General features: G+C 44.9%; 2 protein-coding genes across 2 annotated transcripts; one reads left to right on the top strand and one right to left on the bottom strand.

Moving 5' to 3' along the window:
- The first annotated feature begins 37,501 nt into the window (after nt 1–37,501).
- LOC146035948 (cytochrome P450 2G1-like) lies at nt 37,502–58,866 on the top strand. The gene is made up of 9 exons (XM_083159670.1): nt 37,502–37,735; nt 40,591–40,753; nt 42,924–43,073; nt 46,909–47,069; nt 48,682–48,858; nt 51,982–52,123; nt 52,762–52,949; nt 54,225–54,366; nt 55,920–58,866. Exons 1-9 carry the CDS (start codon nt 37,553–37,555, stop codon nt 56,099–56,101), a joined length of 1,488 nt encoding a protein of 495 aa, XP_083015796.1. The 5' UTR covers nt 37,502–37,552; the 3' UTR covers nt 56,102–58,866.
- Nucleotides 58,867–61,953: 3,087 nt separating this feature from the next.
- On the bottom strand, nt 61,954–105,260 carry LOC146035941 (cytochrome P450 2A6-like). Its single transcript, XM_083159664.1, has 9 exons — nt 105,014–105,260; nt 100,438–100,600; nt 97,652–97,801; nt 96,136–96,296; nt 94,268–94,444; nt 92,331–92,472; nt 72,879–73,066; nt 70,044–70,185; nt 61,954–67,824 (listed from the first exon to the last, which is right to left on the bottom strand). Exons 1-9 carry the CDS (start codon nt 105,191–105,193, stop codon nt 67,640–67,642), a joined length of 1,488 nt encoding a protein of 495 aa, XP_083015790.1. The 5' UTR covers nt 105,194–105,260; the 3' UTR covers nt 61,954–67,639.
- Nucleotides 105,261–122,928: the final 17,668 nt, after the last annotated feature.

Genomic DNA, 122,928 nt, shown 5'->3' with positions numbered 1-122,928 from the left:
TTATCTAGTGGTGTCTACAAGATGTTCAGACTGGCTGGTGTTTCTGATCTTTGTAAATTCAACATCACATGCCTAAGTTTATTAAACAAAAGATTATTCTATAATATCAAGTCACTTTTACTATAGTATTTCAATCACGTAGCCATTTTAATATAATTTATGCCTAGTCATTGTGAAACACAATGGATTCTACATAAGACAAACACCTGCGACATATATATTATATATATCTACAGTATGTGCCTATTCCTATCCTTGCTGGCGGGTCGCCAGAATGTACGCGCTGGCGACCCACCAGCAGCCTCGCCAGCGATGAGACTGAGACACGCGTGCGTCTCACGCGCACGCGCGTCTCAGTCTCCGTCGCTAGCGCGACGAAAACCCTGTCCGTCCCCGCCTCAGGGAGACGGACAGGGTTAGGGGGGGTGCGGGCAGGCGGCGGGGACCCCGGGTTACCGCCGGCAAGCCGGCGGGGACCCGGGGAAACGTATGGAAGCGCCGTCGGAAGGGGACGCGCGCGCCTCTCGTGCGCGCGCGTCCCCTTCTCACGATCGCCATGGCACTGGCGGGGGATGGCGGCTGGCGACGCCAGCGCCATCCCCTGCCAAGATGGGAACAGACCCATCTGTATATAATAAGTTGAAGAGTGTGTGTGCATGCGTGTGTGAGTGCGTGCGTGCGTGTCTGTCGCATTACAGACACACCGTGGCAATCAGAGCCACCAAATTCAGCATCAAGATACCTCTGGACCCGGTGGTGTGCACCTCGAAACCATTTTTGGGAAATTTCACTTAGAAATTTAAAAAACACCAGGGGCCAAATGTAATAGGGTGAGAGTTTCAGAAAGTGAGAGATTTGGGAGAGTTTTCCCATGTTTTTTAAAGCAGCAATCAATTACTCTGCAAAACCAGGTTGATTTTGCCATGTAATTGATTGCTGCTTTAAAAAACATGGGAAAACTCTCCCCAATCTCTCACTTTCTGAAACTCTCACCCTATTACATTTGGCCCCATGTTTTAATTTGCCTTCATTGATGATCTGGGGAAAAGAATGACAATCTGAGAAACCGTTGACGAAGGAACAACACCTGATTTCATTGCTGTCATTGAGTATGAATGACACATTGGCCCTTATTCTGATCGGTGCGTACTTTTCCGAATTCTCTCGGATGGCGTTTTTTAGCCGTCTGCGCATGCGTGGAGAACGCGACGCGCATGTGCCACGCACGGTCTCCGTACTTGTTCTCATTAATACCGTACAGAAATGTGCACCGCAATCACTCGGGCAATATGGGTGTGTTATGGGCGTCATGCGGAATGACACAGGGGCGTAGTTTCAAAGTGGGCTAAACTGGGCGGAAACATGGGCGGACACGGGGGAGTACACATATTTTGGTAGGCGTGCATTCGGACAGCACGCCGACTGCACGCGAACAAAAAGGGTAGAAATGTGCGGTGTCCAAAAGGCTACTATTGCTTTGCGGACACCACTCGGTCATGCGCTAGGCAATCGGAACGCCTAATCAGGACGGACGCACCTCAACCAATGTCACCTGAACCCAATACAATCACATACTTTACCCATTACTTGTTAATTACACGCTTCTCACTGCTACAATTGGAAGCATTGCAGCTTAAAGGGAACATTACATGCTGCACTTGTCACACACTTTTACACTGCAAATAATCAACACAACTTAATATTAATAATACTAATACACATGGCACTTCTGCATGTATCAATGAATACAGACATTTGTGGGGCCAAAATAACATTTATTAAAGAAACTTTGGCAAAAATTTCAAAAACATCACAAAACAAATGGTACCATAACAGGACTAAAAGGAAATAATATAGAATAAATAGCCACAGCAGAATCATTAGGAACACATCAGGTGGCTTCACAACAAAAGTACAGCACCAACACTTCAAGTACAGCACACAGTAATGGTAGCCGAAACAGGGCAACAGGGGAACCAAACATGACATTTGAACCGCGGGCAAATGTGGTGACCCTGGGCACGGATGTTGACACAGGATGCTGACACACACAGCTCAATGGAAGATTTGGGAAGACATAACGGTGGAGATTAATGGGGACACAAGTTCATTTGCGGGCACGTTTGCCCCTGGCAGGCTCCTTGCCACGTGCAGCAGCTCTTCGGCCTCGTCCACGGCCACAGTCAGATGGTGGCTCATGTGGAGCACATGCTGGTGAGGGGGTGGATGTTCTTCCCCCTCTGGCAGCAGGGAGTGATGGTGTTGGTAATGCACCCGAAGCGGGTGACATTAGGACCCTATTGCTGGTAACTAGCTCCACCATAAGTTCATTATGGCGGAGGAGGAGGTCATTTTGCCGCAGGGCTTGATCAGCCAGCACCTGCAGGCTAGCAGCAATAGCTTGCTGGCTGGCACTCATAGCCTGCAGGCTCGCAGCAATACTCTGCTGGCTGGTGGTCAAACCCTGCAGCACCTCCTCGGCCCTACGCACCCGCTCGAATGCCGAGTCTCCCTGCTGCACAATACTATCTAGCACACGGCCCCACATGGACAATTCAGCCGCGGACAATCCCGGCTGCTGCTGCACGGGCCTGCGACTGGGGCCAGGTGGCACAGACTCCACAACCTCCTCAAGAGAATCTTGACCAAGCGGTGGGGATGCTGTTGAACGAGAAATTACCAATTACCACACATTCCATGCCAAATTTAAAACATCTACTTATGGCCTGGCAAATAATTACCTTCAAGCGTAGAAGCCATCACTTCCACTGGGGACTCGCTGTCTATAGTGCTCACCCCCCGGACCTCCTCCACTGCAATGCAGCACTGGGCCATCTCTTCCAGGGGGGTGAGCTCCAGCTTTGATGGCATGGGGCCAGCCCCAGAGGTGTGGCTGTGTTCCCACCGCTGGGTCAATTTCTTCTTGAGGTTGCCTTTGAAGTCGTGCCACCTGCAATCAAAGTGTACATATTAATACATGTAACTCCTCATGTTTGCTGTAGCACCCATTGCAATCTGAAACATAATACAACATGTGCCTACTGACACCAAACTTACATTATATTCATTTTTAAAACCAACCCTTAGAAGATACAACAACAGTCACCCTCCAATAACTATCAATTCAATGTCATGGCCAACATGTCTGTGCCTTTAAGCAACGTGAACACCCATTGACCAACTCCATCTAATATTGAATGTAAACATTACTGGACTTGTACTACTCAAATGTAACACACATGTACTTGCCTCTTCTTAACATGCTCCGTCTGACGAACTTGTGGAGCCACTGCATTAATCTCCGCCGTTATCTCCTCCCAGATCTTCCATCTCCTTGTGTGTGTCAACTTTACCGCTGGGCACTCTATTAAATCACGTGCCCGGGTCACCAGGATGTCAAGCTCCCGCGGTTCATATGCCATGTTTCTTGTGGTTGGTTCCTCTGTTGCCCCACTGCGGCCACGGGCACGGCCACTGGCACGGGCACTGCCACTGCCACGGCCACGGGCACGTCCACCGGTTGCTGTACTTGAAGTGCTGGGCTGGCTACTCTGTTGGGAAGCCACCTGCTGTGTTCCCAATGATTCTGCTGATGCTGAGGATGGGCCAGCTGCTGATTGGCCTGATGTTGATGGGCCATCTGGGTGCTCTGGGTTGAGGGGGACATAGGTGGTGTTGGCCTCCATGCGGGACAAGAGATTCTGCACCACCTGGTCTTCCTCTGACTCTGAGCCAGCCATGTTTGCAACAAGTGTTTGCCTTTCTAGGACAACTTTAAATACTATTTCTGTAATTGGCGTTAATCAGCTGCAACCTGCGTTCCGTACGGCCGCGTCCCGTACGCCAGCGTCAACCGTGCGGCGCATACGGGCCGCCCCTTGGTGTTGAAAAATATTTCCCAAAAACCTGGCAAACTGAGTAAGTCTGATTTAGTAGCTAAATGCAGATTCCAACACCAATGACCAAATCATACCTCCCAACTGTCACGATTTTAGAGGGACAGTCCCGATTTTCAGGTCCTGTCCCGCTGTCCCACCCGCGGCAGGCATTGTCCCGCTGGACATGACAGTTGGGAGACCCCCAATCTAGTAGAATAGACGCTGTGCGCTTGCGCACAGCGTCTTTTCTCGTATGAAAATGAGGTCGCGGCTAATTAGCATAAGCCGCACCCTCATTTGCATACGCCCGCCCCCTTTTTGGGCGCTCGTACTGACAGAAGTTGGGAGGTATGCCAAATAAAACTGAGGTCAGACATGAAATGTATATTTGAATGTACTTCTGTACTGTGCACTTGTTTGCTACAGTATGTAGTACAACTGACACTACCCATTCCATATGTCAATCCAGTCCACCACTTAGCCACAAGTAATCAGTGCTAGCATCCAAATCACATGTGAAAGCACTCCAAATTCAGGTTGGATGCTAGCTACTTTTCATTCCACCTCTGTAGTAGGGGCCAGTAGAAGGTAAGTGTACACATGGCAGCATGGCCTAATTTTGGGAAAAGGTCTGCCACTATTTGCTATGTTTCTGCTGCATAGCTTTCATTATAAATTAGCTGTTTAGTACCTTGTTGAGTTAGGTGTAAGTGTCTAGTGATGCAGACTATTTCACCTGTTGCTTATACCCATGTTTGGTGAATGTTATAGATTAGATATAGTGGGGGAAATTTACTAAAGAAAATTTGTAAAAAAATAGGTGTATTTGTATCCAGAAATACACTTTTTTTTGACATTTACTATACCGAAAATACATCAATTCGTAGTCGTATTGATGTGCTATTAATACGAATTCGAATTGCCGTATTTTCGGGATAGTAAATGTCAAAAATAAGTGTATTTCTGGATACAAATACACCTAATTTTTACAAATTTCCTTTAGTAAATTTCCCCCAATGTGTTTCCATCTTATTTTACACTGTCTGTTTAGGATGGGTGTGCGATGCAATGGGTTAGCCGTCTGTTCGGGTGCATACACGCTGTTAGTGTAAAAATGAACAATAAAGTTAATACCAAATATCACTCTGATCAACCAATGACAGCACATGATTGTTTGATTTGTGCCATTGCTAAGATGGCGGCCTATGGCAGAGCAGCACCTTTCTCGCCAGCAGAGCTGAGGACACTGGTCTCTGTTATGGAGACCAGGCTGGGGCGGGCGGGCCCCTTTATAACGAACAGGCAGAAACGCACTGCCTATGCGGTGGCCCGCCGCCGTATATACGCACGCACCCAGGTGCGGTGGACCATCGCTCAGCTGGAGCGGCGGTGGTCCGACCTCAGGCGCAGGGAGCCAGAGAGGCTGCAAGCAATAAGGGCCAGCATTGCTAGATGTGAGTATTTCAACAGTAAATGTGCATTTGGACATGATTGCTTACCTGACATTATTTAATCCACTAAGGTCACCAGCCTGATCATGAGTTAAACATGGCATACAATATATGAGTGCTACTTCCTGTTTGACACCCTGTAATGGTCATAAAATATGTTATTGGGGAGGATTAATGCTTGTGATGCTTACAATGGCCCAAATGTCACAGCATACCTGCCATGTTACAGGCTGTGTTTTGTAAAGGCCACTAAGGAGCTGTTTGCCTGTACAATTCTCTGTACTTCTAACCTTTGCATTTATAGCTTGTTAAGGCTTAATAGTAATTACCACTAATTGCCACTTTTTTGAATTTTCCCATACACAGCACGTGCTCGCGCAAGACAGGCCCAGGAGGAGGCAGAGGTGGCACTCGAGGACCTGCCGCAGGTAGGGAGCCCGGAGGAGGGGTCCCAGGACATGGAGGATGAGGAGGCAGCGGTGGCCCTGGAGGACCAGCCGCAGGAAGGGAGGCCGGAGGAGGGGGCCCTAGAAATTGACGATGACGAGGGGTGGGCTGTGGAGGCACTGCCACCCGAGGCCGAGGATGGAGCATTGGAGGCCCCTGAGGAGGAGGTGGAGGCCGGTGAGGTCGTCCAGGCGGCCGGAATTGGTATGTATACATAAGGATGAATTTATCCGTTTGGCATGTACTATTTGCAATGTAGCACTGGTGATTCAATTGATTTTTACAATACTATAAAATGACAAAACAAACGGGAGAGCAACAGACACACTTTGGGGTTAGATAGGGTGGGCAAACCATCCCTTTCAGCCAGGACACATATTAATGACACAGGTTGTGAGGATGTCTTTCATCTTGATTTTAAGTGCCACTGAACCTGTGTTGTTAATCTGTATCCTGGAAGAAAGGGCTGACTTGCTAATGTAAGTGTTTCATGTCCCTGCTGCTGCATACAATCTGTAGCCTCATATAGGTGAGTAGAGTTTACTGGTGAATGATCTTTGTAAACTAGATTCAGTATGGCATAAATGGAGTATGGACAGGCGTGGCTTAGACTGGAGTAACAAGTGGTGAGTGCCCCTGGGCCCTCCTCTAGCTAACCACCCCCTGCGGTCTGCATGTATGTTTTGCACCATAATTGTGTGTGTATTTGGTCTTAGTAATGCTTTTGAGCATGTGAGTGGGTTAGTGCTGCAGCTTCCCCTAACTGGCATTCTGACAATGATTTCTGGAGCAGACCATCAGCAGGCAAGCCATGCTTGATTGCACAAATGTACTAAGCATTCCTGAGAGTTGTGTAACTCCCCTGCCAGGCTCCATCATATAAGAGACACTGAACTTTGTTTGCCGATTTGTGATTGGTGCAGCGCGTGGCATGCTTCTCAGAGCTTAGTCATGGGTGGGTTTGGATTGAGAAAGAGCAGTATGACTGTGAGGTGTTCTACAGAGTAAAGGGTAGAGGGCCAAAATCAGGCTTTCCATGTAGTATAACAAGAAAGTGGGACTGGCGCTCTGATTTATGTGTACTAGTGCAGCTGCTGGAATCCAAATAGAGGGAGGCCCCCTCCTAGTGATAAGCAAGGTAAAAGAGTTAGGAAACCTGCGCTAACATCAATGGATGGATACAATTGTGGGTGTGAAAAAAGAAATTTATTGATAAAATTACATACAGTGAGTCTGGCATAATGGGGGGTGATCACAGTTAGCGTCACTGTGATCGGGGTAATGTCCAGAACTCAGGGTACTACCGCTTCACCCAGTGGTGTCTGCGGTCTATTCCCCAGAATGTAATGAATGTGGTCCCGCACAAATGTCCAAACATACACTTCAGATGTCCGTTGCACAGTGGAGGTGGCGTAAGGGGGTGGAGATGGAATTCAGCATAAAAAGTCTTATAGGTCTTGGCAAGTGCTGCCGTGGCACCAGGGGCTGGCGTCCCTAGCACCCCCGGTGGTGCACTGACACACTTACCTGATACCTTCGGGCTTCGAGCCCTGTAGACGTCCCTCGGTGTGGTTCAAACGTACGTGTGGATGTGTGCAACTTGCGGTGTTGCTGGAAATAGTTCCTTCCGTGTCTCTGCAACGCCGGTGGTACACACTCCCCGGGGCCGCTGGAAAGCGGGCAGCGGGAGTGTTGTGTCGGCGGAAAGACACGCGCTCAACTCTCAAATGAGAGGAGACTTTTGTGAGAAGTGCTGGTGCAGCTCCAACGCGTATCGACCCTCTGGGTCTTCTTCAGGATGCAATGATGATTGCAGTTCATGGATTGGGGAGGGTATTTCACCTCTATTGGAGGTCAGGTGACAAGTGCTTGGCGGCCATGATGGTTGAGGGCAAAGTGCCCATACAGTATTTTGCGCAGTTGTTTTGGATGAATGGGGGATATCTGCGGGTGGGAGCATATGCGGTGATGACTGTTCCACCTCATAAGGATAGCAGGTTGATGGTTATATTAATAACGCTAGTGATCCTACTAACGGGAGCTGGTGAGTAAGTGAATGGTGGCGGCCATCTTTGATTGGGGCTATTTGCCCTTACTATGAAAAGAAGGAGCTAACTATAGTAAGCTAATGGATCTGACTTCGTTGTCGATGTTCAGTCCTCTGGGGGTCAGTGTTTTGAGTATATACATCCATTTTAATTCTTCTTTATTGATTGTTTTAATATAGTCCCCACCCCTCCAGTTTCTTTTGACTAATTTGATCCCTATTATGTCTAGACCGTCAGGGTTGCTGTCATGTTTTTCTTTAAAATGTTGGGATAAACTGTGTGTCTCTTTACCTTTAATGATGTTACGTATGTGTTCTGCTGTTCTAGTTTTAAGTTTTCTAATCGTTCTGCCTACATATTGGAGACCACACGGGCAGCTGGCCAAATATATCACTCCCGTGTGGTTGCAGGATATGTGGTCTTGGATCTTGTGGGATTCTCCTGTTGTGTTAGATTTAAATTCTTCACGTCTTTTGGTTGATCTGTGGCCTTTGATGCAATATTTACATGTCCCGCAATAATAAAACCCTTTTTGTTCTGTATTTGTCTGTGTATTTTTGATATGGTTATGTGTGAGTTGTTGTTTGAGGTCTGTCCCTTTTCTGTATGTGATCCTGGGTCTTTGGGTTAGTATGTCATTTAATGTTTCGTCTTGGAGAAGGATATGCCAATGTTTGTTTAAGATTTTTTGTATTTGTCTATTGTCCTTGTTATATTGTGTAATGAATGAAAGCTTGTGTTTGTTATCTGTCTCTACTGTTTTGTCTTTGTACTCAAGTAAGAGGTCCCTATTCATCAGTTCTACTTTATCGTAGGCCTCTTTGATGTTTTCTTGTTTGTACCCTTTTTCCAGGAATTGTTTGCTCATGTATTCTGCTTGTGTGTGGTAATCTTCAATATCGGTGCAGTTACGTCTCACTCTCTGGAACTGGCTGAGGGGTATGCTCATCAGCCAGTTTGGATGGTGGCTACTGGTGGAAAGTATGTAGCTGTTTACGTCTACCGGTTTCTGATAAATTTTGGTGTTCAGCTGTTGATTTTTAATGAAAATGGTTAAGTCCAAGAAATTTACCTCAGTTTTACTATACTGTGTGGTGAAAAATAGGTTATTGTCATTTGTATTAAGTTTGTCTGTGAAGGTTCTGAGGCTATCTTCGTTGCCTCGCCAGATGAAAATGATGTCGTCTATGTAGCGACGCCAGAGTACTAGATTCTCCCCGAGCTCCCCTTTGGACCAGATGTTGGTGTCCTCCCATGTGCTCATAAAGAGATTGGCGAAGCTCGGGGCGAATCTAGTACCCATAGCGGTACCTGTCGTCTGTCTGTAGTATTTATCGTCATACCAGAAGTAATTGTGTTCTAAGATGTGTTTTATACAGTCGCGGATGAATTGTATCTGTTCTGGTGGTATTGTATTGTCTTGTTGTAGTTGGTATTGTATCGCATCTAGACCTTGGTTGTGCCCTATAACGGAATAGAGTGATGTAATGTCACTTGTGCATAACCAGAATTGTTCTTCCCATGTTATTTCTTTCAGTGTCCTGAGGATGTCTGTGGTGTCCTTGATGTATGATTGCTGTTGTTGTACGTATGGTTGGAGGAATCTGTCGATGTATTGTGAAAGATTTGATGTAAGTGAATTGATCCCTGATATTATCGGTCGGCCCGGTGGTTTGTGTGTGTCTTTGTGTATTTTTGGAAGATAATAAAAAACTGGAATGGTAGGATTATTGTTGTCAATGAATTGGTGTTCTTTATCTGTTAGGATACCTAGATTATTTCCTCTGCTGAGGAGGGTTTTGAGTTCTTGTTGGTACATCTGTGTTGGGTTTGTATGTAGTAGCTCATATGTGTTTTTGTCTGACAAAATCCGGTTGCATTCTAGGTTGTAGTCTGATGTGTCCAGAAGTACTATACCCCCCCCTTATCTGCTGGTTTAATTGCAATCTGGCTGTTCTCTTTTAGTTCTTTGAGTGTTTCGCGTTCTGTTTTGGTTAGGTTCAGTGGTGTTTTGTGTCGTTCTAATTTGAGGTTTTCTATGTCATTGGTGACTAATGTTTTGAAAGTGTCCACTAAGTGGCCTCGCATGTGTTGTGGGTAAAATTTTGACTTGGGTTTTAGTTCTGAGTGTTTGTATGGGTCTGGTGTTGTGTCTTTTTTTTGGTAGTGTGGAAGTGGTTTATTGTAGTATTTGGCTAGTGACAATTTCCTGGTGAATTTATGTAAGTCTATGTATGTCTGGAATTTATCGAGTCTGGCTGTAGGTGCGAATTTAAGTCCTTTTTCTAGGAGGGTAGTGTGTCTTGTTTCAAGCTGCATGGAGCTGAGGTTGAAAATTCCAGTTTTGTCTGTTTTGTCTGTCTTTTTGTCTTGTCTGTTTTGTGAGTCTTGTTTCTTTTTGTTAGATCTCCCTCCCCTACACCCTCGTCTAGTGTGGCTAGCTTGCGTTTGTTTGCCCGTACCTTTGTGTCTTCTGGTGTTGGTGGTGGTGTTTTCTGGTTGGGTGTTAATGGGGTTTGTTTGTTGCAGGACAATGGTCCTGCAGCTAGGTCTAAAAAAGGTTCTGCACATGTTGTGTCTTTCTCTAGTGAGGTCTGTGAACTGTGTGGTCTAGTGGTAACAAAAGAAGATGAAGTACCAGCTTCTAATGAATATCTTGCTAGTTGTTCGTATGTCTGTGGTGTATTTTCAAGGCTGTAGGTAGAGAATGATGTGTTGCCCGTCTCATTGAGACTGATGTTTTCAATGTCAATATCAGCGGGGTGAATGATAGTTTCTTCTATTAACGTTTTGTGTTGCTGGTCTTTGTCCGTGTGCAGTTGTGTAATGTATTGTGGATATGTCAATTTAAGTCTTTTGTACACTGGGGTGTTGGTTTTGGTTGGGGTCTTGTGTCCTGTCCCACAGGTTTTGGTTTTGTGTCTTTTTATGTGGGTCTTGTCTTTCTTCTTTCCTACTTTATCTCTCAGTATTTTACTTTTTTTAGTGTTAATAATGTTGGTCTCGTCCCTCAGGAGTCTCTGTTTGGAAAGGTTTTCTAATTGTACAAAATCTGGGTTGTCCCTGAAAATGTCCAAGCCCTTATTAAGTCTCTGTATCTCGTCGTTGATGGTTTGTATCTCTGTGGTATGCGTGTCAATTATCAGTTGGGTTAGTCTAGTGGAACATTCATGTATGATGCACTCCCACTGTTTCATAAAATTTAAGTCATCTAGATGATGCGTCGGTAATTTCTTGATTTTGAGTCCCTTCGGTATTAGGTTATTTGTCATGTACCACTGCAATGTTTTACTGTCCCACCATAATTTTGATTCTTTCCCAACTAATTTCTCAAGTTGTAAAAATGTGTCACAGAATTTTGACCCATTGACATGTGCGGTAGTGGTGGTGTCTATCTCTTGGAAGACTTGAGTGGCACGTATGTCCCTATGCGTTCTGATGTCTAGTATCCCCATAAATAGTGCGCTGCAGACCAAGGCCTTGAGGTAATGTAGTAGAACAAGAAAGTGGGACTGGCGCTCTGATTTATGTGTACTAGTGCAGCTGCTGGAATCCAAATAGAGGGAGGCCCCCTCCTAGTGATAAGCAAGGTAAAAGAGTTAGGAAACCTGCGCTAACATCAATGGATGGATACAATTGTGGGTGTGAAAAAAGAAATTTATTGATAAAATTACATACAGTGAGTCTGGCAGAATGGGGGGTGATCACAGTTAGCGTCACTGTGATCGGGGTAATGTCCAGAACTCAGGGTACTACCGCTTCACCCAGTGGTGTCTGCGGTCTATTCCCCAGAATGTAATGAATGTGGTCCCGCACAAATGTCCAAACATACACTTCAGATGTCCGTTGCACAGTGGAGGTGGCGTAAGGGGGTGGAGATGGAATTCAGCATAAAAAGTCTTATAGGTCTTGGCAAGTGCTGCCGTGGCACCAGGGGCTGGCGTCCCTAGCACCCCCGGTGGTGCACTGACACACTTACCTGATACCTTCCGGCTTTGAGCCCTGTAGACGTCCCTCGGTGTGGTTCAAACGTACGTGTGGATGTGTGCAACTTGCGGTGTTGCTGGAAATAGTTCCTTCCGTGTCTCTGCAACGCCGGTGGTACACACTCCCCGGGGCCGCTGGAAAGCGGGCAGCGGGAGTGTTGTGTCGGCGGAAAGACACGCGCTCAACTCTCAAATGAGATGAGACTTTTGTGAGAACTGCTGGTGCAGCTCCAACGCGTATCGACCCTCTGGGTCTTCTTCAGGAAGCAATGATGATTGCAGTTCATGGATTGGGGAGGGTATTTCACCTCTATTGGAGGTCAGGTGACAAGTGCTTGGCGGCCATGATGGTTGAGGGCAAAGTGCCCATACAGTATTTTGCGCAGTTGTTTTGGATGAATGGGGGATATCTGCGGGTGGGAGCATATGCGGTGATGACTGTTCCACCTAATAAGGATAGCAGGTTGATGGTTATATTAATAACGCTAGTGATCCTACTAACGGGAGCTGGTGAGTAAGTGAATGGTGGCGGCCATCTTTGATTGGGGCTATTTGCCCTTACTATGAAAAGAAGGAGCTAACTATAGTAAGCTAATGGATCTGACTTCGTTGTCGATGTTCAGTCCTCTGGGGGTCAGTGTTTTGAGTATATACATCCATTTTAATTCTTCTTTATTGATTGTTTTAATATAGTCCCCAGTGGACTATGTCACAATGCATGTTTAAAATGTAGGTTTGACTATGTTAAATGTATGCATGAATATCATTAGTCATTTTTACATTTGAATTTCCTCCACAGATGAGCCTGCCCAAGCAGAGGAGGGTCGCCATGGGGCCCTCCTTCGACTGCGAGGCCTGATGCGGCAAATGATGGCACTCATGGACAGCATCATTGATGCCGAAAATTAATGTTATGTTTGTGAAAAGTTTTTTGGAATAAATATTTATTTAAAGTTCAAAGTTGTCAGTGTTTTTTCCTAACATGCTAAAGTATATGTGTAAGTTGTTTAAAATGTTTCAAATAAGCAAAATGTAGATAGTGTATCTAGATGTATGTTAGGGTCACATGCTGTAAGGGTTAATGTATGTCATGAATGTAGTAGGAATGTGGGTCAGTATAGATGAGCATTTAATTGATTGAAATTGATAACAATCCCTTTTTCAGGAGGTTGCCTAATTGCCTAAGTGGGTCATGTGATCGCTGTGTGTACTCAGTACAAAAGTGTTGGATTGAGCGTAAATACTCCGCATCGGGGCGTACGGACAGCTTCCCGTACGTTCTGACGCGGTAAGACCGTGCTTGTGCGGGAAGACCGTGCAAGAATCTGTACGTTTCCACCGCACACGCACGGTTTGTATGTCGTCCGTACACACGCCCTGTTCTTAAAGAGTGAGTCCGTCCGAATGCGGAGGACACGTGGGCGTTTCTACGGACGATGCCCGCACGCCGCCTTACAGCGTGGCGTGCGGACCGCACCATAAGAATTCGGGAATATCCGCACCGATCAGAATAAGGGCCATTCTAACATTAGGGTGAAGGCTTTAAACAATTAGGAATAATTGAGGATATACATAGACCACACATTACACACACATTGTACACACACACACACACACACACAGTACACCATATATGCACACATAGCACCAAACACACACATATATACGTAGCGCACCTCACACACTTACACATTGGACAGATACACACAACAAAGCACACCACATGCAGTGCAACACAAACCCATATACACTACAACACACACCCAAAAACAGTACAAGAAACACACAGAACACACACAGTTAACCCCTTCCCGACATTTGACGAATATATACGTCATGGCCGGGATGTACTTCCCGACACATGACGTATATATACGTCATGACTTTAAACTGTCCCCGCGTCTATAGACGCGGGGACAGAGGGACGATGTCTGCTGTCCCTGACAGCAGACATGTCCCTGCATGCCCAGGGGGGGCTGCGATGCCGCCCCCCGTCGGCGATCGCTGTGATTGGCTGTTCAGTGTGAACAGCCATTCACAGCGTTTTCCTGTGTTACCGGCGAATCAGACGCTCGGTAACACAGGTGTCAATCACCGCCGGGCGTCAGGGGGAATGAGGGGGTCATCGGTGACGACGACACCTCACCCCACCTGCCCCCAAGGCTGTGATTGGTCCGTGGGACCCACGGACCAATCACAGCCAAGGCGCGTGATTTAAACTAACGGTGACTGCACTGCAGACGCCATTCCGGTCTGGAATTGCGTGCAGAGCGGTCACCGTGCCAATCTGTCGTGATACATACCTGATCCTTGCCTGAAACTTACCTGATCACCGCTGATCACCGCTGGTAGCGTGCTGCCAGCAGCTGGATACTTCCTGGATCTTGTGACTTCTGTGTGTGCTGCTGCTGCAGTGTCATAGAGTCACAGATCGTGAGAGATAGGGACAGATAGTGACAGAGAGTGATAGAGAGTGATAGAGAGTGCTATATTTTGTGTCTGCTGCACCCCCTTTTGTGCTGATCACTATATCTGAGGTGATCAGCAACTTTTTGGGGGTGCAGAGTTTTTTTTTTTTATATATATACCTGTCAGTTGCAGCAAAGGTTGTGCTGCCTGTGCAACTGACTGCTGCCCCCCCCTGCTGCCCCCCCTTTTGTGCTGATTGTGCTGATTAATTAACTGATCAGCAACTTTTTGGGGGTCCAGGGGTTTTTTTTTTTTATATATATATACCTGTCAGTTGCACCAAAGGTTGTGCTGCGTGTGCAACTGACTGCTGCCCCCCCTGCTGCCCCCCCTTTTGTGCTGGTCAGTTTAAATTAATTAAATCAGCAACTTTTTGGGGGTCCAGGTTTTTTTTTTTATATATATACCCTGTCAGGTTGTGTGTCTGCTGCCCCTCACTGCTAATCAGTTTTGCATCACTGCATCACTGATCTGCGTTTTTTTTTTTTTGGAGGGTTTTGTTTTTACACCCACGTTGCTTGTGTGGGTGTCCTGTGGCCGCTGAGCGCTGATCAGTGACGTACAATCACTGAACAGCATTTTTGGCCCAGGGTTGATATCATTTTTTTTTCTGCAGTTTTTTTAAATTGTTTTTTTTTTGGAGAGTGCTGTGGAATTTTTTTTTAAATTGTTTTTACACCCACCAGTGGCGTAACTATGGTGGGTGCAGGGGATGCAATTGCTATGGGGCCCGGGCCTTGGGGGGGCCCCATGGCCCTGTATGCAATCCCCTGCACCCTTTTATTGTATTTAAGTAATGCTGCATAGGCATTGTCAGCGGCGCTGTCCCGTACCCGTTCCCTGTCAGCGGCAGTGTGCGTGGCCGCGGCGTAGTATGAAGGGAGAAGCTATTCCAACCTCCCTCCCCGACCCCTCCCTCCCCTCTCTATTGCTGCTGACCCAGGGCTCGACGTCACTATCTAGTGACCTCTGAAGCTGTCTGCACCATGCAGCTGATTCAGCCTTCCTCCCGGTCCCCCTCCCCTCTCTATTGCTGCTGAGCCGGGGCTCGACGTCACTATTGACCAGCCCCGGCGTGAAACACACAGGACCAGCCCTGTTCAGAAGTGCGGGAGTTGCCTGCAGAAAAGGGAGGATGATTGGCAGAGCTGGCAGCAGCTGAAGTCCGGCGCCGACAAGGAGACCCCGCTGGAGGAGTGTGGGGAGGTACTATCTCTCTCCCTGTTTCTTTTTGACAACCCCTCATCCCTGTCTCTCACCCTCTCTCACTTTCATTGTGTGTCTACTTGACACTCCCTATCTATTGCTTCCCTCTTTTCTCTCCCTCCCTCTTCTCTCTCACTCTTGCTCACATCCCTCCTTTCTCCACCCCCTACCTCTCTGACACCCTCTTTCACTTCTCTCTCCCTAACCATCCTTCTGTCTCCCCTCCATTTCCCCCCAACACCCTCTTTGTAATGACAATTGGGGGGGGGGGCTTTTCAAGATTTAGCTATGGGGCCCCGAAAGTGCTAGTTACGCCCCTGACACCCACGTTGCTTTTGTGGGTGTCCTGTGGCCGCTGATCAGTGACGTACAATCACTGAACAGCATTTTTGGCACAGGTTAATATCATTTTTTTTCTGCAGTTTTTTTTAAATTGTTTTTTTTTTTGTTTTTACACCCACGTTGTTTTTGTGGGTGTCCTGTTGCCTTTGAGCGCTGTTCAGTGATGGACGTTACTGACCAACATCTGTGCTCAATTTTTGGCGCAGGACCTTTTTTTTTTTTTTTTTTAACCCCTTCAATTTTTTTTTTTTTTATTGGGATCAAATTCCTGTATAAAGTATTTTTTTTTCTGCACTACATACACACTACACACTTCATACCCCCCGTGTTGAAATAAAGTTTGTACCCCCCCTACACTATACACGTGTTGAAACATTACACTTACAGAAACACAAAAATAAAAATGGCATCCCAAATGTCATCCCAAATGTCATCCCAGTCATCCAGAAGAATGTATTCAGCGGAGGAGGCATATGCCATGCTTGCCTCTGACTCTGACACAGCCAGTGATGCAAGCGGGGAATTTGAAGGATTCGCCTTAAGCTCCTCTTCCTCCTCTGCTGATGAGGGACCCCCTCAAAGACGCCCCCGTAGAGCAGCTGAGACCCCCCCCCCAAATGATTGATCCCGTATGGACCCCACCACCAGACAATTTTGAGCCCCAGGTTCCTGAGTTTTTGGCCATCCCAGGAATCCAATTTGATTCCACAGGTCTCAGAGAAATTGACTTTTTCAAATTATTTTTCTCTGATGATTTTATAAATTTAATGGTGGACAAAACTAATTTATATGCCCAGCAGTTTATTGCTCAAAACCCCACGTCATCATTTGCTAGGTGGACCCCTGTAGATGCAGTAGAGATGATGACGTTTTGGGGTCTGGTGTTACATATGGGCATAGTAAAAAAGCCAGAAATTAGGCAATATTGGAGTACAGATGTTCTGTACAGCACCCCACTTTACCGTATGGCCATGGCCCGGACTCGTTTTAAGATAATCCTTAAATTTTTACATTACACCGATAATACACTGTGCCCACCCAGAGATGATCCCACCTTTGACCGGCTATTCAAAGTCAGGCCGGTCATTGATCATTTCAGTGCCAAATTTGCAGAGATGTACATCCCTGAAAAATTTATTTGTATTGACGAGTCCCTTATACATTTTAAAGGAAGGGTTAAATTCCGCCAGTACCTTCCCAGTAAGAGGGCAAGGTATGGCATAAAAATGTATAAGCTGTGTGAAAGCACCTCAGGGTACACCCACAGGTTTAGGGTATATGAAGGGAAGGATTCAAGAATTGAACCGCCAGAATGCCCCCCCTCCCTCGTAGGTGTTAGTGGAAAAATTGTCTGGGATTTAGTGCACCCCTTCCTGGATAAAGGTTATCACCTCTATGTGGATAACTTTTACACTAGCATCCCCCTGTTTAAGGCCCTTGGTTCAAGAGGTACAGCAGCTTGCGGTACTGTACGTAAGAACCAAAGAGGCCTCCCAAAAACGTACATTGCCCAAGTAATGAGAAGGGGTGAAAGCAGGGGAATATGCACCGAAAATATGTTGTTGGTCAAATATAAGGACAAGAGGGATGTCCTTATACTGACAACAATTCATGGAGACAGTACCACCTCCATCCCTGTACGAGGTACCAGTACCCACACCTCAAAACCTAATTGTATCCTAGATTACAATAGGTACATGGGCGGAGTGGATCTTTCAGATCAGGTACTGAAGCCGTACAGTGCCCTGCGGAAAACAAAAATCTGGTACAAGAAGCTGGCCGTGTATATCATCCAGATGGCACTGTATAACGCTTACGTGCTATTCCGTTCTACCAGCCAGAGGGGGACATTTATGCACTTTCAAGAGGAAGTCATAAAGGGCCTAATATTTGGGAACCAGCAGGCAGAGGGCCCCAGTACTTCTAGTACTGGCCCCCGTATTGTACCAGGGCAGCATTTTCCTAACGAAATCCCCTCCACTGCAAGAAAGGGCAGGACACAAAAAAGGTGCAAAGTTTGCTATAAAAAGGGAATAAGAAAGGAAACTATTTTCCACTGTGAAACTTGCCCCGACAAACCCGGCCTATGTATAAAGGAGTGTTTTAAAATATACCACACATCTATGGATTATTAGGTTCATCATTTCACCGTGCTTCGGGGGTCTTGCTAATGCCACATAGCACCCACCATTCATTCCACCAGAATCTGAGCTGCAAAATCCAAAAATCACTCCTTCCCTTCTGAGTCCTGCCATGCACCCAACTGGTATTTTTTGGTCACATATGAGGCATTGCCATACTCGGGAGAAATTGGGGCACAGATTTTGGGGTGCTTTTTCTCCTTCATACCTTCTGAAAATGAAAAATTTTGAGCCAGAACTGCATTTTTGTGTAAAAAAATGTAATTTTTCATTTTCACTGCCCAGTTGTATCAAAATTGGTGAAACCCCTGGGGGTTTGAAATGTACACAATACCCCTAGATGAATTCCCTGAGGGGTGTAGTTTGCAAAATGGGGTCACTTGTGGGGGGGTTCCACTGTATTGGTGCTTTGGGGGTCTTGCTAATGCGACATAGCACCCACCAACATTCCACCAGAATCTGTGCTGCAAAATCCAAATATCACTCCTTCCCTTCTGAGTCCTGCCACTTTTTGGTCACACATGAGGCATTGCCGTACTCGGGAGAAATTGGGGCACAGATTTTGGGGTGCTTTGTCTCCTTCCTTCCTTGGGAAAATGAAAAATTTTGAGCCAGAACTGCATTTTTTGTGTAAAAAATTTAATTTTTCATTTTCACTGCCCAGTTGTACCACAATTGGTGAAACCCCTGGGGGTTTGAAATGTACACTATACCCCTAGATGAATTCCCTAAGGGGGGTAGTTTGCAAAATGGGGTCACTTGTGGGGGGGTTCCACTGTATTGGTGCTTGGGGGGTCTTGCTAATGCGACATAGCACCCACCAACATTCCACCAGAATCTGAGCTGCAAAATCCAAAAATCACTCCTTCCCTTCTGAGTCCTGCCATGCACCCAAATGGTATTTTTTGGTCACATGTGAGGCATTGCCGTACTCGGGAGAAATTGGGGCACAGATTTTGGGGTGCTTTGTCTCCTTCATTCCTTGTGAAAATGAAAAATTTTGAGCCAGAACTGCATTTTTGTGTAAAAAATTTAATTTTTCATTTTCACTGCCCAGTTGTACCACAATTGGTGAAACCCCTGGGGGTTTGAAATGTACACTATACCCCTAGATGAATTCCCTGAGGGGTGTAGTTTGCAAAATGGGGTCACTTGTGGGGGGTTCCACTGTATTGGTGCTTGGGGGGTCTTGCTAATGCGACATAGCACCCACCAACATTCCACCAGAATCTGAGCTGCAAAATCCAAAAATCACTCCTTCCCTTCTGAGTCCTGCCATGCACCCAAATGGTATTTTTTGGTCACATGTGAGGCATTGCCGTACTCGGGAGAAATTGGGGCACAGATTTTGGGGTGCTTTGTCTCCTTCATTCCTTGTGAAAATGAAAAATTTTGAGCCAGAACTGCATTTTTGTGTAAAAAATGTAATTTTTCATTTGCACAGCCCAGTTGTATCAAAATTGGTGAAACCCCTGGGGGTTTGAAATGTACACTATACCCCTAGATGAATTCCCTGAGGGGTGTAGTTTGCAAAATGGGGTCACTTGTGGGGGGGTTCCACTGTATTGGTGCTTGGGGGGTCTTGCTAATGCGACATAGCACCCACCAACATTCCACCAGAATCTGAGCTGCAAAATCCAAAAATCACTCCTTCCCTTCTGAGTCCTGCCATGCACCCAAATGGTATTTTTTGGTCACATTTGAGGCATTGCCGTACTCGGGAGAAATTGGGGCACAGATTTTGGGGTGCTTTGTCTCCTTCATTCCTTGTGAAAATGAAAAATTTTGAGCCAGAACTGCATTTTTGTGTAAAAAATTTAATTTTTCATTTTCACTGCCCAGTTGTACCACAATTGGTGAAACCCCTGGGGGTTTGAAATGTACACTATACCCCTAGATGAATTCCCTGAGGGGTGTAGTTTGCAAAATGGGGTCACTTGTGGGGGATTCCTAACTTTTAGCATCTTATGGTGCCTAGAAACCTACATGGTGCCTAAAAAATAATCTCATAAAAAGGATGCTCCAAAATGAAGTAGGTGCTCCTTCTATTATGAAGCCTGTGGTTTGGTCAACGTGCACACTAGGGCCACATATAGGATATTTATGAAAACAAAAGAATTGGGGGAATCAATTTTTAGTCACATTTCTCTAGTAAAATCTACTGTGTTCCTTAGAAAAATGTATTAAAATTGCAAATCTGCAAAAAAAATGAAATTTTGAAATTTCACCTACACTTTGTTTTAATTCCTGTGAAACACCTAAAGGGTTAACAAACTTCCAAAATGCTGTTTTGAATACTGTGAGGGGTGCAGTTTTTGAAATGGCATCATTTATGGGGGTGTCTCACATACAAGTCCCTCAAAGTCACATCAGAACTGAACTGGTCCCTAAAAAAATCAGTGTTTGAAATTTTCTTGAAAATTTTAGAATTTGCTATTCATATTGTAAGCCTCCTAGTGTCCAAAAAAATTAAAAGGAAGTTGAAATAATGATGGAAACATAAAGTAGACATATGGTCTATGTTAGTTATTAACTATTTTGAGTGGTATGATTATTTGTCTCACAAGCAGAAAATTTAACATTTTGCAAATTGCTAAATTTTCCATTTTTTTACGACATTTTGGTATTTTTCACAAAAAAACACAGACTGTATCGACCCAAATTTACCACTAATTTGAAGTACAATGTGTCACGAGAAAACAATCTCAAAATCACTGGGATAAGTAAAAGCAAAAAAAAGTTATCCCCACTTAAGTGATACATGTCAGATTTGAAAAAAAGGGCTCTGTCAGGAAGGCAAAAACTGGCTGTGTCAGGAAGGGGTTAAACATTGTGCAGATACAGAAACACACAGAACACACACCCTTAAGCATTGCCAGGATACGCACAGCCCACTACACACACATACTGTATATATGTAGAGCACCTCACATTCGGCAGATACACATAACACAACACACACATAACACACCATTTACGGTACAACACACACCCACATTCACTACAACACGCACCCAAAAACAGTACAATACACAGAACACACACACAAACATTGCACAGATACACACAGCACACTACACACACACACATTTATACGTAGCACACTTTATGCACTTACACATTGGGCAGATACACACAACACACACACACATAACATACCTCTAACAGCACAACACACACCCACATTCACCACATACACCCAAAAAACAGTACAACACAAAACACACACTTAAACACTGCACAGATACACAAAGGCACAACACACACATACACATACTGTATATACATAGCACACCTCACACACTTACGCATTGGACAGATACATACAACACAACACACACAACCACATACACTACAACACACACACAAAAACAGTACAACACATGCAAATACATACTGTAAAAAAAAGAATTTGCCAATTATTTAACAGTCTGTAAAAATAAAAACTGTACCTAATGTACCGTTTTTTCTTTTTTTCCCATATCCGTCTCCGGCCAGTTGCACTGAGAAATCTTTGTCCTGGCCAATGCACCCGTTGATCAATACAAAGTGGGTACACTGCACTCACCCTGTTAGGCACTGCTCTGCCTTAAGGGTTTCCCAGACTCTTTTGGTTCATAGATAATGTTTGGTCGATGGGCATAAGTGCTGCATGTATTTGTTTGAATTTTATAAGTGTAGGAAGTTGAAGAATAAGACTGAGATGAATATTTGTCACATTATAGTGTACAATTTACTCAATAAATCAATCAATACATCTTGAAATAAATATGTGTACATAGAAGTACAATCAAGAAATGAAAGTAGGATTAAAAAATAAATTCCGATTCAAACTGATAATTGTTTGGATGGCGGTGGGTTGCAAAACAAATCTATAGGTGGAGGGGGGAAGGATATTGTGGGCATAACTGGTACACCTACAAGGGGTCCCCAGTTGATGAGAAATTTTCACTACAGTGTCACCATAGGGGGGATTTCCAATTGGGGTTCAGGTGGTCTTTTAGGGACCCCTTTACAATTCCGTTGGTCTCTTCTCCTGGAGCCTACGGTCTCCCTCAGGGATTGACTATCATTAAGGGAGACCGTAAGGCTTAGGGATGCCAATCCTGGAGCATTTTTTCAATCCCAGGATTCGGGATTCGGGAAGGGGTGTTATGCAGAGGTATGGAGGTAGTATGCAGGCAGGAGGTGGTATGCAGAGGTATAGAGGTAGTATGCAGTCAGGAGGTGGTATGCAGAGGTATGGAGGTAGTATGCAGGCAGGAGGTGGTATGCAGAGGTATGGAGGTAGTATGCAGGCAGGAGGTGGTATGCAGAGGTATGGAGGTAGTATGCAGGCAGGAGGTGGTAAGCAGAGCTATGGATGTAGTATGCAGGCAGGAGGTGGTATGCAGAGGTATGGAGGTAGTATGCAGGCAGGAGGTGGTATGCAGAGGTATGGAGGTAGTATGCAGGCAGGAGGTGGTATGCAGAGCTATGGATGTAGTATGCAGGCAGGAGGTGGTATGCAGAGGTATGGAGGTAGTATGCAGGCAGGAGGTGGTATGCAGAGGTATGGAGGTAGTATGCAGGCAGGAGGTGGTATGCAGAGGTATGGAGGTAGTATGCAGGCAGGAGGTGGTATGCAGAGGTATGGAGGTAGTATGCAGGCAGGAGGTGGTATGCAGAGGTATGGAGGTAGTATGCAAGCAGGAGGTGGTATGCAGAGGTATGGAGGTAGTATGCAGGCAGGAGGTGGTATGCAGAGGTATGGATGTAGTATGCAGGCAGGAGGTGGTATACAGAGGTATGGAGGTAGTATGCAGGCAGGAGGTGGTATGCAGAGGTATGGAGGTAGTATGCAGGCAGGAGGTGGTATGCAGAGGTATGGAGGTAGTATGCAGGCAGGAGGTGGTATGCAGAGGTATGGATGTAGTATGCAGGCAGGAGGTGGTATGCAGGCATGTATGGAGGCAGATGTTGGTATGCAAACAGGGGGTGTTATTCAGACAGTTATGAAGACAGGTGGAGGTATGCAGGCAAGGGGTGGTATGCAGGCAGGGCATGGTATGCAGGCAGGGGGTGGTATGCAGGCAGGGGGTGGTATGCACCTCCACTTGCATTTGCATTAATTAAGGATCACAAATGCTTTATGCGATCCTTACTCAATTAGGCCATTTGCCAACATAAGAATGGCGTCACGCATATTCAGTCATAACTTTAGATGAATCTGAAATGAGTTGCGATCTATATTACCTTACTTGCATATGCTCAGATTTAGAGTGGAGAAAACAATACAATCTCTAAATAGGCATACAATAAACCTGAGAATCAGCAACCCAGGGTTTAATATCATATGTGTGTATGTACTTTAAGGCTTTTGACTGTGAGATTAAAATGTTGGCTGTATTCTAATTTGACTTCTATCCAAGTGTTTCATAGGTTTATGTGTCAAGATGTATTATAATTGTGCTGAGTAGCTCATTTCTTTTCTGCACACAGGTATTAATATGGCAGGCTGGCAATAAACAGGATTGAACTGGTTTTAAACACATATTAAAAAGTTTTCAGTTATGTACAGTGGATCCAGGAAGTATTCACAGCGCTTCACTTTTTCCACATTTTGTTATGTTACAGTCTTATTCCAAAATGGAATAAATACAGGTACTTGTTTCCTAGCACGGCGCCCGGATTACTTTACATGAATTCCGCGCCTCCTCGCTTCGGGCTCGGTGGCTCACACTATATAAAATCAACTCCTCGCCGATGTGGATAGTGGGGTAATGAAAAAGTCGGAGGACAAGCGGACCTGGAGACTTCTCTAGGAGAAGACTCTTGGAAAGAGATCCGACTAGCTATCTCTAAGTGCTCCATCAGCGTAGCTATTAAAGAAACCTAATATAAAATCTACACCCGGTGGTACCTGGTCCCAACACGCCTCCACGCTATATACCCGTCTGTCCCCAACTCATGCTGGCGACAATGCGGCTGCAAAGGAACTTTCTTCCACATTTGGTGGACCTGCCCACATATTAGGCCCTTTTGGAACATGGTCCAATCTGTCATAACCTCAATCATACCAGCTTGCCCCCCACTGACACCAACCACAATGCTCTTGTGTGCCCCGGTCGCTCAGTTACCCACCTTTTCTAATAAATTGATTCTCCACATCACCTGCGCCGCCAAGCTACAGATTGCTAAGGCCTGGAAAAACCCTACTCCCCCATCATACCAAGAACTACTAAATCGAATCTGGTTTGTCTCCAAAATGGAATATATAACCAGCCTCCAAAATAACACAGTGGAGAAGTTCCATAAAACTTGGGAACCCTGGTACTCATCAAGAAACCTCCCCCTTCCGGGACTTGTTTGACCCCACTTGCATCCGTACCTCCCCCTCTCTGTCTGTCCCACATCCTTAAGGTTTCTCCCCGCCTCTCACAACCCCACTCTACACTCACTCTCCCCCACCTTCCAACTCCTCCCTATTCTCTCACCTCTCTCAACATCTTCCCCTCCCATCTCTTTCTCCCCCCCCCGCTCCCCCCACCCTCCATCACCACATTCGTTCCTATCTCATGTTCCATATTGCTCCCCCCCCCTATTCCACATCCCCATCATACATGTTCTCATTTTCCCCTCCCCTCTAGCTCCCCCCCCTCTCTATTGAATTCTGTTTATGCCAGTACATCTATATCATGGACCTCGATTGACAATGTAACTGTTACATTACCCCTGCCTTCCACCTGGTCCCTCGCTAACTCTGTATCCGATGTACTTGTTAATGTTGTGCTTTTCAATCTTCAATAAAATATTTGAACAATAAAAAAAAAAAAAAAAAAGTCGGAGGACGCGTTCCGCCGCCCCTCGCGGAGCTCGCTGGGCTCGTCACGCTTCGGGATGGCGTGGATAGTGGGGGTGGGGGGGGGGGTGGGTGCGTTAAACCTATTTTTGGGACATACAATCATATTATTGTATACCTAATGTCATGGCATCACACACCCTATAAAATCACATGCGATCGAATGCGATTTTGCGGCAGATGCGATGTGATGGCCCGGGGCTGAGAGAGCAGTGAATATATTACATAGGAAAATCGCATTGCATCACACATTGCATGGCCCTAAAATGGCCCATGCGATGCGTTTTCACTACGCAGAATAGCCCACTAAGCAAATAGCTTAGTGGGCGCCGTGCTAGGAAACAAGTACCTAAATACATTATTTTACCTCAAAATTCTACACATAGACCCATATTCAGATCTGATTGTAGTACAAACTTGTTTGGAAAATGGGCAAAACCATGTGCACTGCAGGTGGGGCAGATGTAACATGTGCAGAGAGATTTAAATTTGGGTGGGGTGTGTTGAAACTGAAATCTAAATAGCAGTGTAAAAATCATGCAGCCAGTATTTACCCTGCACAGAAACAAAATATCTCACACAAATCTAACTCTCTCTGCACATGTTACATCTGCCCCACCTGCATTGCAAATGTTTTTGCCCATTTTCCAAACAAATTTTCACTGCAATCAGATCTGAATAAGGGCCTTAATGACAACAAAAATGTTTTGGGGAGATTTTTGCTAATTTACTAAAATGTAAATAGGAAGAAATCACATAATTTTGCTATACCCCCTCAGACTTGCGAGTAATTGAAAGCACACACATGACACTGATAACAAGGCAGACTTCTATCATAAGAAGCATGATTCTGAGATGTACGCGATGACAATAATTACGAAGCTGAGCAATTATTGGCCAACCACATGTGTGATGGTTTTCTGCCAATTAGTGGTGCCACTCGCAGTGAGGATTTTGTTGCAAAGAGATTGTGTCACGGCCGCGGTTAGGACGCGCCGCTCACCTGTTCATCTCCGGCGGCGGGGCCTGCGGGCCATCCGTCGGGGTGCAGGGCGGGGAGCGCGGCGTCTGGATCTTCCGGCCGCGACCATCCTTCTGGGGCCTGCGGCACACGCGTCCAGCATGAGAACTAGTCAAGGTTGTTTGTCCTCAGTCCGGGCGCCGCCATGTTGTTGTAGCCAGCCAATGGTTCAGAGCTCCAGTTCTACTCCTCCAATCAAGATCTGCCCTGGGGGATAAAGCAGAGCCCTCTGGGGCATACAAGCGCCAGTGCTTTGTTGTCAATCCCTGTGGAGGAAGCTTCAGCCTGTGCTCCTGCCCTTGCCCTGTGATATCCCTAATCCCTGTCTTCGTTACCTGCAGTTCAACACCTGATACCTGGATACCTGCATTTGCATTCTGCTCCCAGCCCTTACAGCGTCACACCTGTTTCCTGGACTTTGCAAATTGCATTCTGCCTCCAGCCCTTTCAGGTTTGCTACAGTCTCTCCAGCCCTGCGTGTCTGTTGACACATCTCCACTCCTGCTGTCGACCAGCTGCACCTGCTGCCAGCCCTGCGTGTCTGTTGACACATCTCCACTCCTGCTGTCGACCAGCTGCACCTGCTGCCAGCCCTGCGTGTCTGTTGACACATCTCCATTCCTGTTGTCGACCAGCTGCACCTGCTGACCAGCTCTGCGTGTCTGTTGACACATCTCCACTCCTGCTGTCGACCAGCTGCACCTGCTGCCAGCCCTGCGTGTCTGTTGACACATCTTCACTCCTGCTGTCGACCTGCTGCCAGCCCTGCGTGCCTGTTGACGCATCTCCACTCCTGCTGTCAACCAGTTGCACCTGCTGCCAGCCCTGCGTGCCACATCTCCACTCCCGCTGTCGGCCCGCTGCACCTGTCGTCAGTCCTGCGTGTCTATTGACACACCATCACGTCTGCCTGTGGTCCAGTTCCACCTACTGCCAGTCTTCCGTGCCTGCGGACGCCTCACCATCCTGCTGTCTGCCTCCGCACCTACTGCCAGTCCTCCGTGCCTGCTGACGTCTCACCATCCTGCTGTCTGCCTCCGCACCTACTGCCAGTCTTCCGTGCCTGCTGACGCCTCACCATCTTGCTGTCTGCATCCGCACCTACTGCCAGTCTTCTGTGCCTGCTGACGCCTCACCAGCTTGCTGCATGCATTCGCATCTACTGCCAGCCCTCCGTGCCCGCTGACGCTGCTCCATCCTGCTGTCTGCATCTGCACCTGCTGTCAGTCCTTCAGCCCGCTGACGCGGTTCCACCCTGCTGTCGGCACCCGCGTCTACTGCCAGTCACCGGAGGTCGCTGACTTCCGTCTCCTACTGCCCATTGCCGTTTGCTCCCACAGTCAGTCATTGTTTCCCCAGTAAGCTAACAGAGACTCTGGGATCAATCCCATCATTCTGGACTCTCAGTTGTTACCCAGGTATTCCACTGGGCTTTCTGATCTACAGTGTCATTTATGGTCTTGCCTTCTCATGTTGGTGCTACAATAAAGAGTTATATCAAACCTGCTATTCTCCAGTCTCCTTCAAGCCGCAAACACCCAACCTCCAGGCCTCAGACAGATCCACAAGGTACCCCTAGCGTGACAGTAAGCACTGGCCCAATGGATCCGTCCGCCAGCCAGGAGTTCTTTCAAAATGTGGTCGCTCGGCTGCGAGCACTGGAGGAATCCCAGCAGCAAGTGACTCAAGCACTCCAAGGCATATCTCAAAGGCAAGCCTCAAATCCCCCGTCACAGACTGTCTCCCCGTCTTTACGATTGTCTACCCCTTCTAAGTATAATGGTACCCCTCGTACCTGCCGGGGGTTTATCAATCAATGTGAAGTACATTTTTCCCTGCAACCAATGAACTTTCCTTCTGATCGGGTTAAAGTGGCTTACATTGTCTCTTTATTATCAGATTCTGCATTGGACTGGGTCTCCCCACTCTGGGAAAGAAATGATCCTCTGCTCTCCAAGTACCCTGACTTTATTTCTCAATTCAGAAAAAATTTTGACGAACCGGGACGAGTATCCTCTGCCGCTTCAGAAATCCTGCGGATTCGTCAAGGCTCCCGCTCCGTTTCTCAATATGTTATCCACTTTCAAACTGTGGCATCTGAACTGAAATGGAATGAGGAGGCTCTAATTTCCACTTTCTTGGCAGGATTATCTGAACGCATGAAGGACGAGTTAGCCACCCGAGATCTTCCTACCTCGCTGGGTGAGGTCATATCGCTCTGCAATAGGTTGGACCTTCGTTTTCGTGAGCGTCAGCTAGAGAGATCCCGGCAAGAGCGAGGCAAGTCTATTTCCGTTTCTCCTAGCCTAGGGTCTACTCCTTCCCCAAATTCTTCTGATGAGCCTATGCAGATCAATCATACTCGCCTAACTCCCGAAGAACGCCAAAGAAGACGGCGACAGAATTTATGCTTGTATTGTGGGGAATCTGGTCATCTGTTAGCCAAATGTACCCGTCGTCCGTTAAACTCCCGGTCCTAGTTGGTTGCGGAGAGGCCAACCTAGGACGAGTAGAAACTTCTCCAATCATGTCTGACTCTTTGCTGTCCATACAGGTGGTGTTACCCAACAAGTCACTCGCAGTATCTGCTTTACTGGACTCTGGGGCAGCCGCCAATTTCATTTCAGCCCAGTTTGTGTCCTATCATGGCCTGGACTCTCAGAAACTTTCGCAGCCACTCCAGTTATCTGCCGTAGATGGGAGTCTTATTCCTCAAGCCTCCATTACTCATCGGACTCTGCCTATCAAGATTCAAGTTGGAGCATTGCATCAGGAAGAATTATCTTTTTTCATTATTCCAAAAGCGAACCACCCTGTAGTGTTGGGGTTTCCATGGCTCCAGCAGCATTCTCCGAAAATCAATTGGAATACTATGGAGGTCCTGTCCTGGGGTACGAACTGCCGTCATACCTGAATTAGTGCGCATCCAGTCCACCTCGCCTACGTCTCCTGATCTTCTTCCTCAAGCCTACCAAGCTTTCTCCGACGTCTTCTGTAAAGGTTCAGCCGACAAATTACCTCCGCATCGGCGCTGGGATTGTCCCATCGACCTTATTCCAGGTAAAATGCCTCCAAAGGGCCGAACCTATCCACTCTCTTTGCCAGAGACGGAAGCCATGTCCCAGTATATTAAAGAGAACTTATTAAAAGGCTTCATCCGGCCTTCCACGTCTCCAGCAGGAGCCGGATTCTTTTTCGTTAAAAAGAAAGATGGAGGTCTGAGGCCCTGTATTGATTATAGGGGACTGAATAACATTACAGTCAAAAATAAGTACCCGTTACCCTTGGTGACTGAGTTGTTTGACCGAATCAAAGGGGCTAAAGTCTTCACTAAATTGGATCTCAGAGGAGCCTATAACCTTATCCGTATCCGAGCAGGCGATGAGTGGAAGACAGCTTTTAATACTAGAGACGGTCACTACGAGTACCTTGTTATGCCGTTTGGTCTCAGCAATGCCCCAGCAGTATTCCAAGAATTCATGAATGAATTAAACCGTGATTTACTGTATTATTCCGTGGTTGTTTATCTCGATGACATTCTTATTTTTTCTCAGAATATTCCGGAACACCGTCAGCACGTGAAGGAAGTGTTACAGCGACTACGATCCAACCAGCTATACTGTAAATTGGAGAAATGTGAATTTGAGAAATCTTCAGTTCCTTTTCTGGGTTACATCATTTCAGGTACCGGGTTAAGCATGGATCCTTCTAAAGTGCAAGCAGTCCTTGATTGGCCACAACCTCATACCCTAAAGGCGGTTCAACGCTTCATTGGCTTTTCCAATTATTATAGGAAATTCATCAAAAATTTTTCTTCCATCATTTGTCCCATCACAGCGTTGACTCACAAAGGAGCCAATCCTGCCAAGTGGTCTCCCGAAGCGGTGGCAGCATTTCAACAACTAAAAAGTGTATTTACTTCAGCTCCAATTCTTCTGCAGCCTGATTGTTCTCGCCCGTTTATCCTGGAGGTAGATGCCTCTTCTGTTGGGGTTGGAGCTGTACTTTCACAGAAGTCTGAGGACGGCCACCTACACCCATGTGGGTTCTTCTCCAGGAAGTTTTTGCCAGCCGAGATGAACTACCCCATTGGTGAACAAGAATTACTAGCCATTAAATTGGCCTTTGAAGAATGGCGGTACCTGTTGGAGGGGGCTAAGTTTCCTATATCCGTTATCACGGACCACAAAAATTTGTTATATTTACAGAACGCCCAGTGTCTGAACCCCAGATTGGCCCGATGGGCCTTATTTTTTACGAGATTCGAATTTGTGTTATCTTTCCGTCCTGGGTCTCAAAATGGCAAAGCGGACGCACTCTCCAGATCTTTCACGTCCTCCACAGAAGATCGTACCATAAGCCCAGTTTTAAGCCCCACAGTGTTTGCCAAGACTACTGTGGTATCCATTCCTAGAGGAAAGACTTTTGTTGATACTGGACTCAGATCATCTTTGCTACAGTGGGCACACTCCTCTCGTTTTTCTGGTCACTGCGGTATAAAGAAAACTTTAGAATTCATTAAAAGAGCATACTGGTGGCCGTCCATGAGGAAAGATGTCACTGACTTCATAGCTTCCTGTACCCAGTGTTCTCGTCACAAATCTTCTCGTCAAGCACCAGCTGGCCTTCTTCAACCATTATCCATACCTGAGTCACCCTGGTCACACATATCGATGGACTTTGTCACCGATCTGCCTCTGTCACAAGGGTTCAACACGATCTGGGTCGTCATCGACCGTTTCTCCAAGATGGCACATTTCGTCCCACTAAAAGGCCTTCCGTCTGCTCCTAAATTGGCTCAAATATTTATAGCTGAAATATTCCGTCTACATGGTCTTCCGAGAGAAATTGTATCTGACAGAGGGGTACAATTTGTATCAAAGTTTTGGAGAGCGTTGTGTAGTGCGTTACAGGTAAAACTGAACTTTTCCTCATCTTATCATCCGCAATCCAATGGCCAAACAGAAAGAGTAAATCAAGATTTGGAGGCCTTTTTACGTCTGTATCCTTCCTCCTCGCAAGACAATTGGAAGGAGCTTCTGCCTTGGGCCGAATTTGCACATAACAACTCTTATCATTCCTCCACCGAAAAGACTCCCTTCTTCATTGTATATGGCCGTAACCCACGTGTTCCAGAATTCCAAAATCTTCCTGTTTTTGACATACCAGCAGTTAACTCGTCTGTCCGGTTTTTCTCAAGCATCTGGAGGAATGTTCATGCTTCGTTAGAGAAAGCCTCCCAACGTTACAAGAAATTCTCTGATCGGCACAGACGGGCAGCTCCGAAACTCAAGGTAGGAGACAGAGTTTGGCTCTCCACCAAAAATATTAGACTCAAAGTTCCGTCTATGAAGTTTGCACCTCGATTCATTGGGCCATATACAGTAATTACTGTGATCTCTCCGTTGGCTTATAAATTACAGTTGCCACGTTCTCTAAAAATTTCTAATACATTCCACATCTCCTTATTAAGACCATTGATATTAAATCGATTCCAAAATAAAGTACCCAAATCTCCTCAGCCTCAAGCTCATCAGGATGTTGCTTTTGAAATTAAAAAAATTGTGGACTCTAAAGTTCGTTCAGGGCAAGTCCAGTATCTGGTAGACTGGAAAGGCTTCGGTCCAGAGGAACGATCCTGGGTGGATGCTGCTCGCGTCGATGCTCCCACTTTGGTCCGTAAGTTTCATCAACAATATCCAAGAAAACCATGGAAGTGTCCAGAGTCCACTTCAAAAGGGGGGGGTGCTGTCACGGCCGCGGTTAGGACGCGCCGCTCACCTGTTCATCTCCGGCGGCGGGGCCTGCGGGCCATCCGTCGGGGTGCAGGGCGGGGATCGCGGCGTCTGGATCTTCCGGCCGCGACCATCCTTCTGGGGCCTGCGGCACACGCGTCCAGCATGAGAACTAGTCAAGGTTGTTTGTCCTCAGTCCGGGCGCCGCCATGTTGTTGTAGCCAGCCAATGGTTCAGAGCTCCAGTTCTACTCCTCCAATCAAGATCTGCCCTGGGGGATAAAGCAGAGCCCTCTGGGGCATACAAGCGCCAGTGCTTTGTTGTCAATCCCTGTGGAGGAAGCTTCAGCCTGTGCTCCTGCCCTTGCCCTGTGATATCCCTAATCCCTGTCTTCGTTACCTGCAGTTCAATACCTGGATACCTGCATTTGCATTCTGCTCCCAGCCCTTACAGCGTCACACCTGTTTCCTGGACTTTGCAAATTGCATTCTGCCTCCAGCCCTTTCAGGTTTGCTACAGTCTCTCCAGCCCTGCGTGTCTGTTGACACATCTCCACTCCTGCTGTCGACCAGCTGCACCTGCTGCCAGCCCTGCGTGTCTGTTGACACATCTCCACTCCTGCTGTCGACCAGCTGCACCTGCTGCCAGCCCTGCGTGTCTGTTGACACATCTCCATTCCTGTTGTCGACCAGCTGCACCTGCTGACCAGCTCTGCGTGTCTGTTGACACATCTCCACTCCTGCTGTCGACCAGCTGCACCTGCTGCCAGCCCTGCGTGTCTGTTGACACATCTTCACTCCTGCTGTCGACCCGCTGCACCTGCTGCCAGCCCTGCGTGCCTGTTGACGCATCTCCACTCCTGCTGTCAACCAGTTGCACCTGCTGCCAGCCCTGCGTGCCACATCTCCACTCCCGCTGTCGGCCCGCTGCACCTGTCGTCAGTCCTGCGTGTCTATTGACACACCATCACGTCTGCCTGTGGTCCAGTTCCACCTACTGCCAGTCTTCCGTGCCTGCGGACGCCTCACCATCCTGCTGTCTGCCTCCGCACCTACTGCCAGTCCTCCGTGCCTGCTGACGTCTCACCATCCTGCTGTCTGCCTCCGCACCTACTGCCAGTCTTCCGTGCCTGCTGACGCCTCACCATCTTGCTGTCTGCATCCGCACCTACTGCCAGTCTTCTGTGCCTGCTGACGCCTCACCAGCTTGCTGCATGCATTCGCATCTACTGCCAGCCCTCCGTGCCCGCTGACGCTTCTCCATCCTGCTGTCTGCATCTGCACCTGCTGTCAGTCCTTCAGCCCGCTGACGCGGTTCCACCCTGCTGTCGGCACCCGCGTCTACTGCCAGTCACCGGAGGTCGCTGACTTCCGTCTCCTACTGCCCATTGCCGTTTGCTCCCACAGTCAGTCATTGTTTCCCCAGTAAGCTAACAGAGACTCTGGGATCAATCCCATCATTCTGGACTCTCAGTTGTTACCCAGGTATTCCACTGGGCTTTCTGATCTACAGTGTCATTTATGGTCTTGCCTTCTCATGTTGGTGCTACAATAAAGAGTTATATCAAACCTGCTATTCTCCAGTCTCCTTCAAGCCGCAAACACCCAACCTCCAGGCCTCAGACAGATCCACAAGGTACCCCTAGCGTGACAGATTGACAGTCATGAACTGATTAGGGACGGTTACAGGGAGCGGTCAGCAAAAATTCAAGTATGATGCAACTCATTTTGGGGCGTCTCTCTGTCTGCAACTGTGACCATAGGGTTTTTCTCAGATCGTTGATTATTGTAGAATCAGCGACCACCACTGCGTGCTTGTATGAAGTTGCTTGGATCTACAAGGCAGCTGCTTGCCATCTAAATTCATTTCCAGGTGATTATAGCAGTATTCTATTTTCACAAGCCTGCTACATATGACACAAACGGAAGGGGAAGACAGAAAACCAGTGGGGGTTCTAGTGAGCTGTCCAATGTCCTGGATCCTCTGCACTGAGCAGATACATCATTATGCTGACCTTGTGACAGCATAAAGGTGGAGGAAAAGGTGGTGAGCAGCCTGGGTGGCTGTCCTAGTCCCATGGCAGTACAACCGCAAAGTGCTAACTTGACAGGCTCTATAGTGAGAAGAGCTCCTCATTCTGAGAATTCCTGATACCAAAGCCAGAAGTTCCTAAACTCTGTTCTTAAGGCACCACGATAGTCAAGTGGTCAAGAATTTGGGAATTGCTTCCATAAGCAAGTCTTGGAGATGGGCTGATTGGCTGTCACAATGTTGGTGCACACTTGGCTGTGCTGAGCAGGCTCTCCTCAAGTCCTCCTCCAATGGTGGACTGGTAGATGAGCAGGACCTTCCAATGTGCTTACTCCGAATACCATATTCTTCGAGCCCCGCCCTTCATAAAATGTTGATACAGGTAACAGCAAAATGGCTTGAAGTGTTGTGTAATGTTCCTGCATTGGTTTATTTCTACTTATGGCTTATGGAGGTGCAAAAAGAGCCCAGACTTATGTAATTGCTGTTATCAGCAATGACATAGCCTAGAGATTACTGTAGTATATTACACTTTATGATTACATGGGTTTATACAGAGGTGCACACTAATTGCCACACTGATGCTTCTTTGTACACAGATCTCAAACTATTGGAAATGTGTATTAAGATTGAGTTAACACACATCTCTGAATCAGACTCAGAGGCAGGGATTGGCAAGAATTTACTGTGCCTTGCAAAAGTATTCATCCCCTTGGGATTTTTCATGTTTTGTGCCCTCAAAACCGGGAATTAAAATGGATTGTTTTAAGGTTTGCATCATTTCTTTCACAGAACATGCCTACAACTTTGAAGATGTTATTGCTTTTATTATTCTGAAGCAAACAACAAATAGGACAAAATAGCAGAAAACTTCACTTGCATAACTATTCACCCCCTAAAGTCAGTACTTTGTTGAGCCACCTTTTGAGGCGGCAAGTTGCTTTTGATAAGTCTCTGTGAGCTTGCCACATCTTGCCACTGGGATTTTTGCCCAATCCTCAAGGCAAAACTGCTCTAGCTCCTTCATGCTCGATCGTTTCCACTTATGAAGAGCAATCTTCAAGTCTGATCACAGATTGTCAATTCAATTGAGATCTGGGCTTTGACTAGGCCATTCCAACACATTTAAATGCTTCCCCTTAAACCACTTGAGTGTTGCTTTGGTAGGGTGCTTCGGGACATTGTTCTGCTGGAAGATGGACCTCCGTCCCAGTCTCAAATCACAGGCAGACTGAAACAAGTTTTGCTCAAGAATATCCCTGTATTTAGCACCATCCATATTTTCCTCAACTCAAATCATTTGACCAGTCCTGCTTCTGAAAAACATGATGTTCCACCACCATGTGGGGATAGTGTTCTTGGGTTGATGGGATGTGTTGGGTCTGCGCCAGGCATAGCATTTTCTTTGTTCAATTTTAGTCTCATCTGATCAGAGCACCTTCCTCCATTCATTTGGGGAGTCGCCCATATGCCTTTTGGCAAACTCAAAACTTGCCTTCTTATTTTTAACAATGACTTTTTTCTGGCCGCTCTTCCATAAAGCCCAGCTCTATGGAGTGTAGTGATTTTTCTGGTCTCGTGCGCAGTCACACCTGTCTCTGAAGCTTCTTCAGGTTTACCTTTGGTCTCTATACTGCCTCTCTGATTAATGCCCTCCTTGCCCGGTCTGTGAGTTTTGGTGGACGGCCCTCTCTTGGCAAGTTTGTTATGGTACCAAGTTCTCTCAATTTGAAGATGATGGATTTGATGGTGCTCCGGGGTTTCATCAAAGATTTGGATATTTTTTAATGACCCAGCCCTGAGTTGTACTTCTCAACAACTTTGTCCCGGACTTGTTTGGAGAGCTACTTGGTCTCCATGGTGTGATGCCTCTTGCTTAGTAGTGTGGCCTTTCAGAAAAGGTGTGTTTATACGGACATATCATGTGACACTTACACCCCTTTCACACTGCAGCTCTAAAACAGTAAATTGACATATTTTTAGCCTTATAAAATGGGTAGAGCTGCAGTGTGAAAGCTCCAGGGTGCTTTTACCGTTTAACAAATAACGGTATTTGTTAAAACGGTTAAAAAGCAGTGTCCTACCCATTTCAGAACAGGTTTTTTGGCAGTGTGAACGGTTCTATTTCTATAGCTTGAACCTTGTTCCTTGGGGGTTAAACGGGTTGAATGTGTGAATGGTATTACATGCTATTTGAAATGGTTTTCACCTCCAATTTGAAAGGGGATTAGTGGCTCAGACCCGGTTTAAATACCATTTCGAAATACCGGGTCTTAAACATTTAGGCCAGGCATGTCCAAACTATGGCCCTCCAGATGTTGTGAAACTACAAGTCCCATCATACCTTGCTACAGTTTTGCTATTAGGTAATGCTAAAACTATGGCAAGGCATGCTGGGATGTGTAGTTTTACAACATCTGGAGGGCCACAGTTTGGACATGCCTGGTTTAGGCAATGTGAAAGCAGCATTATATTGCACACCGGTGAACTTCATTTCCCTAATTATGTGATTTCTGAAGGTAATTGGTTGCACCAGAACTTGAGGGGCTTCATAGCAAAAGGGGTGGATATATATGCACATGCTAATTTTCTGATTTTTAATTTTACAAATTATTTTTTATATATACAGTATATATTTTTCTCATTTAACTTCACAAACTTAGACTATTTTGTACAGATCATCACATAAAATTCAGATTAAAAACATTTAAATGACAAGTTCCAAGTTAACAAAATAGGTAAAAAGACAAAGGGGTGAATACTTTTGCAAGGCACTGTATTTGCCTGCAGCTAATGCAAAGGAAGGGGTTATAGTGAGATTATTATTATTATTATTATTATTATTATTATTATTATTATTATTATTCAAATAATCACTGCCCTTACCAGGAGACTGCTAATTAATTATTGGAAGTTCCCACAATGCTGCCCATGTTCCACCATGTAATACATCCCTTGTGATTCTCACTGCACACATTTTCCTTGGATCACATTGCACTTGATAATTAATGATCACATTTCTGTGGTTATAATTGATATAATTCATATATACTATATTATATATACTGTATTATCAATAATGGTAACCAAACTAGTGAAACAGTGTGTGCAGGAAATTGTTATTACACGAGCTATGTTCCCCATCAACTCTGTTGATCTCTGTATGCCCCAGGCTCTGCTGCACTCTACAATAAGGGGATGCGGCAGGGCTATGGGGCATAGAATATTGAGGGGTAAGGCTTTGGTACTGGGGGTGAGTACTGTATTGTATGTGTTTGGCTGAGAGGGGGATGGGGAACATATAATAACACATGGGGAGGAGGCACCAAACGGGGGGATTGTGGGGCTTTGTCATAGACATCTACAATATTACCACTAAAGAGGTGGGCCATATATAACCCTGGAGATCTTTTGCTATACTTCAGGCATGGTGCCTCACGTTTTATTCTCCCTCTATGTCCAATGGGACAAGACGGTTCAAACTAAATAATCATGAAAATCATGAAAAACTCATGTCGACCTTGTGATTGTCGATCAGGTTCCTGTTGATCTAACACTTGCGTCTATGTTCCATTACTAGAATCTGTTGAGGCATCTAACTAGACGCGTCCAACCATAAGTCCGACCACATGGTGATTGATCTACTGTAGATGCCGTTGATCCGTTAACCAGATATGTTTTTTAGTTAGTATGATAAAAAAAATTACATCTTTTTCTTAACAGCAAATGTCATTACCTTGTGAGTCATACTGCGGAGCCTTAAATAGGCCCCATCAATTATAGGAATGTCACCCTTACCCCCTCTTCTCTCCTTTTTATCTCTGTTCTTTTAAGATTAAACAGTGGCAAAGATCCAGTTAGTGAGCAGGATACAGAGAATTCCGTATTCTGGCCTCTTGGCTCAAGTCCACGGAAACACAGAGACTAGAGGACAATCAGAAGCAACTGCGGCTGTAATGAACATGGAGTCACTCAGTTGTGGGACAATTCTCACCGCTCTGCTTGCTCTTATAATAATTTATTTTATGCGAAATCATTTCTTTAGGAGACCGAAGCTTCCCCCTGGTCCTACCCCGCTTCCTTTGATCGGGAATCTGATGCAGGTCAGAAATGGAGAGATGGCAAAAACTCTGATGGAGGTCAGTCTGCGTTGTTTCTGTCTCAGCTTCTCATCTGTTATCGGAACTGTTCAGTTTTGTGTTTAACTAATTTCATCCCAGGGATGTCAGAGCACAGCAGGAAGTTTAGAAATGTTTTATATTGTATACAAGCTGGATATTTATTTATTAACAGTTTCTTATATAGCGCACACATATTCTGTGGTGCTGTATAATATTCGAACATTCACATCAGTCGCTGCCCCAGTAGAGCTTACAATCTGTATTCCCTATCACATATACACACACAGACCTTTACTCTTGTAACTCATGTTATTATTACATACCATATTATCTATTTTTTATTTTATTTTATATGTAGCATTAGCTTGTTGCGTGTTGACAATGTGGTTGTTTCTTATTCACTATTATTTGAAATCACTCCTGTTATTTTTCTATAGTACAATAGTATTAAGAGGTTGTTTATATGGTTCTGGATTAACAGGATTTAGGTTGACACTACAATAGTTGACCACTAGTGGTCAACGGCATCTGTAGTAGTAGTACGTTTATTTATAAGGCGCCACAAAGTGTCCGCAGCACTGTACATAGCAAACAAAAAACTAATTACAAGGTAACATACAGGGTGTGTTGATAAAAATACAGCATAAATAGGGTATAGCTGGTAGAACTAAAATCAGCATCAGTTCTGAAGTAGGTGTCGAAATTGTTGAGGAGACTGAAGATGAAGTAGAGGAAGGGAAGAACAGGTAAGGAGCACTGGTGAGGTAAAGAGGTGAGTATGTGAGGAAGGAGGGCCCTACACATAAGAGTTAACAGATTGAAAGGAGGTGGGCGGACGAACGAAAAACAATAGGATAAGTAGGAATGGATGGAGGGGTAGGGTAGGCAGGATAGGAGGAGCAAAAGAGGTTAGGAGGAGGAAGGATAGGCCAGTCGGAAGAAGTGGGTTTTGGGGGAGCGCTTGAAGGAGGTAAGGGAATCGCAAATCCAGATGGGTTGTTTTAGTGCAGAGGGGCAGCGCGAGAGAAGTCTTGGACATGGAAGTGGGAGGAGGTGATTAGGTGAGAGGTCAGTCGGAGGCAGAGTGAAGAGGACGGGAGGGAGTGTGGATAGAGATCAATGAAGAGAGATAAGGAGCAGTGGAGGAGGAGAGAGCCTTGAAGGTGGTGGTGAGGAGTTTAAAGAGAACCCGGAAAGGAATGGGGAGCCAGTAAAGAGATAGACAGAGGGGGAGGCGGAGGTGGAGCGGCGGGAGAGGAAGATGAGCCTAGCAGCAGCGTTAAGAATGGATTGGAGAGGGGCGAGGCAGGCGAGAGGTAGCCCAGAGAGAAGGATGTTGCAGTAGTCAAGGCGGGAGATGACAAGAGAGTGAATGAGAATTTTAGTCGCGTCATTGGAGAGGAATGGTCTAATGCGCGAGATGTTGCAGAGGTGAAAGCGGCAAGACTGTGAGAGAGCACGAATGTGGGGGGTGAAAGAGAGGAAGGAGTCAATGATGACACCGAGGCAGCGCGTTTGTTCGGTGGAGGTGATCTCGGTTTCACCAATGCTGATGGAGATAGTTGGCGAAGAGGGGATGTTCGTGGGATGGAAGATTAGAAGTTCAGTTTTAGCCATGTTTAGTTTCAGGAAGCGTTGGGTCATCTAGGCTGAGATGGCCATGAGGCATTCGGAGACCTTGGACAGGAGTGATGGGGATAGGTCGGGGGAGGAGAGATAGATTAGGGTATCATCAGCATAAAGGTGGTAATGGAAGCCATAGGAGCTGATGAGGTTGCCCAGAGAGATGGTGTAGAGGGAGAAGAGGAGAGGGCCAAGGACTGACCCTTGGGGAACACCGACATCTGTTCTTGGTTGACCGCATTTAAATAGTCAGTGATGCTAGATCGGCGTAAGTAAAGCATTGACCGGAACATGTTCCCCAGTAGCAAGGTTAACACAAGTTTTTAGTCTGTTTTTGGTGTCGAATATCAGAGGGATCCCCGTGGATACTGTATATGTGCACAGTGTTCCTCGCATGGCTCCCGCTCTCTCCCCATGCTTCAGGTATGGTGCCTCACTCCGCTCGGTAGTAGTAGCTTTATGTCCACTTGGATAGTAGAGTAGGAACCAAGTGGACCGGCAACAAAACAAGACAAAAAACTTGTGTCAACCTTGCTACTGTTGCCCATGTCGATGCTTTACTTTCATTGATCTAGCGTCACTGTCTATGTAAACGCGGTTGGTCAAGTTTAGACGTCTAACTAGATGCTGTCGACCATGGTATTATCATCCTAAATCCGTTTAATCCGCCATCCGGATACAGCTTGTACAAAGTCTGGACAGCCGCAGCAGCCTACTTCTTTCTTTTTATTAATTCAATAATCCATCTGTATATAATACAGTGTTAAGCTTACAAAATGCAAATTTTATTGAATACTGGATGGGATCTTTCTATTATCTTCTAGAAGGTGCTAAATAAATTAGTAGAATCTGATTCATCCCCAATCTCAAGCTAGGCTGTAAAAAATCCAGTTGAATTAGGTTTCGGATTTCCATCCATGTTACAAACATTCACGGAAGACGATATACATGAAAATTATACTTCCATTACACCCCCCAGAAGATGAAAATTTCTGTGCATTCAGTTGGTTATCCCAAAATTAACAATATCAATCTGTATGCACTAGTTAACTGTCTATATGCATATATGTAACCTGATACAGGACAAGTACCGGTGCCATTATCATTCTCTGGTGAAATCTGAGAGAGAAATGGTTTCACTTATTCAATTTGCCATACGCCTAAACAACAAAAAAAGTCAAAGCTGTTTGAAAGTCCTAAAACCTCTTTTTGTGCGCAGTGTCCCTAATACTCTAATCTCTGTTCCATAGTTGGGTAAGCAGTATGGCTCGGTGTACACCTTTCACTTTGGGCCTCACCCCGTGGTTGTATTCTGTGGTTACGAAGCTGTGAAAGAAGCTCTGGTAGATCACGGAGATGACTTTATAGGCCGAGGAAGACAGCCCACAGTGGACAGAGTCTTCCAGGGATATGGTAAATACATTTGCTCAGTGTATATCTGTGACATTTTTCTAGACAAATAATAAATGAGGCACAGAGCAAAATACTGCAAAATCTTTCATAAGTGGTGTACACAGGGTGAGATTTTGACTATGGACCAGTGGCGTAGTTACGTTTTGGGTGCCCCCCCGCCGTTAGGGGGTGGGGCGTCGCCGCCCCGCCGAGCACCCCTACCCTGCCCCCCCGCCGCCCATGCAAACCCCCCCTCAATCCCCCGCAGACTTACCAATAGCGCTGGTCCCGGCGGCTCCGTTCTTCTGCTGAGGACCACCAGAAAATGGCCGCCCCCATACAGCAGACAGTTTCAGAGAACTGTGTGCTATATGGGGGCGGCCATTTTCTGGTGGTCCTCAGCAGAAGAACGGAGCCGCCGGGACCAGCGCTATAGGTAAGTCTGTGGGGGATTGAGGGGGGGTTTAACTATAGCACCGCAGCCCCCGGCGCCCCCACATGCACAGCGCCCCCCCCCGCTGTGGCGGGGGCTGCGGTGCTATAGTTACGCCGCTGCTATGGACGATGGCTATGCTATTTCCATAGTGCAACCAATCAGATTATACTTTTTATGTATTTAGCACCATCTAGAAGATAATAGATAGCATCTGATTGGTTGCTATGAGCAATATCCCATTTTCAATAGAACTCTTAGTTTAGTAAATTCAATCCCTAGGTGTGTACACAGTTACACACGGTACGATTTTGGCTGTAGATTTTTTTTGACTATACTGTATACTGTATGTAGTCAAAATCAATAGCAAGCTAGTTCAAATTGCACTGTGTTTAGCTGCATCTGATCCCGATGCGCGGCGTTGGAGTCCAAAGTAGAAATACACTGTGCAGCATAGTCTACTTCTTCTATCTTGTAACAATGACCATACTGCTTAATGCAGCATCCCCCCTGCACAATCTCTACATACCTGCCTGCCGCTGCCGGCACTCCACCGGGTCTCTGTGGCCACCGATATTGTATCAATATTGGCGTCAGCAGAATCGCACCATGTATACACACCTTAAGTGCTATTTATTTATTTATCAACAGTTTCTTATATAGCGCAGCATATTCCGTTGTGCTTTACAAAAGAAGACAGTAATACAACAAAATGGGTCTTTACAGATAGTCAAAAAGTAGGAGGGTCCTGCTCTCAAGTTTACAATTTGGCCTATGGCGGAATATATTACATGTAGAGATATGCAGATCCGGATTTACCCGGATCTCAAAACAGGATCTGATTAGCTACCAGCTGTCACATGTTTTGGCTCCAAAAGCCAATAATATCCCGTTTTGAGATCAGGGTAAATCCAGGTAAATCCGGATCTGCTCGTCTCTAATTACAAGCAAAATGCATGCACAGCCTATTTGTCCATGCGATACCATCTTCATGGGCATCAGTATCGCAAGCAGGGAAAGCACTGTGACATCTTGACTATCTTTTCTGTAAGCCACCATGTGTACACTGCTATAGGGGGGTATTCAATCCAGGGTCACGACTGTCGATCAGTCCTGACAACCGTGACCCTGGCCCGTTTTGCTGGACAGCATATCACCAGGCATGATTCAATGTCCCGCTTAGCGATCAACAAAAAGGGGACGTGCCCGCGTAAACAGCCATGGATTGTCGAGATTCGGGCGTGATCGGAACACTTCTCGGCTGTAATCGACAAAACAGGCCCGACCCGTTCTGTCGATCTGCCTCTTCAATGCTTTCAGACAAGACAGCATTAAATAGGCATCAACGGCTATTTTCCTAATCGGAAATAGCAGCAGGAATTGAATACCCCCCCACAGTCTCACACTTTGAAAGATTACACTTCCCAGCATTCCATCTTTTAAACCACTTATCTTTATTTATTTCCATATTGATGTTTATGCTTTAATTAAATGGTTCCCTAACGTGGTCCCCAAGGACCCCCAACAGTGCACATTTTCCAGGTCTGGTCACAGAATCACAGGTGAAATAATTAGCTCCATGTGTCAGTGAGTAATGAGTACACCTGTGCACCTGCCAAGTGATTAAAAACATGAACTCTTGGGAGTCATCGAGGACTAAATTGGGAACCACTACTTTATCTGTACAATGTGCAACATTAGGGTTCTGTATTTGTAGGGACACAGTAGGGGTTTTAGTAAACTAATTATATTTTCCAGGGTTAATGACGAGTGAGGGAAATCGATGGAAACAGCTGAGACGCTTTTCTCTCTCAACACTAAGACATTTTGGTTTAGGAAAGAGGAGCATTAACGAAAGGATCAATGAGGAGTGTAACTCCCTGGTGCAAGAGCTCCGGACTTATAAAGGTAAGTCAGTCTATGAAGTGTTCAAGTTCCTGTATGTTCACCTAGCATTGCAGCATAGCAGATCCCTGCTACGAGAACAGGGTGGGCAGCTGATATCTGGTGATGTCAGCTCCCCATCCCCAGAAGGCAGGTGACCGCCCCCATTCACATGGGAATGCCTAGTGGTTTTCCTGGGTGCACCCCTTTGTTTTCATTGTTACGCCCAGGAATCAATGGCCGTTCGCATATGAATGCCCCCTGGCTATCTACTCCATGCCCTTCCCAGTTCGAGGGCCTTGCGAATGTACAGATCTTTAACATCGAACACCCATACGTGTCACATCTGAGGGGTAACTTTGGACTGAGACTGAAGTGAATGGAAGCTGGGTTCCTTAACTTGGACTGCATAAAGAGCAATAATAACAGTAGTAGGCAACGTAGGAGGCCCGGAGGTATGAGTTTAGAAGTCTATGGAGGATAACAACTTCAAAAAAATATTTGGCCTTGACCGATGATGACCATCAATGGTGGACGATATATGGAGGGTGTACTTCAGGCAAGTACACAGCTCTAGTGAGTACCACTAACACAGACACTGAAGAGGTCCACTATATGATGACTATAACCGATCATATCCACCGATGGTGGTAATCTCGTTGTTGACACTCTGAGCGTGGCTGGTAATTGGGATGGTACTGGAGTATGAACTGATAGCAGTAGACATAAGCAGTGAAGGCAGGAGGAATGATGAATGATCAATGGTCATGAAGGAAACAATGAAGCTGTAATGAACTTGGTTGCTCCAAGGCAATGTCCCAGACTGGACACTGGAGGGAGTCAGGCTACAGCGAGGTGATAAGCCACAGATGCTGTGGAAAGCAGGATGTACTCAGAAGTGACAGGAGACACTGTTACCATATGGACATAATATGTACAATTAAAATACATATCCAATATATGACTATATCAACACATTGCAAAATCCACGCACTGTACTCATCATCTCCTTTGTTGATTATTGCAATAGTCTCCTTACCGGTCTTCCCAATATTAGACTGAATACAGATCAGAGGCTGAGCTTCTTAGCCAACCGTACATTGCCTACTGATCAACTCTGGACTTTTTCAGGCTGCACCCCCAAAGTGTGATTGCTTTCTAATGCACAGTAAGACTTTTTTTTCTAATCTCCAACTCTTCATGTGTTCCCTGAAAACTTACCTCTACATTAGACAACAGAGGGGGATGAAGGGAAAGCCTAAAAACTGGTATAAACACTAAAATTCCACAATCTAATTAATGTACATATGGAGCGCCCTTCATTTAGCACTGGGGCTCGCCAGAACGCCCCTTCTGGTGAACCGGTGCTCCATCTGACTGGGACACATGAGCGTCCCACAGGCACACACATCCCAGTTTCCTGTTGGTGGGGGACACAAACCCTGCCCATCTCTACTTCAGGGAGATGGGCAGGGTTAGGGTAGTGGGGACCGGCGGCGATGCGGTGGGGACCGATGGGGGGGCTCCGTAGTAAGGGGACACACACGCCTTTTGTGCGCACGTGTCCCCTTCCGGCAGCTGTAGGGGCTGGTGGCTGGCGAATCCACTGCAAGCCCCTGCAGAGATTAGAAGCGCTTCATCTGTAGAACACTGTGCTGGGTATAAAGTAGGTAACTACTCTATGTAGGTGAATCAACAAGAGTCATCTATAGCATTGCAACAAACGTAAAATAGAAAGTAATGTCTTTAAGCTCGCATCCTATCTGGGGACACTGTGGCACTTAGTTGTGGATAGACGATTGACACAGTAGTATAGGTACTAAAGGATAAGTGTTAAGCTCCGCCCCTCTAACTAAAAACCCTTCCTACCTTCACCTGATCTTAGTTTTTTCATTTAATGCCTTAGTAGTATGTAAGGCGTGTTTTCTTAGCTAAGTCTCCTCTTTTACTTACTGTTCCCAGGGCTCGAAGCACCAGTCAGAATAGGACTTAGTTAATACACAGAAGGGTGTTAGCTCTCTTTCCAATCTGCTCCTAAGGGGGGAGGTCACTGATATAGAGATATGATCAATTAATCTTTATGGTGTGTTTGGCCTCTGTAAAAGTGTAGGAAAGCTAAAAAAATAAATGTCCATGTAGCAGATGTGGAACAAAATTAACCAAGTGTTGCACAGAGCCATAATCCCTCTATGACATGTCTGTGAGGTACAGCCCATAGACTTGCCATCATAGAAAATGTGTGGGTGACCCCAGACCAGGCTAATAGCTATGACAATTGCAGTCTAATAAAGGGCTGTACACACTGTGAGATTTTGGAAGGAGCTTTTGACTAGATAGTCAAAATCTCCTAGAAGGTTAGCCAAAATCTTCCAGTTTTTCTCCTGCAATATTGGCTAGCATAAATTGCTTAGCATGCAAGGCAATTGTGACTAGATCATAGACTCCTTGAAGAAGGCTGTAAAGCTGAAACACGTTGGAGACACTTTGTGCACACACAGGATTCGGAAGGAGCATTCCACCCACACCTGCACGGCGGCAGCTGAGACGATCACAGGCAGCCGCACGGAAGCGTAACCAAGCTCCCGGACAGGGTAAGTAGGAGGCTGCGAGTGAGCAGTGAGGCAGGAGGGATCCCGGCAAAAGTAAGTGAAACAGTGCCTATGGCTACAAGGTCAGCCGTGACGCTGGTCCACTGAAAGAAGTCCCTGCTTCAGCCGCAGAGGGCAGTGGCAGACGTATGCAGTGGCCCCCACACGTGTGCGACGCCACAGCAACACGGCACCAAGCAGTGACACCGGTCCCCCTAAACTGCACCTACCGCACACTCCTCCGAAAACCTAGGAGTGACATCAGGCTGTTAAAGGGGTACCGGAAGAATCCACTAGCTTATCTGACAGCGGGACGCCGCACTCAGATACCCCTAAGAGACTATTATACAAGTGTTCGCACCAGAGACTTATCAGACTGTTCCTAAAGTTTACGCAATCCTAGGGAGGAATCACCAACCTTTGATGCACACAGTTAGGACTGAGCATACAGACTATCCAACTAATGCTTATGACCGATTTACACTTTTTTTGTGGCCAATTGTGTACATTTTAATTGAATCCTTGTTTGAAGTAAATTACAATTGCAAACATACTGGTGGAAATTTACTAAAGGAAATTTGTAAAAAAATAGGTGAAATACACTTATTTTTGACATTTACTATCCAGAAAATATGACAATTCGTATTCGTATTGATAGCACATCAATACGAATTGCCGTATTTTCGGGTTAGAAAATGTCAAAAATAAGTGTATTTCTGGATACAAATACACCTACTGTATTTTTTTACAAATTTCCTTTAGTAAATTTCCCCCACTAAGTCTAGTACCGATTTCTACTGTATACAGACATATGCACCAACAGGTTCATATACCCTCTTTTTACAAGCTGCAAGAAGCGCAACTATCTGCAAGGGCAAAGATCATTGTGATCAGAGGGCCAACAGCAGACACAGCACTAGCATTTGTGGCCCCTAAGGACGAAAGGGCCCACTGCTGCCCCCCACTGCTGTGTGGCATATTGTGAACTTAGGCTGGACTGGAGGAGAAGGCCCCAAATTACTTATTGCACCTGGGCCAACCACTTACAAGTTCCACCACTGGCTACCAGGACCCATACAACAATGGACCCCATACTCGTTCGTTGACAGCCCGGTTCTTGATAATGTAACCTACTGTATCTCCAGTGAATAATTACATTTCTTTTGACTGTCATTATTATTATGGTTCATGTTCATATATTGTGCTAGCATATGTGTAATAATGAGGTGAGGTGTATCGAAATTCTACTATCTGATTACTTTATGTTGCAGAGATGGAGTTTAACCCGGCCATTCTTATCACCAAGGCTGTTTCCAATGTCATCTGCTCTGTTGTATTTGGGAACCGCTTCCAGTACGATGATGCCAAGTTTCAGAGAATGCTGAATATTTTCTATGAAACCTTTGAGCTAATGAGTTCCACCTGGGGCCAGGTACAGTAAGAAGTGGAGATCAGTCATATCACTGTAACTCAATCATTCTCTTTGCTAAAAAGTCTTAAATCCTTCAATGTCATTCAGGCAGAAGATTCTTCAGTAAACGAGGTCTCTCCTGCCTGATCTCCGGGCTGCTGTACACAGGGCCACCAAGAGGGGGGCAGGTACTAATTACCCGGGCCCAGGTTTGCTGGAGGGGCCCTGGTCTGACCCCCCCCCCCCCCTTATGCCTTCCCCCTCTATCCCTTCCCGGCAGCAACAAACCTACAGCATGAGAGCTCATGATGAACCTGCTGTCAGCAGGCTCAGCATGGGGGGGGGATGACTTTAGATTGTCTTTTCACCCACCTTAAACATTTTTGGGGCATGGCCTAATCGCAGGAGGTGGCCACGCCTACCACAATTAGGCCACACCCCCGAAATTTTACTGGGGCCTGGCATACCTCTTGGCTGCCCTGGCTGTACACACCCATCCACGGTAGCAGCCCTGAGGAGGGAGGGTGAACGTGGAGAGACAGAGCTCACCTGCTACAGGATGCAGCACTGTCCAGCCGCAAGGTCTGACGGTCCCTCTGGTTGATTGGAGGGTTTCCCTTTTATAAGGCAGCAAGGCCATCTTCTCGAGCTACTTGATTGGAGGAAATGGGTTTCTGGTTCGGATGACTTAGGTTACCCATTTAAACGGCCTATGCCTCCGCAGAAGCCCCGTGTCCGACCCTGAACATTTGCCGGGTCGGACACCAAGCCCCAGCCCGGACTGGAGCGGCAATAATCCGGGACACGGCTCTGGTATAAAAGGGTATACTGTAAGTACTGTAAGTGGCAGGATACATCACATGTAACCCTCCCTGTATTGGAATAAGTACAGTTAGAACATGACTGGTTGGTACTACATGAAGGATTTAAGGTTAATTATTTAATAAACTGACTTATTCTTGTAAGCATGGTATATATATTATGTTTAATATAATAAAGACTAATTAGATGATACATGGGAGCTTTTTAAATAAAAGAAGAATAAACATTCAGTTCATGATGGAAATACTAAGATCTAAAGGCCCATACACACTTGGCAACTTTGAGCTGAAAGTCGCTAAAAAACGCAGGTTTGAGCAGCTTTCAGCTCAAAGTCGCCAAGTGTTTATGGCCCGGCGATGAGTGGTGCTGCACGCTCCCGCAACATCGCCGGGAAAGCCGTTCATCTGCTGGTTATACCAGCAGATGAACGGCTTTCAGGACGGCTTTGCATAGCACTCCGCTATACAACGCCATCCTCCACCCCTTCTTCGGCGCTGGGCAAGGGGAAAGCCGTTCAGTGTGTATGCTTTCCCCGCAGCGATGAACGCTATCATCGCTGTCCATACACGCTCGGCATAGTTGCCCAGTGTGTATGGACCTTTAGGGGTAAATTTACTAATTTGGGAGTTCTATTGAAGATGGGATGTTGGACATAGCAACCAATTAGATTCCACTTTTTTATTTTTTTAACATCTTCTAGATAATAATCAATATAATCTGATTGGTTGCTACAACAACCCATCTGTAATAGAATACCCATCTTAGTAAATGTACCCCTTAGTGTAAGTACATTTCCTTTATGTAATTACAGGTACAAGATATGATTCCAATAATAATGAACCACATTCCGGGGCCGCACCAGAAAATCACCACCTTGTTGGAGGAACTGAATGACTTTGTAGCTGAGCGAGTCAAGATGAATATGGAGACATTGGACAAGAATGACCCCAGAGATTACATAGACTGCTTCCTAATCAAAATGCAGGAGGTACCCAAGTTGTATATATAAGCATTATAAAATACTTCTAATTGCTACAGTAAAATCATGGAGAATAAAAATAATTTACGTTTTTACATTTAGGGCCATATGTATCATGCTTCAAAAAGTGATAAGATGGAGAGTGATAAACAGCCAGCCAATCAGCTCTTACCTGCCATGTCACAGGCTTGGTTTGAAAAATAACAGGTAGGAGATGATTGGCTGGCTGTTTATAACTCTCTATCTTATCACTTTTGAAGCTTGATACATCTGGCCCTTACGGTACTAATACTTTAGAAAAGAAACAACCTACCTTTTTAACAACCACTTAGACTTATGGCCCAGCCTTCTTTTATCGACCGCACTGCGGCCGCTCACACTTACGACCCCGCCCTTGCATCCTGCCTACCCATTTGTACTTATCACCTGCCCAGACTATTTGTTATATATGTGATTTGTTATATAAATTCAAATAAAAAAATATGTAAAGAAAGATTGTATTTCCTATATAAGGTAACCATTACAGGTCATTATGGTGAATAAAAATATTTGGTGGTCAATTTTTATACCTATTCACTTGGCACTCAAAGGCCTAAATATTAAACATCATTTTTAGATAGTAACTCATTTAAGGATATCCTTATGCCTAACCCATGCATGTTTGAATTACTTAGCCTCTAATACCTCTGATGGGAGGCTATGTTCCACTTATCGTCTGCCCTCTCTGTGAAGTATTATTTTCCTCAATTTCCCCTGGACCTACCTACTGTATTCTAGTTTCAGGGCATGTTCTCGGTTTTTAGTACTTTTCTGTCCTTGAAAAATGTATCCCTTCTGTAAATTTTTAAATGCTTAATAGAGTGTGTATATTTTGTAGAATATGCGCCAAATTATGCATATTAAATCTTTTAGTGTAGGTTTTGTGTTGTTGGCCATGGTACCATTCTATCTGTATTTGTACTATCTCTAATATATTTATATAATTTTGAAGATATGGCCTCTAGAACTGAACACCGAATTCTAGATAAGGCCGTGCCAATGACCTATACAGTGGCATTATCACTTTCTTTCTTTCTGACACTGATTTATCTCCCAATGAAACCAAGTGTCTGACTTACCTTCTTCATTGCTTATTTACTATACTTATCTGCGACTGTCAGCAATAAAGATATTAAAAAGTAATGCTCCAAGAACAGGACCTTTATTCTGGTTGGCTCGCAAAGCAGCGTTAGTTGCCATGTAACGCCACCCGATGCCCATACAAATGCCCGCCCCCTGCTACTCGGAATTTCCCTGCAACACTGCGAATGGATGGTTTGCAGGCTTGCATGAGGGCCCAACATTATACGATGGATTTTAACTACTGTACATCCCACTACTTGGCTCACCTCTTCCTTGCTTCCATTTTTGTTTAGTGTGACTACATTTTCTCTTTTCCACTCCTGTGAAATTACTCCTGGAACTAGTGACTGATTGTTGCATTATGGTTGGTACTTGTTTCCTAGCAGGGCGCCCAGATCTTCTACGTACGGCACCGTAGTGAAATCGGATCGCATCGCATCGTATGCCCTTAATGGCATCCAATCAGATGAGATCCAATTTATTATCTTATCCTATCTTTTTAATGGGCTAAGTCAGAGAATACATTAAAAAGATAGAAATCGGATCGCATCGCATCGTATGCCCTTAATGGCATCCAATCAGATGAGATCCAATTTATTATCTTATCCTATCTTTTTAATGGGCTAAGTCAGAGAATACATTAAAAAGATAGGATAAGATAAAAAAATCGTATGGCATACAATGAGATGGGATCCAATTTTTTTTATCTTATCCTATCTTTTTAATGGTGAAAGCGCCTAAATACATGTGAAAGATAGGATGCCCCCCACTATCCACGCCACCCCGTAGCGTGGCGAGCACGGTTGACGCCACCCCGCCATCAACGTGAACCCGAAGCGTGGCGAGCGCAGCGAGCCCGCGAGGGGCGGCGGTACGCGTCCTCCGACCTTTTCATGCCCTACTATCCACTAGGGCGTGGAGTGAGAATAGAATAGTGTGGCGAGCGCAGCGAGCCACCGAGCCCGAAGCGTGGCGAGCGCAGCGAGCCCCGCGAGGGGACGCGGATACCTTCACAGTTATACGCGTCCCCTCGCGGGCTTCCCAGGTGTCCATGGCGACGCGGACACCTGGGAAGCCCGCGAAGGGACGCGTTTACCTGTGAAGGTATCCGCGTCCCCTCGCGGGGCTCGCTGCGCTCGCCACGCTTCGGGCTCGGTGGCTCGCTGCGCTCGCCACACTATTCTATTCTCACTCCACGCCCTAGTGGATAGTAGGGCATGAAAAGGTCGGAGGACGTGTACCGCCGCCCCTCGCGGGCTCGCTGCGCTCGCCACGCTTCGGGTTCACGTTGATGGCGGGGTGGCGTCAACCGTGCTCGCCACGCTACGGGGTGGCGTGGATAGTGGGGGGCATCCTATCTTTCACATGTATTTAGGCGCTTTCACCATTAAAAAGATAGGATAAGATAAAAAAAATTGGATCCCATCTCATTGTATGCCATACGATTTTTTTATCTTATCCTATCTTTTTAATGTATTCTCTGACTTAGCCCATTAAAAAGATAGGATAAGATAATAAATTGGATCTCATCTGATTGGATGCCATTAAGGGCATACGATGCGATGCGATCCGATTTCTATCTTTTTAATGTATTCTCTGACTTAGCCCATTAAAAAGATAGGATAAGATAATAAATTGGATCTCATCTGATTGGATGCCATTAAGGGCATACGATGCGATGCGATCCAATTTCCTTACCCTGAATAGCCCACTACGTAAATAGAGTAGTGGGCGCCCTGCTAGGAAACAAGTACCTTATGGTTATGGTGTTTCTAGAACCTATGTGAGCTATTTTAGAAATCTTAGATGTATCCCATCTGACCCCATTTATTTTTTTACTATCACTTTTGAGAGTACTGTAATTCAATACTTCCCTTGTGTAAAGGCATACTGTACTATAGTGAGCCTATTTTGATATACTAAAAATAATTTTAAAACCACAGCACATGTCCTCTAGTAGTTTAAAGATATAGGCTATAATTGAACAATGACCAAAAATCTTTGTTTCAGGAAAAGCATATCCCTGACTCAGAATTCACCGCAAGGAACTTAATTCTGACTCTAAATAACCTGTTCTTTGCTGGTGGTGAAACTGTAGCCACTACGTTAAAGCATGGAATTCTGTTGCTCCTTAAGTACCCAGATGTACAAGGTATGTATTACTCCAAGCACCTCTGCAAATTCTACCAAATTAGAGGTGGGATTTCGTATGGCTTCTCAATACTGTGAGACTAATTGCTGCATGCTTTTGTGTGTATTAGAGGAGAGAAACATTTTTAGGGGGGTATTCAATATGTGCCGTTAACGGCAGCATTGAAGGCAGTCAGGTCTGACATTTTATTAAAGTCGGATCTGTTTTGTTGGAAAAAGGTTGAGGATTGTCAAATTCACATCTGTTTTCCGACAATCCTCAGCAATTTGTGGACTTTCCAACACTTGAAAGTAGGACATCCGACTGTCGGGATGTTCCAACAGTCGCAACCCCATATTGAATACCCCCCTTATTCAGCGTTTATATGTTGTGTATTGGTTTCAGAAATTCAATGTTTGGGTGTGGACCATTAGGTTGCCAGTGTCTAGCTAGTCAATAAGTCGACCACTATTGGTCGACAGGCAGATGGTCAACACATGAAAAAGGTTGACATGCATTAGGCGACACAAGCAATAGAATAAAAATGTATTGAAATCAAGCACAACTGCCATGAATTTCAGATGAAGTGACCTGACTGCTCTATGTGTCATTTCTGCTCTTTTCATTAAAATATACATTTTTTTCTGCAATAATTAAAGCTAAGATCCATGAAGAGATAGATCGTGTGATAGGACGTGACTGCCATCCAAATATTGATCACCGGAGCAAGATGCCATATACGGATGCTGTAATCCATGAGATCCAAAGGTTCAGCAATGTGATCCCAATGAATGCACCGCATTCCACAACCAGGGACACACAGTTTAGAGGATACACTATTCCCAAGGTGAGAGAGGAGATATGAGCATGAGAGAATATACAGCAAGGGTATGGTATACTAATGCTGGACATCAGGGGAAGATTGCGGGGACTCCAGTCCAAGGCCCAGACAAAAAGGGGGCCCAGGACTGGAGTTCTATGTGACAGCAACAAATTGAATAAAATGGTTTGACCAACCCGAGTGGCACAGTCCTTGGCTCAGCCACCCATGGAAAATGTCGGCGACACCCCCCTGCTTCCGGAAACCCCAGCCGTCCCCAGTCTCTCCCGTGAATGCCTCTGCAAGCAATCAGGCAGAGGCATTTTCTATTCTGTGCTGTGTAGGGGCCCCGACAGTTTGGTTGTGCCCCGGTAACTTGGAGGGGCATGGTCATCGGGTGAGGCGTGATCAAGCTCCTGTGAGTAAAAAATACCTAATTTGTGTGGTTGGGGGTCGCCGGTGGGGGGGCGGGCCGTTGCGATTACACCCGCACCCCCACCGGCGAGAGAGCCCCTGCAGCTGCCTCTCTCTCCAGCTTAGAGCACAGCACTGAGCAGCGTGTTTTGGGCTGGAGAGAGAGGCTGTGCTGCAGAGGCAGCCTGTCATCTCTCTCCCCACTGCCCAACTCCCTGCAACAGGAGAGGGGGATCAGGATCCGGGCCCCTCCATCAGGCCTGGGTAAAAACTAACCCCCCCCCTTCTGGTGACACTGGTGCTGTACTCGCAGGACACGCCCTGCACAGGAACAGGACCCAAACATCGGGCATAATGCGGGTTGGATCACTTATGATTGTGCTGTGTGTATGAAATGATAGCAATGGGAGGACAGTGGTGATATTTTATGACAGTGTGAAGGATATACCGTACAGTTTGTATTCTGTGTAAATATATTTTGAATCAATCCTAACATATTGTTAAATATACTGATTGCTATATAACATGCTCCCTAGAATGATCTATTTACTTGTGAGCAGTGATGGAACTTTTGTATAGTGACCCCAGATGCAAAAATATAGTCGTTCCCCGCGTCTACACCCCAACTTAAGTGCACAATACAGAACACAGCAGTGGGTGACAAGGAGAACCAGAGGAGGCAGTAGGTGACAGGGAAACACAATGGGTGACAGAAAGCGGGTAATAGGGACAGCAGTCCTCAGGGGCTCCAGTGCACTGTATATGCTGCACCTATGGTAGTTCCACCCCTGCTTGGGAGCATGGTGGATCTAAACCTTTTGTGTGTATGAGTTATATAGTTTATAGGATATAGTTTATGCAAATATATATAATGTATGTTCATTTTAGGGCACTGGAGTATGTGCTTTGCTGTGCTCAGTTCTTGAAGACCCAGCTCACTTTGCAACCCCTCACAAGTTTAATCCTGAGCACTTCTTGGACTCTGAGGGCAAGTTCCAGAGAAATGACGCCTTCTTACCATTTTCTATAGGTATGAACGTTAAACAGTACAAAGCGTTTGACTTCTTTTAAAATATAAATTCCAGACATGTATGTAATGATACCTTTAATCGTAGAATTGAAAATGGTAAAATTGAAATCTGTGTGATTCCGCTTTCAACTCTGCCTGTGGCTTAATACAAGTTTGCTGATGGACAACCTCTGGGAACAATGACAATGTGAAACATGCACCTGCTTGGCACCCTGCAGGGAGCAATGCACAGACAAAGAGGGAGACTTATGGTGTTTACACACGGTACAACCTAGAATACAAATTTGACTTTATACTCCTATAGCCCTATAGCATCCAGGTTTGACTGACTTACTGCGGGTGACTGGCAGGTCAGACTTCCAATAGGAAGTCACTGCCAGTCACAATGAAGCCAGTGCAGTCTCACGGACTACAACTGGCTTCACTTAAGGTAAGCACAGTGGCAAATTTTATCTGAGAGGCTTTAGTCCTGCACCCCGCCCTTAGGCAAAAACCTCCACTGAATATCACTATCATTAGGTCTTTTCTTCTCTGCTATCACCTTAGCAGTAACGCCTGGGCAATGAGGGGACAATGTCAGACTGAGGTCAGAAACGTATAAGGTGTGTTGGGATAGGGTGTGCTCTGATTGAAATGTATGGTGCAGCAGTAGACGCACAATGGTGTCTGCCCACGCCTATATCAGTAATGTCCCTTTGCCCCTTTTCCCCAGGCTGCCGGGAACATAACGGCTGGTTCAGAGATTCTCCCACAGCCACTGAGTCTCTGTATAAAGAGAAAGGAAAATTTCCAAGGAATACTTCCAAAGAAAAAATCAGGCGCTTGACAGGATATGTCTTTCTATAGGTTAGCTGCTGCTCAATGGGGGGATAGTCAGTCCCCACCTGAAAAGAAGGCCACAAAACAAATCACGCCAAGGCGTGTGAGCTGCTCACACGCCTTGGCGTGATTTGTTTTGTTGTCTCTGTATAAAGGAATCACTGAATATAAGCAGGGCATCCGAGAGGGGGGGGGGAGTGGGTACTAATTACCCGGGCCCAGGCTTGCTGGAGGGGCCCTGACTGGTCAGACCCCTCGATTCCCCCTCCATCCCTCCCGGGGAGCTCATGCTGAGCCTGCTGTCAGCACAGAACATGCTGTAGGTTTGTGCTGAGCTGAGTTTAGAGTTTTCTTTCACTTTCCTCTAAACATTTTAGGGGTGTAGCCTAAGTGTGGGAGGCAGCCACACCTCCCACACTTCGGCCACACTCCCAAAATTTTACCGGGGCCCGGCATTCCTCTCGGCTGGCCTGAATATAAGGTTACATATACTGTAGTCATAGTAAAAGTCAGTGTATGTACTGTATTCCAAGTTAATGTTTTTCAGTCCTACTGGCAAACGAGGCTTTATATTTGCTGGTCTACCTTTGTTCTAGAAAAAACAAAAAATGTACAGTACTGTGTTGTTGTTTTGCTAATTGGCTTATGCAAAATCCAGTTGTAGACAAATTATATATGATGAATTAAATTGAAAAGAAATTAATGGCAAAAACCCCTCTCTATTTTCTCCCCAGGGAAGAGAATGTGTCTTGGGGAAGGTTTGGCTCGCACAGAACTCTTTCTATTCCTCACCTCCATTCTACAGAACTTTGTGCTGACATCACAGACGCAATTCACAGAGGCTGATATCTACCCCCGAATGACTGGCTTTGCCAATGTTCCTATCCCTTATCAGATGGCATTTGTGTCACGCTGACTGTACAAATAATTTATGTACGTAGGTATGTATGTATCTATGTATGTATGACAATAAGTCAGCACATTTCATCATTTACATCACTAGTAATTACTTAATGAGTAAAACTTTTTCTGTGCAATAACTTTGTAGTTACTGTATCAATATTTCGCTTCTAGACTTAGGGCCTAATTCATGTCTGTATGCACTTGCCTACGTAGCTGTCATTTTTTTAGGCTACAGAATTGCTAATCATCGCAAAAGAAGCTGCCGTCCACAAAAGACTATAGGTGCCCACTGTAGCCCTTGCATACTGTACTTCCCGGTGTTCTTCACAGAAAATGTTTCTAGCCGGGCGGCATCAAGAAGTAGCCTGGTGGGGATCTTTGCAATAAAAAAAAGTGAGGGCCTGCACAGTCAGAGGGGCATCTTTATCACTGCCTATTGGCACTCATTGGCACTCAGCTCACACCACCAAACGCACTCTAAAAATAAGGACAGTGCGCGCCACAGGCGGGCGCCAGAAATCTACACACATCTACTACACACAGAGGCTTAACTCTGGGAGACAATGGAGTCATCTGCCGCCAGGCTCCTGCTCCCAAGGGGCCACCTCTCCTACCCTGCAAGTTTGAATCAGTTCATTGAAAGCCTTAAATATCACTACTGTGGCTGATGCCCCTCCTAGCAGGACCATAGATGTCACAGTCCCATTATTTAAACATAATATACAGTATATAACATACATATACACACAGGCATACCTATATTTCTATAATATGTTTTGTGTGTGTGCGTGTGAGGAGGGGCGCCAATATTTATCTTGCCTCTGGGCAACTGTGACAAACTTACGCCACTGACTACACATCACACATTACATGCCATAATGACCATTAGACGCTATGTCAGACACCCATTACATGCCGTAATCCCCATTTCATTTTATGTCCCACACTGATGCCCATTACATGACATGCTGTAATACCTACACGCCGTAATGCCATTACACTTTATGCCACATACCTACATGCTCGAGGCCAAGGGGTTGCTCCTTTTTCAAACAAGAGGTAATCCAGTGACACGAATAAGTATAACCATCTCCAAATAGCAATTTTTTAAAATATTTTTATAAACTCCAAGATATATCAGAATGAGACAAGAACAGTGGCACATGATACTGAGATGGAACCTGGGTACAAAGTGTGGGGGCCAGATGTAAAAGCACACAAAGGGTTACCTTGGTATGAATAAAATAGACAATAAAATAATCTACGCATTTCAGGATGCTGCAGTGCCTTTTTCAATATTAGTGTCTGACAGGGTGTACGTCTGATGCAGGAATGGCTTCTCCAAATGGCAGCGGGCCGGAGCCCGGTGATGAGGCCAGAGCAGAGGTGGTGGTATGGTCCTGATCAGTGCAGGGAACGGCAGATAAGAGCCCGCTTCCGTAGGCTGAACAGAGGTTGTAGGCCGTGGGCATCCGCGAGCGTCCACGTGCCGCCATGGATGCCGTGAAAATTGCCAGCCCGCAACCTGCGAGAGGGTTGGTCCGCAGCTAGCACCTCCAGGAACATGGCGAGATCACAGATGCAGCAGATGGGTCAACAGGGTGGTGAGCGCTGGGTTAAAGGGGAGATTAAGTCTGTAGAAGTGGGAGTACCACAAATGTGCTGCCTTCCATTATGGCTGCCAAGCTGCCCAGCGAAGTGCCCCACTCTGCCTGGTCAGGGGAATGCCGGGTGGCAGGGTGTACCTTGCCAGGCGGAGCACCCGAAAAATCAGTGCTGGTGAGAACACTGCTTACCAACTGTCATGGGACAATACTGTATTTTTGGGACTGTCCTGCATCCCGCCCACCCCAGGTGGGATCCGGGACAGTCTCAAAATATGGGACTGACCCACGGTGGGGGGCAGTTGGGAGTCCCACTGTTATTGCTGTTCTGTTTAGCAGAGCAACAGGGAACATGCTGTGCAGTCTTTTCACAGAGGTACGGGTACAGAGGGCCTGGCCAGCATTTGGTCATGCCCCCAACATTCATGAAAACAGGGGCTTGGTCTTGTGATCGCTACATTGTCTCGAGGCCATGCCCCCTCTAGGCCACATCTCCTTTTTCAGATATGCACGACAGTCCCGCTGGGGTAAGAAGAAATGTTGGGAGATATGCATTGCACAATATGCATTAACAATAGCTAACACAATAGACAGAATAATGAGAAACAGTTGCCGGATGACTGCCGGCAATCGGGATTCAGACATTCAGTATACCGACATTGTTATCCCAACAGTGCTCTGACAGGGGGGGGGATTCCAACTGACAGGGTCTATTCTGCTTTGTGGGAGTCCACAACCCCCACAGAGGGAGAATAGAACCAGTGGCGAGTGAAGCGAGCCTCCGAGCCTGCCGCGTGGTGAGCGCAGCGAGTCCGCAGGGCTTCTTTGTGCTCGCCCCCCTGTTGGAGCACCGGCAGTCGGGATTCCAATGTTGGGCAGTCATACCACACCCAAGTGGAACATTGACTCCCCAAATGAGTAAATGGCTACACAGAGTGACCACAGAGTGACCAAGGCATCAGAAATTATTGTGCAGTGTTTCTATACATGTCCTGTGATATGACTGTGTTATAAAATCTCACTGCGTGCGGGATTGCCATTACCCATGTACTTGTGCATTATGACTGAAGCTTTAGCTTATTCATAGCCCTGTATAAATGATTGAGACATTTTATGTATATTTAGTTACTGACAATGTAAATCATGCTATTTATTTACTCCATATTTGTAACTAATATTAATAAAAGTTAATTTTTATTAAAAAAATATTCTTAATTTATTATTGTCTCTTTTCTCTACGTGCCCATTTTTCTTCTCTCTCAGCTTACTATATATATTTGACTCTGGCAGGTACAAGCTATGGCTGATATTCATTTGGTATCATGGTTGGCCTTCATTTTAGGTATTTGATACACAATATTTATAGTCAATTAGATTAGAGACAAACATATTTTTTTTTTATTATTTACTGCTTCTTGTTCCTTTATCAACGGGAAACCAATGAGACGCCACTCCCCTGCTATGATAGCCGTTCGATCTGACTTTATGGGGCTCACTCACGGATGAATGATTTTCCCAGTGTGTGCCGTCTGTGCGTAACCCTGACCCTTCCCAAACTCTGCGATAAAAAAAGGCTGATCGAGGCCGAAGCGGACGAGCAGCCTGTTGCTTCCCTTTCGTAAGTATGTGGGGTGTGTTACGGTAAGCCCAGGAATGGGTGGTTAGGTTTTGGTACTAGCAGGAGAAATAGAGTTAGGGTTATGCTGGGGGCACAGGCACAACTGGAACGTTGGTAATGGGTGGTCCCGGTTCCAAATTTCTGATTAAAAAAAAAAAAAGTAAATGAAACAATAGGGACCTGGCCTCATTGTATGGGACGTGTCCTTGCTGTAAGGGGCGTTCTCTTACAGGATATTGTATTACCTTATAATCCATACATTGGCCAATACCAATTTGTACATTTTTAAACCCCTGACATTAACACACCAATATCAGAGACACACACTGGGCTATGGGGTCGGCAGTCGGAGTGATGAAAGGTGTCCTGGAATAGTGTGCGGCTGATGGTTCATGTTCAGCGCCTCTCCAAAATTCGGCTCCTGATTGGCCGCTAGGCGGCCAATAGAATCATTCTGAGGAGAGGCGCTGAACATGAACCATCAGCGTCTCTCCTATTAGTTTGTGACAGGGTACCGCCGGGACCTGCGAAGACCTGGACTACTTCAGGAGAGAGGAGGACAGATCTTCGCCAGAGGAAACTTGTAAGTATAAATTGCTTCCACAGTTCCCCTATGGATTACTTCGGACCCAGGACGCCGACCCAGACACCGACACGGACCCGGACGCTGACACGGACCTGGACCAGGACACCGGACTAAGACCGAGGGCTATCTACGGGCTAAAGATAGGTAAGTATCAGTATGTATGGGCTATGTATGTATTAAAGTTTCATTTTTCTGATGTGTCAGTGTGTATTTATTTAACTATTGGTTTTGCTGTGGAACTAAAAGTCACAGCAAGCCCTTGAATGGACCGCATGCTGGGATTTGTGGTTCTCCAAGTCCCAGTATGCGTTCAAGGCTTGCTGGGACTCATAGTTCCACAGCAAAACCCAATGGTTTATTTCTATCTTTTTACACTGAATCAGCCCGGTGACCACAGCCCAGGGTCACCGGGTACAGCACCAGGCCTCAGCCTGGTCAGGTAAGTCCTGGAGGGGGGACCCCTTTATTGGGGGGGGGTCCCCACTCCCCCAGGGCCCCTGGCCAGACTGACTGGTTGGTAGGGATAAATGCTTTGGCTGGGGGGACTTGTATAAAAAGTCTCCCCCCGGCTGTGGCATTACCCTGCTGGCTGGTTGGGCCTGGGGCTGGTTCTTAAAATACGGGGGACCCCTACTCATTTTGTACCCCGTATTTTGGGAACCAGACCCGGCCCTGGTGCCTGGGGCTGGTTTAAAAAAATCCGGGAACCCCTATTAGCTGGTGCTGGTTACAGCTCTGGGGGGACCCAACGCCATTTTTTTAATTTATTTATTACATTTTCTAGTTTTTTTTACACTGAAGCCTGCACGGATCTGACTTCTGCAAAATACAACAGGAAAATAGAGCGTATTCTCCTGCCGTATTTGGCCGGCCATTCGCGGCCGTTTCACGACAATTAGCGGCCGTGTTTTCAATACGGCTGCTTAGTAGATCAGGAATCACCATTCTTTTGAATGGTGATTCCTGTCATATTCTATCAATGGTGTATTCATTCGTATCCAATAGGGGGCGTTTATGAGTTGGTAACTTTGACAGTCCTATTCAATATTATATTATATTCATATACATTGTATACAGGGATCATACTAAATAATCTCCGCTAAAGAGTGCCCCAATGAAAAGAGTCTTTCCCTTCTTTCTTCCAGTACTTAACCTAACCTACTCTCAAGGGTGCGCCTCCACATCTTTGATTATTTGAGAGATCAGCTTGCTTTTTCTCCCCATATTTAACCTAGCTGTGGAACTGACAATACTAAGTGAAACTACAGTATATCACAATGCATACCTGTGCACTGGTCCATCTCCCAATTCCTTTTAGCTCATAGTAAACCTCAGCCTGGTAAGGTAGAAGCAGTCCTCACCTGGTCTAAACCTAAATGTAAACCTAAACCTATACAACTTAGGACATTTCTCTGGTGTGATATTATTGAAGGTTCATTTGAGATTTTGCCACTAGAGCAGCTCCACTAACCGAATGTCTTAAAAAAATACCCCAGATAAGATAACGTGATCTAGACCAGTGGAAACTGCTTGGCAGCATTTAAGACAATCTTTTTGTAACAACCTCCTGATTTAAAAAAAAACATTGTGTTACAAACGGATGCTTCTGGGACAGAATTAGGAGCAGTCCTTTTCCCAAGAGGAAAAGCCCATCCTCTACCTTTAAATTACTGTCCATAGAATTTAAGTCCTGTAGAGCAGGAGTGCTTAGCCATTAAGTGGGCAGTTGAGTACTTGAGATATTATTTATTGGGATAAGAGTTTTTGCTGGTCACAGACCATGCACCCTTACAATGGGTACATACAAAGAGGTGAATGCTCGTGTGACCCATTGGTTTTTGGCTTTGCAGTCATTTAAGTTTGAGGTGCGGCATCATCCAGGGAAACAGCACCTCAATGCCGGTGCTCTTTCCAGGAGAGGAACCATTGGAGCCTTTCAAGAGTCTGCTATGCGGAGAGTGTCACGTCTGGAGTTGCACCAGCTGGAGAATATCGTAAGCTGGGTGCCTTGACGTATGGCGGTTGCATCCACGACAGAATAGAGTAAACAATAAGAGTAAAATATAATGGGTTTAATAAGGATATTGCAAACAGTGATAATGATGATATAAACGGTATATGGCAGGTATGCAAATATAAAGTCAATTGTCCAGAACGTTATTACAATAGACGATGAAGCTTGGTACTTGAAGAATATTGTAATATAATTGAAGAGTGGAGTTTGAATATAAACTGTAATTAAATACTTGAAAGTTGTAGAAGGAATTGAAGATTGGATGGATTGAAGAACGAATGAAGATTGGGTTGCAGATTGGAAGATTGGATGAATAATTGAAGATTGGATGATTGATTGAAGATTGGATGAATGATTGAAGATTGGATGATTGATTGAAGATTGGATGAATGATTGAAGATTGAATGAATGATTGAAGATTGGATGATTGGATGATTGGAGAATTGGATGGTTACTTGAATATTGGAGAATTGGATGATTGGTGGATTGGATGGTTGGTTGAAGATTGGAGGATTGAATGATTGAAGGATTGGATGGTTGGGTGAAGATTGGAGGATTGGATAATTGGAGGATTGGATGGTTGGTTAAAGATTGGAGGATTGGATAATTGGAGGATTGGATGGTTGGTTGAAGATTGGAAGATTGAATGGTTTTTTGAAGATTTGGAGAATTGGATGATTGGAGGATTGGATAATTGGAGGATTGGATGGTTGGTTGAAGATTGGAAGATTGAATGGTTAGTTGAAGATTTGGAGAATTGGATGATTGGAGGATTGGATGGTTGTTTGAAGAATAATGATAAATGAAGAATAATGAGTGAAGAAGAGTTTGTCCTTTGCTGTATGAGACCGTGGCTGCTGCCAAAGGTAACCGTGGAAGTAACCATCGGGAATGTAGCAGGGTGAGACCCCTGGGAGAGCCTAACCTTGCATGGTCCACATTGGCGGTAAGCAGAGTGCAATGGTAAGTGAAGCAATGAACGGCCAGCAGGATCTCTTCAGGGAGAAGCTCGGATCGTAGTGGAGACTACAGAGCCAGGAGGGAGCGAGTAAGCTCAGTAGCGTAGCGAGTACTACAGAGCCAGATGAGAGCAATGATTCTGCGGGTTGGACATCATTGTACTGACTGCCGGACTAGCATGAGCAGTCAGTACTTACCAGGTGAGCTGTGCCGGGATTGGTCAGGCAATCAGGGAGTGAGGCGGAGCCGTGCAGGAGTGACTGGGGAAACCAAGAAGATGGCGCCCGCCAAGAGGGCGACAGATAATAGCCGGCCCTGATGATACGCAGCTGCGCAAGCACCGGCCTTTACACAGACGCTGACCAGGCACAAACACATGTGGCGGCATGCTACCCATATCCTGCATGACACTGGAGCACAACATGCCGATGTCACCACGCGGTGACAGCGCGACCAAATGTACCCCTGTGAAGCCAGAGACTTTTAGTGTACCCAGAGGGTCCATGGCTGAGCACTACCCAGGGGTTTAGGGAAAACGCCATGGTGGATGTGACAGAGAGTACCTGAATGCTACTGCCTGTAATACCAACTGCATATGTAACTTAGTAACATAGTAATTAAGGCTGAAAAAAGATGTTGGTCCATAGAGTTTAACATATATGACTTGTAACTACTGACTTGAGTAATAAATAAACTTAGTGGCCAAAAATGCATCCAATTTTTATTTAAATTCATTAACAGTAGTTGCTGCAACCACCCCCACCGGCAATGGGTTCCAGAATTTTACTGCTCTCATGGTGAAGAATCCTCTTCTTGATCATTACGGAATTTATTTTCCTTGAGCCTCAGTACATGCCGCGTATCCTAAGTATAGGCCTGTTAGTGACCAATCATCTCCCAGTTCCATATGATTCCCAATCCTGTATGTGAACAAACTAATCATATCGCCTCTCAGCCTCCGTTTCTCCAGTGAAAACATATTCAGCCTGGTTAACCTATCTTTGTATTCTAGTGATTCGAGACCTTTTACTAGCTTAGTCGCCCTTCTCTGTACCTGTTCCAACTCATTTATGTCCTTTTTAAGGTGTGGTGCCCAGAACTGAACACAGTTTTCCAAGTGTGGTCTCACTAATGCATTGCAAAGAGGCACTATCACATTGGCATCCCTTGAATCCATTCCCGATTTAATATGGATTGTACATGCTATGCTGTGAACTGCTTTACAAAATAAACACCAAAAGTCTTCATCGGAGTCCCCGTGTTGGTGATCCTTGCCACGATATATACATGGATAGAGAAATAATAAGGCGGCATTTCAAAGACTTTTTAAAAGTTGAAGAAATACAGCAAACTCAGAGCGAGTGTGATTGACGTTTCAGGCTGTTATGCCCTTTACCAAGACATAGAAAATGATAACAAACATCCTTACATATACAGAAGTTACAAAGACCCATGCAACCCGTGAAGCTTCTATGGGGCGTTCCCTCCATTCTAATAGGGAATATTATGACCCCAGTGCTGGGGGGCATGCCATGCTCCTCTGAGTGAGTTCTCTTCATGTGCTAAACATGCCCCCAACATTGCTGTGCCCCCCCCCCCCCCCCACGTGGGCCCTGGGAAATTGTAGTTCCGGGGCCCAGGATTTATTTTGGCAGCCCTGTTGCTGCTGCTTGCCAAACCTTCATCCCCATCTGAATTATGCCCACTCTGCATTAAGCCTATAAGCATTAAGCCATACGTGTAGTTCTATTAGCATAAGTAGGAAATCTGGCTATTGGGACTATCTGTATTTGCAGCCATTTTGTTTCCGACTCTGAATCGGGTGGACAGTTCTCAAGATATTCTGAGTGATGCAGATTCTCCAGAGAGAGCTGGCTGGGGCGGGGAGGCACGATGTGCATCTGAGATGGCAGGTGTGTGGCATATGTCGGGGTTAAGGTAATTATGCTGGCCGGATGAGGCACTAACTATACTGATCTTTGTTTTATGTTAAAGGAATGTGTGTATGCTATGTGTGTATATTCTATGTCTACAGGCTGTTTGTATGTATGCTATGTGTGTTTTTGTGTACATGCTGTGTTGTATGTATGCAAAGTGTGTATATGCTATGTTGTGTGTACATGCTGTGTGTATTTATGTAATGTGTGTGTGTGTGTGTGTGTATGTATGCAATGTGTGTGTATGCAATGTGTGCAGCGGTGTAGCTAGGTGCCATGGTGCCCGGAGCAAGGGCATATTTTGCGCCCCCCCCCCCCTCCCGGTAATGAATTGGGGGCGTGGTTAACATGTGTTGGCATGTTACATTTGAAATATATAAGACACTGTAACGGAATCTGCTGCGCTATATAAGACACTGTAACGGAATCTGCTGCGCTATATAAGACACTGTAACGGAATCTACTGCACTATATAAGACACTAACGGAATCTGCAGCACTATATAAGATACTATAATGGAATCTGCTGCGCTATATAAGACGCTGTAATGGAACCTGCTGCGCTATATAAGACACTGTAACGGAATCTGCTGCGCTATATAAGACACTGTAACTGAATCTGCTGCGCTATATAAGACACTGTAACGGATTTTGCTGCGCTATATAAGACACTGTAACGGAATCTGCTGCGCTATATAAGACACTGTAACGGAATCTGTAGCGCTATATAAGACGCTGTAACGGAATCTGCAGCGCTATATAAGACACTGTAACGGAATCCGCTGCGCTATATATGAACCTGTAACAGAATCTGCTGCGCTATATAAGTCACTGTGGCGGAACTCTGGGAGGCAATGGAGGCTCCCGCCACCTGGGCACTAAGCCCAGAGGGGTCACTTTTGGTCCTTCACAATGCTGGCTCAGGGAGCAAGTATACCCTGGGGCCCCTCGCCAGCCACGATTCTTTACACTTCTGCCGTGGGTCCAGGCTGAGGGAAGCGGGTACGCCTCAAACCAAGGCAGAAACCGCCCGACCAGCAGCGCGGTTCCTGCCGACGACACTTTAGCACCGGCCACAGTGACAGCCCCCCCAGGCCGGCAGCAGCGTGGAGTCTTCAAGCCCTGACGGCAGTGACAAGATATTCCGCCCCACCCCCCACCACCCACCAAGCAGCAGCAGGTGGCAGCGACATGATTTGCCCTGACTTAACAACGCAGTGCCTGTCAGAAGCACTGTAGCACCGGCGACAGTGACAGGGCTCTCATACCATCAGCAGTGTGGTACCTACCAGCGGCAGTGACAGGAGAGGAGACAGCCCCTGCCCGAATGGCAGCAGCTCCAACCACGCGGCTAACAGCATCAGGAGTCAGCAGCCAGCTAGCGGTAAGCTGACTTACACCACTGACGGAGTGGCAGCAGAAATCCTCCTCTGCGCTGCCCGGAAGCCGGACCGAGCAGCAGCAGCAGCAGGGCAGGAGGCAGGCGCCGGCACACGCTGCCGCCGTTACGTTAGTGTAGGTCAGGAATCGGGATATACTTCCATGGATGATTTGCCGAGGGGGGGTGGGCCGGCGGCGCCATTCCACCAATCTGCGCCTGGAGCATGAGCTCCGGTGGCTCCGCCCTCCCTACGCCTCTGAATGTGTGTACATGCAATGTGTGTATATTTTGTGTGTATGTTTTCTATGTGCGTGTACATGCAGTCTGTATGCTATGTCTGTCATTGTATATGATGTGTTTGCTATGTGTGTACAGTATATGCCAAATGTATGTATTCTATGCTGCATCTACAGATGTAGCGGGATTCATCTTTGCAGGGGATGGCGATGTCCCGCCGCCATCTGTATGCCGGAAGGGGACGCGCGCGCGCGAGGTGCGCGCACCTCCCCTTCTGACGGTGCTGCCCTCGGTCGCCCGGTGCCCATACCGGGCGACCGCACCCCCCCACAGTGGCCAGAGGTCCCCCCCAGCCCCCTTTGAGCGGGAGGCGGACAGTATTGCGTCCGCCTCGCCGCCCCGCCGCCCGGATACTGAGACGCGCGTGCGTGGGGGACGCACGCGCGTCTCAGTCAGTCAGATCGCCAGCAACAATGAGGCCGGATACATCTGTATGTATGCTGTGTGTATTTGTATACAACATGTGTATGTATGCTATATATGTGCAGCGTGATAGATAGATAGATAGATAGATAGATAGATAGATAGATAGATAGATAGATAGATAGATGTGTGTAATGTCAAACCCCTCATGAAAATTCTGCATTTGTCCCTGAGTCTGGTCACATACTGTAGCTGCAGAAATCACTAGAGAAATGGCCGCCACTTTCCCAGTGATAAACACATGCACGGTAGAGATGTCACAGGACAATGTCAGATACAACTGCACCACTGCAAAGGGTGGTAGGGGTGGATTAGAACCTGCACTTAGGGCCTTATTCAGATCTGAGATCAGTACAAATGTGTTTGGAAAATGGGCAAAACCATGTGCACTGCAGGTGGGGCAGATGTAACATGGGCAGAGAGAGTTAAATTTGGGTGGGGCGTGCTGAAACTGAAATCTAAGTTGCAGTGTAAAAATAATGCAGGCAGTATTTACCCTGCACAGAAACAAAATAACTCACCCAAATCTAACTCTCTCTGCACATGTTACATCTGCCCCACCTGCAGTGCACATGGTTTTGCCCATATTCCGAACACATTTGTTCTCTGAGCTTAAACCTGAATAAGGCCCTTAGTCCCCAACTCACTTAAACCCCTTCTGTCAGAGTGAATTGCTACAGCAGTGTATTTGATATTAATGTAAACCCATTGCAGCTGTTGTAAGTGCCTTTCTTATACACGAGAAAGGAAAATGATTTTGTGGGAAGGAGGAATACTTTCAAAGCCAGTCTCTTCAGGGGAGATATTAAGGTCTTTGGGGTCCTCTATGGATTTCAGAGTGAATTTTTGCAGGATAATGGTGAAGAAAAGGAAAAGCTCCAGACGCACCAAACTTTCAGCAACACACGCCCTCTTTCCTGGAACAAATGAGATTGCAAAAAATGTCAGTACAATAAATAGAAATTCATGAAGCAAAGTAGAAAATAGTAAAGAAGAGATCTGACATATGAGACTAAAGCTCCATACACATTACCCGACAGTGGGCGCGGACTATATAGTTAACCATATTGGCTGCGGCCAAGATTGTCGGGGCACATTGAAGGCCGATACCGGTCAGTGACGTTAACGGGACTTGCCGAACATGAGCACCATTTGGCTATTAACACCACAGGGGAGCACACATCATTAACGATATTGAGTGTCCACACTTCATTTGTAAAAAATGTTTTTTTTGTGCTGAGCTTTATGCCTATATATAAATGTGGTTCACTGAATAATTAGGCAGTTTGTATGTGGCAACACTGTTTTACTTGATAAAAAAATAAAGAGTAAAGATACAAGTGATGCAGTTGCAAGTGCCTAGTTTAACAAGTGTGAGATCGAGGTCCCCAAGAGTGCGCACCAGGCTTTCTGCCCGACGTCCAAACTTAGTGGGGGGCGGTCTCCTTATTAACCTGAAAACATTAAAAGTATTGTCCATTTATCCTCCTTTATGGGGGAGAGATAAAGTACAAGTCTGATAATTGTCCAGTTGGGACAATGTGTCGTCCCGCATATCAGATAGGTTGATAGCCGGCTGCGTGATGACGCCGCAGATGAGCGACGTATGACCATGGCGTTGCGGAAGACGCGACGGGACAGCAGCGCACCTGACCAATCAAGGAGGTATAAAGGCAAGCTTCTGTATTCACTTCATTGTATCCTGACGAAATTTCCTTGTTTGAGAAATGAAACGTTGATGTGACCCACGCCTTTGTCACTATTTGGAAGTATACTTTGCCACTACCGTGAGTGTTGGTTTTGAGGGCACCGGGGCCAAGCTTTGCTTATTGGAAGAGTGCCTAATCCATCTGCTTTTGTTTATATATATATATATATATATATATATATATATATATATATATATATATATATATATATGGATTCGGTATGAAATCCCGACCGTCAAAATCCTGACAGGGTCGAAATCCCGAATGGGTCAAAATACCGACATGGACAAAATCCTGACATTTAAAATCCTGACAAGGTCAAAATCCCGACATTTAAAATCCCGACAGGGTCAAAATCCCGACATATAGAATGTACAGGTGAAACAGTCTACATGCCTTTCGGTCGACAGGTGCGAGGTCGACATGGGTTTTTTTCACTGTTTTTTTACCCGAATGTCGACACAGTCGACATGGACACAGTTGCAAGTGAACCGCAGCCCCTCGCATCGCTCGCTTCGCTCGCGATGATTCGGGCACACTATTTTATTCTCCCACCACGCCGTAGTGGATGGTAGGGCATGAAATACCGCCTGTCGGCACATGTCTATTAAAAAAACAGTGAAAAAATCCATGTCGACCTCGCACCTGTCGACCGAAAGGCATGTAGACTGTTTCGCTTGTACATTCTATATGTCGGAATTTTGACCCTGTCGGGATTTTGTCCATGTCGGGATTTTGACTGCATCCCATATATATATATATATATATATATATATATATATCATGCAAATTTCCAAAAATGGAAATTTTTTCACAAGTTATAGATTGAGGCATATACTGTAATAGAATAAATTGCTGAATAGTTTTCTTAAAACCACGTTTTTAAACTGTGCGATTTTGCCCAACGTATATGGACAATGATGATGGGGAAAAACGCTGGTCTGTAAATCACTCAGTGCATACACACCCTTCTGAGCGATTTTCAAGCAGGTGAGCAGAGGCCAACAGCAATGATGCGGGAGCACGCATCAGCGCTCACCACGCAATGCTGCCCCGTACGCACTGGGCGGCTTTTAAGCTGAATCGGTCAGCCTTAAGGCTCCCTGAAAGCTTCTGCGCTCTTGACAGAAAAGTGGTAGTAGCAGAAATATGGAAAATAATTGTGAGCGTATTATACTGTGTAACGGGGATTTTATTCATTTGTAGACAGATCAAGTAAGTAGATTTTTAATTTACCCTTTTTCATTATCTATCTACAGCAGGCTTGTCCAAACTATAAGTCCCATCATGCCTTGCCACAGTTTTGAGAATGCTAAAACTATGGCAAGGCATGCTGGGATGTAGTTTCACTACAGCTGGAGGGCCACAGTTTGGACATGCCTGATCTACAGTATTATCATCATCAGGATCATCATCATTTTTCAGACCTGTAGAAAATGGTATAAATCCATTCTTTTTCTTAAATTTGCCACTCTCATCCAAGAAATGTTTAATATTGAATTCTCCAGGAGTTTCAAACTCTGACGGGTCCTGTAGGGCTGTGGACAGCATCGCAACAACATCTGTACCCTGAAAGGAATCACATATAACTATGGATCACAATTATGCCTATGCAGAATTCATTTTTTTAATATTCTCATGCAAAACTCCTATAAGCCCTGTTGCCACTCCAATAAGTTCATGACAACACAGAAATAAACAGCATTATTATTCTGGTTTGTTCATGGATATATGTAAAAAAATACTCCAGAAATCTGGCTTTAATACTTTATTGGTTTAATCTAGTTATTCGTTGCATGTTCTATTCCAATATGTATGAAGCATGTTAACTGTACTTAAACTGATTAAGGTTAGTATAAAGGGGAGGCCCCAGAGGGGGGAACTGCAGCACAGTTCAATATTCAAATAGGGGAGCCACACCAAATGCCATTTTAAACTGGCATTTGGTGGCTCACCTATTTGAATTTTGAACTGTGCTGCAACTCCACCTCTGAAGCCACCACTGGTTATTATGATGAATGATACTGATAATCTGAAATCTGAGAATAAAGTTTAATAAAGCAAGCCATGCAGTTTGTGGTTGGGTTCATGGTGTCTGCAACATAACAAATAAGTCAAATTGCAACCTAATGCAATGAGATTTAGGCACCCCCCCCACCATCCATGCCACTCCGAAGCGTGGCGAGCGGCGATAGAACGCATCCTCCCAACCTTTTCATACCCCCACTATCCACGTCGGCGCGGAGTAGATTTCATATAGTGTGGCGAGCATAGTGAGCCACCGAGCCTGAAGCGTGGCGAGAAGACGCGGAATACTCATAACGTAATCAGCGTCCGCTCGCCACGCTTCAGGCTCGGTAGCTCGCTGCGCTTGCCACAATATATAAAATCACGCCGACGTGGATAGTGGGGGTATGAAAAGGTCGTGAGGACGCGTTCCACCGCCGCTCGCCACACTTCGGGTTGGCGTGGATAGTGGAGGGTGCCTAAATCTCATTGCATCTCATAGAAGTGTATAGTAAAGTAAATGGCATTGCACCCTATAAAATCGCATGCGATCACATGCAATATTGCGTGCGGTGTCATTGCAGGCGATGCGATCTGCCTGCGGCAAAAGAGCAGTGAATTAATTACATAGGAAAATTGCACTAAAACGGGACATGCAACGCGATTTTCTTACGCAGAATCACCCACTAAGCACTTTGCTTAGTGGGCGCCCTGTTAATACACAAGTACCTCTTTTTTTACTTTTATCCAGAGCCCGAGTGGTGTTCTAACACCCAGTGCATTGACCTAAATCGTACATAGGGGGCGTACTTACGTATGTATGGACCCTCTCCCAAAGGAGAAAGGCCATGTTACTCCCCTGACCCCTCTCAGCCAAAAGGCAGACAAGGGGAAAATAGGGATCGGTGGGTCCTCCTTGCCGAAACTCAGAGAGACCCTCTTTCCTCAACTCCCGGATGGGTTAGGGTGGGTATGACCTCTGCACCGAGGTTTGGAAAGACCCTCAGTAGGCTTCCTTCCATCTTGCAGCTCGGGGTCGCCCTCGGGGACTGCAGCTCTCCCCAAAAGAAGAGAGCTTTGGTATGTGGGGAGTGGGTAGCCCATAAAGGTCGTACACACAGCCCAGAAAAACATGACAAAACTAACGAAAAATGTGAAAAGTGACAAATGTGAGAGGAAAAAGAAATAAATAAGAAAAGAGACACCAGCCAAAAGGCCCAGGGTGAGGACGTGAAGTGCTAACCTAAAGGGAGAGTGTGCAGTGCAGGTGCCATACTAGTACATGGTGCCAAGGCTCTCCAGTGCCGGGTTCAGGCACCAGGCAGCCAGTCAATCAGCATCTGACCAAGTGTTCTCTGCTCCACTTGGGTGCTTTCCAACCCCTGGCATGGGAATGGGTACTACACTGGGCTTTTCCATTTACTCCCTTGAGGGTTGAGGCCCCCTCTGAAGAGCAATCTACTTGGCCCCATTGTTTCTGGCATCCCAAGGTTAAGGTACTAAGCTGGGCTTTTCCCTGACTCCCCATCAGAGGCTATGAACCTCCAGAATGGGAGCAATCTACTCAATCCCAGCATTTCTCCGCTCCTTGGGAATGGATACTGGGCTTTTCGCTGTCTCATCCTTCAGGGGCCACAAACCCTGTCAAGAGAGCCACCTACTGAGCCCAGTGTTTCCCCCTCCCGAACATTAGGGGGAGGACATGTTTCCCTCCCCCCCCCCCCACTTTGGGGAGGGTTAGGGTAAGACTGTGAGATGGGTGGGTTAGATTTAGGATTACGGTGATTTCTCAGGATTGTGGACATTGAGATTCCGCCATTGGTCTGTTCACTGTTGTGATCCCAGCTGCTGGGCTATTGTAAGCAACGTGTTACATTGTATGCTGTGCTATGTGTTATGTTATAATGAAGGCTATGTTTTGGGTTTTGTAATGAAAGTGTGCAACAATGTACAACTGGCTGTTTTATGTAATATGAATATTTCCATACAAGCTTCCGTATGCACTAAAGTATTTTTTAGATAAAAAAAAGGTTATCACTATTGGGGCATGGTCAGCACTATAAAAGCTGCTGGCCATGTCCCATGCCCCTCTGCATCTCTGAATAGACGCTGTGCCTATTTCCAGCAGGCAGGGGGGACTCCTAACTGCCCCCCTCCTCACAGCACATTTTTCAGAAGCAGTCGTTATACAGTATAGCAACGGTGACAAATACTGTAGTGTTAGAAAGTTTTAAGCTACGGTTGCTAGAGTTTACCTTTGGAATGCAGAACCCACGGAAGGTCACGTCCCTGGTGGTGGCTCGGGCAACTCCCAATGGAAAGACATTTGAAATCCTCTGAATCTCATGTAAAACAGCATTCATGTATGGCATATGGCTCCTATCCTCCACGGTAGGTTGTCGTATTTGGCCAATCACCTGATCAATCTCCTCATGCAGTTTATCTGTATATATGAAAAATACAGTGAATATTTACTCTATTGCAGTGGTTCTCAAACTCGGTCTTTAGGACCCCACACATTTCACGTTTTCCAGGTCACCCAACAGGTGTGCTCATTACTGACTGACAAATTTTAAAAGATCCACAGGTGGAGCTAATTACTTCACTGGATTCTGTGAGGAGAGCTGCAAAACATGCGTTATGTGGGGTCCTGAGGACCGATTTTGAGAACCTGTGATCCAGTGGCGTAGCTACGTTTTGGGCGCCCCCCCGCCGTTAGGGGGGGGGGGCGACCCCCCCTCGCCGCCCCGCCGAGCACCCATACCCCGCCGAGCACCCCTACCCCGCCGCCCATGCAAACCCCCCCTCAATCCCCCACAGCATTACCTATCGCGCTGGTCCCGGCGGCTCCGTTCTTCTGCTGAGGACCACCAGAAAATGGCCGCCCCATACAGCAGACAGTTTCAGAGAACTGTGTGCTATATGGGGGCGGCCATTTTGTGGTGGTCCTCAGCAAAAGAACGGAGCCGCCGGGACCAGCGCGATAGGAAAGTCTGCGGGGGATTGAGGGGGGGTTTAACTATAGCACCGCAGCCCCCGGCGCCCCCACATGCACAGCGCCCCCCCCCCCCCCCCCGCGCGGTGGCGGGGGCTGTGGTGCTATAGTTACGCCCCTGCTGTGATCTATGGTATTTATCTTTGAATAAAACATTACAGGAAGGGATTATCATTTCAGTTACAGACAGGAGTTATGGAGGTGAAAAAAAGGGGGTTGTCACAAAGATGACTACAAGAGAACATACGTGAGGTTTTTTGGGGCACACTTAACAAATAGTAATGGTGAAGGTGTAAATTGAGTGATTAGGTAAAAATTTACTTTTAGTAAATATGCGCTAAAAGAGGAGAAAGGGTGAACACGTCACTTGTGTTAGCTCACAGGTGATTCGACTGGTCACCTTGCAATGAGAGTCCTGAATATATCTTTTAAGCTGGCGCAATGATGGAGTAAAAATCGGAACTACCTGTCAACAAAAAATTTGTAATAGTGGGGGCGTAGCCTGGCACGCAAGCGGGACAGTCGCACCTTACAGGAGCTCCTGCTTTCAGCGACCAGTTTTTCCCCTTCTACCCCTTCAGACCCTACTTGATCCTGCCCTGCAGACTTTTACCGGTCCCCCTGAGCACCCGACTTACCCGGTCCCCAGCCGCGGAGCCGAGAAGCGCTTTTCAGCGCTTCTGCGGGTTGCGGCCTGGTCCGGTGGTTGGAGCCGGGACCTGGATTTGGAGGACGGAGACGGCGACGTGCCCCGCGAAGCACGCAAAGACAGCAGACCGGCGCGGTACTGGACTGTGCCCCCCTCCGGAAGCATCTTCCGGGCTGGACGGAGAGTATTCAGCCTCTCCCACCGCCGAAGCCGGAGCCCGCACACGGAGCTGCAGCGGCTGACGTCACCCCCTCCTGCGCCCGCCGGCACTGACTCCCGCTGACACGGAGAGTCACTCCATCGCCCGGTCTGTGAGTAACCCCCTGTGGGGTGCGAGCGCCACTCCCGCCCCAACGACCTCGGAGGTCCCGGCCTGCTGTAGGCCCCTCTAACCCCAGCTGCCATCACCTCCTATAGGCAGCTAGGCCCAGGCCTGTTGGAGGTGTATCCCTTGAGGCACCCTAATAAGCCTCCTGACCCGGCCCTCAGCCCCGGAAGCCCCCTCCTCAGTGACCCAGCTCCACACCATCCCTTAAGTCTCAGGAGACCTGCTGGCTGGGCCACTGGACTGACCTGCAGGCCCTGGACGCAGGGGTTCCTCCTAGTGCCTCTCATATTTAAAGGCACAGATCCCTACAACTGAGCTACCTCCAGTCACCCTAATGTGAGCACTCTGCCCCCATGGCTGCCACTCTGTGAAGTCCCACCACTAGCCCTCACATGATTAAGTGATCTGCCGTATTAACCCCCTCGATGCCACTCTTCTTTTCTACCTCAGCATTACATAAGTGCCCATACCCTATCATGCCCCCAAAGAAAGTTAAAGATTCTGTCCCTGCCAAGATATCTATGTCTTCCAGGAGAACATCTCAAGCCCCAATCGCTCACACAAGCTCCCCGAAACACATGCCAACTCCTCTGGGAGCATTTGGTGAGCCAAGCCCCCCCTCTGGAATGGCGGGGATATACGCTGACTCGGACGAACCTGTCACAGTAAAATCCCTCTGCCAGGTTTTCTCTGCATTCCAGGCGGAGATAGCCAAGGATCTAAAACTTGCCATATGAGAGGTTAAAACGGAGCTGGTAGCGATTGGCGACAGAACGGATCATTTAGAGCGAAAGATGGAGGAGTTGGTCACGTCCCATAATGACCTTATATCCTCATACGACCGGCAGCAATTGGAAATTACCCAATTCAAATCCAAACTTGCCGATCTTGAGGACAGGTCAAGACGTAATAACGTCAAGATCAGAGGCATCCCAGATTCAGTGGCCAACTCTGAACTCGAGGGCTATGCCACCGCCCTGTTCCGCAAACTCCTGCCCTCCACAGACCCCAAGGATCTGTTGATTGACCGCATTCACCGCCTCCCGAGACCCAAAACAATCTCAGCTGATTTGCCCAAGGACACCCTCCTCAGAGTCCACTTCTTCACGGTCAAGGAACAGATCTTGAAAGCTGCCCGAGAATCAAAAAATACTGACACCCTGGGTGGCCTCCAGCTATTCCAGGACTTCTCCCCTGCAACCCTGGCTAGCAGAAGAGCATTCTCCCCTATCACCACGGCACTAAGATCCCATGACATCCGGTACCGCTGGGGGTTCCCGGTGAAGCTGATCGTATATCATGAAGACCTCATTTACAACATATCCTCCCTCGACGCAGGGATTAAACTCCTGCAGGAATGGGATATCTCCATCACAAGACCCCAAGAGCCGAAACGCCTGCAGACCCTACATCAAGAATGGTCCGACACTTGAAAGACCGTGGGCCAGCGCGGATACCCCCACTTTTTGCGCAGTTGACTGCACCGATATGCCCCATGCTCCCCTCTCCGCTGGGATGAGGACTTGGCGATAAGTATCAACGTTATTGTCTATCTTGAGTTGTAGGGCCTTAGTCACTTGGACTACCGATACCAACGATATTTACTGTTACTTATGTTGGGTAGTTCCCATTTACATATGCTGCGATTCCCTTTCTATAGTTGGAATTTCCCTACTCAGATATGTTATGTATAGTGTTAATATTGCTTCTAATGTTTTGTATGTAATTTGCTAGATTACTAGATATGCCTTATCTTATATTAGCTTAGTTGAATTTAAGAGTGGCGGCCTCCTTCTTCCTTTGTCCCCTAGGAACCAGGCCACCACCCCCGAACCACCATATACTACTGCACGAAAACTCCCCTTTTTTTCCCTTGCAGTAGTCATGCGGGTCCCATTTGCAGGACCCTTTTGTTTTTTTCTTTCCCTTTACCTTCTTCCTAAATTCATTCTCACCCCTCCCTCCTTCCCCCTCTGTCCTCCCGTTCCCCTCCCCTTCCCTCTGGACACCAACAATTCTCACTGCCCCCCCTACCGGAACCTCGGTACCCGACATAGTTATACTCAGGCTTTCCTTTGCGATCTCATAACCGACTGCCATGCCTAATTTTCTCTCATTAAATGTTAAAGGGCTGAACTCTCCGAATAAGAGAAGACTGGCCCTCTCTTACTTCCGTAAACAAAAGGCGGACATAATCGCCCTCCAAGAAACGCACTTTGCTTCCCCTAACCCTACCATTTTCAGGGACTCGCACTACCCCACAGCTTATTACGCTAATGGCCCCTTTAAGCGGAATGGAGTAGCAATCCTATTTAACCAGCACACCCCCTTTGTCCTCCACTCCCAGACAGCCGATAAGAACGGCAGATATCTGATATTAACTGGCCTCCTAGACGACAGAATGACGACTATCGTCTCCGTATACGCTCCTAACACAAACCAAGTATCCTTCCTACGTAAACTCTTCTCCCTCGTTCAGAGAACCTCGAAAGGCTCCTTGATATTATTAGGCGACTTTAATTTAGCTCTAGACCCTTTACTGGACAAATCCCGGCGCCCTTCTAGCCGCCAATCCCCCAGCGCCAATCAATCAACAGCCCTACGAAACCTCCTTCTAGAATTTGACCTATATGACACCTGGAGAACAACTTACCCGTCCAGTAGAGAATACACCTTCTATTCCCCGGTGCACAACTCCTACTCTAGAATCGACTTTATCCTATGCGATAAATGGTCCCTACAACATACCTCAGGGGTCGACATCCTCCCAATCACGTGGTCCGACCATGCCCCCGTTATGTGGCAGTGGAATTTCCACCCGTCCAAATTACCTCCCAGACCATGGCGCTTGTTCCCACACCTATTAACGGACCCTTTGGCAAAGGACACCATCCTGAAGGCAATAAACTCTTACATGGCCAACAACTCGCCATCCGACACCTCCGTTACTAACCATTGGTGCGCGTTTAAGGCAGTCACTAGAGGAGCTGCCATTCAGGCCGGTGCCAACCTGAAGCGCAGGACCATAATGACCCAAAAAACGTTAGAAAGCAAACTAGCTGTTTTAGAAAACCAAAACAAGACGTCCCCATCTAGCACCTTAAAAAAGGAGTTGGCTTCAGTACGGTCAACTTCAAAAACTACTCCTCTCCCGCACTCAGTCTGCCCTGAATAGGTTAAGGCACAAATTCTATCTCTCTGGCAATAGATCAGGTAAACTGCTAGCCCGGAAACTTCGTGCCCAACAAGCCAGGAATATAATTAAATGTATAATCTTCCCCAACAAAATCAAATTTAGCAACCCTAAAGATATCGCGGAACAATTTGCGGACTACTACTCCAAGCTCTATAATCTCTCCTCAGACCCCTCCACATTACAGCCCTCCGGTGACAGTATTTCGTCCTTTCTAGATGGTTTACATTTCCCCTCTCTTTCTCCAGAACAGTCGGACTCCCTTAATGCCCCCTGGTCTATAGTAGAAATCCAGACAGCCATTAAATCACTCCCTCGTAACAAGGCCCCAGGCCAAGATGGGTTCATCACAGACTTTTACATCTCCTTCAGCGACCTCCTATCACCGTACTTAACTGAACTGTTCAACGAAATGTCCTCCATGGGGCATGCCCCCACGGAACTATTAGAGGCCTGCATAGTAACCATCCCGAAACCAAGCAAAAACCCCGCCTTCTGCCAAAACTACCACCCCATTGCCCTATTGAATAGCGACATTAAACTATATGCCAAACTAATGGCAACCCGGATTAATCAATTCCTGCCGTTGCTGGTACACCCGGACCAGACGGGGTTCGTCCCGGGGCGACAGGCCTCGGACAATACCAGACGAGTGTTTAACCTGGTTGACTCCCTTTCTGCGGAACAGGGCCTCCTCCTCCTATCATTAGATGCTGAAAAAGCATTCGACAGATTAAACTGGCAATATATGGGGAAGGTATTGTCTAGATTTGGTTTTAAGGACCGAATCCTGACGTCGATCATGTCACTGTACAGCTCCCCGACGGCACGGGTGTTCAGCAACGGCTTTCTATCCAATCCTTTCCAGATCTCCAACGGCACGTGGCAGGGCTGCCCCCTCTCCCCTCTATTTTTCGTCCTCTCCATAGAACCACTGGCTATGTCTATTCGCACCAACCCCAACTTACCTGGTCTCAACACAGGCCCCACTAGTCATAAACTTAGTTAAACACAGATATGGACCTCCAATCACCCACCCTGGTGATCCACGGAACCCGTGTGATGAATTTAAACACACGGTCCCAGAAAAACCAACCAAAGGGGGTGAGAAGGACCAAATAATCAGGCGCACAGCAATCGATTTTATCAATTGATCAATAAGATTTTAAAGAAGAGTGTGACTTGCTGCTCTCAAATTAAGGCTCTCTGTAGTCCTTAATAAGGTTAAATACAAGAAACAAATAGAATATTTTTCTAGAGAGCGCAAGACACACTGCAAAGTTTAATCGTATAAACATACAAATTTATTTAATCATAAATAAAAATAACATTTCATAAAAAGTATATAAGTATGCAATTTGTACATTGATCCCTTGAACAGAATAAAAAAGTATAAAAAGAACCGTGTCCTTTTGCCAATACTTGTCAGAACACTGACAGTATGCGTTCAAATGGCAAATTTATTGTTTGGAGTATTTGTATCCACCTATTTCATATGTTACCAAATATGGCATATTGGATGGTTGCAGGTAAAATGAGTCCAGCACTTGCCAATAATATGGATAATGCACTTGGTCCGTGGCTAGGACCCAATTTGTAGATAATATCAAAAGTCAGTGGTATAAGTGCAGATTTGTATAACCACCCGTAAACTACTCACTTGGAGCTTCAATCTCAGTCAGCATGAGGTGAATAAGAACAAATAGTGCTTTGGATAACAGCTGCCTTCAAGATTTTGGCCGTATGAAGGATTCCACAACCTGACCACAGCACCGAGACCTGCTCGCTGTGTCAGGGAGCCGACCGCCTTCAGACGGACGCTGCGGGGGAACAGGTGTATCTGCTGTTAATATCTACCTCAGCTCCCGACGGGTCCTTTGAACAGCTTGCGCTGCACTCCGTTTGTAGCGAGAGTGTGCAGATCTCTGTATCGCTTGGAGACGGTGATTTTTGTGAGCGCAGTGAGGTACGGGTGGGCACAGGGCACGGATCAAATAAAAAGCATCCAAGGCATCAATGGCAGGGAGAGTTCTTGACGCGTTTCTCCGTCATGGAAATTTGACGGTTTCCTCAGAAGATACTCCCACTATTACGTTGTGGCTATTTAAATGGTTGTTCACCAATCGTAGTAGCAAGGCTACAAGGGATCACCTGTATTACATTCGTAATCAAAGCGGCATATGTATAATTAGAAATCCTAATCTCATCTATAAGTGTTTAAATGGCAAGTTTCTAGATTAGACATAGAGAGAGAATATATATATTGGATAAGTTGTTATTCAAACAGCAATAGTAATATTATTATTCAAAGGCATGGAACAGAAAAAAACAGAGACATATAATACATTTGAAAAAGGCAAGGATCGTATTTCACACTAATTACTATCAATTAACAACAAATTGAAATGTCTATTAATAGCATCAGACACAGTGTGGTTGCTGTGGCGCAGCACCTAGGATAGAACTATAGGTATCCAGGAAACCAGGGTTCAAGACCAACCAGGAACACCTAGGATCAAACTCCCATGTACATATATATATATAATAATACCCCATATGTTTTAAACTCTAAATTAGTTACTCATTATTTATTTAACCATTTATTTTATCAATTATTCCCCTCTCTCAGCATCAATAAGACCATATATAAGCGTGCACATATATATTTTCTATAATTATAATAATAGTGAAGGTTATTAAGAAATAACAAATTTTTAAAGCTATAAACTCAGATATTTATATTTATATTTGTATTTTTATTTTTACATATAATTTTTATAAATTTATATCCATATGTAGAACATTAAATGTTACTAGAGGTATTTCTCCGTTTTAGTTTTAGAGAAAATCGGTCGGGACAAAACATTTGATTAAAAAATAATAAATTAGAAAAAGAAAAGAAAGTAGAAAAATTAACATAAATATAATATATACACCCATATGTCCCTAATGGGCAGAGAGAGGGTTTTTTTTGGAGGGATCTTTTAGAAAATTTCGAGTAAATAGAAGTATATCACACAAGAAAAGATTAGTCAATCAAATAAAGATAAATATCAATAGTGAACATGTAGTCTAAGGATCAGACTATTTTAATTATAGCAACGAGCACATTGAGTATATAGAGCGATATTATATAACCGATTAATAGCACTTTTATAGGTATATTATTATCTTAAGAAGATTTTATACAGATAATTATATAAAAAAACTGGATATACACCAGCAATTTTATCATTATATCATGATTATCGACAGAAAATATATATACATAGTCACGGTTAGACCACTTCATAGCCTATACCAATACACCTATTTTCAGAGCAGTTGGAAGGAGAAAACCATCCTACAATAGACATATCTTTCGTTTATCTAGTACAGATGGTATGCAGAAAGAAGAATTAAGAAACGAAGATGAACATGTGTATTATAGAGTCAATTTCCTATGTTATTAAGTTCAATGGACTCATTCAATCCGAGGGGGGTTAGGGAGCCTAAGGAAAAAATCCAGAAGGCTTCGCGTTTGCAAAGAGTAGAGAAACGATCACCTCCTCTCTTCGAACTTGAAATCCCTTCTATTGCTTGAATTTTAAGAACCTCCACATTACCCTGATGTTTCTCTTTAACATGTCTAGAAATGCTATGTGTTTTTACTTGGTTAATCACATTTCTTCTATGCTCAAGGAACCTAATGTTTAAAGAGCGGGTAGTTCGGCCTACATACTGTAAACCACAGTCGCAAGTGATCAAATAGATCACATACGACGAGTTACAGTTAAAAAAACTATTGATCCTATGAGTTGACTGGTTAGAAGAGGATGTAAATTGTTTACTTTTGTCTATCAGGAATTTACAAGTTATACATCTGTTTCTGCCACATTTGTGGCAGCCTACAGTATGTGTTGTAATTTTAGAGGACTCTGATGTTTGTTTGAAATGACTCGGAGCCAATGCATTTTTAAGGTTAAGATTTTTCTTAAACACTACTTTTGGTTTATCTTCTAGAACTGGAGCAAGGTGTCTATCAGTTTTCAAGATTGTATAATTTTTGTTAATAATCTTCTTTATTTCTAAAGAGTGAGAATTAAATTTAGAGATAAATAATGGTTTAAAATTAAAGTCTTGGCTATTGTCATAGGTAACATCTGGGGTGTTCATAGTTTTATCAGTTGAAGTCATAAACTTAGCCTCTTTGCTGTTGACGTCCTACTCTTTGTGTCCGACCCCGTTAGGACCCTACCACTTATACATGCCACGCTTGCAGCCTATAGTGCAGCCTCCTATTACAAACTTAATACAACCAAGACTGATGCCCTCCCGATTAACCTAGCAAACTCATTACCCCTCCTGAAATCTACCTATAACTACAATTGGCAAGAAAACTCCATAAAATACCTAGGCATACACATACCCCCAAACATGACTTCTGTTTTTGAGGTTAACCTGACCCCTCTCCTCACCTCCCTTTCCTCCCTTTCTAAGTCCTGGCTATCATTTGAAATTTCGTGGATGGGTCGAATGGCAGCGTTTAAGATGTCCCTTCTCCCGAAACTAATGTACCTATTCCGCACCATCCCCTATGCTTTCCCCAAACGGTCTCTGCAACTTGCCACCTCCATACTAACGAAATTCGTTTGGTCGACCAAACCTCCAGCAATGGCTCGCTCCAAAATGTCGATCCCGAGAGCCTTTGGGGGCCTAGATCTCCCCGACCTATTCCAATACCAAGCAGCATGTCTGCTAGCGCCAATTAAGCACTACTCCGAACGCGTTGCCCCCAGAGCATGGGCGAACATTGAACAATCCCATTGCCCCTCGGTCCCGCTATCTGATTTATTTAAGATCCCAAAACATATTAGACCCCCCCTCCCAAACCTACTCCCGTCTACGACTGCCACTCTCCATGCATGGGACCAACTGCTTACTACTCTCAGAGCCCCGACAGCCCTCATTCCCACCCTGCCCATTACTACAGTGGCAAAACTAATACTGAATCTTAACCTAAGTGTATGGAAAGCCTGTGGAATTGCCTCTCTGGGTGACGCCTTGGACGCCCACTCATTACTCCCATTCCCTTCCCTGCAGGAAATCTTCCTTCTTCCTGCTTCAGAAAACTACCACTATTTACAACTAGCCCACTGGTGGAAAACCCACTTCCACAACTACCCCCCTTCGGACCCACATTCACAAGCAGTCCTTTCCCGTCCTTCCCTGACGCACTCCACAGGGGACATCTCCTTCTGGTACAGAACCCTAACAACCCCCCGTGATTTTATCAAAACCTCTGCTCATAAGAAGTGGGAGACAGACCTGGGCATCCAGTTTTCACCCCTCCAATGGCAACGGATCTTCCTGTCCTCCTACACAATGTCCCGCTGCCTCAACCACACAGAAATGCATATCAAACTCATTAACCGGCTCTACTTGACTCCCGACCGCCTCCACACTTTCTGGCCCTCTTGCTCTAACCAATGCTGGCGACAATGTGGGAGTGTAGCTAATATATTCCACACCTTTTGGTCCTGCCCCAAACTCCGGGCATACTGGGAAGAGGTCTTCAAATTAATCTCTACAGTACTCCAAATTACTCTCCCCCCTGAACCAGCTATTGCCCTACTCCAGGTATACCCCCAGGAAATCCCGCCAGGGAAAACATATGTCCTCGGACACATTCTCATTGCTGCACGGGGAAACGTAGCCCAGCAATGGAAGCAACCCTCCCCCCCTCCCTTCCTTCAGGTCATCCTAAAAACGAACCACCACTTCCATATGGAGACCAGCTTCCTTCTCCAGTCGCTAAAACCTCCCTCTCCTCATTCCCGATGGTCCCTTTGGCACAGATACATGACGGGGGGCGACGGAGCTGGACTCCTCCCCTCTGCATCTCCTGCACAATTGCCGCAGTTCAGCCTGAACGAACAACCTGATTCTCCCCCCCCCCCTTAGGAACATGATCTAAGTAGTTGCCGTCCCCACCTCTGCCCCATACTGTCTTTTTTGGCAGAAATGCTTGAAGTAGGTGGTTTGAGCCCTGTGCCCATACTCTTATCGCTGCCATGTGCCTCTAGACATTCCCGTTGCTTCTTTATTTGGTTCGCTCTGCGAAGCGACATGTTATGTTTCATGTTATGCTATGTTATACTGTACCTGCTGTGGTGACTTCAATCGTGTTTGTTGTCCAGCCCCTTCCCCCCCTTTTTTACCCTTACCCCCTAAGTACATCTTCTTCTTTTTGTCCCCCATATAACCCTTTGTACCAATAAAAATTTAGGTACTTATGTAATATCTGGGCTCCCGTTTTTCTTATGAGACCGTGTCCCCTCGGGCACGGTGGCTCGCTGCGTTAGCCACACTATATAAAATCAACTCCATGCGTATTTGGATAGTAGGGGTATGAAAAAATGGGGTGCATTTAACATGGGAGTCCAGATAATACATAAGTACCAAAATTTATTGATGGAAAAAAAAAATTATTTGTAATAGTAATAATGAATAAGTTAGCACAAATGCTAGAGGTTATTTGACACAGGTAGTTCAATTGAGACGCTTGACACAAGTATAAAACAATATATGTACAAAAAGTATACGTATATGTAGCCTCCGTCCAAGAGACACAGTATGAGACAATGAGCTGCAATATCGGGTGGGGAAGCGCAGAGTTAGTACAGATTATAAGTTTGGGTCAGACACTGAGTATTTCTGCTATTCTGTGATATTACAACACCGGATATTCCCAGTGAGTCCTGCCCACAGGTACTAAGCCGGCCAATCACTGCTTAGCTGCTGAGATCGAAACAGAATCAGGCGATCCAGTGATGTATGGTAGTAAAATTATCAGAGTGAGAGAACACACGTGTTGATACCCAAGGAAAAATAAGTGCCTCTGCTTTCAGAAGTGCCAACAGTATCTCACCCTGTTACCTCCCTGCATTGCAGGGAGATCAAGATATGACGCTACTGATGAGAGAGCATTGAGCAGGTATATAGGTAAAAATTGGGTCGGTGTCTATAGCGTGTCTCACCTTCTGCTGTCCACCATCTACTGGATGTATCCAATGGTGGATGAGAGAGGTGAGCAACGCCAACACCTTCCCTAAAATATCAGTTGAAAGATAGAATGAGGTGAGAACAAAAGGAAGGTCTGCTCATTTAACCCCTAATTGCATAGGTACAACAAAGGACTTATTATTTAATTGAGTACTTGTTTCCTAGCACGGCCACACCGATTTCCATCGGGGTGGTCGTGTCGGAAAAATCGCGTCGATCGCATTGCATGCGATTTGGTCGCATGCGATGCGTTTGACGCGACCGACCCGATTTTTTCATTCAATCAAATGTGAATAGGGTCCCTGGGACCCGATTTTACATTGGATTTAATGTAAAATATTCCCTAGACCCCCAAATTTTAGTACGTAAACCCCACCCCACGATAGACGCCAACCTGAAGCGTGGCGAGCGCAGCGAGCCCGCGAGGGGCGGCGGTGTGCGTCCTTTGACCTTTTCATTCCCCTACTATCCACGTCGGTGTGGAGTTGAGAATATATAGTGTGGCGAGCGCAGCGAGCCACCGAGCCCGAAGCGTGGCGAGCACAGGTATACGCTTCCCCTCGCGGGGCTCGCTGCGCTCGCCGCGCTTCGGGCTCGGTGGCTCGCTCCGCTCGCCACACTATATATTCTCAACTCCACGCCGATGTGGATAGTAGGGGAATGAAAAGGTCGGAGGACGCGCACCGCCGTCCCTTGCGGGCTCGCTGCGCTCGCCATGCTTCGGGTTGGCATCTATCGTGGGGTGACGACGGGGCCATATATAATGTGAAATGGGTCATATTGGCCCATTTCCCATTTTTCACATTTTTTCCTATGTGAGATGGACTTAATCAAGTCCATCTCATCTTGTGCCATTATAATGGCACAAGACCGACGCGATGCTCCCGATTTCAATGTTAAAAAATATTTTAACATTGAAGCCTATGGCAAAATCAGGGGCATCGCGTCGGTCGCGTCGGGACCAATGTTAATGGTCCCGACCGACGCGATGCCCCCAATTTTTCCTTTGCCGGCAAAATGGACCTGATTTCAAAGGAAATCGGGTCCATCGCGGGGATCGTGTACCTTAACTTAAAGGTACACGATCCCAACGATTGTGGCCGTGCTAGGAAACAAGTACCTTTAATTGAAATAGTAAATGGTAAAAGTAAATGTCTCCTCGCTGCTGGTGCAACTGGTTATACACCAGTATCAGTATAGTATTACTGGGACCTCTGTGGCAGCCTGAGGATATTTCTCATAAATTGACTGGTCCGTATGGTTTTTGTTAGTGGGGTTTGGGTAAATTGACATCTGTCATTCCTCAGCCAAATGACCAGGCAAAATAACAACCGGTTGCCGTGGAATTCAATCTTTGCAGATAAAACACTGAGATAACACTGTTAATAATTGTAGCTGCACAACCAATTGCGCGATAATCAATAAACTATGACCAAAATGTTACCCCTCACTGGTGAATTAATAATAATAAGTGCTATAATACTCTGGATGTTATAAACAGTGGACTTCAAATGTTTCTTTAGATAAACTGAAACAGTTGCCTCCTAAACACCAGCGAAACACGTGTACAGAGACCAAAGAGATTTTTCCACAGGTAAAATCTTTAATTGGACAAGATCGCAGAGAGGATACAGAGGGAGATATAATCAAGGACAAAGGGGAACACCCTCCCCATCTGAATTCGAATATTCGAGGAGTTTAGTGATAATTCTTACTCCAACGATAATTCACGCACCAACCAACATTTTTTAGAGTTTGGGGGGGGGAGGGGCCAATACCGTGGAAGAGGAAGACAAGAAGATCCCAGAAAAAAACGAAGAAGAGACTGGGCAAGATGGGAGCCTCGGCAACCGAGTCGTCAGTCACAGAGAAACAAACCAGCCTAGACACCTCTCCCACAGGTCTGCAAATTATCAATCTATCTAAACACGTTCTGACCATCGACCAACAAAACGTCCTACAAAAAGGCCTCTCTTTTTCCCCTACCAGAAAATTCAACAAATTTCGTTGGGAAACCAGCTTGCAACTATTTGGTCGCAAACTACTTCTTACTAAATTCCATTCCACACGCCAAGAAATAAGTGATTCTGACCAGACCCATCAGTGGTCATCACGTGATTTGCAGGCCATTCAAGAACTTGAAGAACTAGAGGATCCAGAGGAAGGCACCAGTAACAGCAGACATATGTGCAAGAAACGATCTACTTTCTTTCCCCAGGACTCAATCTGCCCCGAAGTTAAGGTATTTACCAACTTAGTTGCCAAGGACTTGGACGTGCTACACCTTAAAAAGAAAAAATTCAGACAGAAAGGAAATCTCAGTCTGCGTGAAGCCAAGGCACTCCCACGAGCTGGGAGCTACCCGTGTGGTAACTGCAAAGCATGTGCCCACATTATCAACACCAAATCCATTGTGGACAGATATGGCGAAACCATCATGATCAGGGAACACTACAACTGTAAACTACAGGCTGTCGTTGATAAACCATCAGATAAGGGTGGCAACATCATCCTGTGGCCTACATCCCTATACTTGAAAGAGGTTCACAAATAACTGAATGACACATCCTGTTACACCAAGACCCTATTCGATCCCACCACTAAGTTCCTACTGAGTTACAAGACAATTATCGATCGAGCTGTAGCAACTGGAGTGATTACAAAGTCTGAACACAAGTACCTTGAAAATCCCACACCAAGAGTGGCAACATTCTACCTACTACCAAAAGTGCATAAATTCCTCGAAGAACTACCAGGATGACTGATTGTGTCCGGGAATGGTTCACTTATTGAAAACGCGTGCACTTTTTTGGACATACATCTGCGACACCATGTGATAGGTCTACCCTCGTACACCAAGGACACCACCGATGTCCTTAAGAAACTACATGATGTACAACTGGACGATGACCATCTACTGGTATTGCTGGATGTTGTGGCTCTATACAATTATATCAAGCATGACCTTGGTATCCCGGCAGTACGATATTTCATGCAGATGGAAGGCATTACCCCTTTTCATTAATTTCTGTTGGAGCTCCTGAATTTTGTGCTACGGAAAAAGTACTTTGTGTTTGAAAACCACTACTACATCCAAGGAAGAGGTACCGCGATGGGAGCAGCTTGTGCGCCCACCTATGTGAACCTCTTCCTTGGCTGGTGGGAGAGGGAAATAGTATTCCAAAATGATTTGGATACCAAATGTATTCACAGTTGGATGAGGTACATAGATGATATTCTCATCATCTGGAAGGTGACAAAAGACCACCTCATCCAATTTGTGGATGGATTGAATACCAACAACTTGAATCTAAAATTTACCTTGGAGTGCGACAGCAACAGCATCAGCTTCCTGGATCAAAGGATCTACAGAGGCACTAACAATATGCTCTCGACAGAGATATTTCGCAAATCCACATCCACCAACAGTTTACTACATAGTTCTAGTTCCCATTTCCCTCCCACCATTGACAACCTGCCTAAGGGAGAGTTCCTGCGACTCAGACGCAATTGCTCGGATGACACCATCTTTGAGGAAAAGATCGTAGAATAATTTCACAGACTCCAGGAACGCGGATATTCCAAGAGACTGATCAAGAAATCCAAAAAAGCGATATCTACTACACCCCGCGACCAACTTCTTTTTCAGACCTCCCCTAAGGCAACAACCACCAATACCATCAGAATTGTAGACAACTTTTGCCAAGAGTGGAGAGATATCAGAAATATTATTCAAAAACACTGGCCAATCCTACTTTCTGATAATAATCTTGCTGCCAATCTGAACCCCAAGGTGGATATGAGCTGGCGCAGAGCCCCGAATTTGAAAGATAACTTTGTGTGTAGTCATTACTCCAAAACGCAACCCAAAAGACATCAGACAACTGGGAGCTACCCGTGTGGTAACTGCAAAGCATGTGCCCACATTATCAACACCAAATCCATTGTGGACAGATATGGCGAAACCATCATGATCAGGGAACACTACAACTGTAAAACTCAGAATGTAAACTACTGCATTACCTGCCCGTGTCAATTACGCTATATCGGAATGACATCCCGGCCACTCAAACAAAGAATACTCGAACACCTGGGTAACATCAGGAATGCAGCCAGTGACCAATCAAAGAGGAAGACCCTTACCTCAGTCGCACGCCATTTTCTGAAAAAACATTCCGCCAACTCTAAGGACTTAAAATTCTGTGGCTTGGAGCAAATTCATCTGGGAAGACGGGGTGGCAACATTAACCAAGCACTCTTACGCAAAGAAAGTTGGTGGATTTTTCACCTGGGATCCCTGGCTCCCACTGGACTGAATGAAGGAATTAACGTCAGTGCATTTTTGAAATAATCCCCTCCTCCATCACATAGTAGTGACTATAGCTAAAACCATGGCCTCAGCGACGCATGTCCCCACCAGGGACACCCAGATCTGTAGTCTGCACCTACTTAACCATGGAGGTGACAGTGCCTAACCTGACGAACAGTGCTCTCATTTAACACGGTGAGCACACTCATCATAGATGTCCATAAGCACCCGTGTCCCACAACAAGTGTCCTTTTGCACTTGTGTCCCGCAACATAAAATCCATCCTGGACACCATGATTATGCTACTCCCCAATGTCCAACCATCTTCTCGCAATCCTACTCATATCCTAGTTCTACCGTGCCAGTCTCCCTATGTCAATCAGGCTGTTTCATAGCTATCTCAGCTAACCTCCAGTTAAGCCTAGCACTAACATGACGGCAATTAATAATAATAAAAATTAAATAAACTATAATAAGTAATAAACTATAAAATGTATAAAAGTAATAAAAATAAAAATCAAAACCAAAATCATATGTATAAATGCAGGCATCCCTGGCCATCCTTATATTTCCTTTGGGTGCTCACACACTCTTTCTCCCTCCGCCTCTCATAGAGGTAATTTGGAAATTTTGCCTCTGATCCATACCATCAGTGACTATGACGTAATTCACCTCGTGTATTAAACACATATTCATTTATCCTCTCACCTAATTTTTCCATCTTCAATTCCATTCACTCAATCGATCCCAACATGTTTATATCGTCCACGGTTATCTATCGATACATTTATATCTCTCCATTTCTTGAGCTGTCTGTACCATCATTTTATTTACTATCATTTACATCATTATCATTATTTCTTATATATTTCTGTATATTTATATTTATTATTTTTATTTATATTTATTTTTATTATTATTTTTATATGTATTTGTCTTTTTTCACTTTTTTTATATTTATAATTTTTATTATTTTTATTTTTATTATTTTTATTTTTATATTTATTATTATTTTTATTTTTTTATTTTTTTTATTTTTAATTTATTTTATTTTTATTTTTTTTATTTTTATTAATTTTCATTGTCCCTATTATTCTTAATTTCTTTATTACCAGTACCACTTTTTTACATTCACCTTTGGTCTCCAGAATCAACACTATTAAAGTGTTATGCCTGCCTGTTTTCCATTAAGATAAACCATGGTTATTACACCTGTTATCACAAGCAAATCGCCCAGCTATGTCAGATCAGTGTACTCGTTGCACCACCCCCGGCCGCCATTGGTCAGACTAGCGCATTTAAAGCTAGCGCCAGAACACTGTCCTCACAGCGTCCTTTGAGAAAGCCCCAGCGAAACACGTGTCAGAAGGACGGCTCTGACACACCCCCCAGCCTCCGTCTTACTGCAGATTCCGGCAACCATCACCTGCGGCGTCTCCCATCAATTTCGGTGACGGGCGCCGCTCCCCGCCTGAATACCCTCCGGTTGCCGTCCTCACCGCTGATCCCGGCATCCACGTGGCGCATTCTGTCAATCTGAGGATGGGTGCCGCTCCACAGCTAAGCCAGCTAAGTCTTTCATTCCTCACTTTCCCCTCTTTTTGTTCCCACACTCTGGCACAAATACCTTGCAGCACCCTTAAGTGCAATCCAGCCTGTATGCATACATACGTATCAGCTGAAAACTGTTGTGCTGTTCTAAAGTCTTATTAACCTCAGGTATGCCAGTGGCATTTGGTCATGATAAAAAATCAACAGAAGTCTCATATATATCTGCCTTTACATTTTTTTGCAACTTTGTGGTACTATTGTTACCAGCAGAGCAAAAAGTGTTTAGTTTATCTAAAGAAACATTTGAAGTCTGCTGTTTATAACATCCAGAGTATTATAGCACTTATTATTATTAACACCAGTGAGGGGTAACATTGTGGTCATAGTTTATTGATTATCGCGCAATTGGTTGTGCAGCTACAATTATTAGCACTGTTATCTCAATGTTTTATCTGCAAAGATTGAATTCCACGGCAACCGGTTGTTATTTTGCGTGGTCATTTGGCTGGGGAATGACAGATGTCAATTTACCCAAACCCCACCAACAAAAACCATACGGACCAGTCAATTTATGAGAAATATCCTCAGGCTGCCACAGAGGTCCCAGTAATACTATACGGATACTGGTGGCTAACCAGTTGCACCAGCAGCGAGGACACATTTACTATTACCATTTACTATTTCAATTAAATAATTAGTCTTTTGTTGGACCTATGCAATTAGGGGTTAAATGAGCAGACCTTCCTTTTGTTCTCACCTCATTCTATCTTTCAACTGATATTTTAGGGAAGGTGTTGGCGTTGCTCACCTCTCTCATCCACCATTGGATACATCCAGTAGATGGTGGACAGCAGAAGGTGAGACACGCTACAGACACCGACCCAATTTTTACCTATAGACCTGCTCAATGCTCTCTCATCAGTCGTGCCATATCTTGATCTCCCTGCAATGCAGGCAGGTAACAGGGTGAGATACTGCTGGCACTTCTGAAAGCAGAGGCACTTATTTTTCCTTGGGTATCAACACGTGTGTTCTCTCACTCTGAAAATTTTACTACCATACTGGTCAGGTGATCACTGGATCGCTTGATTCCGTTCCGATCTCAGCAGCTAAGCAATGATTGGCCGGCTTAGTACCTGTGGGCAGGACTCACTGGGAATATCCGGTATTGTAATATCACAGAATAGCAGAAATACTCAGTGTCTGACCCAAACTTATAATCTGTACTAACTCTGTGCTTCCCCACCCGATATTGCAGCTCATTGTCTCATACTGTGTCTCTTGGACGGAGGCTACATATAGGTATACTTATTGTACATATATTGTTTCATACTTGTGTCAAGCGTCTCAATTGAACTACCTGTGCCAAATAACCTCTAGCATTTGTGCTAACTTATTGATTATTACTATTACTAATTTTTTGTTGACAGGTAGTTCCGATTTTTACTCCATCATTGCGCCAGCTTAAAAGATATTTCAGTAGAAAAAATGGTGGGCATTGCCAAGGAATTTGGAAACTGGACCTCAGGAACAGTAAATAACATCAACATGAAAGAGTAGAGGAGAGAACAGTTTACACAGTTTAGACACAAGTTCTCTCTTATTATAACTGTGTGACATTACTGGTTAATGATTTACCTTGTAGCTCAGGATACTTTATCAATACCAAGAAACCAAAGTTCACTGTTAGTGAAGTGCTCTCAGATCCCCCTAAAAACATGTCAAACACAGTAGCGTTGAGGTTTATCATATTAAAAGGAGAATTGGGAGTCTTCTCATCCTGTGAAGATAAACAAAGACCGCCAATGTATTGTATTTTTTGAAGAATATTGTTTATTAAACCATTCCATAGTAAGAAGCCATAGTATTTTTTGCATCAGTGTTTTTTTTCCACTGGTAAAGGTCATGACCCATAGAAAATAAATGCCATCTTGCAAATTTAAAACTTGGAAATTCTATGGGGGGTACTAAATTAGTGCTGATTGCGAAGGCAAAAGATTCCGAATTAGAGAAAAAGACCTGGATTTTTAAATTAGCCATCGATCCACATTTTTTTGTCACTTTGCCGGTGAAATTGCTGCCATTTTTGCCGCTTTTTGAGGCATTTTTCAACACTTCCTTTTGGATCAAAAATAATGAAAAGGCATTGGCGGAAAATGCTTTCAATATTGGCGGAAATTGCTGCAATTGGATAATCGGGGGTCTGATTAGTACCTTTTTTTTGCCTATGCAAACAAAAAGCATAGGCTATTGAAAAGCTTTATAGTAAAGTTACATATCCAGCAATGGAGATGCCTGAAATACTATTATCATAATGATTATTATTATATTGGTATACAAATGCAAAAATTCTCCACTATTTAAAAAAAAAAAAAAATTTGAAAAAAAGAAATTATCTGAATACCCAACGGGTACTGTATTTCTATGTTTGAACCACTTTGTATATTATTCAGTGGTGAATAAAGATGTGGCCACTTCTGTGTCTATGGTGGTTGCCGAACTACGACTTTATACAATTGCTGCTAGAAAGCACTTCCTTGGTGTACATACATTCCAATGAATGTGCAAGACTATGAGAGTCTGTAGATGTTGCAATACCGCCTGGTCCATTTTTAGGCCCTACCAGAGGTGGCTTCATCCTGCCTGGGGTAACAGGAGCTGCCGATACTCATGCATAGAGAGACTACCAGCCCCTTTCAGCCAGGTTCTGGCACATGTGCAATGCTGGGATAGGTACATGGGAAAAAGTGGTGGCCAGAATGTGTGTGTGCTAATCACAGCCTAGTCTGGCACTCCCCCCCAATACCCCCCAACCCCCAACCTGGGTCTGTCTATAATATCTTTGACTGACTCAGTGGGAATTGACTGCGTATCAGTGCAGTCACAGACTTCATCTGGCTCACTGACACTGAGCTGAGGTGGCAGATTTAACTGAGGGGGTTCAGTCCTGGAGTCCATTGGTAATATCCATCACTGGGCACCTCCATCTGCTGCCCCAACTCAATGACAGATGCCTTCATATCATTGCCTACAAAGTTAATACAGTATATGATGGGCCTGTGAATGAAAATACTTCAGCAACACACCCAAGCCACGGCCATGACACGTCCATTGGACTATAAGGCCATCTCCTTGTGTCTGTTTAGCTGCTTCCAAGTCACTGCCAGGAATGAGTAACACTTTACTGTGCACCTCAATCACAACAGCGCCCCTATACACAGTACAAATGCCAATAAGCAATTTGCTCACAAACTCAGGAGAATGGACAAAAACATTCAGTGAAATTGTTTAAATCAAATAGGTCCAACTACAGTACATTGTCTGAGTGACAGTTGTTGTCCATTTTCCGATTTGGGAAACAAATTACTTAATAACAAACTACATTTTCTCCTATCCAGTACCAGATTTTTATTCCATCCAACCAACTAGTGGGATGGTTGGAGGAAAGTTGGTCTGATGTGTGGCCAGCATAAGTCTAGTAATCAATAATGATCTACGGCATTCAGTTAGTTTTTAAAGCATCTACAACAAGAGAATGGAGTATGAGTTACGTTTTGTTCTATGTATTGTCTGACCTGTTTCATTCTGATGAGGAAACAATCGGTGTAATCTCGAGGACAGGCGGGATCCAGCGTCTCCTGATGAGTCCTGATGTTCTCCTTCATATCATTTTTTAGTGGTTTGAGAAGATTAAACATTTTTTTATGAGGTCCAGGTAAATAGTCCATGATTGTTGGAAACAGATCATATAGCTGCAGAATGAATTACGTTTGTCAATACAAGTCAATGATGCTATAGAAAAAGCATACAACAAATATAGTATATTCCATTTATGTGTACAGAACATATACTGCATTCATGCAGGTACACATTGTTACAATACTTTCATATTGCTATGATTGTATACAAACTGGCTTTTCTGAATTGAAAATTATATCAACTGGGTTAGGATTAAATAAAAGCACTACATATGGTCAAATCGATCTGCTATGACAAACGGAGTATGATGAAGAAATATTTGAATAGGCTCCAGATTTACTGGACTGGAAAATGGAAGAGTTTGAGAAGTCAAGAAGATCCGGAAAACTGGGTACCTGATGGTAATGTGGGGACGGAGCCCAAAAGGAGGATACTTTCCAGATCTATCCCGGCTGGCTAGCAAGATTGGTAAAAACAGGAAGGTGTCAGGCATGGGATAGAGTTTCCATAGGATAGAGTTTCCAAGATCCGGTAGACAGGTGGTATAGAATGGGCAAGGTCAGAGCAAGCGACTGAGGTTCTGCTGGGTTGGGAAGGAAACAAGCAGGACTGACCAATTTAGCAATAACCTCTGACTCACTCTCAATGCAGGAAAGCCTTTGTACTGACAACCATTTTCCCAAAGTACTTCCTTTATATATACCCTGAGGGTGGCTACTATTGGTTTACAACAATTAGGAGGCCGAACAGAGCTCAGGCTGGTAAATCAAACACTTGCCCTAAACCAAGATGGCGGTGCCAGCCTCCCGATGCAGTCCGAATAAACCTGCACCACACCCTTCTGGCTGTTCACGCAAGAGATCCACTGGGACCGCTACCTTCCTGCTGCCTATTCCGTCCACCTGGCTGCCAACACAGTGCAGCGCATGGATGGGTGAGTATAGGACTCGCAGCCCCCTGCTGTGGGGAACTGTGAAACAATGATTGTTGTAAATACATCAAACCTTTAAGAAATAGAATGATGATTTACTGCAGTGAATAAATGTGTAACAAAATGCATTTAAATGGGTTGGATATATTTCATCAGCATTTATCATGGTAACATTCAAAATATCTACATGAAATGTTGACATGTTAACAATGGTGACATGTTTAGCATGTTGGCATTTTGCCACATCAGCATTCACCATTTGGACTCTGATGAAATATCAACATCCGGGTCTGGCATTCAGCAGGTCTGGTTGTAATGCATCCACCTTAACCTATGCTGCTCTCCCCCACAACCTAACCTTAGCCATTCCTCCTGCAGCCTAACCCTAACTGTCTGCTACTGAAGCCTAAGACTTACCTCAAATCCACAGCCTAACCTAAACCTCTGCTCACGAAGCCAAGTCCTAACCGCCGCCCCCATAGCGTTATCCTAACTACCCTCCTGCAGCTTAACCTCAGCTCCCACAGCTTAACCTTAACCCTCTTCTCTTGAAGCATTTCCATTCTGGGAATGTCTGCATTTCACATGTCTGCATTTCACCAAGTGGGCATTGTGAACATGTGGTCCTTATGCAGATATTGGCATGTTCTTTGTCAACATTTTCATGGTAAAAAAGATTATGACTGTCAACATTGGACATGATGTCTGTATCGCCAAATAAATATATCTTCATTTTGTGCTTGCTTTGATATCCTCTTTATAGTCAGTAATACTATATATTTTAAAGTGAAGGCTGCAAAAGGCCCTCCTCACCTGACCCCACTTTGACGACAGGATATGAAAAGCCCGGCTTGTGTCATGGAGAACTTCCATCCACTTGTTGTCATTGTAGTCATGGCGTGTCCCCATTAGTAGATTTAACATAATATTAGAGATAGCACAGGTCAGAGTGTTGCTTGGGTCATATGGTTGCTCTAAATAAATATAAAAAGTGTTATATGTTAGAACAGTGGTTCCCAACCCTGGTCCTCAAGTACCCCTAACAGTGCATGTTTCCCAACCCTCGTCCTCAAGTATCCCACACAGTGCATGTTTTTCATATCTCCACATAGAATCACAAGTGAAATAATTCGCTTCACCTATAAATCTTTTAAAAATAATTTGGTACTTGTTTCCTAGCACGGCCACAATCGCGGGCATCGTGTACCTTAAAGTTAAGGTGCACGATGCCCGCGATGGACCGGATCTCCTTTGAAATCAGCTCCATTTTGCCGGCAAAGGCGAAATCGCGGGCATCCCGTCGGTCGCGACCATTAACATTGCCCCCGACGCGACCGACGCGATGCCCGCGATTTTTCCATAGGCTTCAATGTTAAATTAATTTTTAACATTGAAATCGGGAGCATCGCGTCGGTCTTGTGCCATTATAATGGCACAAGATGAGATGGACTTGATTAAGTCCATCTCACATAGGAAACAATGTGAAATGGGCCAATATGACCCATTTCACATTATATATGGCCCCGTTGTCACCCCACGATTGACGCGAACCCGAAGCGTGCCGAGCGCAGCGAGCCCGCGAGGGGCAGCGGTGCGCTTCCTCGGACCTTTTCATTCCCCTACTATCCACGTCGGTGTGGAGTTGAGAATATAAAGTGTGGCGAGCGCAGCGAGCCACCGAGCCCAAAGCGTGGCGAGCGCAGCGAGCCCCGCGAGGGGACGCATATACCTGTGAAGGTATACGCGTCCCCTCGCGGGGCTCGCCTTGCTCGCCACGCTTCGGGCTCGGTGGCTCGCTGCGCTCGCCACACTTTATATTCTCAACTCCACACCGGCGTGGATAGTAGGGGAATGAAAAGGTGTGGCCGTGCTAGGAAACAAGTACCAATAATTTAAATAATGAGAACTCCTTGAAAACATGCAGTGTTGGGGGTACTTGAGGACCAGGGTTGGGAACCATGATGCTCAGTTTTTATGAAGAATGTTGCCTATCAATTTACTATTTACAATTGAAGCTGAGGTATGGAATAATTACATAATCAATAAGTTGATTGGCAAATATGAAAAGGGTGACACATTTGAAATGTTATACTATTACACATGGACCAGCAGGTGGGACAGCATACATTTTTAAGACAATTCAAACAATTCTGAAGTACTAGGGACCAAGGTTTTGATCAGCAGGACAATGATATATCCCCATCAAACATTCTAAATAATGATTGTTCCACAATAAATACTGTCATTAGGAGTTTGGTTCAACTTCAGTTTGACACTCTGCCCCTTTGGGCTTACAGTACAATATACCCTTATAGTACAATATACCCACCATTTAAGCCTTTGAAGTGCTCCACAAGATAATGAGCCTCCTCCTGTATGGGTTCTTCTAAACTCTTCTTACCCATTCCAAAATCCTTTAGAGTCATAAGAGAAAATTGTCTTAACTGCTTCCAGGACTCTCCATTGGCGAGAGCTAATCCTAAAACAGCATAAATGTGTACAAATATAAATTGCAGCAGAAGCTCATCAGTACAGTATGTACAGTACAGCTCATCAGTACAGTATGTACAGTGCAGCTCATCAGTACAGTATGTACAGTACAGCTCATCAGTACAGTATGTACAGTACAGCTCATCAGTACAGTATGTACAGTGCAGCTCATCAGTACAGTATGTACAGTACAGCTCATCAGTACAGTATGTACAGTACAGCTCATCAGTACAGTATGTACAGTGCAGCTCATCAGTACAGTATGTACAGTACAGCTCATCAGTACAGTATGTACAGTACAGCTCATCAGTACAGTAGGTACAGTACAGCTCATCAGTACAGTATGTACAGTTCAGTATGTTAATTTGCTTCATTTTCAAGGTACTGTACAGTATATTCCATATAAATTCATGGCAATTGTTTTACATGGTGCTGCACAGTGCATAAACCATCAGTGTCTGTTTTAATATAAATAAACCTATCTTGTGTAACTTATTTTGTGCCCTGTAGTGTATCTACAGCTAACCACAGATAAAATCCTCCTTGAGATCACCAAATGTACTGTGGGCCTTATCTAGAGTTGGATGCAAGCTCCTCTGTTTCCATTAATCATTTATATCTGTCCGCATGCAAGTTTATTTGTAGCTTAGACATACAGTAGGAGCAAGTTTCATCTTTGCTCCTTTGTCCATGGCTAGCCATGGCTATTCTATTGTTCTCAGCTGCAATACAATACGTATTGCAGCTGAGAACAATAGAATAGCCATGGCTAGCCATGGCCAAAGGAGCAAAGATGAAACTTGCTCCTACTGTACTGTAGCATTGAAGAGGCAGCTTATCAGAACAGATCTGGCTTTAAAAGCAGTTGGAGCCGTTTTGCCAAAAAACAGCTGTGGATTGTCGAGGATCACGGCCGGATCTCGACAGTCCACGGCTGTTTTCACAGACATGCCCCCTTTTTGCCGATCAGCAGGCGGGCCAGGGCTGCGGATGTCCGGACGTACTGACAGATGGGATCCAGGATTGGCTACCCGCCTTAGAAAGTTGAAACAGAGGATAGGAAGAAGTGGGCAGGTGTTGGCCATCAAAATAGGAGCATGTTCTAATAGTTTGCCACACAATTAGAGGTATACATGTCTGAGGCGTACCAATGATGGTGATGATTAGGATGATCATCACCTAGCACTGTTGCAAACTGTGCTGGGAGCAGACCTGTGATGTTGAAGCTTAAGTATCATGGATGGCAGGCATGAGTTACATTGGCACTTGTAGTTCACCAAAAATATATTATATCATACATATTAAACTTAAAAATAATTTGGGGTAGTTCCTATTAGCTCCGAAGGGTGCAAGGTGCCGTTCAGGTGGTGTTCCAACACGTTTTAATGCTGGCAATGGCACCCAAAATAAGCTGATCTCACACATTCACTGGCCAGAATTCACCTACAATTGCTCGCACCTTTGGAGGTGCAAGGGCATTTAGGCGAATTCTGTCCAGCATAAAGTGCGCCGGTGCCGTGATGATTCGAACTCGCAAATCATCCGCACCTAATAGAATCAACCCTCTTATTAAATATTATTAAAAAAAACACATCCCCTCATCAACTCTTGCTCTCAAAATAATTGCTCCAAGGGCCTTATTTGGCTTTGTTGGCAAAGCAGAAAAGCACACAAATGGGCAAAACCATGTTGCACTGCAGGGGGGGGGGGGGGCAGATGTAACATGTGCAGAGAGTAAGATTTGGGTGGGGTTGTTCAAAATTTAATCTAAATTGCAGTGTAAAAATAAAGCTGTCTAATATCTGTGGGCTTCAGATATGGGATGTATGTTGGGGGCATGCACGGTAAACAGCTCCTTGGCTGCTGAGGGGCTCAAACCACCAATATCGACAAAATTCGTAATTGACTTGATCAAGTGGCGCAAAATGAAATTACAATGAACAGTGCACAAATTAATACAATAACCAGCACTGACGGACATTTGAAATATGGCTCAGCATATTACATACCTCCCACCTTAGGGGTGAAATGTTTCCAAATTTTGGGAATGCGGCCATCCGACCTGGGGCTATGGCCTACGATTGTGGCACTCACAAAAGGCTACTTCCCCATAATCACCGCTATGGGGATCATGGCCAGCGGTCTGTGAACTGTTGGCCCTGCCCCCAGTTCTATTCACAACTGCTCTGCTCAGGGGGGACTTCCAACTGCCCCCTTACTGCAGGACACTTCCGGCCCTGGTCAGGACACGACACAGTCCTAAAATTCATGACAGTTGGGAGCTATGATATTAGCTAACTCAAACTGAGCTTCATGTCCCACAGTCTGATAGAAACTGTAGTTTTGGGGCATTTTAACATAGAAAGGGGCTGTAGACTCTGGCATCATGCCTACTGTGCATGTGCAGGTCTCCAAAAACATGGCATCGCCATGTTTTAGGGACAAAATTCATACTGCGCAGATTTTGAAAGCTATTGTTTTGCCATGAATGCACCTATGGTGCAAGACCCCAGAAAAATAAGTAACAAAACATGTACCATGTAGGTGCATGGTTCTGTTATCTGGCTTACTATACAATGAATACAGTATGTTATTTTCTGGTATAATGCAGTATTCGGTACCCACCTCCATTATTGAATATACGGATAAATAAAGGCAAATATCCTCGATCCAAAAAGTCATCTCCCATGTCTAACAGTGCCTCCTTTATGGCTTGGTACCCAGTCAAAATGACAGTGGGTCTGTCGCCCAAATAGATAGTGTAAATGGGGCCGTAATTTTCAGACATCTGTGAAAGTAGCATATAAATATCAGTGAAATCTTTACAGCTGAAAAATGTAAAAGTTAAACAAAAACATTTTTCAATGAAGACAGACTACACACACACACACACACACACATATCACAAAAAAGGGGGGGGGTTGTGGCCCTTTTCTGCGCTCTAGGTGTAGCATAACTTCTATAGAACCTAATGAGTAAAGGAAAAGATATATGCGAATACTCGCATATATCCAGAGAGCACCACATAATTGGATATAATCAAAATAAATGTATTACTAAATAATAACACACAATATAAAATTATACCAATGGTACAGGTTCATAAAAATAGGTATATAAAATATATATTAATATATTCCGCTTGCACTCTAATATGGAAATATTTAAAAAAATTGTTTTTAACAGCTGATTGTCCTTTTTATTTATAGTTCATAGGAATTCTTCTCATGTGAAGAAGTGGGAGTAATAAAACGGATAGCTCCCTATGAGCAACCAACAGAAATGAATTTGTTTTTTAGTTAGCCCACGATGTACTGATAGCCGGTATTTAGCTGTGCTCGGTATAGTTTGCAGACAGCTCCAGCTCCCGCTCCCCTGTCAGCGGTCGCCACCTGTTGACGACCCGCTGGTGTGGCGATATGCAGGGGGCATAATTTACTTTGAAGTAAAACCCCACCCAAATCTAATTGCCTCTGCACAAGTAACATCTGCCCCACCTGCAGTGCACATGGTTTTGTCCATCTAAGAAGGAATTTGTCAGAAAGAGTGAACTAGAATAAGGCCCTCAGTGTGGAATCCATGGGTAAATACATCACAACCACACATAATATACATGTTAATTTGACTAGTTCTCATTTATTAAAAAAAAAAAAAATAATCAATAAATGTGTTAATCTTTTAATACCAGTGTTTTAGAGCTGTTACCCACTTTATTGTTTCTTGTATACGATTTGTGACTGGGGCAGTTACTACCCCCAGTAATTTGTAGTACTGTAGCAGCTACTTGACAGAACAACTCGCTGCGGAGCACCCCCTCCATATCATTTGATCTACACTTTTCGTGCCTGTGACTCAGTATCAGGAACATAATATTTATATGTATGTGAACTTCCCCGATAGTAAATAGTAACTGTTTTTAATAAATGGTTCCTCTAAATTTACTCTCTATGGTATTTTAACACAGCAGTTGGTTTCCAATAATGCATTCTTATTAGTTATTGCTGTTTTAAATTCTGCACTTAGTAAACATGACCCCTCTGTGGAAACCTACACAATCCTCCATACTGAACGTGTTATTTCAGGGGCTCTCAAACTTAGTCCTTGAGGACCCCACACAGCCCATGTTTTCCAGGTCACCCAACTGATGCATTCATTACTGACTGACACATTTTAAAAGATCCACAGGTGGAGCTAATTATTTCACATGATTTTGTGTGAAGACCTGCAAAACATGCACTGTGTGGGGTCCTGGGGACCAAGTTTGAGAACCTGTGTGTTAGATTAATGGAGTATCACAAAGTGTCTGAGATGTCATACAGTGATAAGAACACAGTTACATACATACATCTCCTATATAATAGCTCAGATCTGTCACTCTGTGACTGTGTGTATAACGCTGGGCGGAGTCATAGAGTGACAGATCGGGGCAAATAGCCTATCAGCGCACTGAACTTTCACTCTATGACTCCGCCTAGCATTATACACACAGCCACAGAGTGACAGATCTGGGCTTATAGGAGATGAGTGCACCATATTGCCCAGCTATTGTACACCTCAGCTGCTTAAAGGAACACTATTAGCATAGGTAGGCATACCTCCCAACATGACCCTCCCTAGGAGGGCCACCATACTCTGTTCCTGGACTTTCCTCTAAATGTATGATTGCCATCCTCTTTTGTGAACATGTTAATTAATAAGAGAGGTGTTTCAACACAGGTGATGGTAATCATACATCAAGTGGGAAGTGCAGGAGAAGAGCATGGTGTCCCTCTTGGAGAGGGTCATGTTGGGAGGTATGGGTATGGGAGGTATGGGCTCATCCAACTGCTGAGACGTGACAAAGTTGCAGGGGTAGCCCGGCGAGCAAGTTCCAGAGCCCGGCTCCCTATTGCTCCCACCCCCCGGTGTCATGTGTGGGGAACACACGGCACACCCCATGAACGCATGCGCTGTTACCCACCAGCCTGACAACAATTCCAGAGGAAGAGAGACCCCCATCGTGTGCCACTGATAGCCACGCCCCTGATAAGCCCCGCCTCAGCCAGGCCCGCTCCCGGCTGGATTGTGTTGCTGCTTCTGAGCAGCTGTCTGCTGCAGTCAGCAAGGGACAAAGTAGCTAACCAGATATGTCAAGAGCAGACAGGAGGACGGGGAGATTGACTAGACCTCAGAAGAGCATGAGGGGGACTCAGCTACTACAGCGAGCAGCACCCGGAGCTCAGTCAGCCAAAGGCTAATTCATCCAGAGATCATGGATAGGGTCCTCTTACTTCATTATCAGTTACTTGCCCGCTCACCACTGTGCATTGGTTTCCTGTAGCCATTTTTTTAGCATAATTGGCTTTAGTCCAGTCTGCACCCAACCCCCCCCCCCCCCCCCCCCATGGCTATCCCGCCCCATGGAACCCCTCATTGCTTGTTTCTACTTCTACACCTACTCTCTACTCCCTAACCCATCTCCTATACAATAGCCCAGATCTGTCAATCTGTGACTGTGGCTCTTTTTCTGGTCCGCATGCAGCTAGTCTGCGTTCGCATGGGGACCAATGCTTCTTTAGTGCGCATGCGCATTTCTGCATATGTGCATGTGCAGGAACATTGTGTTCGCCGGGTGCATGCACCAATCATAGTAGGCGGGGGCGGAGAGGGGCGTGGGGCGCCGGCCTGGCTAATCACCATATGAGAACGGGATGTCAGCTGCCTACCCATTTCCGTCCAAGCATGCACGCATATGTATGTGACTTGACTCATACTGTATGTGTGCACCTTCCACGTCTTTTGATGGCCGGTGACCATCGAAAGTTGTGGGTGTTCCACGCTGTCTGCGAATGTTTTTTTATATTAAACATCCATTCGCAGCCTGTGCGACGGTTGGACGTCCGGGCATTTGCAGGGCATTCACAGGGTGGGGTTTGGTGGACTCGCAAGGCTGTGAATTTGCGGCCCTGCAAAACAACCAGAATAAACCCCTGTGTGTATAACACGGGCAGAGTCATAGAGTGACAGATCGCGGCTGAGTAGAATGATCTCAGTAGACCTATGAATTGGTTATTACTTGAGACGCTCAGTAGAGAGAGGTGATAGGCTTCTATGAAGTGAGTCTTATGGGCTTGTTGGAGCATGTGGCACTTGGCAGAAAGGCTGATAGAGGGCCTTATTCTGATTGACTCGCAAGGCTGTGAAATTCGCAGCCTTGCAATTCTATCAGACGCCGCCCTCCGCCCGCAGTGCCGCCCCCCCCCCCTCGCACGCAGTACCCTCCCTTTACATAATCATCCATTCGCAGGCGGGGAAGTCATTCGATGGTCGCGACCATCGAATGATTTCTCCCGTGCACGCAGTTCAGAGTGACCTATATAGTCACTCTAAACTGCGGGCGCCCTGTGCAAGGACAGGGCGGGCAGTTGACATCCGGTGATGTCAGCTGCCCGCCCCCTGCATGTCCGTCACGGCCTCAGCCTGGGAATGACCAGCATTCTCATGGGAACGCCCAGGGAACGCTGGTCGTTACCATATGCTAATGGGGTTGGCCGGCGCCTCCCGGCCTCCTCCGCCCCCCCTCCGCGTGTAGGCGAACCGGAAGTTTGCCGTGGGTGCACGCACCCTGTGATTACACATGCGCAAAACCGCGCATGTGCAGATACAAAACATCAGTCACAATGGAGGTTATGGTCAGTGGTAGAACATAAAGGACAAAGAGCAATGTCAGCTTCAGTGTTTATTGTTATTTGGTCATTTTTGTACAATAAAAAAATATATATATATATATATAGTGTTTGTTAGCAATGTAATTACTGTTATTTTTCTGTTATTTTTCTGATACTAAAATAAAACTAAAATCTGTTGTAACTATTATAACTTTTTGCCTTTAATATATAACACATCTGATTTGAATAAATCGTACTTCCTCTGTAATGCAATTGAGATATAACTTCATCTATATAAGAAGAAAGTAATGGCTGACCCTTTACAAGTGTCATGTACAGTACAGCGGTGCACTCTGGTCCTAGGAGGGGATGAAGTAATGGACTGGTCTTTAACATATTCTTGTCCAAGGAAGAACTGAACCAGTAGACATGTCATTAACATAAGCACTCTCTGATCCCTGATGGAACCCAACCAAATTATTCACCCCATTCCGAGGAAACATAACACACAAAGGTCACAATAGAAAGGAACACTACATTAACTGAGAACTCACCTTCACTAAGCCAGACACTAGCCCCTCAGACCGAAACTGAAGATAGTTTCCCAAAATAGGCAAAGGGAACGGGCCAGGTGGCATTTTCCTTCTCGTCCACACATATTTCCCATAGGAGAGAGCTAACATCACAGTTACAAAAGCCACCAAGACAGCAGTGACACTCTGAATGTCAGCCATGTCCACTCAATACACTGGGAGTGCATCCGAGGATAGTTTACACTGTGTATTCCTTCTCTTGCTGCACTGGAATGTGGGAGTTGGGCGGATTCAACTGGTTCTGCCAGAACAGCTGTCGTTGCCATGGATGTGTTGGCATTGTTCTGGAATATTATGTGACAGAGATTGAGTAAAAAACAAAACAAAGAATCAGGGACAAATATGTTACTAATACTTAATAATGATTGTGCTGTCGGATAACTTACCTGAACATATTCACTATGAACACTAAGGGAGACATTTAATGGAAGAAATAAAAAATGGCGTGGGGTCCCCCTTTCCTCAGCATATCCAGCCCCGGGTTCTGGTTTAAAAAAATTACAAGGCAATCCAACTAGATGTCCCCTGGATTTTTTTAAACTAGCACCAGGCTCATGGGTTGGTCCTGGTTCCGTGAAAAAACGAGAAGGGGTCCCCCATATTTCAAGAACCAGCACTGGGGCCAACCAGCCACAAGGGTAATGCCACAGCCAGGGGAAGCTTTTTAAACAAGTTCCCCGGGCAAAGCCTTTACCCCCTGACCGCTCAGCCTGGGCAGGGATCATGGGGAAGTGGGGACGCCCCAATGAAGCAGTCCCCCCCTCCAGAATTTACTTGCCCAGACTGAAGTCCATTGGGCTGATAAATGTGTAAATATAGAAATAACTATTGTGCATTGCTGTGGAACTATGAGTCCCATCAAGTCTGTACTGCATGCAGGGACTTGGAAAACCACAAGTCCCAGCATGCGGGGCATTAAAGGGCTCGCTGGAAATTGTAGTTCCACACCAGTACAAATAGTGAAATAAACACACACACACCAGTAAAGTATAACTTTATTACACCCACAGCCCATCCATACAGATACTTACATACCTTGACACGTAGGTAGGTATCCTCCATCTGCCAGTCCTGAAGAAAATCCATATGGGGTACCTGTGGAAGGAAACCATACTCACGGGGGTCCTCCGGCATAGATTACTGTACGTCCTTTTCGCTCCAAGTAGGCATCAAGGGTCTTGGCAAAATTTAAAAACGATGTACGCGATGCCAGTACGGACTGAAGCGAAGCCGGAGGATGTGTGTTTAAATCCTGCAGCTTCTCCCCACGAATAGCGCTATTGGCCACCTAGCGGCCAATCAGGAGTACTGTTGTTACTTATATTTTGGTCCAGATTCTCTAAGCAAAAGAGATAAAATGGAGAGTGATAACCATCCAACCAATCAGCTCCTACCTCACATTTTTCAAACACGGTCTGTGACATGGCAGGTAGGAGCTGATTGGCTGGCTGTTTATCACTCTCAATTTTATCACTTTTAAAGCTTAGAGAATCTGTCCCATTGTGTTCAATTAAAAAATATTCAGTCTCCAACTGACATCTGTAATCAATTTATCTACACTGTTCATTTCTGTGAATTATAAAAGTCATATAGTATGTATTTTATTTATTTATTAACAGTTTCATATATATCGCAAGAAAAAACAGGATGGTACAGCGCTGTGCTTAATATTAATTCATTTTTATTAAAAATAAATAGTATTTAGTGTATATATATATATATATATATATATATATATATATATATATATATATATATATATATATATATATATATATAATTCATACATAAAACAATGTGGCCAACATTTGGACAGACAATACTAACACACATAAATGAAAAAGCTATTTTTCACTTTAGTAACTCCTTTTTAGTGTCAATGTTAGTTGGTTAGTAGCAGCATGTTTGTTAAAACCAGTTAATAGAAGTTCAATAGGTAATAATTGCCATTTTATGTGCACATACAGTATTGGTGGTTTAATACTCAATTGAACATCTGGGTAAAACAACAGGGATCCTGCTTGCAGTCCAAATCGATCCTCTCAGACCGCTAGTGCACTTCAACGCGGTCCTATCAGAAACTGGAATCGCTTGTTCTGTCAACTGGCAGTTTGCTTCCCCGGTCCTCTACGCATTTCTCCGCCACAGCAGGAGATGTTGCCTTCTCCACTCCAACTCAGAACTTCTATAAACCGGTTTTAACAAAGGAAAATTGATCTAACTGCGTGTTGCTACTTACCAACTAACATTGATACTAAAAAGGAGTTACTAAAGTGAAAAATAGCTTTTTCATTTATGTGTGTTAGTCTTGCCTGTCCCAATGTTGGCCACATTGTTTAATGTACAGTATGCAATATATATATTTACACTAAATACTATTTATTTTTAATAAAAATGTATTAATATTAAGCACAGCGCTGTACCATCCTGGTTTTTCTTGTTTCCTATTATTAAGGGGTTTTGGTAATCCCCTTAGGTAACAGCTGCAGTGTTTGATATTATCAAATCAGCGCTCAATATAATTTTTTTTTCTGGGTCTCTTATATAGCGCAGCATATTCCGTTGCGCTTTACAAATGGAGACAGTGATACAACAAACTGGGTATTTAAAGACAGTCAAAAGGTAGGAGGTAGGGGGATACATACATATGACTGGTGGTCTGATGCAGCGGACATCAGCATCCCGAACAGTTATTTATATAGCGCACACATATTCCGCAGCACTTCACTGAATATATCTGAACATTCACATCAGTCGCTGCCCCAGCTTACAATCTACATTCCCTACCACTTGTACATGCACACACAGACATTCCAGGGTTAATTTGTTGGCAGTCGATTAACTTACCAGTATATTTTGATATTTTGGAAGGAAACCAGAGTACTCGGAGGAAACCCACGCAAGCACGTGGAGAATATACAAACTCCATACAGTTAGGGCCATGGTGGGGATCGAACCCATGACCTCAGTGCTGTGTGGCAGTAATGCTGACCATTACACCATCCGCACTGCTTACTTCGAGCTAGGCACCTCACATTATTATTACAGTTCTGCATGCCAGAAACGTATTATGGGAAATTATTAAACTTCTAAATTGCAACTGTTTCACTGATTTTATTTAACACAAGAAATATAGATTATATTGTGGGCTGGAGGAAGGTTTTCCAAGCCACATTCTGTAGGAGAGATATCAAGAACGTTGGGGACCAATGTAGATGTCAGGGTGAGCATTGGCAGTATTACGGTGAAGAAAATGAAGTGTTGGAGACGCACCAAGCTTTCAGCAACACATGACCTTTTCCCTGTGAAAATCAGTTTGCATAAATGTTAGTAGAATAATTGAAGAGGATAATGAATAAAATTACAAAATAGAGAAAACATATACTATGTGTGTAGACAAATAGGGATGAATTTACATAACTGAAACATTTGTATATGTGTTTAAGAACCAGTTCAATCCTGTTCACTGCCAGTCTGCCAAATGAATATCTGTGTGCAGAAGAGAAATAAGCTACTGTTTACTCAACACAATTATAATTAAATTGATGGACTTAAACAAATAATTTGTATCAAGATGAACCATTTAAAAACATGCATAATTACTATAGTCAGCATTATCAGACAACACTTTGGGGAAAATGTAAAAGCAAGAGGTATGGGTCTCTGTCTGAGTCTGCTTAGATATTAACCGCTATTTCTGGGTGGAGCTGCACTGCCACTGCGGGCACGGTACAACACCACTGGCGCACCACCTTCTAGCAGCAAACCTCCCCCCCCCCGCGCCCCGGTACTCCCCGCTGCCGCTGATGCAAGGCACTCCCTGCTCCAGCTGATCACTCCCCTCTGCCGAAAAGCACTCCCCCGAAGTTCGGGGCCGCTCAGAAGCACTTGGGCATTCGTGTGTCCGGGCGCATGAACACAAGAGCGCCACGAAGAGTGGCCTCAAACTTTCCCAAGTGGTTGCTCGGGGCCACTGCTGCTGCTTCTGGCTGCAGCACTACATGCAGAAGGTAGAGGCTATCTTGGTTTAGGCAAGGTCTTTGGGCGTTGCTTTTGATGTTTTGCAGCCTCACTATCACAGGATGGGGCTATTCCTTAAAACCCCCAAAAAGTAGTTACAAAGTTACAAGAAACGTTTTTGTGATAGTGATGGCGCTACATCAATTTAAACATAGAGCAGATTATACTTAATTTAACAATTTCTGATGCTGTAATTCTTAATCCTGTTCAATGTTGTACAGATGTATCCTCATTGGCGTCTGCTTTCTTGATGTTATGGTGGTGGCTGTTGAGAGGCTGCAGCTTGATTGGTGGGTTTTCCTGCCTTGGTAGGTTTGTCCTGCCCCAGGAAAACCCACCACTGAAGGAGTTAAAACTGGCAATCATTTACAGGGCAATATGAACCTGGTTTTGTCATGTGAATGATTGCCACAGTGCACCACCGTGCTACAGATATGCTCAGACACATCCAAAAAGTTTCAACATGCCTGTGTTTTTGAAGCCAAATTGATTACCTCCCAAAGTACAAAAAACAAATTCACTCAACTGCATAAACAAACGCATTACATTCACCTCTAAATCAGTATAAAGTGCTCCAAGTAGTGTATATATTTCTTTCTATTGACTTTATACCACACAGAGGTTTATTATAAACACCTGCTAAACGTGTGACAACCATACGCAAGGCTGCAAATTTGCATGCATGTTTTTAAATGGTTCATCTTGATACAAATTATTTGGTAAGTCCATCAATTTAATTATAATTGTGTTGAGTAAACAGTAGCTTCTTTCTCATCAGCTAATTTAATCAGTGCCATATATTAGATAATATCCTATAGGTGACTGTAGTATATGTTATGAACAGAGGGGCTTATTCAGAGGTGGGCATTAATGCTTCTTTGTACACAGCTCTGACTCAAACTATTGGAAATGTGCATTAAGATTGAGTTAACACACATCTCTGAATCAGGCTGAGAGGCAGGGATTGGTAAGAAAGTATTTGCCTGCAGCCAATGCAGAGGAAGGGGTTATAGTGAGTGTGTTTTATTATTCAGCAAATAATCACTGCCCTTACCAGGGGAATGCAAATTATTAGTTGGAAGTTCCAAGTCTCTGCCCATGTTCCACCATATAAACATCCCTTGTGATTCTCACTGCACACATTTTACTCTGGCCACATTGCACTTGCTAAGTAATCATTCTGTGGTTTTATATCATTCATATACTGTTTATACTAGTGAATTTGTTATCAGGAATGGTAACCAAACTAGTGTTGTACATACTGTATGTAAATTCTTTTTACATCAGCTCTGTTGATCTAGGTATGTACAGAGATCAGTTGCAGCATTTGCAGCAGGGCTATGAGTAATGGGGGGGGGTTAATACTTTGATACTGGGGGTGACTATTGTGGTGTATATGTTTGACAGGGAGGGTGAATAAATAATCAAATAATAACACATAGGAACGAGGCACCAATCAGGAAGGGGGAGGGCATTGTGGGCATTTGTTACTGAGATCTACGATATTACCACTAAAGGGGAGGGCTATATAACTATGGAGCTCTTTTGCTCCCAGGGGGAGGGGCTATTTCTGATGAAGGGGGTGTGTGTGTGTGAAAAGTATTTTCACAATGGAGGAATACAGATACTAGGGAGTGTGTGTGTGTGTGTGTGTGTGTGTGTGTGTGTGTGTGTGTGTGTGTGTGTGTGTGTGTGTGTGTGTGTGGGGGGGGTATTTTTAGATATTTAAATATATCATGAAGAATACTGTTTAATGTTATTTTTTCTTTTTCCAGTGGTTAACAAGTGATTATATTTGTCAGGGTTCTGGTATAGCGGATTAACAACTTCTAGATCAACAGTCACGTGGTTGACCATTCGTGGTCGAATGGGTCTAGTTAGATGCCTAAATATAGTCGACAGCGTCTGGAATCTGGGTCGACAGTAACGGAAGATAGATGCAAGTATTAGATTGTCGAGAACGTTATTGACAGTGACTAGATCGACACAAGTTTTTTCACTTTTTTTTGGTGTACACATAGATCAACACAAACACCATATAAGTGTACCGTGTCCCCTTTCATGGTCCGCTGCGCTTGCCATGCTTTGGACATGTCGCTTTGCATATTATTCTCCCTTTATGTCCAATGGGATGGTAAATTATGAACATGTCGTTTTAAACAAAAGAAATCATGAGAAACTCATGCCAACCTTATGATTGTTGACCGGATATGGTTTTGTAGCTAGTATGATAAAAAAAAAATAGATCTTTTTCTCAACAGCAAATGTCATTCCCTTGTGCGTCATACTGCGGAGCCTTAAATAGGCCCCATCAATTATAGGAATGTCACCCTTACCCCCTCTTCTCTTCTTTTCATCTCTGTTCTTTTAAGACTAAAAAGTGGCAAAGATCCAGTTAGTGAGCAGGATACAGAGAATTCCGTATTCTGGCCTCTTGGCTCAAGTCCATGTAAACACAGAGGCTAGAGGACAATCAGAAGCAACCACGGCTGTAATGAACATGGAGTCACTCAGTTGTGGGACAATTCTCACCGCTCTGATCGCTCTTATAATATTTTATTTTATGCGGAATCATTTTTTTAGGAGACCGAAGCTTCCCCCTGGTCCTACCCCGCTTCCACTGATCGGGAAACTGATGCAGGTCAGAAATGGAGAGATGGCAAAAACCCTGATGGAGTTATTTTTGTCTCAGCTTCTCATCTGTTGTCGGAACTGTTCAGTTTTGTGTTTAACTAATTTAATCCCGGGGATGTCAGAGCACAGGCAGTTTAGAAATATACAGTATTATACACAAGCTGCATGTTCCTGACATGTCATATAGGCATCATACATACTGTACTGGGTATATATGTTATATATGGAGCTGGCCCATTTTTTTGGACTATCTGCACTTCTTTACCCCATACGCACACTGGGCCTTATTCTGTTTCACCTGGAAAAGGAAATTCTCCCTCTAATGGACAAAACCATGAGCACTGCGGATGGGGCAGATGTAACATGTGCAGAGAGAGTTAGATTTGGATGTTATTTTATTTCTGTCTAGAGAACATACTGGCTGCTTTATTCTTACACTGCAATATAGATCTCTGCACATGTTACATCTGTCCATACTTGCCTACCTGGCTCTCTCCATGAGGGAGAAATTGCTCTATTCATGGGCTTCCCTGGTAATGTAGGATTGCCATCACATGTGGCGAAACTCCTTTCTTATCAATTACCTAGCTCGGAAAAAAAACAGTTTGTATCCCTATTGCACACTGAATGAGAAATATACATATAATAATCAGATAATACAGAGATCTTGGTTGGCAACCAAGATCTCTGTATTATCTGATTATTATATGTATATTTCTCATTCAGTGTGCAATAGGGATACAAACTGTTTTTTTTTTCCTAACCAGATTTACCCCTCCCTGTTGGCACCTGAATGACAGACCTCTGATTGAGCAGCTTGCCAATAAAAGTGTTGTGCAATTACCTAGCTCCCCACAGGTGATGGCAATCATACATTACTAGCTAAATGCGAGATGAGTATGATTTATCAGTACAAAACACTGGTGCCGAATGGGCTAAACAAAGATTTTGAATTGAAGTGGTTTTTATAGGTTTTTTATACATGTTTTATCCTCTCCTTTTATAAATAAAAAAACATTAAAAAAAAAAACATTTTTAATATGATATATGTTTATATTTATATTTATAAATGGTTCCCCTTTAATATAATTATTTATTTATTTATTGATACTAATGTATGTTTTCATTCTTTTTCTCTATACAATACGGGGCCGGTACAATGTATACCACTATTGAAATCTGCTTTCTAAAATGGCGCTGGAACGCAAGTTCTACCGGACCGTAATACAAGTGGAGCGCACATGTTAATAAAAGAAAATATGCGGAACCAATAAATAAGGAAGCTAAGATCATGACAGCTACAAACAGCGCACCAACGGCAAACAGGAAGTAGCGGTGGAACGCATACATCTTCCGACTTCCTGTACTCGCTGGAACGCAAGGAAGTTCCGGTTACAGACCCAGAGCTCCGGTGAGCTTGCGTAACAAGGAAATGATCTCCTGTAAGAACAGGAGAAGAAGTCCGGCGACAATGGGAGGAATGTATAGGATGTAATAGAAGTTAGGATTCTAAGTCTGGAAATAGGTTTTTATTTGTGATTGGAATGTTTGGGTATAAATACCCGGATATGGGGAAAGGTCTCTATGCCTTGATAAAGGACATTGGCCCTTATTCTGATCGGTGCGTACTTTCCCGAATTCTTTCGGATGGCGTTTTGTAGCCGTCTGCGCATGCGTGGGGAACGCCATGCACATGTGCCACGCATGGTCTCCGTACTTGTTCTCACTAATACCGTACAGAAATGTGCACCGCAATCACTCGGGCAATATGGGTGTGTTATGGGCGTCATGCGGAATGACACAGGGGCGTAGTTTCAAAGTGGGCTAAACTGGGCGGAAACATGGGCGGACACGAGGGAGTACACATATTTTGGTAGGCGTGCATTTGGACAGCACGCCGAATGCACGCGAACAAAAAGGCAAGAAATGTGCGATGTCCAAAAGGCTAGTATTGCTTAGCGGACACCACTCGGTCATGCGCTAGGCAATCGGAACGCCTAATCAGGACGGACGCACCTCAACCAATGTCAGCTGAACACAATACAATCACCTTCTTTACTCATTACTTGTTAATTACACGCTTCTCACTGCTACAATTGGAAGCATTGCAGCTTAAAGGGAACATTACATGCTTGTCACACACTTTTACACTGCAAATAATGAACACAACTTAATATTAATAATACTAATACACATGTCACTTCTGCATGTATCAATTAATACAGACATTTGTGGGGCCAAACTAACATTTATTAAAGCAACTTTGCAAAAAATGTCAAAACCATCACAAAATAAATGGTACCATAACAGGACTAAAAGTAAATAATATATAATAAATAGCCACAGCAGAATCATTAGGAACACATCAGGTGGCTTCACAACAAAAGTAGAGCACCAACACTTCAAGTACAGCACACAGTAATGGTAGCCGAAACAGGGCAACAGGGGAACCAAACATGACATTTGAACCGCGGGCAAATGTGGTGACCCTCGGCATGGATTTTGACACAGGATGCTGACACACACAGCTCAATGGAAGATTTGGGAAGACATAACGGTGGAGATTAATGGGGACACAAGTTCATTTGCGGGCACGTTTGCCCCTGGCAGGCTCCTTGCCACGTGCAGCAGCTCTTCGGCCTCGCCACGGCCACAGTCAGATGGTGGGTCACGTGGAGCACATGCTGGGGAGGGGGTGGATGTTCTTCCCCCTCTGGCAGCAGGGAGTGATGATGGTGGTAATGCACCAGAAGCGGGTGACATTAGGACCCTATTGGTGGTAACTAGCTCCACCATAAGTTCATTATGGCGGAGGAGGAGTTCATTTTGCCGCAGGGCTTGATCAGCCAGCACCTGCAGGCTAGCAGCAATAGCCTGCATGCTGGCAGCAATACTCTGGCTGGTGGTCAAACCCTGCAGCACCTCCTCGGCCCTACGCACCCGCTCTGATGCCGAGTCTCCCTGCTGCACAATACTTTCTAGCACACGCCCCCACGTGGACAATTCAGCCGCGGACATGTCCGGCTGCTGCTGCACGGGCCTGCTACTGGGGCCAGGTGGCACAGACTCCACAACCTCCTCAAGAGATTCTTGACCAAGCGGTGGGGATGCTGTTGAACGAGAAAATACCAATTACCACACATTCCATGCCAAATTCAAAACATCTACTTATGGCCTGGCAAATAATTACCTTCAAGCGTAGAAGCCATCACTTCCGCTGGGGACTCGCTGTCTATGGTGCTCACCCCCCGGACCTCCTCCACTGCAATGCAGCACTGTGCCATCTCTTCCAGGGGGGTGAGCTTCAGCTTGCCAGGCATGGGGCCAGCCCCAGAGGTGTGGCTGTGTTCCCACCGCTGGGTCAATTTCTTCTTGAGGTTTCCTTTGAAGTCGTGCCACCTGCAATCAAAGTGTACATATTAATACATGTTACTACTCATGTTTGCTGTAGCACCCATTGCAATCTGAAACATAATACAACATGTGCCTACTGACACCAAACTTACATTATATTCATTTTTAAAACCAACCCTTAGAAGATACAACAACAGTCACCCTCCAATAACTATCAATTCAATGTCATGGCAAACATGTCTGTGCCTCCAAGCAACGTGACCACCCATTGACCAACTCCATCTAATATTGAATGTAAACATTACTGGACTTGTACTGCTCAAATGTAACACACATGTACTTGCCTCTTCTTAACGTGCTCCGCCTCACGAACTTGTGGAGCCACTGCATTAATCTCCGCCGTTATCTCCTCCCAGATCTTCCATCTCCTTGTGTGTGTCAACTTTACCGCTGGGCACTCTATCAAATCACGTGCCCGGGTCACCAGGATGTCAAGCTCCTGCGGTTCATATGCCATGTTTCTTGTGGTTGGTTCCTCTGTTGCCCGACTGCGGCCACGGCCACGGCCACTGGCACCGCCACTGCCACTGGCACTGCCACGGCCACCGGTTGCTGTACTTGAAGTGCTGGGCTGGCTACTCTGTTGGGAAGCCACCTGCTGTGTTGCCAATGATTCTGCTGATGCTGAGGATGGGCCAGCTGCTGATTGGCCTGATGTTGATGGCCCATCTGGCTGCTCTGGGTTGAGGGGGACATAGGTGGTGTTGGCCTCCATGCGGGACAAGAGATTCTGCACCACCTGTTCTACCTCTGACTCTGAGCCAGCCATGTTTGCAACAACTGTTTGCCTTTCTAGGACAACTTTAAATACTATTTCTGTAATTGGCGTTAATCAGCTGCAACCTGCGTTCCGTACGGCCGCGTTCCATACGCCAGCGTCAACCGTGCGGCGCATACGGGACGCCCCTTGGTGTGGATAAATATTTCTCAAAAACCTGGCAAACTGAGTAAGTCTGATTTAGTAGCTAAATGCAGATTCCAACACCAAAGACCAAATAAAACTGAGGTCACACATGAAATGTATATTTGATTGTACATCTGTACTGTGCACTTGTTTGGTATGTAGTACAACTGACACTACCCATTCCATATGTAAATCCAGTCCACCACTTAGCCACAAGTAATCAGAGCTAGCATCCAAATCACATGTGAAAGCACTCCAAATTCAGGCTGCATGCTAGCTACTTTTCATTCCACCTCTGTAGTATGGGCCAGTAGAAGGTAAGTGTACACATGGCAGCATGGCCTAATTTTGGGAAAAGGTCTGCCACTATTTGCTATGTTTCTGCTGCATAGCTTTCATTATAAAATAGCTGTTTAGTACCTTGTTGAGTTAGGTGTAAGTGTCTAGTGATGCAGACTATTTCACCTGTTGCTTATACCCATGTTTGGTGAATGTTATAGATTATATATAATGTGTTTCCATCTTATTTTACACTGTCTGTTTAGGATGGGTGTGCGATGCAATGGGTTAGCCGTCTGTTCGGGCGCATACACGCTGTTAGTGTAAAAATGAACAATAAAGTTAATACCAAATATCACTCTGATCAACCAATGACAGCACATGATTGTTTGATTTGTGCCATTGCTAAGATGGCGGCCTATGGGAGAGCAGCCCCATTCTCACCTGCGGAGCTGAGAACACTGGTCTCCGTTATGGAGACCAGGCTGGGGCAGGCGGGCCCATTTATTACTAATCGGCAAAAACGCAATGCCTATGCGGTGGCCCGCCGCCGCATATTCGCACGCACCCAGGTGCGGCGGACCATCGCTCAGCTGGAGCGGCGGTGGTCCGACCTGAGGCGCAGGGAGCCAGACAAGCTTCAGCAAATAAGGGCCAGCATTGCTAGATGTGAGTATTTCTACAGTAAATGGGCATTTGGACATGATTGCTTACCTGACATTATTTAATCCACTAAGGTCACCAGCCTGATCATGAGTTAAACATGGCATACAATATATGAGTGCTACTTCCTGTTTGACACCCTGTAATGGTCATAAAATATGTTATTGGGGAGGATTAATGCTTGTGATGCTTACAATGGCCCAAATGTCACAGCATACCTGCCATGTTACAGGCTGTGTTTTGTAAAGGCCACTAAGGAGCTGTTTGCCCGTACAATTATCTGTACTTATAACCTTTGCATTTATAGGTTGATAAGGCTTAATAGAAATTACCACTAATTGCCACTTTTTTTACTTTTCCCAAACACAGCACGTGATCAAGCAAGACAGGCCCGGGAGCAGGCAGAGGCGTCCCAGGCCCAGGAGGAGGGCACTGCCGAGATGGGCGAGGAGGTGGTGCCACAGGAGGAGGAGCTAGTGGAGGAGGAGGTGGTGCCACAGGAGGAGGAGCTTGTGGAGGAGGAGGTGGTGCCACAGGAGGAGGAGCTGGTGGAGGAAGAGGTGGTACCAGCTGAAGAGGAGGTGGTGCCACAGGAGGAGGACCACCAAGAAGAGGAGGATGAGGAGGCCTGTGAGGTGGCGCAGGCGGAGGAAAGTGGTATGTATACATAAAGATTCATTATTCCTTTTGTCATCTTCTATTTGCTTTGTAGCACTGGTGAATCAATTGTTTTTTTGCAATACTATAAAGTGATAAAACTAACTGGATAGCAACAGACACACTTTGGGGTTAGATAGGGTGGCCAAACCATCCCTTTCATCCTGGACACATATTAATGACACAGGTTGTGCGGATGGCTGTCAGGTCGATTTTAAGTGCCACTGAACCTGTGTAGTTAATCTGTATCCTGGAAGAAAGTGATGACTTGCTCATGTAAGAGTTACATGTCCCTGCTGCTTGCATACAATCTTTAGCCTCATATAGGTGAGTAGAGTTTACTGGTGATTGATCTTTGTAAACTAGATTCAGTATGGCATAAATGGAGTATGGACAGGCGTGGCTTAGACTGGAGTAACAAGTGGTCAGTGCCCCTGGGCCCTCCTCTAGCTAACCACCCCCTGCGGTCTGTTTGTATGTTTTGCACCATAATTGTGTGTTGATTTGGTTTTAGTAATGCTTTTGAGCATGGGAGTGGGTTAGTGCTGCAGCTTCCCCTAACTGGCATTATGACAATGATTTCTGGAGCAGACCATCAGCAGGCAAGCCATGCTTGATTGCACAAATGTACTGAGCATTCCTGAGAGTTGTGTCACTCCTCTGCCAGGCTCCATCATATAACAGACACTGAACTTTGTTTGCAGAATTGTGATTGGTGCAGCGCGTGACATGCTTCCCAGAGCTTAGTCATGGGTGGGTTTGGATTGAGAAGGAGCAGTATGACTGTGAGGTGTTCGACAGAGTAAAGGGTAGAGGGCCAAAATCAGGCTTTACATGTAGTATGTATGCATGTATGTATAGGTGTATGTCTCATATATATAGTTATATATGTGTCTATATATATATATATATATATATATATATATATATATATATATACATATACACACACACCTGTCACGGTGCATGTTTAAAATGTAGGTTTAACTATGTTAAATGTATGCATGAATATCATTAGTCATTTTTCTATTTGTATTTCCTCCACAGATGAGCCTGCCCAAGCAGAGGAGGGTCGCCGTGGGGCCCTCCTAAGACTGCGAGGCCTGATGCGCCAGATGTTGGCGGAAATGGACCACATAATTGATGCAGAGAATTAATTTACTTTTTGTTGTCAGTTGTATTATAATAAATAGTTATTTAAAGTTCAAAGTTGTCAGTGTTTTTTTCTAACATGCAAAAGTATATGTGTAACTTGTTTAAAATCTTTTAAATAAGCAAAATGTAAATAGTGTATATAGATGTATGTTAGGGTCACATGCTGTAAGGGTTAATGTGTGTCATGAATGTAGTAGGAATGTGGGTCAGTATAGATGAGCATTTAATTGATTGAAATTGATAACAATCCCTTTTTCAGGAGGTTGCCTAATTGCCTAAGTGGGTCATGTGATCGCTGTGTGTACTCAGTAAAAAAGTGTGGGATTGAGCGTAAATACTCCACATTTGGGCGTACGGACAGCTTCCCGTACGTTCTGACGCGGTAAGACCGTGCTTGTGCGGGAAGACCGTGCAAGAATCTGTACGTTTCCACCGCACACGCACGGTTTGTATGTCGTCCGTACACACGCCCTGTTCTTAAAGAGTGAGTCCGTCCGAATGCGGAGGACACGTGGGCGTTTCTACGGATGTTAGCCGTACGCCACCGCACAGCGTGGCGTGCGGACCGCACCGAAATAATTCGGGAAAGTACGCACCGATCAGAATAAGGGCCATTGTGTCTGAAACGCGTTGGCGGAAGGGGCTGATATACTGTGGACGGACCTCCAGGACTTTATACATCTACCAGCATCCAGGGACGCCTGTGGTTACCAACTAAGCTGTTCATGTCTGCTTTTGTAGACATTATTTTCTGGTGAGAGTCCACCTTTTATACCCATTTTATGTACAGTGTACTGCTTTTTAACTTTATTCATGCAAAATAAAAAAACGGTATTTCACCATTGGAGTTATCTCGCTCAATGTCTTACATGGTGAATGCCCAAGGATAAATCAGGAGGATCCACCTGAGGACCTACCTTTCCAGACCTAAAAATAGAAGCGATTGTTGTCTACTGTTCAGTGGACAATTAAAGAGGGTACGATTCCTACCTCAAAGTGACATCATTGTATATTTTAGTGTCCAAATGGTATTACACTATATTGTTATCTCTCTTCTTACATGTTACATGAGCAACCCTCAGTGATACATTGGAAGAACGGATTTAAAGGAACGCCTGAAAGACTGTCGGTATTTTTTGTGTTGTTCTATGTGTGGTGTGTTTGGTGACACACCTACCGTACAGGTTAGGCAGATCCTGAGCGCTTAATTTGATCCCAAATCCCCATTGGTATCACGTTATTTTATTTCTGTCTAGAGAACATACTGGCTGCTTTATTCTTACACTGCAATATAGATCTCTGCACATGTTACATCTGTCCATACTTGCCTACCTGGCTCTCTCCATGAGGGAGAAATTGCTCTATTCATGGGCTTCCCTGGTAATGTAGGATTGCCATCACCTGTGGTGAAACTCCTTTCTTATCAATTACCTAGCTCCCCACAGGTGATGGCAATCATACATTACCAGGGAAGTCCAGGAACAGAGCATTTTCTCCCTGAAGGAGAGAGTCAGGTAGGCATGTATGCATCTGTCACACCTGTAGTGCACATAGTTTTGCCCATTAGAGGGAGAATTTGCTTTTGCAAGGGAACCAGAATCAAGCCCTCTGTCTCTGAGTTGCATCTTACTATATATCAGGCATATATATTTACAAAAAAGAAAAGAAGACTCTTTTTTGGGGCACTCGGAAAAGAAAACACAAACCTAGGTATCTTTCCCTAACACACATGCAGGTAAACAGTATAAAATAAAATATAACTTTTATTTGTCTATTGTTAAAATTGTATATATTGGTACAGACAAGCAATATGTCTATTTACAGTATTGGATTGGTCTGGGTCTCAGCTCCCAAAGCAATTTAGCTAAAGTGGAGTTTATTTGTATTTTAATACTGTAAATTGACTTGCCCCTAATCCCAGGTCCTCCATTTTATTTATCAACCTCTTGTAAGGTACTGTATCAAAATCTTTAGCAAAATCTAGGAAGACCACATGTACAGCGTTTCCATTATCAAGGTTTTTGCTAACCTCCTCATAGAAAGCTAGTAAATTTGTTTGGCATGAATGATTTTTCATGAACCCATGCTGCTTAATACTGAGTAAACTATGACAGTCTAAATATTCCTGGATACCATCCCTTAAAAATCCTTCAAATATTTCACCCACTATTGATGTTAAGCTCACAGGTCTGTAATTAGCTGGATCATCCCTTTTTTGAATATTGGCACAACCTCTGCTTTTCTCCAGTCTTTTGGTACCTTACCTGATGATAGTGAATTATCAAAAATGTAATATAGAGGGGTCGCTAGATCCTCCCTTAAATCCATTAGTACCCTAGGATGAATACCATCTGGCCCTGGTGATTTGTTTGTTTTGATTTTGCTGAGCCCCAATATTATCTCCTCGTCGTGAAATCAATATTGAGATCCGGGTTGTTCGTCCCATTTGTGGTACATGTGCGTTCCACAGTCTGCTCTCCCCTAGTAAACACTGATGAGAAGAACCCATTTCACAGTTCTGCTTTTCCCTAATCCTCTGTAAAACTTTTACCATTGATATCGGTTAATGGGCCTATGTTCTCTTTAATTACTCACTTACTATTTATGTACTTGAAAAACTTCTTGGGGTTAGTTTTGCTTTCAGTGGCTATGCGCTCTTCATTTTCCCTTTTAGCTTCTTTGATTACCCCTTTACAAATTTTGTTTGACTCTTTGAACTTGTTGAATGCCTCTTCATTTACTTTATTTTTATAGAATTTAAACGCTCTTGTTTTATTGTTGATTGCTGTCCTTACTTTTTTGTCCAACCATGATGGCTTTTTTTAAATTGAATTTACCCTTATTGACTTTTGGTATGTATTTAATAGTTAATGATTTGAGCACGTTTTTTAGTGTATCCCACATTTCCTCTGCATTTTTCCCCTCAAATACCGCTTCCCACTTAATTTCTTTTAGGGCTTCCCTGAATAATTCGAAGTTAGCTTTTCTGAAGTTTAGTATTTTGGCCGGTCCTGTATGTTGTAGTTTACAGAAGGTGATTTCCAGTGAAACCATGTTGTGGTCACTGTTCCCTAGATGTTCAATTACTTTGGTGTTTGAAACTAAATATATGTTATTTGTTAATACTAAATCCAATAGTGCCTCATTAACAAGTTGGAGCTTCTACCGTTTGTGTGATAAACTGTTTTTTGAGTAAGCTTAGGAACCCAGTGTTTTTTGCTGATTTACTGACTGGGACGTGCGAGCTTGTGAGATGCTCGTGCGTCCCCGTCAGAGGGAACGCCTCTCCACCTGCCAACACAGGGAATCAGAAATGCTGGTGCCATGTTTCTCTGCGTACATGATACATGCCCTGTGACTCGACTGCATTTTTACCATCGCTCCCCATTACCTCCCTCAAATGGTCCCTTCCTGTCAATCACTCTGTGTTATAAATCTCACTTTGTGTGGTATTGCCGTTACCCATGTGCTTGTTCAGTGTGACCATAGCAGTCTGTAGGTGATCGTTAAGTTGCGTAAACATCAGCACTGTGTCCAAACACGAACTAGGGCCTTAATTGTAGCCCTGTATAAATGATTGAGAAGTGTTTTGTATATTTAGTAATTCACACTATTTATTTGCTTCATACAGTATTTGTAACATTAATATTTATGTAATATTAATAAAATATAATATTAATAAAATAAAAATTTAGTTTTATAAAAAAATATTTATTTATTATTGTTTCTTTTCTGTAAGTGCCCTGTTTTTCTTCTCTCTCAGCTTTTTATATAAATTTGACTCTGGCAAGTACAACCTATGGCTATGGATGGTAATCTTTTGGTAGCATGGTTGGCCTTAATTTTGATATTTAATAAGCAATATTTATAGTCATTTAGATTAAAGACAAACATATTAATTTATTATTTACTGTTTCTCATTCCTTTATAAATGGGAAGACAATGAGATGCCACTCCCCTGCTATGATAGCCGTCCAATCTGACTTTATGGGGCTCACTTACCGCCGTATGATTTTCCCAGTGTGTGCCGTCTGTGCGTAACCCTGACCCTTCCCAAACTCTGCGATAGAAACAGGCTGATAGGGGCCAGAGCAGACGTGCAGCCTGTGGCTTCCGTATTGTAAGTATGTGGGGTGTGTTATGGTTAACT

Source organism: Crinia signifera, chromosome 9 (genome assembly GCF_055691185.1).
Source record: "Crinia signifera chromosome 9, ASM5569118v1, whole genome shotgun sequence".
In the NCBI taxonomy this organism is placed as follows: Eukaryota; Metazoa; Chordata; class Amphibia; order Anura; family Myobatrachidae; genus Crinia; species Crinia signifera.
This window is presented reverse-complemented; position numbering and strand designations above follow the sequence as displayed.

What these genes read in the sequence shown, in the direction of transcription:
- LOC146035948 (XM_083159670.1), top strand. Translation starts at nt 37,553, where the DNA reads ATGAACATGGAGTCACTCAGTTGTGGGACAATTCTCACCGCTCTGCTT. An exon ending in TCCTAATCAAAATGCAGGAG is followed by an intron (nt 48,859 to 51,981) that starts GTACCCAAGTTG and finishes TCTTTGTTTCAG; the next exon opens with GAAAAGCATATCCCTGACTC. An exon ending in GAGGATACACTATTCCCAAG is followed by an intron (nt 52,950 to 54,224) that starts GTGAGAGAGGAG and finishes TGTTCATTTTAG; the next exon opens with GGCACTGGAGTATGTGCTTT.
- LOC146035941 (XM_083159664.1), bottom strand. Translation starts at nt 105,193, where the DNA reads ATGGCTGACATTCAGAGTGTCACTGCTGTCTTGGTGGCTTTTGTAACT. An exon ending in CCGTATATTCAATAATGGAG is followed by an intron (nt 97,802 to 100,437) that starts GTGGGTACCGAA and finishes ATGCTGTTTTAG; the next exon opens with GATTAGCTCTCGCCAATGGA. An exon ending in GTGGGTTCTGCATTCCAAAG is followed by an intron (nt 70,186 to 72,878) that starts GTAAACTCTAGC and finishes GATTCCTTTCAG; the next exon opens with GGTACAGATGTTGTTGCGAT.